General features: G+C 38.2%; 4 protein-coding genes and 1 long non-coding RNA gene across 19 annotated transcripts; 3 read left to right on the top strand and 2 right to left on the bottom strand.

Annotated features, from left to right (window-relative positions):
- Nucleotides 1–36791: 36791 nt before the first annotated feature.
- On the top strand, nt 36792–89862 carry pthlha (parathyroid hormone-like hormone a). Its single transcript, XM_051892138.1, is given in 13 exon segments — nt 36792–40597; nt 40776–40942; nt 41054–41163; nt 41274–41487; nt 41651–41794; nt 56138–56189; nt 64688–64741; nt 68534–70763; nt 79585–79655; nt 80534–80657; nt 86711–86932; nt 86934–87254; nt 88062–89862. Coding segments are annotated over 3 exon segments (633 nt in total). The 5' UTR covers nt 36792–40597; nt 40776–40942; nt 41054–41163; nt 41274–41487; nt 41651–41794; nt 56138–56189; nt 64688–64741; nt 68534–70763; nt 79585–79655; nt 80534–80544; the 3' UTR covers nt 87232–87254; nt 88062–89862.
- Nucleotides 89863–94052: 4190 nt separating this feature from the next.
- xpot (exportin, tRNA (nuclear export receptor for tRNAs)) lies at nt 94053–106692 on the top strand. Of its 2 annotated transcripts, XM_051889948.1 has the most exons (25): nt 94053–94192; nt 95696–95846; nt 95979–96061; nt 96201–96257; nt 96690–96759; nt 96871–97089; nt 97165–97349; nt 97759–97927; nt 98171–98407; nt 98489–98527; nt 98613–98675; nt 98887–99011; nt 99448–99592; nt 100192–100311; nt 100483–100577; nt 100896–100965; nt 101056–101294; nt 101460–101745; nt 102611–102800; nt 102888–103004; nt 104047–104162; nt 104241–104288; nt 104395–104463; nt 105026–105082; nt 105184–106692. In XM_051889948.1, the coding sequence occupies exons 2-25, from the start codon at nt 95757–95759 to the stop codon at nt 105208–105210; spliced, it is 2916 nt and encodes a 971-aa protein (XP_051745908.1). In that variant the 5' UTR covers nt 94053–94192; nt 95696–95756; the 3' UTR covers nt 105211–106692. The 2 variants fall into 2 exon arrangements, 1 of the variants encoding a protein (XP_051745908.1); XR_007929627.1 differs by lacking the exon at nt 105184–106692 and having other exon boundaries at nt 102888–103056; nt 105026–105081.
- Nucleotides 106589–112442, bottom strand: rtcb (RNA 2',3'-cyclic phosphate and 5'-OH ligase). The gene is made up of 12 exons (XM_051889949.1): nt 112224–112442; nt 111909–111987; nt 111338–111405; nt 110708–110807; nt 110477–110633; nt 109790–109946; nt 109239–109398; nt 108869–109044; nt 108378–108566; nt 108170–108280; nt 107972–108091; nt 106589–107051 (listed from the first exon to the last, which is right to left on the bottom strand). Exons 1-12 carry the CDS (start codon nt 112314–112316, stop codon nt 106944–106946), a joined length of 1518 nt encoding a protein of 505 aa, XP_051745909.1. The 5' UTR covers nt 112317–112442; the 3' UTR covers nt 106589–106943.
- A 469-nt stretch (nt 112443–112911) lies between these two features.
- fbxo7 (F-box protein 7) lies at nt 112912–118599 on the top strand. Its single transcript, XM_051889950.1, has 10 exons — nt 112912–113058; nt 113273–113400; nt 113631–113823; nt 114758–115000; nt 115387–115531; nt 115615–115698; nt 116866–116961; nt 117043–117219; nt 117304–117350; nt 118050–118599. The coding sequence occupies exons 2-10, from the start codon at nt 113279–113281 to the stop codon at nt 118356–118358; spliced, it is 1416 nt and encodes a 471-aa protein (XP_051745910.1). The 5' UTR covers nt 112912–113058; nt 113273–113278; the 3' UTR covers nt 118359–118599.
- On the bottom strand, nt 117056–134324 carry LOC127510439 (uncharacterized). Of its 14 annotated transcripts, none has more exons than XR_007929632.1 (8): nt 134152–134324; nt 133202–133291; nt 132422–133034; nt 129674–129923; nt 129105–129165; nt 125938–126039; nt 119195–119282; nt 117056–117197 (listed from the first exon to the last, which is right to left on the bottom strand). It is a non-coding gene; the product is annotated as an uncharacterized LOC127510439 (long non-coding RNA). The 14 variants fall into 14 exon arrangements; XR_007929630.1 differs by having other exon boundaries at nt 117059–117197; nt 119170–119282; XR_007929639.1 differs by having other exon boundaries at nt 117059–117197; nt 119170–119282; nt 125991–126039.
- Between the last annotated feature and the right edge of the window lie 9855 nt (nt 134325–144179).

The raw sequence follows: 144179 nt of genomic DNA, 5'->3' as shown, positions 1-144179 counted from the left end.
ATGTTAATTTCTGACTCATTTTAGGTGTTTTTGGAAGCATAGAATTGGCATTCCAAAGTGGCATTGGAAGTGGAGCCACCGTGCCAGCAATCCTAGAACACTGACATCATCCAAATAAAAAAACACTGCTTGCACACTCCACCCAGCTCATACATCGTTCTAGTGAAGTTCAGTTCATCTTCTCCCCTCCTGAATCACTGAGTCCATCAAAGAGGGAAAAACCTCCGCTCAAAGTGAGCATTCATGGCAAACTCTCCTCTTGTGCATTACGTCTTTTTTCCAAAAGTTTTCCTTTACAGTCGAGGCTACACATCATTACTTCTACTTTAAGTCTCTCTCTCTCTCTGGATAAAACCAATATAACCTAATCACTGAGAGGTGTTTAAAAAAAAAAAAAAAAAAGAAAATATATAAGGAAATACATAAATAATATGCAATTAATGCATGCAAAATTTATAATACACAAAATAAATAAAATGTATTTTATTCATTGTAAACACTTGATAAAATTGATAAAAATTTGCGTGGCACAGAAAAACATCGATTAAGCTAGGAGTTTTATTTTGAAATATTTGTAAAGCGACCGATGAGATACGGTGGTACTGCGCATGCTCGTTCACAACAGTGGCGCGCGGTCGGGGTCCTGAGTCCTGCTTCGTAATTCCTCGCGTTTTAAAGGTAGGTAATGTGGGAAAAATGTTCACATAACATCTCCGTTTCAAACCTAAACGATAGTATATAAGTTCAAACATCATTGCGTTTGGTGTTAAACTTCTTTATTTAAAATTTGACACGAATAGAAAAATGATCGATACAGTTAATTCACCTGCTATTGATTTTTTGCATGCATTTTATTTTTTTATCAATAAAGACTTACATTACGAAGATGATATGTATATAATATTAGGTTAAACTATGTTGAATTTGTATGTCCATATTTGGCGCGGCAAACGCGCGGGCTTTTTTTGCACGTGATAAGCGCTGTCCGGGTCTGGGATGCACGTGACGCCCCGCCCATAACTCGTCTCATTGGTTAGTTGCGTGACGTCGACGTCTTGGCAAACAAGAAATGCGTAATTTAAGTTAACGATTATATAAGAAGTTCAATACATTTTGTACAAAACAGTTTACAAAAGTGTGATTTCATTATTAATATTCTTGAAAAGATGTAGTTAGACTGTGTAGACTAGACACCATTTGCAAGCCTGTACCCAGAACAGAGTAAAAACACGACTATGTATGTAATCTATATGAAAATAGAGAAGAAATTTCTATTCTTATCCTCTAAAACAGACGAGAATTTTTTTTTTTTTTAAATTATGTTTAGGCACATTAAACATTTTTGTTTTGTGATTTTAAAAAAGAAAGAAGCTAAATTTAGTACACAAATTTAAGTACTTCAACAACTTTTAATTTATTTAACTATTGTTATTTTTTTTATCTCAGTCATGAGATTGAGGTAATCAAATATTTAATAAATATTTTTATTTGATTTGGGGGTGAAATATGGCATGATTTTTTTTTGTGTGAAAATCACTTGTGTATAAATTTCATTTGTTTTTTTGTTACCTGATGATATTCAGTTGGATTAATTGATTGCAGTGGGATTCATTGATAGAACTGGAGACATTATTTATGTGCCGCACTAGAATTAAGAGTATTAAGACAGCAACTATCGTAGAAATCTTTAGAAATAATCATGAAGAATTTGTATGATTTCTCCCTCTCATTTTGTTTCTTTTGACTTTCAGGAATTCTTATCCATTTACCCGACATCCTGAGCCAGCCTGTAACACTTACCAGCCACAGTGAAGACCCACTAAACCATCTGTTTTAATACCTCAGAGTACATGTGCTTCTCATTAATCATATCATAATCATAACACCTCACCGCCAAAAACATCAAAATATATCATGAATATAAGCGACGACAGATCGCAGATAAAACCCTGTACTGGCACATCCCTGCATCATCAGCCTACTAGAAGAGGAATGAGAAAATCCATAAGGACAGTGAACGAAAACTTCACTCAGCACCATCTCAGCTGAAATATGCTCCCAATTCTACTGAACAATAAACATCCATGATACTCTCAGGTGGAAAATGACCATCAGCCATCAGTGAGAGCAGGTCTACACACACAAACACACGCATGCAGGGCTCAGGGTGACAGCATTACGTCGTTCCTACTGGAGGGACCACACAAGCAGAGCGTTGACTTCAGGGAAGAATGCTGGAGCCTTTCATCTGGATGGAGGGATGAAGGATGAAGGGGTGACGTGAGGGGGGTGATGGAGGACAGACGCTTGCTCATTCAGACAGGAAGATGTGAAGAGCGCAAAATCTGCCAGAGCCCACAGTCTGTGTGTGAGAAGACTCAGTGAAGTAAAGGTAAAGACAGAGGAGTTGCTTACGTTTGAGGGATAGTGCGGTAAATGTAAAGATATTGTATTGATTTTTTTTTTTTTTTAATGTGGAAGCTCGAGTGTGTGCAAAAACATGCCTTGAGAGTGTTCCATTTCCTAAAGCATCATCATAAGCCTAAGCAGATCGCAGAGACATTTGGTGCAATTGGTTTATGATCAACTTAGGCTCACAATGCTTTTGGGAGTCAAGATTTTCTCCCTGATTACAAAATAAACACAGGCATTAGATTAGAAATCTACCGTCCACTGAGTGTCGTCAACCTAGAATCTGAAAACGTTGATGGTTCCGGACTTGATGACGAAGCTGTGTCAGATTAGTCTAACTGAGTTACTGATTAAGTGTAAAAGATGATGCAGACATCTAATAAGATTTTAAAAATGCCCGCATAATGGTAAAAATGCCCATGGAAATCAATTTAAAGGATTAGTTCACTTTATTAAATTAAAATTTCCTAATAATTTACTCACCCCAATGTCATCCAAGATGAAATGAAGGTTTTTGAGGAAAAATTCCAGGATTTTTCTCCATATAGTGGACTTCAATGGGGTTCAACGGGTTGAAGGTCCAAATGTCAGTTTCAGTGCAGCTTCAAAGAGCTCTACACGATCCCAGACGAGGAATAAGAGTCTTATCTAGAGGAACCATCGACCATTTTCTAAAAAAAATAAAATTAGATACTTTTTAACCACAAATGCTCGTCTTGCACTGCTCTGTGATGCTCCACGCATTACGTAATCACGTTGGAAAGGTCACGCGTGACGTAGGTGGAAGTACCGGGTGAAAAACTCCATCTCATTTTCTCCTCCAACTTCAAAATCGTCCGACATCGTTGTTTTACCTTTTTTTGTAAAGGCTGTTTGACTTAGTCTTTGTACGTTCACTTTGTAAACACTGGATCAGTACTTCCGCCTATGTCATGCGTGACCTTTCCAACGTGATTACGTAATGCGTGGAGCATCACAGAGCAGTGCAAGACGAGCATTTGTGGTTAAAAAGTATCTAATTTTATTTTTTTTAGAAAATGGTCGATGGTTCCTCTAGATAAGACTCTTGTTCCTCGTCTGGGATCATGTAGAGCTCTTTGAAGCTGCACTGAAACTGACATTTGGACCTTCAACCCGTTGAACCCCAGTGAAGTCCACTATATGGAGAAAAATCCTGGAATGTTTTCCTCAAAAACCTTTATTTTTTTTCGACTGAAGAAAGACATGGACATCTTGGTTGACATGGAGGAGAGTAAATTATCAGGAAATTTTAATTCTGAAGTGAACTAATCCTTTAAGGTGGCATATTTTGCCCCTTAATGAAAAAGTTCAAAGAGGTTCAGCTCACAAAAAACTTTGGGAATCACTAAAGTTGATCATCAAGACTGTGTTAAACGACTTGGAGTAATTGTGTCACCTCCTTAAGAACTTGTGATTGGCTTAGATTGCCGTCTTTTCTGGCATTTTGACAACAGCTTTTGTTCACACATGGAAAAATGCTGTTACATATGCTGTTATATTTTCCATTTTATTCATTTTACTCGATTTTGAATGAGCCACTTAGAAAAAATAGTACATTTGTTCAAACAGAAAATCCAAAGATTGCAAAAAGTCAAAATGTGATCCTGTACATCCCAAAGATCACTGGAACAAAAATCTCTGTAAACATGTGATGAAAAGAGAGATAAGGAGGGAAATCACACAAATGTGGCCAAAGAACATTGGCAAGAGAGTCTCTTTTCTTTTGCTCAAGTGCTTTATTGCATTAAAGTAAAAGAATAAAGAGCACATTTGAAGTAAATTCTGCCGTTAAAAACTACAAAATAAAACGTAACCCAATACCGTCGTTTAAATCGAGGTACAGAGGAAAGGGTGGGCGAAGGTACAAGCCAACAGCAGAATGTCTTTTATGCAGGGAAATAACGCTTGGCGCTTGTTTGTCTTGCCATGGCATTAATCCTGTCGCCTTTTTCATCCCTAATCCTTACAACAACACAGCCTTCGGGAACTAATAAATGGAAGGATTCAATTTCCTCTGTCCATGCCAAACTCCACACCTCACCTTCAGAGCACGAGGGTCAGACGGGAGAAGAGGGGCTCGACCGGGTTGTTTGTATTCAGGGCGTTTTCTCCTTATTGATATTACATATCAGCTGGTGCTCAGCACAATCGGCCTGGGTGGGTAAGTATTACAGATAAACCCAAGGTGAGTCATGTAACATGGATCATATCAAAGGCCTGATTTACCTTCACACAGACAGAGCTGGATTCAGGGATTGAAGGGCCTCAGGGAGGCGCTGGGAGCATAAACACAGATGCCATCGTCCTCAAGCACATTTCTGTTTGTACAGTTTTTACATAACGCTTCAAAGCGTCCAGACCCTCCCAAAGTAGAATCAACAGCAGGCCGTGAGAACGGCCAGCTGAGGAGAGGACCTGATTGAAAGCCATGCCACTTCACGGTGCTCATGACCTCATTGCAGTTCCTGGCCAGTGGCGGCAGAGATGTGTTCGCTGATAAAAGACGAGAGGCCGAGTGTGTGTGGTTTGAGTTAAGACGGAGACAAATAAGCACTTGTTTGCAGTGACTGGAATTGTGTAGCACATACAGGCATAATTGCATATAAAAATGAAAACATTTCTACCGATTTAGATCAGCGGAGCATGGAAAGCATTATGGATTTTTTCATGAAAACATGGATAGCATTAAGAAATCTGCATCACTTGAAGCTGCAGTTAATTTCTGCTGATAGAATCATATTACATGACTAGTTTATTTTTTCCGGTTTTAACATCATTGTTATAGTCATCTGACCCCATTGGCAGATATTTTTTCTTGTTCTAAGCATAAACCCACTTAATTTTTATCATTTTTTTCAAGTCATTATATATCTATATATCTTAAATTTCCCGTTATGATATTTTAAAGGTTCCTAATTCTGTTTTGGAGTCTCCTACAATAGATTTACATGCATCCAAGGTCAAAAAAACACTTTAATTTTCTCCTAATATACATTATAGGGCTGCAAATAATGATTATTTTGATAATCATTTAGTTGGCCGAATAATCGGATAAAAAGGCGATTTCTTTTTTTATTTTATTTTATTGACAAAACACACTATTCCACATCCTGCCCAATGCTGTCCTTCAAACAAACATGCCAACTGAATGCAATGAAAACATATATATTGAATATATCTATATGCAAAAGAGCTATAAAGCAAAAAGACAGCTTAAATCTGCGCTGAATTTTAATTGTCTTCCTCTCTAATGCATCCCGTCAGTTTGACGCACATGTGAGCGCCAGCTGAAGTTTAACGCAGACTGTCAGGACAAGTCTTCATGCGAAATTTCTAACGCTTACAGATAAGGATATTACCGTAAGTTTTGCGCTGAGGAAACATATCACACATTAAACAGCACACCCATCTGTCAAAGTGCCTGACCGCGCAAGCCATGTTAGACATTACATTAATGCATTAGCTTGAAGCTTAAAATACAGAATTTTTAGTTTGGATCATGTACCTTTCCCGCAGCAGCTCACTCCGTTTCCTCCACTATTTTTAGATGCATTTTGTCCATAGAAATGCATTATTCAGTGCTGTAATTTGACACGACTGGCGGAAGTTTTCAGTGCACGGTGGGCAGACGCGACCAGTCGATAATGACATTCGTTGTCGACGATTATCAATTTTATCGATTAGTTGTTGCAGCCCTAATGCACTTCTCCTCATTTCTCACCTCATTTCTCAAACATTCTGCAAACTTACTCTGCTCTGATTGGTCAGACGGCCCAGTCTTTTGTGATTGGTCGACTGATTACAGCGCATGTCGGAAATGAAACGCCTATTACCTGAATTTCATCTCCGGAGGCTTGTATACACAGTGATACAAACGACGGCGTCGGGTTTTCCATATCAATTCCAGCACAAGTCCTCATCCTTTTGAAGAGCATGCAAAGTGGATTTGAACTGAAAACAGCATCTTCTCGACATGAATAACACAAACCAAACTCTTCCAGTCTCAGATATAACTATAGTGTTTGAGGGCGGGGCAAAGTAGATGTCATTCGCCTACAGCCAATGAAAACCATAGGCAGGCATTATGCAAATTCGTTACAGGTATGTAACAGGAAGTGAGACTGGAAGGTGAAAGGTAATGTTTGAAAAAGCAAAATGGTGTCATTTTGCATGCTAAGATATTTGTACAGGAAATCAAGTCAAAAATAGAGAATAAGAATTCAGAATTTACACTTTTTGCAGTGTAAAAGCATGATGGTCTGACCTGCACAACGAGCTAAAAATACATCTGCTTTTTTCAAGGCTTGGAACTGTTCTGACACCTATAAACAACACAAGGCCTCGTTAACAGTCTCAGGTGCTGTTTGGGTCATCGTACAACCGCACTCCAACCCTGTCCTTGTCTGTGATCCATGTGGTGGCACTTGACCTTTGTTTTCCTGAAAGGAGATACAGTGATCAACAGTGACACGCACACTGAGAGGCAGAGAATTACATGACTATCCCACTGTCCCACCACAGGCATTTACCATGTGTCTGTGCACATGACAGAAAGTACTTTAAAGCTGGAGTGGCAAAGCCACGAGGAAGAAACCACTCTCCACCATGTTGGACACGGAGATTGTCTTCAATAAACAAAAGGAGGAGATGTTCTAAACACCAGAGCAGCAAGATGATGCACCAGTATGTTTCAGGATGTACGAGGAGCAACACCAGGTGTTCATCTTTTCAACTGTGGCTTTGCTAACACAAGCAACAGGAAGAAACGTGCAAAATACTCCCGTCTTTCTCCATTCTCTTCTTTTTTCCATGAGATTTTTTACCTCTCGCCACTCACTTAGCCATCATGTGCTCCACCGTGGCCAAAGCTCTCGTCTGTTTATTTGCAAAAAGACATACCAGGAAGTACAACTTCAAACAATGGCCTAAAGTTATAAACCTCATTCCTTTCTATAGCCCACCTGGATGTAGACACCTAGCCATGAAAAGGAGGGAAAATTCCTTCGGAGGGAATGGACACACATGCCATTTCGAGGACTCACCAAACAAAGACTGTCTGGGAGAAGCACATTTCTGGAAAGATACAGAAAGAGGGAGAAAAATGTCTTGAGTTTATAGAGGTGGCTGTGGTGCCTAAAGCAATTTTAGCTCTTCTGAATCAGCTGCAACACTTCCTAAATTCTCTTCTACTAGTGTGGAAGACATGCTGAACGAAGACGACACAGTTTTCTCTGATCGGATCATGAAAAGGCAAGGTATGAATGCCCTCCGAAACACTTTTGAGACAGATTTAAATCTGATCACTCAAACCACTTCAGGATGTGGTTTGATACGCATTTCAGACAAAATTGGACAAGTCTAAATGCATCTGGTTGTTGAAACCACATATGTAAATCTTACTCCGTCCAAAATGGTAAAAAATAAACATGTGAGAGCGTGTTACAGGCTATATGACATGTTATAGATATGACAGTGTTACAAGCTCACGCTCATCTGCATACACTTTTGAATGCCACGCCCACATCTCAACATCCAATAAACAACCGATGCATATGTCCCACCGTACATTTCTTCTTTTTCGATAATCTGTCACACTCAGATTATTGTACATCACGATATGGAAGAAAAGATGTTGTTGGTTCCTTTTCATTGTTTTCTTCTATGCTGTTGCGAGTTAGCAGTCTGACGTGAACGTGATAAATGGACATCACATCTTTCCATGTTGTTTTATGTGCAACTAGCAGTGTAGTCCAAAACATAGAATCAAGCTGACTCAAATGGCTGAAAGCACAATAGACTTTTCATTCCCTCCACCTTTCATTCCAAAAGGTGTAGATACCGTGAGCTCCCAATGGGATCCATATATATATAGACTTTCATGTGTGTTTGATGGTCTGATGGTGCATTTAATTTAAGTTTCCTCTATTATTAGGGACTACTTAACTATAAGAAATGCTGGCTTACAATCTCTTTCCTTGTCCATTATATTTTCTTATGTATGGTATCGGTACTATTCAGTTAAAAAATTGATATTTGAAAAATACAGTTTTATGACCTTCACCATCTGTTTTTCATATCGAGCGACCAAATGAAACCCTCCTGTCAGTGTCTCTGAAAGAATTCTTCTGTTCTGTTTCAGCATCTAGAGCAGCTTACATAACACACAAGTCGGAAAAAAGAAGCTAGTGAGTTGTTGAAAGGTAAAGATTCTTCGAGCCAAAGAGTTAAAGCTATTCAGGAACTCCAGTGAGAACAGCAGCACTCTTCTAAAGGGAACGCAAAACCCTCAGCGTATCTCGTGCAGGCAGTGTGCAATCATACCTCTCAGGTTAAAGGTTTATGTAGTTCTGATAGTTTCCTGGACACAGTGCACTAGGGGGGCTTCCTGAAAGCTCACCCTTTAGAGTGATCCGCACAGCTCGTTAACCTCCTCAAACAACCCACACACAGACAAACGTACCCAGTGCTATTTTTAAACATTACCTCAAACGAGAGCGGAGGTCAACTGCCCCCTTTTCCCCCAATCGTGCCCATGTGTGTTCCAGAAAAAGTTCTGAGTTGATCACTTTAACAGAAGAGCCATTCAGTTGAAGTTTTCTATTTAAAGAAAGACCCCTAGATATACGCACCGGGACTCCCCTCGCTCGTTTGTTTACCTCGAACCTCCTGGGAGGCCAAATATAAGAGTGTGAATTCTTGAAGGGCCCCTAAATTGGATGGAAAGTATCTTGTAAAGAGCTGGAACATTTGCCGCCTTTCAAAGCTTGTCTCTTGAACCCTGTGAGCGGCCACTGCAAGATTTGCTTTTCTGTCAAAGTCTTTTTTGGTTTTCTTTATAATTTGGGCTCCTTTCTTTCTATATTGAATTCGATATTTTACTTAAAGGGTTAGTTCACCCAAAATTGAAATTTCTGTCATTAATTACTCACCCTCGTTCCACACCCGTAAGATCTTTGTTCAACTTCAGAACACGAATTAAGATATTTTTGATGAAATCCGAGTTTGTTTGTTTTTTATCTCCCATAGAAAGCAACGAAATTACCACATTCAAGGTCCAGAAAAGTTGTAAAGACATCGTTAAACGGTCAACGTGACCACAGTGGTTCAACCTTAATGTTATGAAGCACAAAAATACTTTTTGTGTGCAAAAAACAAACAAAAAAATAACGACTTTATTCAACGCACAAAAAGTATTCTCGTCGCTTCATAACATTAAGGTTGAACCACTGTAGTCACGTTGACTATTTTAACGATGTCTTTACTACTTCTCTGGACCTTGAATGTGTTAATTTCATTGCTTTCTAGGTTTATAGGCTAGATAGACTGTTCTCATTTGCTAGAAGTTTGGATTATAAAACTGATGTTGATGAGACAGTTGTTGTTTGAAGTGGATTTATGCACATAAAACAGAACTTTCAACACAATCAAATATTGCATCTCACAGTCAACTTTATCCGTCATTTGTCCCATTTAATATAAACGTGGTCACTTCAGACAGCCGTAGGACTCACATTAAACTAGACATGGGCCATTTATCAACCACCTGCACCACAGAGCATAAAACTCTGCTCAAGTAATCACCTGCGGTTCCTTGTAGATCTCACTGGGATATGTAAGAGCCCAACAGAAGAAAAAACCTGGAACAAAATCCATAGTCCAACAAAAAACCATTTGGCTGTGCAACAAGCCTATTTCCTCTCTCCGCAATTACTGAATTTCTATTAATATTCCAGGTGTTTTGTTTTCTAGGTTCATTATAAAGGTGAATTGCGGTCTCATGCAGGACTTGAGTGATGGTGTGTGACCATAACACCGTCTACACTGGACATGCTGTCATGTGATATAACTAGTCTACACTGGTAGCCCTGTGCTTCCAGGACTGGGTCAGGGTTAGGTTAGGATTCAAACATCCAATGTGCAATACGTTGTAAGTCTTTAGATGTAAAAAACTTGCTGTTTCCCATCATTCTCTGGAGAGAACAAAAAAGATCAGAACCTAGACTGAACTCCAATTGAAATAGCTCAAACAAAAAATGAGAAGCTAATGGAACTAGAAACATTATGATCATTTTGAGCTTGTCTTCTTCTACTGTTATTCACACTTACCCTCTCAGTGTGTGCAGTGATAAAAATGCATTGGATGTGTTGTTACTTTTCTATGCAATCAGGCTAGGCTTGCTGCGTTAGTCAATGTTACACCTAAATGGTTTTTATTTCTATAAAAACGCAAAATGACAGCAGGGGTTAAGCTCATTTAGTTCAGTTGGACAATGGATGCAACAATTATAAACTGAAAGCATCTGCTCCGCTCCGTATAGCACGAGTTGCAGAGTCGGATTTCACTTGTTGCATGATGAGAGTAAGGAGAGATGAGATGACTGACAAGACAATGGCGGAGGATTTGGTGCGCAACAGATCCTGAGTGTCATTTACAATTATCTTGTAAAATGTGCGGTCAGTACAGTACAGCTGCTCTGAAAGTGAAAGTGAAAAGCAACATTCAAAAGCGATTTCAGTACCCCACATATAGATAGCGACTCCCTGATATCTGCAAGTTATACGCCTATAGATGGAGTATGCATGATCACGAATTCAAAAGTGAAAATGAAAAGTGAGCGCGCATTCATAAGCGCCTCCAACCCCCGGTGTTATCGATAATACCGGTGTTGTCGCAAGTTCATATTGCGTCCGAAATTTTCGTAAATACAACCTCACATTGTGTCAATTACGTTTACAAACTGCATATCATAAATAATTTTAGCGTTTTTTGCATCCGTGGCAAGAATTTTGAGAGGTGTTTTGACAATTCAGAGCCACCGTACAAGTGAACGGCAAAATCCAGAATGGCGTCTGACGATGTTGATCCACTTCATCTTTCGCACAAAGCACAGTATGACAAACAAAGTGCGGAATACAAAGAGATGGAATATAAAGATGGATTGTGGCGGATGATTGCAGAACAGCTTGGTACTGATTTCAAAAACAAAGGGTGTGTGAAAGATTATACAGTATTGTGCAGTATTCTTCTCTTTTTAAGACGAGAGAAGATAACAAAATCATCCTCACTGCTTAAAGACTCCATTTTGTATTCTGCGGATTTTTTTCACAACGGATTAATTAATACACATCGGACTCAGTGTGCAAAGTTTCTGTGCTTGGTGAATTTTGAGGATGACAAATACGGAAAAATGCATACGAAAATTTCATACTCAACTGTAGAATATCGTAGTGAGTAGGAGATTATCTCATGACTTGAAAACCACACAGAACACTCTAGCAACATATGAAAAAGCACTCAAAACACTTAAGAAATCACATTGCGAACACCCTAGCATTGTGACTTTTGTAATAGCAAATTTGTTTCATTTATTTAGAACGTAAAAATCTTTCTACAAATGAGAGCAGACTGACATACTTCAAATATAAATGAGTTGTGCTGTAATTTATTGATTAAGGACGTTGAAGGCTGTGCATGTGTGAACCCAGCATGAGGCAAAAGGCAAAGATTTGCAGTCTTGGGTGGCAGTGAAAATCTGCAAGCGATTAAAAAAGACTTCAGATTCTTTCATGATTAGATATAAGTTCTCCCCGGGAGTGTTCTGTAAAGGTAGCGAATTTATGAAGTACAGTTGCCGCTTTAAAAAAAATTAAAGTCACATTTTATAAAAGGTTTTAATGAAATGGCATTAGGTCCGTGGGTGGCTTACCGAGCTTAAGTGTGTTGGTTTGTATATGGATGGTTTTATGATGTTGTTTTCTTAAGTATCTTGATAATTTCCTGTTATCGTCACCCGTCAATTTCATTGCTTTCTGGAGTGTGGAGAAGGTAGATTAAACCACACACTTGAAATATTTTTGGCACCGAGTTTATTGTGCCTGTTTAAAGGAGACCCGTTGCAATAATTTACACAACTGTGTGTAATAAATGGTGTGTCGGTGCCAATAATGAATCACCACGACTGAGCAGAGTTGAATAGACTGTAAAGTGACTCTTTGCCGCCACAAGTCTATGACACTTACAGTGTGGGATAAGCGCAGTTTGGACAGGAAGTTACAGGTATTTCTGCCATGATGTTAGTGAACTTCTGGAGATACTTGGTGTGAGGGTTTGACGTATAGCCTGGTTTAGGTTGAGAACAACTCCCAGAGGCACAACAACCATGACCTTCAACAGATAGGGAGAAGATCAGAGGAAGCTCATGCTTGTGGTGATAAAAAAAAACAAGCTGAAATGTCAGAAAAGAACTTTAAAAAAATCCATTCTGAACAAAACAGGATGTCAGTAAAGGGTGACAAAAATGTTAACCTGTACTAGAAGGAAGGCAGCGTCATAGTATCGTAGTTCGGTAACATTTGATTGACGTGTTTCTGTTTCATGAGCTCTTGGTGATTAAGATTGAGTTATTAATTACAGTTCCTAAGGTTGGATTCATCAATATCATTTTTTAAGGCGAGGCTAATAAAAACGTTATTTCTGAATGTTCTCAGAACGTTCAAAACGTCCAGTTTTTGTTTTTGTTAAAAACATTTTTTCTTGATTATGTGAGCATTAGAGACAAGGTTTTCTCCATTTTATCATTTTGCAAGTATTATGGGAACGTTACTTTTGAATGTTCTCTGAACCATCCGACAAAAAGTAGTAGTAACGTAGTAAAAAACAAACATGTCCAACTAAAATGTTTCAGAAAAACATTTCATGAATGATGTTTAAATAACGTTTTTTTGTGCTAATTTTTTGATAACTTTGATAACAGCGGAAACAACTTAAAATACTGTTATTTATGTTCATACAGATAAGAGTAAGAGATCATTCGAAACTGTATAGGGTTTACTTTTTGTGCACACAATAAAAACAAAACATTGTGCTTTTGTAAAATAAAGAAAACAAACTGGATGCCGCTTTCTGCCGTCTAAGAGTTCACTTTCCGTGAACTTGTTTGTGGAGCGCATCACAAAAATGAACCAAAATTCAGCATATACTATTTGTCGCACAGTTTTTTCTTTTGTTTTGTTAATCTGTTTATTAAGTAAAATATATTTTGAATGTTTATTCCATACATATATATATATATATATATATATATGATTTTCTTGTCTTTCTCCATTCACAGAAGCGCTGCAGATGCGTGATGTGACGATGAATCCTCGTCGATGAATCCTCAGCCCTGGAAAACAAATGTTGCTATTTTTAATGGGTCACAGACACTAATCCATTCTAAATTCATTTAATTATAATTCAACATGATGATCTTGTTGGTTAACAGTTAATGATCGGTTTACAAGCTTTGGTTGTCAGTTAATTAATATCCCCTATGTCGGATAGATGTCTACTTGAGACCCATTTAATTTGTTATACTAACCAGGACACCCATTTAATTTATAAAAGCTACATATAGATGTTCATTGGACACACTGCGGCAACTAGTCTAGAACAGGAGGGATGGAATCAGTGGCTATTTATGGGTTTATTGTTAAACAGTTTCCATCGACAGTAGAACGTCCGATCTCAGCCATAGGGCTCCCAAAAACCACAAGCCCAAACACACTTAGCTTCGGGCCGGGCCACAAAGGCCTGCTGTTCACCTCCCCTCTGACCAACACGCACCCGGCATGTTTAGAAAACAGCAGTGCGGTCCAAAACACACAACCAGTTTCACCACTGAAATAAATCTCAATTTCCTTCAGCCTTTCTCTTCATTTTGCAGTTATGTAATGAATTAGCAACTGGGTTGACTGCTGAAACCACCCACCATCTCACTCAGAGGCCAGTTAGCAAGACTATGCTATGTGACTGGATGAAGATGCTGTCGTCCAGTCGTGTCTCTGTTGATCTTCTACAGAACTTGTCCTGGTAGCGGGAAGGAAACTGCCTTCTGCTTAGTTGACCGTTATTCCCAAGACCAGCGCAGCCATGTCAGATTTAATGGAGCTGTCAGGAGAAGCTAAGGTGTGTTGCCAGTCATTTTTCCAAATAATTACCTTTTCTAACAGAGGCCTGATTGTGTTGGGCCATGTGGTCCAAACACAGAACACAGGAGGGAGCCGAGCACTGGTGAGAGCCAGAACATCTAGGGGGATGATCTGTGATTCACACTGGTTGTGTGGTCCACATCAATGTCAGCCGTGTTGGAAAAATTGACATCATTCGGTTTATCAGTATCCCATTATTTAGAGTCAATTCGGAAGAGCCCTGTTGGAGCAAACAGGTCAATTAGTCATAGGTACAGGAAGTGCATCACTGCTGAGTAACACAGTGGGTGGAGTGCAGATTTGTTGGTCATCGACCATAAGCTGTTGCACAAAACTCGGGTTATTCCGAACTCTACAGAGACCTCAGGGTAAAGTGAAAGCGGTCTTGCAAATACTGAGATTTTCAACATTCTTTCCACCTTTATCTTGAGCAAACTCTTCTGTTCATACAATTCTATCCATTGTAAAGAGACTTGCCTGCACATGTCCTCTGTGTTGACGCATTTGAAAGTGGCTAGATGTTTCATTGTTTGGCTGAAAGCTCTGCTTTGAGGAAGATTCTACTGACGCATGTCTGTCGCATGCTACTGTTCATCATCACTTTCTCCAGTGTTTCAAAAACATTGGAACCCATTCACTTTGATTATATTGCAAGACAAAATAATAGCGATCCATTGATCATTCTGCTTGCAAAAATTTGCATCCATCTGGTTGAGCCTTCCTAAGCCTTGTTGAATGTTTGCACCTTTTGACCTTTTTCCAGTGTTTTCAAACAACATTGGAACCCATTCACTTTCATTGTATAACATCTTTTTGTGTTGAAAATAAGAAAGTCAACCAGGAATGGAACAATATGAAGGTAAGTACAGTGCACAGCATAAATGAGTACACCCCCTCTGAAACTTCTGAAAGTCAGCAATTTCTCAATTACTTAGAAGACATGTTAGCGTTCTTTAGAGATATAATGTTCCAGCAAGTCTGCTTAATCAATTACCAAAGAAGCATGTCAAAATTATTCAGGAAAATAAGATTTTCTTGTCAAGGTGATAAAATGTTGTGTAGCAAAAATGAGTACACCCTCCTAAAAGTTACTAAATAAAACGAAATAAATATTTTTTTGGTGTAAGTTTAAGGTAATGTTTGATCAACAGGTAAGTATGTTAACCAAAACATTTAAAGAAAAGTAATTTCTTGACATTTGAAAGTGTTATATAGCCCACTGAATCATTCTCAGACTTAATGCTGACAACAATGGAAGCACTAGGGAGAGAACTGTCAGGAGACTTATTTCTTAGCACAAAAGAGGAGAGTTGTACAAGAGGATTACCAAAACATTGTTTGAAGTGTGAAAATATAGCAAAAGTAACAGAAATTCAAAAACAATGGACTTGTGACAAGGCCCCCGAAAAAATCAGGCCTTCATTTTAAGCTTTCATTTAGTGATGAGGGATTTTTTTGCTAGACAAAGAGCAGGAGAAATACCAAGTGAGTGTCTCAGAGCCAGCAAAAGCTATGAAAAGAGTGACTGTTTATCTCACAGAGTAAGATGCAGCCTGCAGAAATGACATGCACTGGAACTACCTACTGTAGCCAAAGCACAATAAAGTTAGTTAGCCATTTCCAAAGCCAATATTTACAAAATATAGATTCTGGGAATCAATACTCTGGTCTCATGAGACCAAATCAATCATTTTGGATCTAACAGCATGGTGTTACTAGAGGAGGAGTACAATGAGAAGTGCCTGGTTCCCACAGTAAAGTTCAGTGGTAGTAAAGCTCTTATATAGGGATGTGAGCACCTGTGGGGGATTCTGTAGAGACGAGTTGAGCAACACTCCCCATTAAAGATCAGGACATTTAAGGAGCTCATCATCCAGGAGTTAAACAGGACAGATGTGACAATTTGTCATGAACTTGTACACTCCGTGCCAAGAAGGGTCAGAGCAATATATTCAAAATTATGGAGGGCATACTAATTGCTAGAATATTATACATTTGTTGAATTAAATCTAGGGTGTACTCATTTCTGCAATCCTTAACTTAAACAAAATTGGCTAATTTACTTATTTTATGGCTATTAATGACATATATTTCTTAGTTTTTATTATGTATATGTTTAATACATTTTAGTTTTGCCATCTTTCCATGAATTGTATTTGTTCAGAGGGGTTGTACTCATTTATGCTGTGCACTGTAAATAATGCCAGAATTTTCTTTTTTTCTTTTTTCTATTTCAAGCTTCCCACTGGTAAAACTATGTGTCTCTGTGCCTAACTGTGCATATGAACAGGACTGCATGAGTGTATTTATGTGTGTGGTCAGGTCTAGTGCTCTGAAAGTGGCAGTAGTCTGGGTTATGGGTGTCCTGTCATGGCTAGACAGACAGCTTGTTCAGACGTCGGGTCTCCTGTGTTTGTGCAGTCTCAAGACCGGCAGAGTGAAAAAAATCCCAGCATGGCAGACCCAAAATAATCAGGCTGTAAATATTTGTACAAGTTAGAGCAACATAATCACTCAGGGCTCTTACCTGCCGTGGGTCTGGGCTTTATGTTTCCTGTTTTAATCATACTGCATGGATGGCCAGTGACACACACACTAACACTCTCACGTTTGACCACTTCAAGATATTCACCCAGTCCTTTAAAATTTGCAGCTTAACAAATCCTACTGAATGCAGGGTCTAAATAAGCAAACCGTTTCTCAAGCATAACCATTCATAATACAGTACAGGACACATGCAATCAGTCCAGGGTAAACTAGTCCTAGTGTCAGACCGCCCACAATCCAATCACCGAGGGTATGATGCAAATTGAAATGGCAAGATCTGACCGAAATCACCAGTTTCACCACATAAGAGCAAAAAGAACTATGGTTGCACGCTGTACATGTATATCTTTTTCTGTCTTAGTTGGCAGTTCTTTACCAGAATTAGCTGCAAAGTGGGCCTAAAATGTGATCAGTAGTCTTTAGTTTTTAACATGATCATCTTTTGTAAGTATATCACGTTAATGTAAGACAAAAATAGGGGTCAATGAGGAACTTAAAACACATTAATGGCAAAGTGCGAGCAGATCCACATCAGACCAAAACGATGCAGTGAACGGTTTTTACCAAAAAATGGGTCAATACATTCCTTTCCCATGTAGCATTTATGAGAGTGTCGAGCAACTCTTTGGTTTCAGGGAAAGGAAAAAATGAAGGAGAGAGAGAGAAGAGAAAAAAATGAGAAGTGAGCCACTGAGGTGTTTAGGAGTAAGCAGAAGGGGAGTCTGTTTTGAAGACGGGAGTTTGTGTTTAATTACTCTGTGTATGCTGTAATCCAGGAAATGCGGCCATGCAAAAAATCGAGAAAGTCTGCGTGCATTTCCACACGCCATCCATGAGAGGGCAGCATTTAGGGATGGCTACCATATCCCTGACCTACAGATGGACTTACATAATTCCTCTGGAAAGTTTTGTTCAGTCCAGGTGCGGAAAAATTAATTAAAGCCCATCAAGTGCAGGTTATTTTAAGTCATGCTCAATCAAAAGTAATAATCCGGCTTACAGATATAAACTTTGAGGGTCTCCTGGGGGTGATGGGGGTCGCGGTTTTCCAGATGTCTCTTTGGCAGGTAAGACGTCAAGTTATCCATCACGAGAAATAGTCAGCTTGGTGAAACAAGGGAATGATCTGTGGAAAAAGAAGTCTGTTTTAACAGAAATAACCAAAAAGTCGCTACATCATGGAGTTTCACGATCGCTTCGGCTTGTTTCAGGTAAGATTCTAAAAGTTTTTTTTTTTTTCAGAGTTGTTAATTCAATCATTAATTTGGTCATGTTTTAATTCCAGCGTGTAATTTTACACTTCAAGGCATGCTCAAGTCTCCGAATAAACACCTGCTGTGGAAAAACAAAACAGTGATGTAAGTTTTAAATATTTGTTTTTTGACTTGGCCTGGGAACTTTGTTAATTAGTTGTGTGTGTGTGTGTGTGTTTAAATTTCTAATTCTTTCCTCATTTAGCATGTTTCAAGTGGTTTATGAGACGACGCATGACCTCAGACTTCTGTGTCATTATTAATATAAGATGATGGCTGTTGTCTAAACTGGAGATGAATGGCACCCCCCTTCTGTCCACATGCCATCCTTGATCAGGACGATGGGTTCCGTTTGGCTCCAGTGAAACAGGCCCCCACTGACTCTGGATCAGTTGTGTTGATGGAGCCTCATAATGGATGCGGACCACACAGGACCCCAGCTCTGAGTCTGCATGTCGCAGCTATTTCCTCTTGTAAATATTTTGTGCTGTTTGTGTCTGCCAAGCTGTCAGAGTGTGTATGTGTGTGTGCTCCAACACAGACATTATAGCCCAGGGAGATTCTTTAATTAAATGGTGTGGTTTAGGTGCTGCCTTTTATGTTGTTTAAACCTGTTTCCAGATATAGTCCAGGTATGCATTCGAGCATCGGTATGAAGTCATTTTTTACTTTATGAGAATTTTATTTGCTGTAATTGGCATGCATAACATTAGTGATCACTAAGCTTTGACACTATTATCATTACCACTTGTAATACAATATTGTCTTTATAAGCGACCTCATTTTGGGAGTTAATTTAGCAGCAGGTTACCATAAAAAGATTTAAAAAAAAAAAAATATGATTAAGCTAACCTAAACTAGCCTTCTTCCTGGCAAGACAAAATAAGATGTTAGAATGTTTGAGAGAATTTATATTGTCTATAGCTCCAAAAAGCACCATAAAAGTTGTCTGTACCAAAGTAATCTACCAAAGTATTTAGCTCATGGAAAACCACAACAATAGCTGTGGGTATGTTAGATGGGATATGAGACATTTATAAGCTATAATCAGTGACTATGTTGCTTGATTTACACTGTCTTTGAAACACAATGGCCCGGTTTCACAGACAGGGCTTAGCCTAAGCCAGGATTAGGTCTTAGTTCAATTAGGGTATTTAAGTAGCTTTTATAAACGTACCCTAGAGAAACACATTACTGGTGTGCATCTTGAGTCAAAACAATGGCAATGACATATTTTAAGATATGTCAGTTCAAGGTGCTTTCAGTTAAAACAGCTCAAACATGCATTTTAGTCTAGTACTAGCTTAAGCCTTGTCTGTAAAACCGGGGGTATGTGTATGGGACTATACTTAAGTTACCTTTTTTTTAGAGAAAATCAATTTGGTTTACACACACACACACCGATAATTTACTTCAGTTAAAGGATATATTTTTTGTGAATATTTCAGTTGAAAGACTAAAGCCGCATTTTTCACTGTCTCACAGATGATATATCGGAAGTCTTTCTTTTCCTATGGAGAGTTGCATGGGAGCTGCGTGGAGTTCTGATCACATGTGTATGCAGAATGTTTGGATACGATTGGAGCTTCAGATGAGCTTCTTTTGAAATATTATAATAACTTCTATGACTACACCATATGTGACCGTCCGACTGGATGTAAGGTACTTCAACAGAAACTATGAGAGTAAGGTGAGAATAATCAATATTTTTTCCTCAAAATCTATGCTCTTTATACATGATTTCTGTAGAATGGGCGGTTATGAATAATTAAGTTCAAAATGAATATTTAAAAAGGATTAAATAGTTTGCAAAAGTATTGGATAAAATTGGTGAAAGTATTGGCGGCCATTTCTCGCATTCCGACTGATTTGAAAGTTCAGTACAACATTATGTGATGCGAGTGTTGGTGAAAAGGCAGCTTAATAGGATAAACAGCCCATATTTACCATGCATGTTAATATTTGTAGCTGTAAGTTGTCTTGGAAGATTAGTGAGGTTTTTAATTATTCAAAAACAATGAATCATTTGTGGTCATCTTGCCACTAAAAAAGAACCGTTTCCTTTTCATAGACCATGTTCGGTCCAACCGCGTATGTGCGTGAAGTTACAAAATCATCAAGTGCACACGGTGAAACGATTTATGTTCTGTTAAGTCACTCTGTGTAACTACCTTACTGAAAGTGAAAATGAATCATTACCTGTGAATGGACAGATGTACGCAGAGCTCATAAACCTGCTCAAATATGAGACGTGTTCACCCAGCCTAAGGGTTGAATTGACTTGTGAAGGTTATATGGAAACCACCAGCTCAGTTAAGATGGTTATTTTTTTTAGATGAGTTACTTTAAACCTTGAAATTGGCCTCGATAAAACTTTGACCCACATCTGCTTTTGTTGATGTGCCTGTATGTGTTGGTCCAGTTTCCGTGAACTTTTTTTCTTTAGTATTTCTCTGAAATTAAAAGTCGCCTTTCCATGCCATCACAGGTTATAGGACAAATCAGTATTGGGCAAAAACTCAAAAACTTTTAAGAGAGGAATTAGTAATAAATTCAGTATCACCGTGGAGGTCTGACACTGATCATCTTTCTGTGGTTTAATAGACTTTAATAGACTCTGCAATGCTGTCCTTTAACCATGAGTGTCCAAATATAATCATGCTCAGGAAAGAAAAGCATCATGCCAAATATTTGAGAAGTGGAGATCAGAGTGGAACAGCCAGGATATTCCCAATTGTAACTGAAGGGGGGAAAAAGCAGTTTGATTAATGAACATATCAGGAGTCAGACATGCATGGCGCATTACCGCCACCTCTGCAGAATCATTCTCTGCCTCGTTTAAAGAGGCTTCCTAGAAACCAGATCCAAACTCTGCAATCTAAAGTCCTGAGCCAGTGAAGTCAGAAACCCAAACAGGATGCTGCAATGCTCACTTCCTTCATTTGATGAGATAAATGTCAATTTTCTTTACAAAACACAGAGTAGTCTGGGTACTTTTTCCCCAAGCAATAATCAGACTATTCATTTCCATAATTTCAAATCAAGCGAATAGTTAGTTTGCGGAAAAGGGCCTTGCATGTTAAATTTATTCTTCCAAGAGACCCAGTTTAATTAGTGGTGAACAAACTTAATACATGTTGGCTTTTATTACAAAATTCTATACTTCACAATAGCCCTTCCCAGAGGAAAGTTTTATTGCTCAGAGGTTGACTCAGGAGACATTTTAAGTATCAACATTTTGTCTTCTATAATTCCTTAGAGGAAATAGACAAATGAGTCATTTGTTGACGTACAGTATAAGTGTAGAGCAATAAAATGATTGGGAATATTGATATCTCTGACTTTTAATTCCAGACTTTGGTATCTTGACAAATCCGAGCACAATTTATTACGTTTTTTGCAGGGTTCACAGCGAGCGGTGTGAAGTGTCCCTCAGTATGTCACCCCGTTGTAAATGATGAGTGACGGGGTAAGAGCAGGGAACGCTGCCCACAAGCTCCATACCGCAGACCAAAATGACAGAGGTCATAACATGCCTCAGTGTCAGGAAATAAGACTTATGGCTTGGCCATGGTTTATAAATATAGCATGAAGGGAATCACTTAGACTCATGGCTCTCTTAAAGTCAGAACTAAATTTGGAAAGGTCTGGTTTGTTCACAGTACTCTTTTAGAACAGCTCTCCTGAAATAGACAGAGGAAGTTCGCAATGTTTCATTGTGCGCTGCTGGAAAGACGTGATGGTGGATGTGCGAAATGTCATTGGAACTCTAAAATCATAATAGAGGATACAAAGCAGGAAAATACATGGGCTTTCTGACAGATAGTGTGACTTGATGATGGTCCCTGTTGGTTTTAGAAAGATTGAAGTAACTACAGGTTTTTAATAGCAGCAACCTACCAACTAGTCTATTTTGAACATTTGTAGTTTCGCAAATTCCTAAACACATGTTGGAACTCAGCGATAAAAATGACACAGTGGTGTTTTATTCCACTCCCTAGATCCTTATGACGTTAATCTGTAAATTGCAAATACAAATTTGGGCCTTTATCCAGTAAACACGGCTTGTGACTATGTACGTCGTGGTTACAAGGTCGATCATTAAAGTGTAACTGGTAATAACAAGCAACATTTGCTGTATAACATGCCATGGTCTGTTTATCGTACGTCTTCGTAGCTGCTGAAAAGCACAGTGGCATTTTGAAATATGCACTTGTCCTCCTTTTCAACTTGAGAAAACAACATTCCAGTAGTGTGCAGATTTTTACTATGCAATTTGGGAAAATTCTAGGGAGCGTATGTTTCAGTGCCTTGGAATTATTTTGAGAAGAAATGATGGTGTACATACTACTGAACTTGGGACTATATTGAGATTGACCGAATGCATTCATTTGCTGGATGCAATCTTACAGCAGTGACATTATGGTAACACTTTACAATAAGGTCTCATTAGTTAATGAATTAGCTAACATGAACTAACAATGAGCAATGCAATTCTTACAGCTTTTGATAATTTTTGTTAAAGGGGACCTATTATGCAAAATTCATGGTGTTTGAACATAAATGTGCATCAGCAGTGTATACACAACCACCCTATAATGGTAAAAATCCACACACTCCTTTTTTTTATGTTTCCCATAAATCATAAACAGTGCCTCAAAATGAGTCGTTTGCGTTTTCTATACATTGTGACATTACAATGTAAAGGGCCCCGCCCACCACTGGCGATGTAATCTGCCCTATTAACTTAGCTCCAGTGGAATGCAAAAACGCATTCTGTTTAGTTGTTGCCGGAATATCGAGGCGCAGGCTGTAAAGGCTCTGCCTACTTCTGGAAAGGGGGGCGGGGGGCAGCAGCTCATTTGCATTTAAAGATACACACACGAAAACACAGTTTTTGCTTCCACCCAAAAAGGGCCATTTAGGGCATGGTATAAAAAATGATCTGGGGGGTATTTTGAGCTAAAACTTCAGACACATTCCGGGGTCACCTGAGACTTAAATTACATCTTGTAAAAAGGGGCATAATAAGTCTCCTTTAATGTTAGTGCATTAATGTTGGTTCACAGTGCATTAACTAATGTTAACAGATTTGAAAAATGTATTTGTAAATGTTGAAATTAATATTAACTAAGATTAATAAATTATGTAGAAGAATTGTTCATTGTTAGTTTATGGTAACTACTATGGTGAACTAATGTTAATAAATAGAAACCTTATTGTAAAGTGTTACCAACATTATTACCTGTGCACTGGGTGTGTTCCTGTCATGTCATAGTATCCGAGGCTGTGAATACATAGGTGTGTGTGTGTGTGTGTGTGTGTGGCATAACCGCTCTTTAATCTATTAAGGCGCCTTGCTCCAGTTCCCCAGTGACCAGGATTTGGCACCACTTCTGTCTGCCTCCCCTAACTATTGGCCTAATTAATCACTAGCAAGATATATTACACAAGCAGGAGGAGAGGGAGCACAGACATTGAGACACTTGTTCATTTGTCCTGCTCTTAACTTTGCCAGAAATAAAACCCTGCGTTTCTGAGCCGAGGGTCCTGACGACTGCTGCCATCACCCACCTGAGGCCCTTTGGTTGGCACCCACCAGTAATTGGCAATTACTGTGCTTAGAATTAAAGCAAACAAGAATAATTGGCAGGCATTGCACTAGGTAGAACAAGACAGGGAGTCTGTGTAAAGGTAAGAGAGAGAGAGACCTCCCTCAAAATGAGAATCGGAGGAACTGGGCCAAAGGCAGTAAGACTTGTGGCCGTCTCAGCGGTTCTGTGGCCTCGCCGTCTGCCGTCATTTCCACTTAAAATCAAATACAAAGCGTACAACCTACAACTGTACCATAGCAACTGCAACACAACTACGAAAGTGTAACAAAAAACTTGCATAATAATTAAATCAGAAAGAATCAAGGCCGCCAGTCCAAACACAATGTACATGTATAGGAAAATCAGCATTTAATGCTACTGGTGTAACCAGTACAGAAGATAATGAAAAAGCACCACTGTATCATTTCCTTAGTATATAATGTATATATATATATATATATATATATATATATATATATATATATATATATATATATATATAGCACAGCATGCATAGTTTCTGTGTCTGACTCTAAAATATGCTTATAACATACTTTGCTAGGTACTATATCCCACAATGCAATACACTTTTTGACTTAAAAAGCCCAAAATGAAAGTTCTCTCATCATTTACTCCTTAATACGATTCTGTAAAATATCTCGGACCCCATTGGCTTTAACTGTATTTACAAAAACATTCCTCAAAATGTCTTTTTTGTGTTCCACAGAATTAAAATCATACAGGTTTGGAACAACATGAGGGTGAGTAAATAGTGACATTTTGGGCTTCCGTTGCCAGTGTGAGGAATGAACCAGGAGTAATATCTATGATTTTTCTTCTTTTTAGAATCAAAAACCAAAATAAACATTAATTTCTGAAACAACTGGCCACCACTTGCTGACTCAATCATAGTACACTGTTCAGTCATGTCACGATGTAGCATATTAACATTTAAGTTGCACAATGAGTACAGTTTTACATCATTTGTAAAAATAATACAGTAGGATACATTGTACACTGCGCTATAAGTAGTATACTAGTGATTATTGATTTTATCAAACAGACGGAACAGTGGGCCACATGTTCCTCACTTGACCTTACTGTAGTATGATCAGAATGGAATACTTGAATGAAACACTAGAATTCCGTTCTGAACATACTACAGTAACTTCAAACAAGGAACATGTGGCCCATTGTTCTGTCTGTTTGATAAAATCATAAATCACACACTTAATGAGCTAATAAAGTTGAACTCAAGAGGATCCTTTAGCTGACTCTGACACAAGGCCAGAACGTTACGGGAAAATCACTTGATTGTTGTGAATTACGAATTGGAGACTGTTGGAAATGCACGCCAGACATGTAGCAAAAGACAATTAGTGTTGTCACATCCAGAGTTTTTTTAAGAGCTGGAAATGGACCAGCATGCAAGATGCAGACACAATCCAATATGTGGGCTGAAGTGGTTCAGAAATCGATTGGCTCTCTGTGTGGTCTAGAACGTGTTTTTGGTAAAAGCACATTTAAGCCAAAAGTATATTTCGTTTTTTGCATGTACGCGAGGGCCCATGTACAGTGCGTGTGATGCAAATTTCGTCACCAGAATAGTATGCTCAACACCTGATTTTTATAAATGCGCATACTTCACACATGCGCATGGCATTTTTTACACTAGCGCAAGTATAAAATTATATTTTGGGCTTTATACAGAGGATCCGAAAAGCAGGAACACACTTGAGTCACCGATTGCACTTACTGTAACTGGTAAGACGCAAAGAAAGAGCAGTTAAGGAGATGGGTTAGACAAGTAAAATGGAGCTTATTTTTAGAGGAGCTTCAGGGTGGTACCGCTCAGCAGGATGACTGACTAATAACCCACATCAGACTCGGTGCGACAGACACAACTCAACCCACGGCTTAGACCGTGCAGCCATGTTTACAGCGCAGGCTGAGATGAAGGGAGAATGGCCTTCCACAGCAGTGACAACACTCTGAACTGGAATTCCCCGGCATACCACAGCCTGACCACAGTCTTACGGCCTGCACATCAACACACAAACCGTGAACATGCGTGCGCTGAACGCTGCTGTGTCCTTCTGTACCACAGGCAGGGTCATTAATGTTAATCGAATCCAAACTTTCTCACTCTCGCCTGTCTGTTTGTGTAAACAAGCGTCCCACCTACAGGGGATTTGGTTTTTATAATGTGTGTAGAAGTGTTTGGGGCGAAAAAGCCATTTGAGTAGGTCCGCCCAAGGCGGGTGACAGAGCTATTCCCTTTTCGTGGCCTTTATGAGCGTACTAAATGAAATAACAAAGCATTTTGCAGCAGCTAACGCTCTGACAGGGTGTTTTCAGCCTGCAGAAAGGGTTTTGGAGTAGGATAATCGTTAAACTAATAATCGTGATTTATTATGCCCAAAAGTTATAATTGTGGTTATTAATTCTGACCGTTTCCATTTGAGAAATTTCTAAAATTATTGCACTTTAATGCAAGCACAAATTAAACGTAAACTCGTATGCAAGATCTGTTTTATTCTCTACAAAAGTGCTAAAACCTTAAGAAGCAGTGAAATTCCAATTACAATAATTTCAAATTATGTTAATGTTTTTCTATTAAAACAACAAAAAAGACTTTGTGTGCCGAGGTTGCGTAAGTGCATTTATTCAGCAATCATAATCGCAAACAGTAAAATCGAGATTCATGTTTGCATATATCACAAATATCACAGATGCCTGTAAAAATGTGTAGCACATTTTTAAATCCACGTTTAAATCCATTCTGCAAACTTCCACAGATTTCCCGGCAAAATAAACAGAAAATGCAGTAAATTTGGCCTGCAAATTCTGTTTGGACCTGCACATCACCATTTATCATCTTTCCTGTAACTCAAACAGTGCAAAGTGCCTCTAGCAACGCCATTGTCATTGGTTCGATTTCCAGGGAAAGAAATGAAATCTTCTGCCAAATGTGTAAGTTTATAGTTGTGTAAGTGCATTTATTCAGCAACCATAATCGCAAACAGTATAGTCGAGATTCATGTTTGCATATATCACAAAGATCACAAACGATGCTTAAACAATCGAATTAAAATATGATTAATCGCGCAGCCCTAGTTTGCAGTATCTGTCTCCGAGCCAGAGCACAATGATCTGTCCGACTGATTCAGCTCGGGTTTACACATGCCTACTTTGGACGGGGCTTACAAGACGCTCCAGATTTAGTAAGAATGTGTTATTTATTCCCTTTTCCTTTTTTTTTGTCAAATCTGTGGGTGGGGGTATTTTTCTTTGCTCCATGAGGCATCTTCTTTTGCAAGGGTTGAGAAACTTAAGCCATTCCACAATGCCTACCGCAGAGCTCACAGAGAGGAACTTTGACGTGTTCGCATTAAAACAAGCAAAGCTTAAGTGGGTCTTTGGTTAATTTTGGATCGTATCACTTGTAGATACTGCACTTTCTTCCCTTATCACTTACTTTGCCATCTTTTTTCATCTGTATTCCTTGAACATTTGCTTTTGATTCTTCTTGTAGGGACCTACATGACATCATCTTAGTCATTTCCTGACTATAAACATTCTCAGGAAGAATACCAGACAAAAATGCAATACGAACATCTGTGTACAGTCATTACCTGCTGATCGTGCAACCATTCCCATTATGTTCTGCTTCATTGGATTTGCATTAAATTACACTTTCAATTTCAGACTGAGGATCCACCGGGTACTTTTATTGAGTCAGCAGTGGTCAAGCACAAGGAGCTTCTTTCCATGCTGAAGAGATTAATGCACGTCCTCACAGACAGGAATTCCAGGTAGCTCTAGAGCGCATTATCCTGTATAATTTGGAAATCTTAACATACAGAATGATTATTAGCATTTCTACAGGATGCCTGCTGGGCCTTGAACTTTCCAAACATTCCTCAACTCACCTTCACATAATTTCCGCTCGTACTGGCTTCAGACGGCACTTCTAAAGCATTAATACTCTTTACAAGCACTGGTAACGGCTCCTCGTGCTCCCGCCTGCTGTTCTGGAGGAAATACATGGCAGCAAGAGACTAAATGACAAAGCTTTCACACACATCCAGGTGTTCTCCTGACAAGGGGGAAATGTAGTAACAATGTTTGTGCAATCCTCAAGGATCTTGTACTCTTAAGTTGTATTTAGTTTAGTTTATATTGCATACACTTTCAATGTACTTACAGTGTACTTGCACACAAAAGTACTGAGTAGTGTAAGGTAACTACATGGGTTAAGATAAGGTTTAGGGGTAGGTTTAGGCTTAGTACCTAGTTAGTGTCATTACTACAATAAGTACATAGTATGTTCATGCAAAATAGGACTGTAAAATAAAGTGCTACCATTATATTAGCAGGTATGCACTCTGCAAAATGTTGGAAAGAACAAATTTATAAACATCAGCAATTTGCATGATTATTCATTTGTTTATTAACTATTTGGCTAATTTGAATTTGCTTTCAGCTATCAAAACGAGTGTAACACATTGGTTCGATTTCCAGGGAAAGCAATAAAAATACTCACGCTCATGTCTTTCCAAACCTGTAAGACTTTCGTTCATCTTCGAAACACAAATGAAGATATTTTTAATTAAACCTGAGAGATTTCTGTCCCTCCATCGAGAGTCCACGCAACTACCAACAGAATTGTAAGTTTTGGGTGAACTAACCCTTTAAATGTTCCTGCATTTCCCTTTCATCCATGGACCTGATTTGTCTTTGAAAACAATGAGCTCACATTCACTGGCTTTTGTGCTGATGAAGAGGCGCTGGAAACTGGGCCAGTGAGCTTCTGGTCCAGTGTCTGAATCCCTCAGAGGTGCTTCTCAAAGAAAGATCTGTGTACAGAACTTAATTACAAATCCCATGATTTCATCTTTAGGGTCGCCTATCAGGTTGCTTAACTCTTTTTTCCCCTTCTGAAGCAGCCAGCTGGCATACATCACTCATTTTCTGTGACTCAATATTATCTGAATAGGTTTGTGTGTGAAATTTCTTTCTTGAATAATTCAATGGAATTGATGTACAGAAGCTTGACTCAATTTATGAAGGTATATACTTACCTTCATAAATTATTGGAAAAGGGGAAGATTAAAATAACTAGAGACAGGAAGAACTCGATGATTGGCTTTTACAAAGGGCTCACTGCAGAAGGAAAAATGCATTGAAATATGTTATAAAGTATGTAAGGAAGATAACCAAACGTCATCTGTCTGTGAATTATGGCCATGATTCCACAGCATCTCCACGCCACAAAACGGCTGCTGCAATTGCTTGTTGGTTTGCTTTTCTTCTCTTAATTTTTTTGGTTTAACCCAAAACAATTTGTACTACAAAATAGACGTGGGTGTGTACAGGCTTTTACAGTGTACAGGCTTACGGGCCATTTTATGAGACTGGAGTCATTACTCTGCATTGTTTTGTTTTTGGAGGTTTATGTATTTAATTTCAGTCTCGCTGTTGGTAATGCTTTCTTTCTCTTAATTTCTACACTACATATTACTAACAAAAAAAAAAAATAGCTTTGTAAAGGGCTAACATCTTATGGGTCAATATCACCGTAGAGTGCCTTTCAACCCTCAAAATACTCAAAAATTTTGGTTTTAATTTTCCATTTACTTTATGTCTTGTCATAAATAGTAGACACTTAAGTACTGTAAAAAAATATATAGCTGAGCTCCCACACATATTTTTAGATAAGTATGGGCCATTATTCGGAGCATAAACCATAAGATATGTCCACCCTGTTGTGGACATATAAATTACTGTTAAATACGTTTTAATTGCAATATTAAGATGCAAATTATATTTTCTGAAAGGTATGACATCCCTTTCCTAAACAGGGTTATTTGTTTGCTTTATAAATACATAAAAGATTTTATGCAAATTATGTGTTTTTAAAGAAACTCATACAATTTGCACATGTATTTTTTCTTATTTTGAGAAAACTGTGATATTTGGATGCAGTTTTTTGTTTGCATGTTATTGCCCCCACACCTAGCTATTGAACACACTGGATTATATAGGTATGATTGAATTATTATTTAAAATATTATTTTAAAATAGCATGACAAAATAAGACAATGAAACATTTATTCAACTTCTATTTATTCAACCCCCCGCCACTTATTCATTTTAGTTTACTTTAATTTAATTCATATTGATTCAATACATCTTAAAGCTGCAGTCTGTAACTTTTTTTTGGTTAAGAATTATCCAAAATCAATTTTGAGCAGGTGCATAACCAGCCAGCGTTCAAAACGATCTCCTTACCTTAGCCCGATTCACAACGGTAAGCTTGCAATAATGTTTTATAATTCGAGTGGTACTGGTAGGTTTACACGGGAAATTCGAGCTTCCGTCGTTCGTCATTGCTTCATTACGTCACGTCTGTATACATACAGGAGTTACGGCTAGCAGGCTATATTGTGTGTGTGTGGATGCAGCAGGCGGTAGATTGTGTGTAGCCTCTTCTTACAGCAGCTGGAATGTAATTAAACTTGTCATTTTGATGCTGGTTTGTAATCCAACAAGTTCAAAACGACAATCATTGTTAACAACTGGTGCATTGACAGACAACCCACATATAGGCTACACCTCAAAACATTAGATTCTTCCTTGCTGAGGAGCCGTGCCGATGCACAACCCACGTAATGATGATAATTCCACAAATAACTGCAATTTCAGGGTTCAAACAGAGATGGCGACAACGAGGCAAAACTTACGGACTGCAGCTTTAACTAAAAACCTCATGTAAACACCATATCATGAACAGAGAGAAACACACTTCTGAAAAGAAATCTAGATATACATTCACAAACAATAACTAAAACACAAACAATAAATCATTTATAAATTACAAAATATTATCTACAGCAGATGGTTCTATGAATTACAATATTACATTTACATAAATTGCAATATTAACTACAAATGAATGCTATGTCCACCCTATCGAGTCTTAAGTGGCTGACAGGGTGGATATTTTGGGTCAACTACAGGGTGGACATTTTGAGCTTCAATTAACATTTGAATTAGAATTTGGTGTATTTAAACTTACATATTTTGAAAGCATTGTTTTCTTATAACTTCCGGCATATTTTATGCCGACAGGGTGGACATGTTAAAGGGTTAGTTCACCCAAAAATGTAAATAATGTAATTTATTACTCACCCTCATGCCGTTCCACACCCGTAAGACCTTCATTAATCTTCAGAACACAAATTAAGATATTTTTGATGAAATCCGATGGCTCAGTGAGGCCTCCATAGCCAGCAATGACATTTCCTCTCTCAAGATCCATTAATGTACTAAAAACATATTTAAATCAGTTCATGTGAGTACAGTGGTTCAATATTAATATTATAAAGCGCCAAAAAAACAAAATAACTACTTATATAGTGATGGCCGATTTCAAAACGCTGCTTCAGGAAGCTTCGAAGCGTTATGAATCAGCGTGTCAAATCATGATTCGGATCGCGTGTCAAACCGCCAAACTGCTGAAATCACGTTACTTTGGCGCTCTGAACCGCTGATTCATAACGCTCCGAAGCTTCATAAAGCAGTGTTTTGAAATCAGTCATCACTATATAAGTAGTTATTTTATTTTTTTGGCGCACCAAAAATATTCTCGTGGCTTTATAATATTAATATTGAACCACTGTACTCACATGAACTGATTTAAATATGTTTTTAGTACATTAATGGATCTTGAGAGAGGAAATGTCATTGCTGGCTATGGAGGCCTCACTGAGCCATCGGGTTTCAACAAAAATATCTTAATTTGCATTCTGAAGATTAACGAATGTCTTATGGGTGTGGAACGCCATGAGGGTGAGTAATAAATGATGTTATTTTCATTTTTGGGTGAACTAACACTTTAAGCTTTGGCAAAACAAGTAAGCAAACTCAAACGAAGAAAATTTGTCAATTGGAAAGTCACCAACTTACTCACTTCAGCCGTTGAAATTCCCGCCACTGAAGAAACAAAAAATCTGTTGTCCTGATGTCACTAAAGGGGATGGCCTTTTCTTAAAGGGACGATTCCCCAATACGACAGGGTGGACAACCATTCAAGGGACATGAAAAAACTCTTAATAAATAACTTTATTAAATAAAAATATTGTTTTTATTACCAAATGATCAGTACACTCAAATTGAGTAATCTCTTGTTTAAAAAAAAATATTAATAGGAAAAAATTATTTGACTATATTTTGCTCTCATTCAAATTTAAAGAGCAGTGCATGGGACATAGCAAAATAACATGCATCCTCTTATACAAAACTAAAACAAATCTAGAAAATGTATCTAAAGAACCAAGTAATGCTTTTTTATTATGAATATAAAAACTTAGCCTTATATCACACCCATTTGATAGTCATTTTTATGTTAATTTATCATGGCAAATGAGTTATTTATGTACAGGACACCAAAAGATACCACCCTACAGTGATACAGTGATTGACCCTTATATGTAAATATCATATTATGTACTTCACTTAAACAGGGCAGTTTAATATTATATTTATTTGTGTGGCAACGTCAAATATATTTATATAAACAGATAATTCACTATGAACACAATAAAACTCCATAAATTATATATATATGTTTTTCTTTTGTGTTCCACAGAGGAAAGAAAGTCATACCGGATGAATAGATGATGACCGAATGCTCATTTTTGGGTGAACTATGCCTTTAAGTTAGTAACATTGCTACTTTTAGTTGCTCCCCAACACTGAATTGGTCAAACTTAGAAACCAGACCATGTTAAAATATGTCTTTGACGTCAGTGTAGTAAACTGTAAAAAGAAAGAAAATCTTGAATGAGAAACATATTTTGTTGGCCAACTTAACCAGTGACCACTAAAGAGTCCCTTTGCTTGCTGGTGACATGCCAGACCAAAGCCCTTTTAGACACAGAAAAAGAGACAGAAAGTGAGAGAAAGTAGCTTCTAGTGAAATGCGTCACTTTGTGGGCTGGACGACACCCTTCCGTAGGGACAGTTGCATCATCGCAGTTTACCGCATCAACAAAGTGATATGTCTCCGCTCAGTAGCATAACCGTGGGAGTATCCGCAGTATGAATAAAAAAACAAGCAGCCGTATCATCAGAACAAAGCCTCGGTGGCCACGAACACAGCATTACCTTCCATATTTACAGTAGGAGCAAAGTTTTTACGCATGTTTTTAGTCAAAGGAGAAAAATACACTCAGAGAGAAGTGTATATTTAGGTTGCTGGATTTTATACTTAGTAACCACTGCACAGCTGGTGACATTTTTTGATATGCGTTCACCAACGTCAGTAGAAAAACAAACCGTGTGTTTTCATAACACAGGAACGGACATCAGTCTCCAGCAGCTAAAATGCATCTGGGACTCGCACAGGAACTGAGGCTACGTCTACATTAATCCGGATACATTTTCGTATCCGTCCACACTAGCATTTTCAGGCGTTTTCCAAAAGTTGCTCATCCACACTCAAACTTCGGAAAATGCTTAAATTAACAGTGGTGCAGGTGTAAAACATAATTAAACCCTGATGATGCAGAGAGACCAGACATAATAAAGTTCCCATGCTATTCTTCAGGCACAATCATTTTACTATCAAAATATCCCACCACTCAATGGTGCATCCAGGTCGCACTCAATCGCCATTTCATGTACGGTCTAGTATTCAGCCTTGCACTTTTAAACACCGCTTTTAACCAAGGGTAAAGGAACGTTTCACACTTGTTTAGAAGCAGGGTTAGCACCGCTTTTTACCTCATATTCACGTGCGCAGAAACACCTCGCGTTGTATAAACCGTAGTTTTCAGTTGTGAAAATGTTATGACAATTGGAGTAAAGCAGAGACCATTTCATTCTTACCTTTATGATCTGAAAAGTCCATTCAGGTTAAACTTGATAGTACGTTTGGCAATATATACTGTAAATATGAGGATGCGCAATGCAAAAACCTTTATGTAAACATATTGCATGCAGCGTTCATCCAATCAGTGACTCTGACACTGCAAATATGCAAATAAAGACATTAACCCAGAGTTTAGGAGTGTATAGTGTGAAATGACTTAATTAATTAATTGTTAACCCCTGGGTAAATTATAAGCAGTGTGAAACGTGAAAAAAAAAACTTGAAGTAAAAATGCAGTCTCAGTGTGGACAGAAGGCCAAAACGTAGAGAAAAAATAGGTGTTTTCAAATTTATCTGGATTAATGTAGACGTAGTCTGAATTACGAGATCACTAAAGAGAGAAATACACGCAGCACGGATCAGTTGATGGAAAGTCTTATTTGCGAGCTGCAGTTCTTGGGTGGTGCCTGTTGCATGGTAGCTCCAGCAGCACTGGCGCTGATCTCCCTACAAAAGCCCCGTTCCTCCCAACATCACTGCAGCCAATTTCCATGTGCCCCTCTGGAATCCCAACTGCTTCGTTGCCTCCGCTTCTCTCTATAAATGTGAGTGTTATGAGAGAAAACGTTTTTCTGGGTCCCACATCAAAGCGTTACGCCATATCAAAGTGTTACGCCACGACTCCATCTATTCTTTTCTGTTCTTCAGAACTATTCCAACATTTTCTTCAGTAAACAAGTCTGCTTAAAGCTGCTGCTTAGAAGCATAGTTAGAGTTTGCTGCGTGTACAGTGGATATGAAAAACTAAAAATATCTAAAACTAAACATTCTTAAAACATTCTGAAAGATACATTTACTTGAGAAGGAAAATTACACAATATATTAAGTCTGGTTTTCTGGGGGAAAAAATCTAAATTGAGTGAGTTGATGCATAAAATAAGTAATAATATAAAACAATTGGGTCAGAAAGATAATAAACTCGACTAATTTAGCCTTTTTTTTTTTCCAGAAACAAGGCTTAATATCTTTTGCTTCTCCAGTAAATGTATCTTGATTTAAGAATGTTTAGATATTTGTTCTGGAAAACAAGACAAAAAATATATTTTTTTTTTTTCAGTGTAGCTGTGATGTCAATAAATGTCCCATTCATGGTTAATGTGGACGTCACCGGGACTGATCAAACATGGTAGACAGGGGTACAACTCAATAAAGCTGCTCCAGAACCAGCCTGTTCCTTTATTTGTTGTCCCAATTTGTTTTGGGGCTGCTTCACCATGTCTTCTGGTTGGCCTCAGCAGGGCTGTTAACACACAGCACATTTTACATGCTGCCATTAAAAGCCGCACTCTTTAAATCCCAGTCTTATTTTTAGCTTGTCTCTGTTCTGGGAAGAAAAAAAATGGGGAAAGTGGTTTGAATGCAGACTGGAGTTCATCTCCTCCAACCGTCCCGCGCCAGCTTAAATAACGCCTGTAAAAGCTCTGACTGAATCATACAAATTTGAGACATTTGCTGTCTGAAAGCAGCATTTTGATTGAATGCTTTTCAGTTAACTTTTCTAATGCCTCTGAGAACATGCTAGTCAAATCACTTTGACGTCTGAGAAACGCTGTACTAATATCCTGCTAACCCAACACAACACCACACTGATATTATTCCAGCATCTCTCCGTGGGAGGTCAATCAAAGCCATTTCATTACACATGTAGAGCATTATAAACTTGAATGTTATGTGAGTGATTTCTGTGTCATAATGAAAAACAGAATTAAACTGAAATGAAAAACAATAAAGGCCATTGTGAATTTGGATTGTTTGGTTGGTGTTTTATGTAATGTTTTATAAAGAGTCCTTGTGAAAAGGTGGTCAAGGGAACAGTTAACATGAACTCTGTAGGCCTATATCGTAAGTCTCATGAGAGAAGTCTCATGGGATCCTCTAGATTAAGAACAAATTGAAAGTTTGAAACCTTAATATGCATGTGATTTTATTTTAAGGGGTCAGAAAACAATCCAGAGTCTAGCACTCGCTGCCCTTCTCCACTGACGGACATAAACTCAGCATGTAATGACACATTTATTTACAACACATTGAAAGACATTAATTCAGAACACATTTTTGCTAGCATCAACTCATGTTTAGTGTTCATATTATTAAAATAATATTTTAAGACAAATATAATTATGATGTTATGATAGATTTAATTGCTTTCTTGGACGTTTTATTGGCTTTTTTGACATGGATTGATAGAAAAAAATATGATTTGGTCAATAGAGTGCAGTTGCAGTAATAATCCTAATCAGTAGATCAGAATAATAATCAGTATCTTGGGCAACAACTGCATCAATTCGGGCCACTGCAGTTGTTCCTCATTTCTTGCGAAACCATTCAAACTTGCAAGGAGATTGTGATTGGACAGCCTTTTTAAAAAAATCTTAAGAAAACAGCTATTTTAGATTTTGTTCATAATGTTCCAGGTCACTTTGTAGAGATCTGTTTTGCTTTGACATGAAAGAGTCATCCAAAAATAAGTTGATTGTAATTCATGCTGTAAAACAACAAAACATAAAATAGGAGGTGAACACTTTTATAGGCCTGTATTTTAGAGCTGATTTGTAGCCTTTCAACCTTGGGGCTGAGCTGGAGTCAGTTACGGTATTATTTGCAGAGGAAATTAAATAAAATGTACAGTTGTTTCCAGTAGAGAATTCAATTGATCAATCTACGAATAAGACAAACTGAAATTATAACACAGCTCTGCTGTGAGCTGCACCACTTTAAAATACGAAACTGAAGAATCAAGTCCCGTCCATATATTTTCTTGTTTAATATCCTTTTTTATTCAAAAATATATTACGTTATGTATTTGTGCAGTGTGACAGTAGATGACATGTTTTATTTGCATTCTTGTAGTATTGTAATGAAAAATTACTGGATTACTCCAAATTTATTGGACACTGTTCACGGGCTTAATGAACTGTAAAATGTTCTGCAAGGCAAATTTTATGAAATATTTACACACATTGTAATGTGGCTATTCTGCATTAACATTTTTCAGGAATAATGTGTTAAACTACTTCGTTATACCACAGTGTAGTATATTTCTTAAAATCAGCCCTAGTCGCTGCTAGTCCCAGTGTCAAAAACGATTAAAAAATAACAGCGAAGTGATATTAGTTATTACAGATGTCCATTTTGGCACTTTGCAATGTCCAGCTAATTGAGGATGCTTGGTCACTATACCTTTAGAACAGGCGTCAGTATGTTTCTACACCTTACTGAGACTTCAGTCTCATCACAGATTTCTCATTTCGGAGAAATATTATCTTGAATCAGAAAAGCCAGAGGACAAGGAGCACGGGAGCCCCTTTGAAACTGTGAGAAGTTTTGGCCGCCCGCTGCTCTAGAAATTGAGAGGAAAGGATTACGAGATTAGTACTAACAGGATGCAGTAAATTCTCATTATGCTATTTGGAGAGAAAAGGGCAGAAAATGTCAGACAGCTCTTGAGTAGTCAAGAGAGAATACCAAATATTTACACACACGCACACGCCAACACACACACAAACACTGCTGGACAGGCAAGCGTAGAATATGTCAGGCCATTCTGGAGGGGCTGCGGCAGGGGGAAGCGTGCTGCCATTTTTTTGGAAAGTGTACGTGAAAGCTGCAGTGTTGAAGTTTTGGTCTTCAATTGCAAGACAGGGAAACTCGTCTGGATTTAGCCTGGGAAAGAAGTTAAGTATTAGTCCACTTTAAAAATGTAAATGCTGTACCTACATAATACAAGAAAATAACTTATAAAATGCTCTTTTATTTCAGAATGGGAAGCTAAAATCATGATGCTTTTCAGCTTTATATTTCAAGTCTCTACGGATGTATTGATGTTACCAGCTCCCGTCCTGCTGGTATTTATGGTATTGTTATTGACATTCAGTTATTTTTCACGTGATTATTATTAGGAGCTTACCTTTTACTTTTGTTTTTTTGTTTTTTTTAGGAATTGAAGGGACTACACTAAATTAACTGCCTGCCCACTCCTTAAATTCTTTCACTCTCCACAAAGACATTTTAAAACAATTTACAGCCACAGAGAGTCGCAACAAGGAAGTTAGTAGCGGCAGTTAAGGATCTCTTTCACCACACTGAGGATGGTATTGTCATTAAAACGGTACTTGAGCCTGCCTCCTGAAACTGAAACATCTCACAGGTGGATCTTCAAGTACTCTAAACTCTCGCTTTTAATTCTTTTGTCAGGCAACTCAATGAGCCTACAGTCACTATGGATCTCAGGCACACTCGGCAACTTAAGTGGGTTCATTAAGGCTAATCAGCTGTTCTTGAAGCCATTGCCGCTGCATACTTCCTTGAAATACGCCTTGCGCATGCCCAGCAGGCTATTGCATTCAATGGCTTGATAGATATACCATAATCCTTGTAAAATGATATGTGATGGAAAGTTTTCCGAATTTCGTGCTCCAAACGAAATCAAGAAAATGTCAAAAAATAGCCGTTTCGTAAATCACCTCCTCCCCAAAAAAACGAATGTGATGGCTGACTCACTGGAGAGAATTTACAGTAGGAAACATCAGGGAAACTAATATCTGGCTGTCAAACAGATTTAACATTCAAAAACAAAACATCAATTGTCCTCTGAAAACGACTTCCTTCCTGGATTCCTATTTTATTCAGAACATGGACCAACCGAATGATCGCTGACCACTGGACTTTGGACACAATTGGCCTTTGGAGTGCTAAGGCTTTTACCAGAACTCCAATTGAAGTTGGTCTACAGAAAGTTCCCCAGTGTGTGTCTTAAGGGCTATCCTACCATGTAAGGTACGGTAGACATACTATATTTGCAGTCTCTTTCATTTTTCAGGCTGAACAGAAATACCAGACAGCAAAAACTTCAATGCAGACACATGCACTGCTGAAGAACGTCAACACAAACACTGATCAGCTACACAGCCTTCGGGAAATGGGAAGAAAGCAGTTCTAAACAGCAGTCATGGTAGCAAAGTTTTACAGTGACCACACAGACTGCGAAAGCACACTGAATCAAATATATACAGACGGCGAGCAGGAGAGAGCCGTAGAGGGGGGCGTGCATATATTTTGCTCACATTGCTGAATGGATTTATTTCCTTGGCTTGACTTCTATGATTCAGCAGACAGAAATGTGGCATTTCAACAGCTACACACATACACCTTTTCATATTAACCTGCTGGTAAAGACATTGGACCGTTAGAAGTGCTCTTAATGTTTTCTATGAACTGCTTCCAGAGGGTAAAATAATCATGCCATCACATGTTCACATTAAAGTGCACTTAAAGAAGTAGAGCAAAACCAGATTTGCCTTAGTGAGCTCAAAGAGGTCTATGATGGAGTGTTATCCTTTAGCATTCCCATTTATCTCAAAGGCAATTGCTCGGCTGGCCCAAGACCCTTTGGAAAATGGACCATCTTTGCTCGTGGATGCTCAGTTCTTCAGGCATGAGAATTTTTGGGTAGAGATGAAAAAGATGATCATTTCAGACTGGACTCGCTCCTGTTTATGTGTGGCGAGAGTCATCATTTGAAGACATTATGATAAGTTTATAAGTTTATACCAGTCCAGTCAATCTCATCAGTCTTGTTCCAGTGTAAAGAAGAATATAGCCCTACACTGTGGTGGTAACGGTTTCTTAACTGTTGGGGAAACGCTTCATCAATGCTGCAGCAATTAAAGTTCTTCCATATGGAAAGGCTGTTTAGCTAATTAAATAAGCTGAGTGAGTGAGTGGTTGAGTGCATCAAGGTTTATATGACCTCTTGGCTTCTGAGCTGGAGAAGTTTTTCTGCAATGCAGCCAACGACAACCAGTCGGGTTTTGACTTAAATGACAACACAAACCCAAGCAAGAACAACACTCGCTGGGTCAGCGACTGCTAGGAAAACAACTGACTCCATGCAACCAATTTTTCAGTTCCTCAAGGGATGATGGGATATAGGAGAAGGGTCTGAAAGCCAGAGTCGCAGCACAACCGAGCAGGAAATAGAACCTGTGGCTCTCATTAGGATACTTTCCCGGGCTCTCAAACGCACTGCCGTGTCCATGTCTCCTCATTACTATCTTCTCACTCACTCGTTCAAGCTCCTCATCCATTTGCTGACATTTTATTACAGGTCATTCTCACTGCACCCAGTCAGGAAAGCATGTTGTTTAGGAATAATTTTTCTTAATTGTGTATAATATAGAGTAAATATTCAGCTTCAGCTAATGGCATGAACAGCCTTTACGCACTCGAGTGCATCTGCAAAGTTCTAATTCAAATAACGGAATGCAAGTTTCAAGAATGTTTTAAAGCTGCAAATAGGTATGTTTCACAGCGGTCTTGGTAGTGGGCTTTTTCTCTCTCTCTGTCTCAAGCTACGTCTATATTAATCGGCATACATTTTCTTTTCAAAATGCTCTTGTTTTCCAAAAGCTGCTTGTCCAAACATCTGAAAAGCCTTAAATCATCTTACTGCGCATGCGTAAACCGTAATTAAAGGTCACTTTGCAGGAATGTAATCTAAAGATTGTACAATGAAAGTGAATAACACATAGCTGGCACATGCTATAGACATCTATGGGTACAATAGAGTGGTGGAACTATGGCACATTTTTGTAGGCCAAAACCCGGAAGCAGGTTAGCATTTTAGCACTTCCAGTTCTATTGTTCCAAAGTCAATGGGTTTTTTGAATGTGTTTATGGTTAATAGGCTGAAATAAGGTCCATGGTGAACACAAGCTCGAGATACTTTAACGTTTTATTCTACGACATACAATACATCAGTATTATTAACATACCTGTGATTTATTTAAGCTGTTACCTGTCTTGAAAGTGACAGTTCTTAACAAGTGGGTAAATTGGACTACAGAGGCTGTCACGACGAACAGGTAAGCTCAGTCCACTTTTACAGCCTAGTTAAGCTTATTACTGCGCTCTTACAAACTATTCTAATTCAAACTTTCAGGGAAAATGTTTTTAGATAAAGACTGAAAGATTTGTCGGAAGGTGACGTTGAAATTGTGATGTATCATAAACTTTTGTTGATCCTGTTGGGTTTTTGTATAGGGAACCAGCGTGATGCTAATATCTGATTGGCCTACAAAGTGACGTCATAGTTCCACCACTCCATATGCGTCACATGACTTAACTTGCTCTGAATTGTAGGATCACCGAGGGTGAAACCACGCTTATGCACAATATAATGGCTTTTTCTTCAGCTTGAGTCATCTTATGTGAGTATTTTTACTAATATTGGTCAAAAATACAATTAATTTCTTTAATACCGTAAAACTTCAATGGGAGAAAGAAAATGATTAAGTGCACCTTTAACATTTTCAATGCAGGTAATATGGGTCAACTACAGGCAAGTTTGCATGTTGAATCAAGATTTGCGGTCAGACCTGTCTCCTGTCATTTATCGATCTGCAGTGGTTGGCAACTTAGTTTCACCCCTGTGAGTATATAGTTACAACACCCTAAACTGCAGCCATTATGGGTCGAGGACTTGTTGAATAATGAATCATATTTTCCATGGTGAGGACCCGTCTGCTTTTCTGACCACAGGGATTGTGGATGAAGTTTGAACCTCCTTCATCAGGTATCCAGCAGCACTATTCTCATCAGGAGGGTGTTAATCTTTAACGGCGCTGTCTGTGAGGAGACAACCACCATAGAGACGTCTGTCGGGTCCTATCAGGATTCTCCATCTTCTCTTTTATTGTGTGCACAAGTAAATCAGACCTTTCCTGAGGAACTAAACCATTCTCAGTAGGACAAGGTAGAGTTCACATCTATGTGACATAATTACACTGGATTTACTAGATCACTCAGAAACAATGTTTATACAAAATTGTTATTGTTAATGGAGCATACAAAAGCTATATTTTCCGAATTGAATGAATGTAAAACAAACTGCTATTTTTTTCTATTTTGAATTGAAGGTGGTGAAATGCTGTTGTGGCCCAGCAACAAAACTGCCATGTCACTCTACTAATCCGAAGGTAGGGATACACCTGCTCTGTCCCAGCATTCCTTGAACTCCACTCAGTTTCAACCATATCATCATATCCTGGTCACATTGAATGGTATGAGCCTTGGTTGGTATAACCCTTCAGGGGGAATTTACTAATTACAATAAGTTGGATGTAGGTATTATAGCGAATGACTAAAGAAAAATTCACTTCAGTCAGAACTACAGCTTGCAAACCAGAGACTATTGGAGTATGTTTTACAAGAAAATATTATTTCAGGCTTTATACAGTGGTGGCCAAAAGTGATGTCTGGAGGGGATATTGTTTTTTTTATGACCCTACAAGTTTGATCAAATGATCAATATATGAAGAAAATATTTTATATTGCATATATATATATATATATGCACATATATATACATATATATGAAGACTTCAGATGCAAAAGCCTCTAAGTGCCGTCTGAAATTTTTATCAAGCTTGTATTTTTAGGTTCAGTAATTTCACTTCAATGGCAATTAATAGGTCCTTTTCATTGCCATTAAAGTGAAATAACTGAACATAAACATATAAGCTTGATAAAAAATGCTCATTTTATAAGAAAATTTCAGATGGCACTTAGAGGCTTTTGCATCTGAAGTATATATAAGTATATATATATATATATATATATATATATATATATATATATATATAGGTATTTTAAATATGAAGGAAAAACAAAACACTAAACATGGTTAATGAATCTATCTGTCAAAATTATTTGGCAAACTATGCAAAAAATACATAGAAAAAAACAAAGCTGACAGGAAAAAGCATACATTGACTACAACAGTTATTAATATTTCATAGGTTCTTTTGTTTTTGCATGCGTTCATAATTTCTTCAAAAATTAAGTCAGATTAATTAATTATAAATTAATAATTAAAAATTAAGTGCATAATTTGGCGTTATCACAAATAAAGCAATTGACTCTCAGCACAACTATGCAATATATTTACTAAATCATTAAATAAATTGTTAATAATATTTAAATAAATTGTGAAGATGTCCATTTTCCAAGGCCGGACATCAATTTTGGCCACTATACTGTACTTCAAAATTCCACATTTAATTAATTGTTACTTAACATTTTTTATAATTATTTGTGAAATTTACTCGCAATTTCTGAGTGAAAAATGGTTTCAAAGTAAATCCTAAACCAATTTATTTTCAGTGTAGGTTTGCTTTGGACAATATCCACAATGTAGTAAACTGACCCTGTTCACTTAAGCAGAGAAAATCCATATTTGTCAGAAGTGTGAAAAATTGACATCTATGTGCATAAATGTTGTCTTAACTTTCCCCGCCACAAACACAGTTATTACTGAATAAAAACAGCTTTCACGTTTACCACTGTATATACAACATCAATATAAGGTTGAACCCTAACAAGCTACATTAACAAATACAAAGAGGGCTATTAATCGCCCACGACTCTGCTCTCTGGAGCTCTGTGGGACGTAGACACCGCCCCTGGTTAACCAAACTTTCCACCGGCCACACTGGCTGAACCGCAGGGCTAGAGGACGGCAGCCACTGTAGTGCACCCATGATGCTGTGCGTAAAACTGTCCAACTGAGTTTAACTCTCCCAAAAGACTCTTCTTCATCCTTAGAAGGCCATGAAGACTATTGCTGTGAAGTCTTAATTGTTTGATCTGAGTGATCAAATAAAATCGGTATGTAAAACACCCCATCGATCTGATATCCTGGGCAATATTTTTGTACTCAGTATTTTTGTCTTGTTTTCAAGCACATACATCTAAACATTCTTAAATCAAGATACAGTTACTTGAGATGCAAAATGACAAGATATTAAGTCTTAAAATATGATTTATGCGTGTTGACCAGTGAAGTTCCCTTTGAGTTAAGTTTATTTTTCTAACCCCTATGGCAGTAATATTTCTTGTTTTATGCATTAACACACTTAATTTTAATACATTTTTCAGAAAACAAAACTTTATGTAGTCGTTTTGCTTCTTGAGTAAATGTATCTTGTTTTAAGATTGTTTAGATACTTGAAAACGACAAAAATAGGAAAACTGACTTTCATTGTATGGACAAAATTCTCAAAATATCTTTGTGAAAAAAATAAGTCGTACAGGTTTGGAAAGACATGATGCTGTGAGTAAACAACAGACTTTTGGAAAAAATAGTGTAAAGCTGGACAATGTACAAATCTTTAATCGTATCGTGCCAATCACATGACATTTATATCTAATGGGATCGTCTAACTGAACTTGCTGCAATTCTTGTTTGCAGCCTCTCTCTCTCTCCCCATTGGAGTGATTTCACTGCTCTGGCATGGTTTACCCTCTCCATAAGGGCCCACACAGTCACAGCCTATGACACTTTTACACTCTCATTGGCCAAAAAGAACAAGACACAGTACTACACTAAGCTTTCCTTATTGGGGGAGGTGGCAGTGTAAAAAAAAGAAGAGCGTAGACTTTTTTAATTGAAAAGTAAGTGCATTTTTCTAAGGTGGACAAGCGTTCCGAGGACTTTGCCGACATTTATTTGACATGTCACGTCATGCAGTTTGATGCCAAGTCCCGCAGAAGTCTCTGTTTGAACTCGCTGCCATTTCCACACTGCGCTTATTCATTTGTGAAATAATTGCTGCGACCTTCAAGGGTTTTCTTTGGCCCACCTGGAAATATGTATTTTTTTCACCCAATCTTGGTTCTAATTAACAAGCCTATAACAGCTTTGCAAGCTTTTTTTTGCAGGACATACTTATTTTAATAGAGTTCTGTCGTAATGGCTCAGTGTGAGGTTTCCTGATGTGTCCTGTGTGTGTGTGTTTTGATGAGAAGTTTATATGTTTTAAGCCATCACAGAACGCTCTGGTTCTCCCCTGGATATTTTGCTCTCTTTCACCCCCTAAAATAAAGATGAATATGTTATCCGTGATTTCTATTTTTGGTGCTGAAAAAATAACTACACAAAAGGCTATTTACAGTACACACAGTATTTGGTTGAAGTTTGTTTAGACTCTGTGTGCTCCCAGCCAAAGTGCAGAGTACACTAATGCATTACTGTGGCAGACAGATGCATGTGTTCAGCTTACTGGCTCTGTTTATTTACCCCTCAGCTGTTTTAAATGGACAGGATTCAGCACAGAGGGGCTGCAGAAGGGTGAATCTCACCTGAATCAAAACTTGTCCAGTCATACTTTACCCCAAAGTCAAAAGACAAAAAAAAAAAAGATTAAATTACAATTTGCATAAGAAAAATGGAAGAATGAAGCCTGTAAAAACAACCCAGGTTGGGTTAAATGTTTGACCCAACCTGCTGGGCAGTTTTATTTAACTCAACTATTGTTTAAAAATGACTATATGGCTGGCTTAAAATGAACCCAAAATCAGAGACATAATTACTAGAAGCAACAATAATAATCAAAAGGTGAATATTTATTAATAAGCTAAAATTAAACATATTAATAAATGTTAATTTCCAACATATTTTGGGTTCATTTTAAACAAGCAATACAGTAATTTTTAAGCAATAGTTGAATTAAATAAAACTACCCAGCAGGTTGGGCAAACAATTAACCCAACCGTTGGGTTAAAACAACAACCCAATCACTGGGTTTGTCCATTTTCAACCCAACTTGGGTTGTTTTTAACCCAGCATTTTTAGAGTGTACGTATCTTATATCTTACTGTATAAACCATGGATAAATCATTTACCAATTTAATTAAATTTTCATCACATAGTTACTTTTTGGCATGACAGAAACAAGAATATTGAGGGAAAATGTGCTTACTTGTCATCAAAATATTACAGTGCAAACAAATCTTAAAAAGACAGTCTTTATAGGCATAATATAACATCTAGTCTTTTCTTTTGGATTTTAAGTGAAATGTAATCTGGACATGTTCTTGACAGGTATCATGAGATTCACCCATGACCTTTGACCCCAGAGAGTATGATCTGGATTGTGAGATCTGCAGGAGTCGATCAGAGATGCCATAAAGAAGCAATAGAGTAGACACTGCAGATAGATTATCCGTTATGCACTCGACCCATGATTCCCATAAACCTGAGCCCAGTTACAGCAGACTGCCGTCTCAGAGCTAGAGGAATGGGTTTGGATTGCCAGTAGACGTGAATGTAAAAACGACTGAATTGGAGGTCATATAATGTGAGCTTTGTCCATTAAACCCTGGCCTCATAAATACTTCCATGTCCACACGTTATGAAAAACACTCAATGGAGTCTAGACAAAAGGCAATCAGTGCAGTTGGAGCCGCTGAGCTTCCCTGATCCGCGCTAATGGAATCTCCATAGTCAACGAAACTGCAGCGCTGCCACCCTTCATGAAGAACAGCTGTGCCCTGAAAACTGAAAAACCCACATCTTTGTGATGCACTGGCCCGTCAGTAAAAACACAAGAATATCTTAAATTGTTTTGTCTGAGACGGCAATGAGAAAAAGGACATTTTCATTGTCAAAAATTTTGTAATGATTCACACATGCTCATGTTTCAAACCTGTATGACTTGCTCTTATTTGTGAAATACTAAATATTTAGCAGAATATTTACACGGCACTTCTTCTTACATGACAGTAATCCTTATCCACCATAGTTTTTTTCAGTGCAGAGACTTGATTGATATTTTTATGAATGTTGTAAATAAACACAACTTGTCAAGATTGTAAATACACAAATTAGATTTGAGAGCTTTGGTGTAGGATAAGATTGTCGCTCAATAAAAACTCACATTTTATTCTGTTCTTTACACAAAGCTCACACAGCGCTCAAGTCATATGGACTACTTTCATGTCACTATCAATCTCACGTCTCCTAGTATAGTTTCAGTAGAGGTCTCAACAATGTCTCAAACTGTGTTTGCAAATATACCAAAGACTGCAATCCAGTGTGAGATTTTTCAATATACACTCATCAGAATTCTCATCAGTGGTCGGTTGTATAAACTGTGTAGACTAGTCTTAAAAGTTAGTCATCTGTTTTTTTCTTCAAGACTGGTCCTAACTTTTTAAAGTCTGTTACATAAAAAGGTAGATTGATCTAATTTGAATTGGAAATTACCTCTTGTCTTGCTGCTAGTTGGTTAAACTAGTTCTTAAGACAGTCTTAACATAGTGGCTAAGTTTAGGCAACTGGCCTCATGTTTCTCTTAAGACCCCATTTTTTAAAGGAATTTTAGGAGACATATTTGAGACAAAATTGAAACTTAAATGCGATGAGCCATGAAACAGCAACCACTAAGCAAAATTGGCTTCTGGTGACAGAAAAGACAAAACATTAGAGTACTGCACTTGCAACGCCAAGGTCATGGGTTCGATTCCCAGGGAATGCATAAACTGATAAATTGTAAATCTTGAATGCAATGTTGCTTTGGATAAAGGTGTCTGCCAAATATGTAAATGTAAATGTAAAGGGGGATGTGTAAATGATGTAGTGGGAATGTTTCCAGCATTAGCATTTGTGTGTGCGTGTGTGCGCGAGTCTACTCAGGTGTATATTATGATGTCAGAGCAGGTGTGGCACTCACGAGTTTGTCTCGTGGTGCATGTGGTGAGATACGGCTCATTTCCACAGCATTCATCAGTCATGCACATTCAGAGAGAAACGCCACAGAGGGTCTTTCAGTCATGTAGGGCATCTCGGGTGTGATGCAGTAAAGTAAACACGATGAAGAGTGTAAACATCTTTCAGCTGTAATTGCTGGTCTACCACTCAGACCTCACACAAGCACACACAAACATACACACACGCTCAAATGTGCACGCTCGCATACAAACATGGACACAAATGTTCTGTGTGTGGTTTACGTGGCATATGCAGCATAATCCATTAACAGATACACATACACCTGCTGCCAGGTGCTGAGTGGGCAATACGTGGGCCTCTGTACCTGCTTGTATGTTTGTTTGTGTGTGTGTGTGTGTGTGTGTGGCCAAACTCTGAACAGGTTGTGATTAAGCTGTCAGTGCTGATGAGTGCTGGGTTGAAAATGAGACTGAATTCCTTCAGTGCGAAAACTCACCAAGCCAAGCAGTTGCTAGGGTGGTTGCTAGATGGTAACGATGTAACACATCAACAGTGATGTCATCGTCCAGCTCAATTCAGTTCACATACAATTGTGTCAATGCAGGCAGATCAATAATATTGTTGAATATAAAGTGTCCCTGACTAAGCAAGCCAGAGGTGACAGTGGCAAGGAACCCAAACTCCATCAGGTGACAGAATGGAGAAAAAACCTTGGGAGAAACCAAGCTCAATTGGGGGGTCAGTTCTCCTCTGGCCAACAAACGAACAGTGCATGATTATGATTCAGGCAGCTTTACAGGTCAGAAGTCAGATTGGGATTGGAACATTCAAAATATTTAATCCAGTTCCATCTGGTTGAAGATCGGATTCATCACACCGGTATGGGACGGTTTGTTGAGGATCTGTGCCACTGTCGATGTCGATGAGGCCTTCACAGGGGATGGTCTAGCTGACACAATCTCTGCTGATACTTCAGGGATGCGTTGCAGTCGTGTCTAGGCGCAGGTCCTCCATCTGATCTGGACACGGCCCAGATTCGGCTCACTACGGTAAACCTCCATTCCTTTCTGAATAAGTCAGTCGGCTTCGGTCACATCCCTACTTCGACCATAGCTAACAATGCTTTTGGGAAACGCACCCCTGAACAGCATAACAATGCCATTGGAAACTCTCCAGAGCCTTAGCTTCACAGCAGTGACTTTTTCACAAGTTCTGATAATGGGACGTTCTGGATGGAAGCAACTGTGGCAGTTTTACCGGACTGTGGAAAGTCTGCAGCAGAAGAGCAGCTTGCTTTTAGCACATGATGAAGGGGAAATACTTTAACTGTATCCAATCAAACACTTTGGCCAATCCAATTATGTAGTTACAGAGGCAGCTCAGGTGCGGCTCTCGGCCCTGGTCTAAGCCGGAGAAAATAAACCAGCTCCTGCTTTGTGGTTTCCATGTGCGCACGAGGAAGAGGAGCTCAATGGTTATGCTCCAAGTAGGAAAATGCAGGAAGATCACAAGAAAAACCCTCCATCAATAAACAGCAGCGGCAATCTAGAGACCAGGCCAGAGAAACAGCCCCCAGACGTGATGGACAATCAAAGAACGGATAACTTCACCAAAGCCACGATCCTTCTCAGACTCACCTGAAGCTTTTAGAAAACCAGGCCTCATATATGGTTTATGAAATAAAGCCACGTTCTCCGAGAGTTCTTCAAGGTTGTCCATGTCTAGTTTGGTAGAACTGCGTCAGAAATGGGTTTATGCACGAGATCAGATCTGGGCGATTTTCCAGAGGCAAGTGAAGACCTTGGCTAAAAGATTAAGTTGCTGCTTACAAAGCCTTTCTAGTTATCACAAATTATGTCCAGTCCTCCTGCTGAAACAGACTGACCTTGTCCAGATTTGTCAGCTCATCTCAGTGAAAGCTTTATAAGCCACTGTTGATGTCTTGGGTTGATGGTAGATTGTGAAATCAAAATTGCCCCTATTTGCTTTAGTAATACACTTACAGTTTTCTTTATAATCTTTCACCAAAATGTACTAATCTCTGAAATGACTTTACTATTCAGTTGACATCAATTTAGAGGTTTCATACTAGCAACAATTCGCCACATCAAGTGACTGGACATCACTAATTTTCAATGATCTCCAGCAATTTAAGTGTGAACGCAGCTTTATGCAGCATGGGCTGTTGATTATTTTTAGGCTATATACATTGTTTAGACTGCTGTTGCACAAAATGCAGCATTTCTTAACTTTTTGCAACGAGCAAGAAGCAATTTTAAAATAAATAAATGCCAAAATTGGGCATTGGGATACATGTAGATGCTCTTGAGGGTGAACAAACTTGACCTCAAAAAATAGGTTATGAATGCTTTAGACTTTACCCTGGCAAATTTCAGTAAAATATCTCAATCAAAAACATATTGTTCATTCGTTGTACAGTCATATACATTTACTGATCTCAGAACCATACAAAAGACATTTCACACCTCAAAAAAATTTTATTACTCTGTATTTTTCAGTACAAATATCTAAACATTTCTTAAATCAATACACATTTACTTTACTTAAGTAAAATTATTTAAGGTATTCTTAGTTTCTAAAAAAAAAAAAAAATTATCAAAATTAAGTGAGTTTATACTTAAGAAAAAATGGCACCAATTGTGTGAGAAAAATAAAATTAATTCAAAGGGAAAACAAGTTTTATTTTTCTGACCCCATTGGCAGACATTGTTATATCCATAAATTTAATTTTGATCATTTTTTTGTCTTATGTCATTTTGCTTCTCAAGCAAATATATGATTTAAGAATGTTCAGATATTTCACTGAAAAACAAGATTGTGGAAGTTCCGATAAAGTCAAAGTGTAATTAAAATATCTGCTTTAGTCATATAATAATGCCCATATTCTGTGAAGAGTCATGACTCCATTTAGAAAATGTAGGTTACTCTAAAGCACAAACATATTCGAGGGAACTGGAGAGACTGTAATGATGTCTAGATGAGCTCCCTGGCAGGCGGGTTTGGGTAAACAGCTCTGTCTGGGCTGGGTGAGACTGAGCAGTGTTGCCCTCACTCAGCACTCGTTTAGCTAATTAAAGCAGTGCCCGTCTGCCAGCAGGACAAACAGTATCAGCCTGTACTGTACAGGAAAGACTTCACACAGTGCTTGTGAACATGAGCAGATTCAGGATCATTTCTAGGGAACATCACAGGCTTGATATAGAGTGTGTGCAGTAGTGAAGTGTGCAATATGGGATACATCGAGAGCAACAGAAAAATGCTTGGTTTGCTGTAAGTGTGTAGTGGACAACATCCCAATTCACATGCTTGTGCACTATTCTGTGCCATTTTGTAGTATGAATAGTGTGAGTGTTGTGTGTTCACACTGAACATTCCAAAAAAAGCACTTGTTTAACTGATAAAACAAAGTGTGGAATGTTGGATGACAAAAATAACTTTATAAAATTCATACACTAGATGGTAGAGTACATAGTATAAGTGCATGTGTATAGTGTGTCATTTGGGACTAACTTAGGTGCTGCTTACATATTGTGCACCACAATTTATGTCGCTAATCAAATACTTGTTGTAGTTTATCCACGTTGTGTGGACAAAATAGACTTTCTGCACTTGGTGTTCATTCATTGACATCTCTCATTCTGGCACAAGTGGAGCCTGCTTTTTTGTGTGCCATCAGTGTTGATGTTCGACAGAGATGAGGACTGTTTGTCTTATATTTTTCATGTTTTTCTAATGCAGAAAGCTGATCCTTGCTTTCCATTTGCCTCAAATTAAGTGTTTTTTTTCACTGTAACTTTGATGCGCATCATCTCATTTTATTACCTCAACACAACAAAAGATGTGATAGGCTACTCATCACAGAACACGCAGGTAAAAAGGCATGCAAATTTTTAAATCATGACAGGTAAATGTATGTTATCTCAGCAAAAATATCAATCTCAAATTAATGTTTTTGGTCACAAATGTTTTAGGCCGTTTTAGGCGCAGTCTACTGAAAAAGAAAACCACTTTTTGCAGTTCAGAGGATATCAGGAACATTAAGGGGGCATCAAAAGTATATAGGGTATCTGAAGTGTGTAGGTGTCTGGGGACAATATGAGCATGTGCTGTAGGGTGTATCAGGATTCTGAAATAGATTTCAGAAATGTGTGGAGTTCATCCGGAGTGTGTAGGGAATTTATAGCTTTTGAACAGATGTTTAGGGTAAGGCTGACCATTATGATGCTTTTCAATAGGAAATTCTTGTATCGCAGCATGTTTAAAACTTCAAGAGAAAGTCTCACAAGTATAGGCTTTCAGTTTCAACATGTGCAAAGACTGAACCCAGCAGCAGGAAAACTTCAGGTTAAAGGCTGTGAAGGTGTGTAATCTCTCTGCTGATCTCTCACCGAGGGAAAAGTGTTGTGCCCTTTCCCTGTTATCTGTCACTGGCAAAGATTCTTTCATTTCCTCTCAAAGTCTCCATTTACACACCAGCAGGAAAAAATAAATCTTTCAGAGAGTGCATACACGAAAAGCACATTTTAAAATACTAACATTTATTTCTAAAAGTTATAATATATCCTCAAATATATGTAGCTAGTCCAAAAACATCAGAAAAAATCTAATTATTTCAGTGTTCCAAAAGAAATGTTCTCTCTCTTGCCAGGCGAAAAAGAAAAAGTTCTGCTGATTACAACAAAGCCTGTAGTTCTAAATGTCTGGAATGAGTGCTTTTTGCTATTATTGCCAATAGCATTTCCTCAGTTAACAGCAGACCTGTATGCGCACACTTCAAACAATGATTTTCTTCTTCAGTATTTTTGTCTTGTTTCTCAGTACAAAATCTAAACATTCTTTTCTTCTGGCAAAATTATATCCAGTTTCAAAACATCCCCCAAAAATGATTTGTTTTAGTAAGTGCACCTTTAAAACAGTGCTGCTGTGTTATTAAGAACAATCAGAAGAGCGTTGGGGCGTGATATCTAAAATAATTACACAATGTAATGATCTTTATGAATGCTGGGAAATGCTTGGCCTAACTCTGGGTATGATTGTCAGCACATCATCATACTGGGGTTGATTTTGGACAATACTCACAAAGAACAGCCTTCTATCACAGTTTGTGGCGCTTTCACTGATTTAAGTGGGTATCTGGAGTCGAGCGAAACCAAAACAATGGTTGACGTTTCAATAATGTTGACTCAGAAAGTAACCCAAGCATGAGATAAATATACTAGCTGGATGAGTTCATTTTAATTTCTATGTAGACAAACTTAAAATTTACTAGGTGAGAGAAAAGCAGCATCATTATCTCAAAGAGAGAAACCGAATTATAGGATAAAGATAATGTCTGAGAACTATAACCAAAGCAATCAAATTACTTTTGCTGGTTTACAGTAAATGGATATGGGAAAACAGTCATTTTCAGGCAAAGACGTGGGAACGAAACGCAGTCCAGAATCTGAGGCAACATCATTCAAAAGCCTGAAGTGTTGAAAGCTGGAAACGACAGTGGTTTGGACGTTTATTTGGGTTTATTTTAATAAGATAAAGCAATTTTAACTGTAGACAGATTGTCTGCTGTGAATATCACTGCACAACCTTTAGGTGTTTTGTGTACAAATTAATATTGCTCATATTAGTTGTTAAACCTTGGCATCTAACTCGTCCTGCACCATTTGTGCTAGACTGGAAAAAATATGGACAACATGTCTCCGATTCCTTCCACTGTAGAAAAAAATTCAGCCAAAATATCCCCGAAACGGTCATTGCCGATTCCGTCATTCGGAGCCCGAGTTTGCGCTGTAGTGGTGGAGGTGGAGCCGCGGTATCAAGGCCACGCCCACACTTAATCGCTAGCACAGCTGTCAATCATGACTTACACCCCGTTTTTATAGCATCAAATAACTAACTAAAACCAAACTTACTGGGAAAATGAACACTTGAACATTTGTCAGCATGATAAGGACCTAAAATGACCTTCTTCAGAAAAAAATTATTTGAAGTGTAATTGGATTTTTTAGTTTGGCTCGTGTCCCATTCGTTTACATGGAGTGGGCGGGGTTTATGACCTATACTGCGGCCAGCCACTGGGAGGTGATCAAAATGCTTTGGCTTCACTTTTTTTAGGTCGTTTGCAGCACACTTGGTACAAATTGTTGTACTAGTACTTGTCTAAGGGTGCGTTCACACGGACCAAAAAAAAAATAAAATTAGTCCTGGTCCGATTAGCGTTCAGATTGGCAATTTTATCACCGAACCAAAAGAGACTGAACCTAAAGGCATAGGGACACATTCACAGCCTGATTGGTCGGATTTTAAGACGTATTGCCTATTTTGAGAAGGACTTACCAAACATCCAAAACAATGCTGTGTGCTGAGGTAAATGCACTCGTTGTGTGTGCGTAGCCTGCATATGATGGCATTTTGGCCAGCTGGGAACTCGTGAAAGCTTATAAATTCTGTAAAGGAGTCAAACAGCGGCGGGAATCCATCCGTCACACACACAAACGATCTGCTGCGTGGAGACGCGCGTCTGATGCCTGTGATGGGCAAATTCGCGACTATGACGAGAAAAAAAAACGACATGCGTGAGGATTCTTTCCTTTTTAGGGTCTCATCTTCCTGTTTTTGGTTCGTTTACATGTCTTTGGTCCGTGTTGCCTTCATATATCATTCGAGCTGCACCAGAGTTCGTTTCAAAGCAGACCGAGACCCATCTTTTCAATGGTCTCAGTCCGCTTGTTTGGTGCGCACCAGGGTTCAGATGGCAGCGTTCACACATGATCAAATGAACCACACTAACAGAGCAATCGCACCAGGGTTCATTTTAATCGAACCAAACATGCCAAGTGTGAAGCCATATCTACACTCTAAAAAATTCTGGGTTAAAAACAACCCAAGTTGGGTTGAAAATGGACAAGCCCAGCAATTGGGTTGTTTTAACCCAGCGGTTGGGTTAAATGTTTTGCCCAAACATTTAACCCAACTGCTGGTTTAAAACAACCCATTTGACTTGGGTCGGAAGCAGCCATCCACAATATTCTAGTATAATGGCAGTGAGTTTTGCATGGCCAAGAATTTCCTTCAGAGAATGTAAAAATCTAGTTTGTATTACCTCTAAGACCAAGAGCTTGCAAAATAAAAGCAAGTACGAAATACGAGGACAGGTGAAGAAAAGTCAATCTGTGGCTAAAAAAGCAATAGTGATCACAATTGATGTAGTGAAACGCTGATACTCTAACACGTAGGTGCTGGGCCATTTAGTGCTTTAAAAACAAATAAAGAACTGTAAAATCAATCCTTTTTGAGACTGGAAGCCAAAGCAGCATAGCCAAAGCTAGTGTAATATGCTTGCTCTGACTGGCTTTTGTTAATAACCTGGCCGCAGTTTTGCACAAGCTGCACTCTGTCTGTTTTTTTAGGCAGTTACATAAAAAGTGCATTACAGAAGTCAAAGTGAGAAAAGACAAAGGCATATGTCTGTTTTTTCTTCTTTGCATATTGCAGTAGGTCTGTTGCAGAAGTTTCTCAACTAGAGAGAAGTTTTTCAAAAACAACTCCACTTAACTGTCAGACTAAACTAGAAAAAAATTGTCCCTTTTATCTAGTAAAGATCAAAATATCTGTTAAATGGGTGCATTCCTGTAGCTCAACCAGTAGTGCTTGGCGCTTGCAATGCCAAGGTCATGGGTTCAGTTCCCGTGGAATATTTGAGCATCTGAGGAAAAGTATAGATCCTTGTGGGAAATAGCAATACACATATACTATTTATATACTATACTGTCAACCAGTTGAAACTGACCAATTGAGTGTAATTCTAGGCCTCCTAATAGACTCCCAAATATTTTTTGTTGCAATTGAATCAGTGTATAATTTATAAATATGACACTGTACCAAGTGCTCTGTTAATGTCAAAAGAATAAGACATGATCTGTTAGTAGTGAAAGTCAGTGGTTTGTGATTAGTTTATACGTGTACATGAATACGGATTCAGTCACATTCAAATATTCCTGGAAATCTTGCGGATGAAGAGCTCACAATGAGAAGTGCGGAGTTGGATGCGCTTGGAGGGACTGGAACCAATAACCAGGAGAGAAGTCAGTGACATGGATCATTTCTCTATCTGCTAATGATCTTGACAACTGACTTGCTCATTTGTTTTCCGCCTTGTCTTTGGATTTGAAACTGGTGGTGGAAAAGTGAAGGCTAAACCATGAATTGGCTACATATACGGTAGCTGGACAGCTTGTGTTTTTCCAGGGTTTAGTGCGAACAGAAGCAGTTCTCAGGGTAGCACAAGGACCTTGCTATGATTCTAAAACAAAACATCAAAATAAATATCCTAAAAAAAGATCCTGTAACAGTAGTTTTATCAAACATTTCATTACAATGTGTTGGGTTCTGTGGCTTGTGCTCATAAGGATAATATTACAATATTAGGATAATATTTGAAAGTTTATTACACTCTAAAAAATGCTGGGATGTTTCAACCCAAATTTGGGTCAAATATGGACAAACCCAACCGCTAGTTTAAATTTTTTAATTAAATTTTTATCCCAGTGGTTGGGTCTGTATTTGACCCAAATTTGGGTTGAAACACTTTATTTTAATAGTCCATTCTACTGACAATAACTAACTTTGTAACTACATGTCAACTAGCAGTCATTAGAGTATTAGTAGACTGTCTGCTTAATATCTGCTAACACTTTGTTTTGATGGTTTATAATAAATGTCTATAAAAAAGGTTAAATTCCTGTTCAAAGCTTAACATTTGACTTGGGCGTGCTGACATTGGTACATTTTCACTGTAAATTGATGTCTTTAAATATATATATGTTCACTTTTGTAGATTGGTCAAAACATTAACAGTATTTCTATGTTGTTGCAGAAGACATTCTGAAGCGACGCCGGCTGAATTACACTTCACGACAGACACTGAGGTATGAGTTAGGCTAATGGCTTCATTTTTCATGGGTACTCGGACAAATTGATAGGTGATTCTCGATGCTCATTATGGTAAGAGTAACACTTTCAGCATGTTAATTTGTGCAGAATTGGTAATTAAAGAATTCTCTGCTAATGTTAAAAAATAATGAACTTGTGAAATTAGATTTTAAATGTATTTGTTTGCTTTGCAGACAAATCAGCGCAGTAAAAAACCCAAAGTGGCGAGGGAGAGGTTGACTGAAGTCGTATTTTACTGCGCTTTTTTTCAGTGTGTTTTATGATGTGGTTTTCTCAGGGCCATGTTTCCTCCACACAGCCACTCAAACGGAGGCAAAAATAATGAGTACAACTGCAAGTCGAGTGGGTAACATGGAGAAAAAAAACAGCACAATTAGGTGAATTAAGTTGGGCTGCGTTCTGTTCAAGCTGAGTCTGATTTCCTCCATTAAACCGAGCAGGGGAAGCACTTTATAGAGCAGAACCGTCCCAGTGAATATCCCTGGCGTCAAAATAGCTGCCCTGTCGCCTAGCGCACAACTGTATTTCAAACAACTTGATTAAGTTGAAATAACCACCCCACCCGAGAGGCAATGAGTTATTACTGCAAAGTACAGACGGCTTTACACCCCGCTGGCAAAGCAAACTCAAAAATGCCACATTGCTTTTTGTTGGAATGTTCAAGAGTTTTAGTGTACACATCAGTAAAGACAATAAATATTCAGTAATATTATTGATTTAGCTGCACTGACGCTATCAATTGAGAGCAAAGTTTGAACTGAATTGAGCTGAATAATGACACTTTCCAGCATCTGCACTGTTATTGAACTGAACTGAATCAACACTGAACCGTCTTGATCTGTTGTCTTCTGTAGAGCTGCTTTACAGCTGACATGAATATTTGATGAACTTTTTAACTTATGAAGTTTTTTTTTTCTTTTTATTACTGTGCAGATGCTAAGGTGTTCAGGAAGGCTGCTAGGTAGATATTTACTTGCCAGTCAATATGGTAAAAAATTTTAATAGCACTTTACACATTGTTTCAAAGCAGTTATGTTATGTAAATGTTTATAATGAATAAAGGATTGGGCCTGGTTGAGTTAGTTAGTAGTGTGTTGAATGGTAAGGATGGTTGAATTTGTTATGGTAAGGGGCGGGTCATTTCCCAAACACACTGCTCCAGCTGACCAATCAGAGCACATTGTGCTTTTCAGAAGGAGGGGCTTCATAGAGACAGAAACTAAACAGAGCGTTACTGACAGACTGGGAAGAGAGGAGCTGCGACAATGGAGAATATGTTTTTTGAACATTCAAATATTAAAACCTATTCTAATAGAGCCCTAAAACAAAATCAAGACTTTGTAAAGGGGCATAATATAGCATTTCTCCTTATTTAGAACCTTTTTGGCTTTAAAATTGAGTAAGAACTCTGGGGTTCTGTATAGAACCCTATTGAAGCTTTTTTTCTTAGAGTCATTAATATGAAGTGGCTTCTCTGTGATTCCCCGGGTTGTGTGAACGGTGTGTGTGTGTGGGAGAGACAGCCAGTCTGTTGACACTGGGCGTCTCCGCGGAAAAACAGATCGTCTTGCTGACGCTTCGTCAGACCATCAGCCGCCCCCCACCCTACAACTGCAATTGAACGCAGCTGTGTGTGCCTGAGCTGATATCTGTGGGGTCTCTCGAACCTGCGCACTCACTGTTTATCACTGCAGAGTGTGAGAGAGTGTGTCTGTATGCTAAAGAGACCCTTATGAGACAGAGAAGGGCTACAGTATACACTAAATCCGAAGCTCTGGTGCCTTATTGTGTCATTGTGTTGTTGAGTGGGTGGATTTTATTTGGCACCAGATGCTTTAAATTCCCAACTCAGCACAACAAATAGCAAATGACACAAAAACCACTATACTGAACAGATCAACAGTGGCTTCTCAGACTCAGACTGGGGTACTTGTACCTTTCAAAAGTGTTTATCACTCTTATGTTTGGGCAATTATTATATTGTTGCCATGCAGTTTTATTAAATAAACAAGAACCATAAAGGCAACAGCTTAGCACACATGGATATAGAGAACCGACAATGAGATGAAGAAACTAAGGAGTAAAAAAACACAGGATAATGATGACTCAAACTACAAACAGGTCATACTACAATCAGTAACCATGAGAACATGCTTAGAAAGTGAGGAAACAAAAGGAATTACACACAGGAAACTAGTGTTGCATCCAAATTCACATACTCCCCATCATAAATAGTATTTGGAACTAGAATTAGTGTGTCCCACATCGTAGTATATTGAAATAAATATACCAAAGATGGTCCACTTTTTCTTGTTAAAATCTGAAGTGAAGATCCGTGCACACTCTGATATTGCCCTTAACCCATTGTGCATTAGACAAGGATTCGATTAGAACTACAAACACAAATAAAAAAAACTACAAACATGGCAGATGTGCAAGATTGATGGAGAGATTTAGAAAAAGGGGTTTGAGTGATTAATAATCAGTACCTAACCTGATGAAAAGATATTTATTCAGTGTTAAAATGATATTTACCCAGATATTTTTGCATCCCAGTTTCTACCAATTGTTCTACCAATCCAAAATGTTAATGATCACTACAGACTGACACCTGACATTGAACAAATACTGATTTTGTGCTCAGTGCGGCCCATCTGTAGAGAGAGGACAGGCTGCCATATTGAGTCAGATATGTTTTTTCTTCTGCGGTACAATTAAACAAAATCTACTGGTTTCAAACCATCACCACAGACATGAAGCAAACACACATGACACCCAAACAAACCCACACACACTCTTCATGCACACAAAAAACAAATACCCACACACATACACACGTAAACCACACGCATAAAAATAAACACACCTACACACACATACACAGGAGATGGTTTGCATGGTCACTTTTATTGAGACCCAATAAACACATGCAGTGAGCCACAAACAGAGAGAATTAACTTGAAATTGAATCATTTCACCATTGGTGTTATTAGAATTTCACGATTTTTTTTGCATTGGAAATTTTCATTATGCTTAATTATGAAAATAACTTAACAATAAATTCCTATTAGTTAATGTTGGTTAATGCATTAGCTAACAATGAGCAATACATTTGTTAAAGTAGTTATTAATCCTTGTTAAAGTGTGCTTATTTGTAATGAAAAATAATTAAATGTTGAAAAATATATAAATATAATTACACATACATAATTAGATATATAAATAACATTTAATAAAATTTGTTCATTTGTCACTGAAAAATAAAACCTACAGTATTTTAAGACCATCATAATGTCACATTGCAAAAAATGTCATATATATATATATATATATATATATATATATACTGCAAAATATCATTTATATTTTTCCTATTTTTTCTATATTTAATTTTGATGCAGTATGACTTAGACGCGTGGATGAGATTCATCTTGATATGCCTGGCTGATATAGATGGCAGACGTCTGGGAAAAAGACGACAGATGATACATATCCACTTAGCGGCAACTTAGAACCAGTGTGACCAAGAGCCCACATTTATGCACACAACATTCAGATCTCTCCTACTCTATTCTGAGCACATGTATAACCATCCCTTTTTAGCCCCGTCGTTCCCCCGCACTAGTCCATCAGAGGTCTGAGTCCGGTCCAAACGCAAGCCCATGACATCAGCACGGCCGCACGGAATCCCGCCTTCATCACACAGTTTACAGTAGGGCAAAAATAAGGCCCAGACTGACAGAACTCTAGCCTGTGTTTGTTGGCAGAGCGCAGGGCATTTGTGGTGATGGCTGAGGTTTAGCGTAATCAAGGGTTGGAGCTTTAGAGAGACAGACAGACAGAGAGTGAGAGACAGAAGAGAGTGGGTTATGGTTCGAGTAACGCTTTGACACCCTAATGACTGCGTGACCCTGATGTGTTTATGCTGAAATTTGTACAGTGCAATTTTGACATGATAAGCTTTTGAACTGAAACAATTCATTCCTATGAAGCCCTTCACATTAGGTTTGAAAAGTTGCATCGCAACATATCACCCGTTTAAATACGGTTACATTTCAGCAAAACAAGTTATATTTTGCATTAAAGAGGAACTATTCTGCTTTTTTCCATGTTCATCTTTCTTTAGTGTGTAATGTTGCTGTTTGAGCAGGAGTTCTTCTCTATATCAGTGTCAGTGTTTCTGAACTCCCTGAAACGCCTCCATTGTAGTCTTGAGTTTTTTTCGGGGAACGAACACGTCACAATATTCCTCATTTAAATAATTCCCGCTCAGGGCCTTGTTGAGTTAGTTAGTAGCAATCAGAGCACATTGCACTTTTCAGAAGGAGGGGCTTCATAGAGACAGGAACTAAACAGAGCGTTACTGACAGACTGGGAAGAAAGGAGCTGCAACAATGGAGAATATGGGGAAATTTCGGTTGCATCACTAGTTTCTACATCTTTCAGGTATGCAGACTTCAGTAGCTGAATCTCCTAATGTGAATAGAAGAGACTGACTCGGCTCTGGCAAAGCTGCATTGAGACGCCTCGTCCAATAGAAGGTGGAAATTGGTCTCAGGTGTCAAGTATGTCCAAACTCATGTCTGCAGGCTGCTGTTAGAGGCCATTTTTCACCTCATTTATTCTAATAGATGTGACAGATGAACTTTTGGAGGCCCAGTTAGTGGAAGAGCTTCTGTTTTTTTTTGCATAGATGTTTTAGCAGAAACTCTTTCATAACTTGAGTCAGGAGACAGTCATTAGTGTTCTTTACTGAGTATCTGGTTCACACCTCTTCTCTGTTGTTTCTCAGAATGCGCACTACATACTTTTTCTGCAGTTAGTTTTCTTTCTTCTTTTGCAGGTCAACTATTGTGGAAGAGTGACATTTTGAGAGAGTCTTACTGAGAATGTTGCATATTTATTGCGGAAACCTTTATAATAACACGCCAAGTTTAATGGCATGTGAAGGAAACTCTATCGCCGATCTTGAGGACCGAGGTTTGTTACCACTTAAGGTTACTACTGTTATGAAAATCTATAGCAAAGATGAAAACTTTCATTATATTTTCATTATTTAAAAGAAAAAGAAGATTTGCAAATGAATGATAATTATGTAGTATGTAAAAAAACACTCCTAATTAAGCAAGATATCCATTTAACATGTAAAATAAATAACCAACCACAATTTACTTGTTGCATTTTCTGATAAAGTGCCGTGTGTGTCGTTATAGGCAGATGGAACAATTTGTGTTGTATAAGAGATGTAAGCTAAAGTTAATATTGAAGTAAAATAAAAATGAACCTTAAGAGCCGTTCACACCAAGAACAAAAACTATAAAGTTTTAGTAATCGTTTTAAGTCTACACCACAACGACACAGATGAAAAATGTAAATGAAATCACTTTCAGAATGATTTTTTTCCAGTTGTTGAATGATAAAAACATTGACAGCCAATCAGAATCCACCAGATTTTAACAAGCTCGCACATTTAAAGCGGTAGACGATAAAACTGCAGCGCTCTTATAATAAACGGAACGATATTGTGCTTTGGTGTGGACGCTAATATATTTATAGTTATCTTTCTTGGCATGAACGGACCTTAAAACTAGCTTTTTTCCAAAAATTATACAAAATTTTCTAGTCTAAATAAAACTAATTATGCACCATTTAAACTTAAACTGAAATTAAAAATCCAAATATCGTCGGCGCCGATAGCCTCGTGGGCAGCGCCAACGTGTAGTGCAGTTGCACTTCGGGCAACCCGAGTTCAAGTCCTGGCTCACAGACCTTTCCCCATCCTGTTCCCTCTCTCTCTCCCACTTTACTTCCTGTCTGTTTACTGTCCTTTCATAATAAAGGCAAAAACAGCAAAAATAAATCGTAAAAAAAAAAAAAAAATCTAAACATGAACTCCAGAATTGTGAAATTTTCTAAACTGCATTAGCCAAACTTTTGCGTCTATGTTTGCGTATTTGCATACATTTGGTTTCTAGCTCTGAAGGTCCACTCCAAGCCCAAACAAGCCAAATGTCGCTGTGGATTTGGCGTGACCCATGCTCACTTCTATCAAGAAAAGTCAATACAAATGCCACGGAGCTAAATTTAAAATTATTTGTCGTAAAGTCATCGGTGGGGGTGGGAGTGACTCATCTCTATATGCGACTCGATAAAGAGTTTGTTCTATTTCAGACAGATGTGACATTTACAGCTCACTCCTCCTCCAGAGCTGCAGATCGCAGACAGCAGGAGCGACCGGCGGGAAAGATCGCATGCGTCAGTGATCGCAGCCCTGCAGTGGAAACGCTGGCCAGTGAAAGACGCAGTGAATGCTCCGAGCTGTGAAACAGCAACCACAGCAGCCACACACACACACACACAAACACTGCGCTGCTGGTCTGGGCCTCGCTGTATGTGGTGTTCCCTGTCATTAAAGCATTATCCAGCACAGTCTGTCTGGCCCTCAGGGAATCCCCTGTGTACACAGTGTTGGCGTGGGAGCATCATGGTGCATGGTAACACGTCGGGTGTTGGAACAGTTTAGTTCGTGTTTTGCATCCATGTCTTAAAGAAAGAGGAAAATGTTATTGCTCAGAGGTTGCTCTTTCATATCTCTGGATTTTTTGTTTCACTTGTATATCAACTTGTTTTTCCTCAAATTGAGTCAAATGAGGTTATCATGCAATTTGCATGCTTATGCACTATTCTATGGCCTTTTTGCAGTACAGTCACAACAAAAAAAATTTACTTTAAATTCTCGGGTGATGCAGTGAAGTGTGGAATGTTGGACACTTCATACTCTCAATGGTCACAGCTTTAATTACGTAGCAGAAGGAGAGGCGCTGTCAGAATCTGATGCTAACAAGGAATGTAAGAACTTTGGCTGATGTTCTGGCAAGGTTGTCTGAAAGTTATGAACAAACGTTCTTACAGTAATGTTAATAGAACTTTAATAATGTTCTCAAAACATTTACACATCGTTCATATACTGTTTTTTTCCCTCAACATTTTAGCATTTTTTAAATGTTGCTACTTGTTTCAGAACATTCAAAAGTAATGTTTCCAAAATGTTTGCAGAATGATACTACTTGACGATTCTTTTTTTTTTTACAACAAAACATTGACGTTTTGAACAATTGGAGAACATTCAGAAATAATGTTTTTATAACTTAATGGGAACATCAGTAAAATGTTCATAGAACATATTTTTGTTAGCTGGAATGGTGCATAGTTTCAGTGCATATTGTGTCCGTTGGGACACAACCTTTGTTTTTTACGCATACATTATACGCGCAGTCAGATTGTTCTAAATGCACATACAAAGTGCACAGCTCGCACATGCGCCCAGGCCCGTTATTTCACCGCTGGAGATGGCAAAAACATTAGATGGCCACGTTGACGAGGATGAAGAGATACCCGCAACTCTAGTTTAAACAAGTACAAAGACATTTTTATCAGTAATAACTTCTGGAAAGGAATAGCGCAGACACTGAACAAGGATGAAACTTTCTAGTGTGCATGTGTCATGTGCGCTAAGCATTCACGTCAAAGCTGAAGTATACTTTGGCCGTTAGAGTACAAGCTCCGATCATTTAATGAGAAATGTTTAAGCTCATATTGCAATCTCTGGCTTTTGATTGCAGATCTGAGCACAGTACAAGATTTGTTGAGGGGTCATTTTCTCAGGAGAAACATCTGAGAAGCAGGAGACTTTCTCTGTATTTAATCTCATTGCTGTTTATAGGCAACAAGTGAGATATTTAAGAGGTCTCATTCGTGAGTTTTCTTTCCTATGGGAAGCATCATGCAAAACATGTTGAGCCCAATTTTAAAAGTGGGCCACACAGAGAGTATCTCATCACTGTGTTCTGGAACTAAACAGCATCATTGTTCTGTTTTCCTCCCACAAAGCCCTGGAAACCTCACAGCTAATCTGTGAAGAATGAGGCCGGTGACATTTTCAGCAAATGCATTAATAATCCGGCAGTTCTGTCAGATCACTTAAAGTCGTCTCCTAGGTTTTTAACATTTTCTAGAGATAATGTGTGGCCCTACAAAAAAAGTTTGGTCCCACTTTATATTAGGTTGCCTTAACTACTATGCACTTACATCAAAAAATAAGTACAATGTTCTTATTGTGTTCATATTGTATTGTAAAACACTTTTGCTGCTATTGAGGTGGGATACGGGTAAGGTTAGGGAAAGCTTTGGTGGTATGGGTAGGTTTAAGGGTGAGTTAAGGTGTAAGGGATGGGTCAACAGTGTAATTATAAATGTAATTACAGAAATTAATTACAGATGTAATTACATACAGGTATTTTTGTACAATGTAAAAACATGTATGTACACAATAAGTGTATTGTATCAAATGATTAGTTGAAATGTAAGTACATAGTAGTTAAGGACACCTAATATAAAGTGGGACCAAAAGTTTTTCTTCAGTATTGTCTTGTTGTCCAGTACAATTAAAATAGCAGATTTTTTTCTCTTCCAGGCTATCTACTGTCATGGCAGAGCATCAGTTTGAAGAGGATCTGACTGAGCACTTGTAAGTTAGTCAATGTAAGTTTGTAAGTAAATTTCATAAATCTCTGGTGACATATGCAGGATCCTTCAATCATTTAGTACTCTTAAACTTCACCCCTGCTAGCTCACGCTCATCTGCATACACCTGAGTGCCACGCCCATATCTCAACAGCCAATCAACCGAGTCCCGCCCTACTTTTATTCTTTGTTAATAATCTGTATGGAGAAAAAAAAGATCACTACTTCCGCGACTTAAAGTTGGGTGTGCGTTCACGTTTTTGTGTTTCAGGCCTTGGTATAGTGGTTTGTTCAAATCTATAACCTTAAATATAAGCAATAATAATAACAGTGCTTTGACTTGACTTGGCAAACACGACTTTTCAGAGCACAGTTTTGGCCTCCCCAAGCGATATTTACAGCGTTTGTGAAGTGTAAAGTTTTTCTTGTGCTGTCTTACGCTGGTTCCCCGAACGAAGGTGATTAAGATGCAGCACAGTTTTGTAATTCCAGCCCCATTATTCCACTCGCTGTGCTCGGGAAACAGCCAAGATGTAGTTGGCCCATGGAGGAAGATGCCATTCACTGAGTTTTCCAGCACAGATGAGGCCGCGCCCCACCAACAAAAATCTCCACTGGAGAATTCATGCTGACATGTGCGACACAAGCCAAACAATGCACAATAAATAGACTGTTACATTAACCGTGATACGAGCCAAGGATGCCAAAGACAAGCAATAGGGAGAGAGAAAGTTAAGTGTTGTTGAATGCCTGGCTCTACATGAGAAGCTTCGTCCTGGATTGTGTTCCGCCCTCAACTCGCTGCCACACAAAGCAAATCGGACACATCACCGGCTATTAATAGCAAGAGCAAACACCACTAATTAATTACAGACTTTGGATCTTCCAACGGCATCAGCATATATGTTTAAGGCAGTTCCATGTGGAGCGTTGTGGAAGTCAGATGAACACGCTAAACTCCAGCGTTTAGTGTGCGAAGTGGAGCGCTCAAAGAGAAATGCAGACATGTATCTGGGTCGAGTGGGAAGGACTGTAGATCCAGTAGGGATTTGAGATTCTTGGAAGTGGTTGTAAACCATGAAATCTCAAAATAAGATTTGGTCCTACGTTTGGCTGCAGGAGAGTTTTTTTTTCTACCAAAAATTAAAGGGTTCACACACACACAAAAAAATTAAATTTCTGTCATCCATTATTCATCCTCATGCTATTCCAGGTTTGCATGATTTAATGCAGAACATAAAAGATGTTCAGCAGAAAGTTCACTCAGCTCATTTATATGCAATGAAAGTAAATATGCTGTAAAGAAATATTAGCTATATTATCATCCTACACTTTGCGTGGGTTGCAACAGGCTAAAATCTAGGGCTTTATTACCTAAAAATCCCAGTTGTAGCTCAAAACTCATGCATCATGACCATCAATGATATTTGGTGGCATTAACATCTTTTTTGTTGTTGTTTTTGTCTATGCGATGAGGGTCGTTGTTGATTTTGGACCTCAGTGACTTTCGTTATATGGACAAAATTTCTTCTTCTTCTTAGTTATTGTTTTTTATACGTCTGTATAGTTATATAGATATATATATATTTTATTTAAAAAAAGTTTTTTTTTTTAGTTAACTGTAATAACCCTGGTGACAACAGCACATTTTATTGAAATTAGTTGAAAATAGACTTGTAGAATATCATATAGAACATTAAGTACATCTCATGTAATACAGCCTCAGATAATATCACTATACTTGTCCCCTAGACTGTTACTTGTTTCTATTACAGCAATTTAAAATACATATAAAGTGACAACTTCCTCTTTGTAGTGGGTGAGAAGTAATCAGGAGCATCTTGGGCTAATTCAGTTAGCACAGACTGGTCTTAATTACGGCCCTTCAAAGAGGCTTCTTTAAAAAACGTCTTATTGTAGTTTGCTGAAATGCGTTCCATATCTGTCTATTTCAGCTCTGTCTCCACAACAAACTGTGAATGCACACATGTGGAAGCATTTTAACTGTATAATTCTTCTCAATTCAGTGCTGTAATAAAGCAAAGGCTCTTTTAAATGCGCAACATATTGCATCTTCTCTCAGCCATTTGCGAGGCTTTGATGGGCAATATCGAATCTTGCTAATGAATTTTTCCAGTTGAGTGCAACTTAGCATGTGTTATCTGGTTATGAAAGAGCCTTTCCTCGAGTCGGACAAGATCCAATTATATACAGTTATATATAGTTTTAGTTTGTAGCATACAAATTTCATCAAATTATCTTTCAGTAGTTTGCACATAATGTGTTTTGGGGGAAAACGGGAAGTGATGTTGTGGTGTTAAAGGAACAGTTCACCCATAAATGAAAATTCATTTGCTAAGCCATTGTTTCCAAATGTTGTTTCCATTTGGTCAGTGGGGTCCAGTGTGGTTTGTGCCTTGAACATCGTGATTTTGTTGCTGTCCTGCAGTTTGTACTGCATTTTATCTTTCTGTCAGTCTGAAAAAGCTTGACTATCTCGTGCCAGCCAACAGGAAAACGAACTCATTCACTTTCCCTGCGAGTGTGTGATTATTAAAGTAGCCATCGTTTCTGTTGGACTGGCGAGCAGAGGAACATGTGACGGTAGGCCCTGAACTGACCTCATAACATCCATCTTCTTTTTCAAGCCTTCAAAAAGACGGATGTGTTTAAAGTGGGATGCCTGGTATGAGTATAAAATACCTGCCTTCCACAGAAAAACCACAGCCATTTACCTCTGAAGAGGAAAAAGGGCTCAGGAATTCGACTGACCTCCGGGTCAAAATTGCTCTTATGTGTTTCGTCTGGAAAGAAAGTAGATCGTTGAGGAGCGCTATACGAGTGTGCTGGCTGCAAAATCCCACCGTCACTGCCAGGTGAATTTACTTCAGGTCACATCCTGAGGAAGAAGCAGGTAAAAGTGGAGTAGGAGGCGGATCTCAGGAAGAAGAAAGTCAAAGTTTCGGATCAAAGCGAGAAGTGTTTGAGAGGCGCTGGCACTCGAGACGGACCACACAGCACCAGCACTGGACCTCACCAAATCTCCTGATTCATGCGATCTGTCTGAAGGGCAATGCCAGTGACCGAAGGTACTTGCTACTATTACTTTAGAGTCTTAAATATGCCATAGTTTCTGTTCAAAGAATAGTTCGGCCAATAATTAATCACAGTTCAGTCTGTACAACTTGTGCGCAATATTCAGAGTTTCTAAACCCATACAATAGCAGTGTGTGAGGATCTGGAAAATGGATTTCTGATTATTGATTGCAACTTTTCAATGATTGCATAACCATATTTGCCCCTTGAAGACACATTTCACCAGGTTTGAAGTCAATGTCAGTACCATTGGTTCTTGTGTGTCTCGTAACCGGTGAATGATTCACTTTAGTTCTTTAGTCCATTTCTGTATTATGAAGATAGAAGTAGCAACATATCTTTTCTTCCATATTGTGACATACATCTGAAATTATCGAAAAAGAAAAAATTTAGGGTGGGGCTTGATTCTATGTTTGATTGGTTGTTGAATGGATGTTGAGATGTGGTCATGGCACTCAAAAGTGTATGCAGATGAGTGTGAGCTCGCAGGGGCGGAGTTTAAGTGCACCACCTGATTGGAGAATCCTGCATACGTCACCAGAGAGTTTGGATAAACATTTCCAGGTCAAAACATTTTTTAATAATAAACTAAACTTGTTTCCCAAACATGTTAAGATGGCATACAATAACAGTTTTTTAGCATGGAAATCTTTTAATTGAACACAATTGTAAATCTGCATTTGTCTTTTCTCTCATATAGGACCTTACAAAGAAACCTCTGAGGAGAAATGTCCTCGTAGTCACGTAAGGAGTTCTGCTGAACGTTAAGTTACAGCAATGTGCCGCTGCTGAGGTGATTGAGGTGGGTTTCAGAAGAGCGTGAGGTGTGAGAGAGCTGAAGAGAGTGAGAACAATCGAGCCTGCCGAACACAGATCGGGAGTTTTGCGCTGTGACAGCAGTTGCTGACTTTCAGTCCAACTTTAGATGCGAACTGCTCAGCGTATACAACAGAATTATGTAGAACTACTTGTCCTCAGCAGTTTGGATCCATTTAGCAGTGACGGGCAGATTCTCAGCTAACAATTTTGGTTCCCAGAACATTATGCATTTTAGTCATGTTAGTTTTAGCATGGTCTGTATAAGTTCTCATTGGATTGTCATTCAGAGAATGTTAGTTTATGGTTACAAACTTTAGAACCTTAAGAGCACATTTCTTAGAACATTAGGAATTGGTTCCCAAAAAAACCCCAAATGGGAACCATGCTCTAACGTTAGAAGAACGTTCTATGTTTGGTGGGATTAACCAGTATAGAGCACGTTCTTCTTAAGTTCTTATTCAGTTGTCATGAAAAACCTCCCTGAAAAACATTCCAGGACAGTTAATTTATAAAAATAAAACCTAAAAATAACCATTAGAGAACGTTCTGTATAGGTTCCTATTAGGTTGTCTTAAAATTTAATCGGTTTCCATTGTATTTTATGTGCGTGTTTTCTTATCGGATAAAAAATGTATCCGACTCAAACGAACGCATACGTTTTTTTATGTGCATTTTTAGAATTTATGTGAATCTTGGCATTTCCATCCAGCAGTCTTTTACGCGATATCCCAAAATGCGCATAAAAATAACATAGTTAACTAACGCAGACCTTATTGTCAGGTGTTACAATTACATTGCATTATTTGCATTATTTTTGACCGTATCAGACCAGATCTGCGCCTCTAAAATCAAATCAAACTCTTCCAAAGTACATGCTTCAGGACAAACTGCAATGTGAACCAGACTTTATGCAGATCAAAATTCTGGCTACTAGAATGACCCCTAACCCACAAGCAAACAAACACTTGGTATCAACACCACAAAATACCGAATCCCTCATGAACTCCTGAGGCGAAACGCACACAATCTGCCCACAAGTACACCACAGATAATCTTCATTGCAGTCAGGACTATGTCAGACCCTAATACTGTAATCGTCTGGTGTTTTTCATGTTTTGTGGTGCCCTTCCCAGTCAGCGGTTGGAGCACAAAGAGGGAACGGGAGCAGGTCATGATACACACGCCACGGGCCAGCGGCAGCACAGTAAAGCCCAAACCACCAGCAGCGTCCGCAGCTAAACATAGCTCAACCTCAGCTCAGACAACCTCTCTCTCTCTCTCTCCGCGGACTCAGATTAGCTGTGACGCTAAGCACACAGCAGTGGGCTGAAAAATTGACCGCCGCGCTGAGTTTGGAGCGCGTTCATACACTCGCCAAATTCCTCCACATGAAGGCCTGACTTAATTATCACGGTTTAACACCACAACAGAGCTGTGTCTCCTCGGCTGTTTTCATATTTGGCTTTTAAATGATAATATTAATGTGCCTGAGAGAAGTTTATGTAGCATTTAAGCTTATGAAATAACAGTCATTTGCAGTGTTGGGTATCACCGTGTGCAGCAGTGACGCGACGGGGCAAGTTTTCTGGGAAAGTATGTGTGCATGTGTGTGATTTTTGTCCCCCCCCAAACTGGTGTGAATCACACAAAAAATACTGTGAAAAACGAATAACATGTGATTTTCTGTTTTAAAAAAGAACAGGCAAGTTACTTTGGCATACGGTTAGATATAAAACTCCACAACCCACACTTTGCGAGTGTGTGTGTGTGTTTTGAGGCATCGTCTAATTTCATATGCAGCATGTCTTGTGTGTGTGTGTGTGTGTGTGTGTGTGTTTGTGTGAGGCGGTAGTGTTGACTACTCAGTGATGTCAGAAGCAGCCCTGAACCTCATATATATATATTTTGAACGTTCGACTGCTTCACAAGTAGCAGAGGAGCTCAGCAAGTCAAGACAACTTCAGACTCGAGTCTCAGCATCTCTCTCACCTGCCATCAGGACAAACCGAGACTGATTTCAGGACAGTAAATCCAAAGACTTTTGACCAGCAGAAGAAATATCCGTATGGATTGTTAAGGCAACTTTGTGGACTGCCGTCTGAATCACTACAGTGAGTATTTTTCATATCTTTAAAGCAGTCTGTTTGTGAAATATTGGTGTTTTCTTTTTCTTTTTGAGATGATATTAGTGTAATGTTTCTCCTGACAGTGGTCTTATTACTAAGATGTTTCTCATTCATAGCTTATTAAACTTCACGATTCATGTGGTGTAGCATCTTAATGAACTAGTTTTATTTAGTTTATTCCAAAATATTACTGAAGCAACTTATAATAGATTCATTAACAAGTCATTTTAGTATCACGTCAGGTAGCAATAACTCCTTAATATAACTCAAAATGTCTGCAATATGCTCTCTTTTATGTATCAACTTTGTCTCTGTCTGTTTGGGGAAATAAAAACAGACAGTATAGAGCTTTAAAATATGGATCATTCGCTCTGTATAGAGTTTAATGAGAAATGTGTGAGTTCATATTGACTGCAGTTTTAGACTTCAGATAAACTTACAGTCATTTTAGGATCACATCAGACAGCAGTAACTCCTTAATAAACTCCACATTTCCATTTTTTGCATGGCAGTTTGGACTCTGCTTTGCCTCCATTGATTTATTTTGTTAGAAGAAATAAAAACCCACACAAATGAGTCTATAGTAAGAGTTTAGAGCTTTAAAATGTGAACCATTCACTCTGTGTAGAGTTTATACTGAAAAAAGTTTGAGATTTCTGACTTTAGACAGTGTATTTACTGCAGGTTTAGACTGATTTAGCTTCTTTTATGCTTCAGACTCTTTATATAAATTTGCTAAATGAAAAAATATGCATTAAAAAAGGTTTTTATTTGGATAATTCAAAATCAGCCTTTCTATATGAACTTAAAGACGTGGATCCTTCCCTCTGTGTGGTGTTTAATGAGAAATGTTGGAGTTCAGATTGAGATCTCTGACTTTCCATGGTAAATCTGAGCACAGTTTGAGATGTTGTTGAGATTTCTTCTGTAACTCTGGAGTTGAGGGTCTTTTCTCAGGAGAAACCGGAGACTCAAGCAAAAGTCTCATATTGCTCTCTGTGGAATCTCATTGTTAAAGTATTAAAGAGATCTCTTATGTGAGTATTTCCACAGGCTCTCACAGAAACCCAGATTTCTGATGAAGCACGTGTGGATCCTAATGAAGTTCAGCTCTGGTGTGTGTGTGTGTGTGTGTGTGTGTGTGTGTGTGTGTCTACAGCTCAGAAAATATCTTGTTGTTGTGTGTTTGAGTTGGGTTGCGATAGAGATGACAGTAAATCAGTCCTACATTGATCCTCACTATCTGAGAGCAGATCAGATTGGATCTTGATGAAGAAGTTCAGCTGAAAATGAAGTCATAGGTTCATTTGTACATGAACTCTGTGAACTCTTAAAAGATCCGCTTTAATATTTCAGATGTTTCTCATGAGATTAAATGGAGAACAAGTCCTCTTATTCATTCTCCTAATTCTCAGATGTGTCTCCTCTAGTGTTTCACAAGAGATCTCAACAGTGTCTTACACTTCACTCAGGTATACAATGATTTGCCATCGAAAGTCAAATCTGTGCTCTTCCTCAATATCAATATATCTATTTCTATGTATATCTATATCAAAATATCTATATAACTCAGAACTCCATTAAGTCTCCTGAACTATGAAAGACTCTGAGCAATATAATTTTCTGTATTCCCATTTCTTTATTTCCATTTCTATATTTTTCAAAAAATTGTATACATACATTAGTGCTGTCAATTGTCAAAATAATTAATTTCACATTTTCTGTAATTAATCTGGATGAATCAATTTTTTTTTTTTAATTTCTGGGGATGAAATGAGTAATTATAGCTGTTTACTGTATTACAGTATAATTGAAGCCATCATTTTAAAAATAATACAAAATTTAACAACTGTTAATTTCAGTGAACTTAAAACAGTCTTAATAACATAAACATAACTTAAAAACTTGAACCCAATATAATAAATTAATATAGCAGGGCTCAATGCATATATATATGTATATAAAGCACACATTTTTGGGAGTCTGGAGTTGCTGATTAGATATGTGAAGACTTTCTAGAAGTCAATCATAGACTTCTGTGTAGACGGTGTGTATTTAAAGCTTTATTTACGCTTCAGACTCACTGTACTATCATCAGGACTGGTCATTCATATTCAGATATCAAGTATCTTCAGTAAAGTATCAGAGCAGCATCTCTCCAGCTTATATAATGACTATCAATTCATTATAATCTCAAGAAACAAACTCTGCTTATAATTACTGAATGAAAAATAGATCCATTAATGTGACAAAAAGGTTTTTCAGTTTGACGTTCTGTTCTGAATCGTAAAGTAAATGGTGTGATATAATACTTTATGACTCCTGGAGAGAACTGAGAGAAGTCCACAGAAAAGACACAAAAGCAGCCAAGACGCTGCCGAATGTGACTTAAATCTGGGACGAGGAACAACAGGGGGATATTTTCTGGTTTAACCCTTCATGCACCAACACATGAGCCTTTAACCCTTAGTTTGATGGATCTGTCCGAACCGTTCATTATAATGTGACTGATAGGACGCAGCGGCGCACATGCAGCAATTAAATATTCATAATAAGATCAGGAACATGCATTAATATAGTAAATGGGGTCAATTTTGATTTTATGTTGGCTTAAACATTCTGTAAAATCTAATTCAGAATTAACTGTAAATGTGAATCGTCGCTGCTCGTTTAATTAAGTCGCCCTTCCCATATTGAATCTGATACAGTCGGCCTAATAAAACGTCCTTGGATGAAGAGAGAGATTACACGACGTGAGAGAGAGAGAGAGAGAGACGGAGGAAAAAAGCAGTAAGATTAAAAGCGAACATTTGTTTTGTGTATGTATGCCTCTCTCTGCCAAAAGCCAGTAATTTTGGATGAATCTAAAACAGCTTTCCTGGCGCTGTCCCCACTTCACGCCTTCTGCCAGGAAAGACTTTTTTCACCTGTTTATATGCAGGTAAAGTATACTCTACAGAGTGCCCCCGAATGAGGTCTTTTTTTCCAACTCAACACGAAACCCTTATATAAGTGTGTGTGTGTGTGTGTGTGTGTGTGTGTCGGTGGACCACAGGAGCTGAAACAGGTAGACAGGACCTGTGTGACTGAAGTGGAACTTTAACTACATCAGCATGTAAACTTGAAGGAGCCTATAAAATGCGACAGGCCCATACATCACCCTTTATCATTAGTTGGAACTGTTGGGACGGGGAAGCCTGCATGCAAAAAAATTATGTTCTTCCTCAGTATTTTTGTCTTGTTTTCCATTACAAATATCTACAATCTTAAAATAAAGAGGACCTATTATGTCCTTTTACAAACTCTAAATGTTGTTTTTAGGCTCTACTAGATTGAATGTTTTCCTCATATTCTCCATTGTTCAGCTCCTCTCTTCCCAGTCTGTCAGTAACGCTCTGTTTAGTTCCTGTTTCTATGAAGCCCCTCCTTCTGAAAAACACAGTGTGCTCTGATTGGTCTGCTGGAGCAGTGTGTTGTGATTGGTCATTTGGGAAATGCCCCGCCCCTTACCATAACTGCCAGTTTCAACACACTACTAACTAAGTCAACCAGGCCCCGCCCCTTTATTCTGCGTATGAATTATTTAAATGAGGAATATTGTGAAGAAAACTCAAGACTACAATGGAGGCGTTTCAGGGAGTTCAGAAACACTGACACTGATATAGAGAATAAAGTCATTTTGCTTCTCAAGTAAAGAATATTTGTACTGGAAAACAAGACAAAAGTACTAAGCAGGAACATCATATTTTGCAGTGCAGTAACGGTGTGAATCAGGTACACAACATTACAGGCACAGATAATAGGCAGCCAGTGACAGACGCACACAGCAGACAGGAATGGAGTTGTTTTGTAAATAGAACCTTTATATTGTTCCTTCAAAGAGAAAATCGGACTGCCTTGAGCTAAATGACGTGAGAAGTTCTGTCAAAATCTGTTGCATTTGCCAGCGTTAGTAAATACAAACACATTTGTGCGCAGCAATGTTTTTTTTTTTTTTTTTTTTTTTTGCAGAACACATCTGAAGCAAATCAAAACCCCAATTATTTCGTTAGAAATACCTACACAACGTGTAGTGATTTAAAGTCAGCATGAAACTACTTTATTTTTGTACTCTGATGTATTTCTGCGTAAATGTCAATGATTAAAAAAAAAAACCTAGGGAGGGACTTGATCTCAGGTGTTGGAAATTGATTGGATTGTGAAAAGTGGGCGTGTCATAGCAGAATGAATGGAAAGGAGGAGATTGATGACATCAGCTAACAAGAAAAGTTGTTTCAGAGGTTATTATATTTTGATAATTATTATGAAGACAAACACTTTTTATGTAATGTAGACTGATGAATAATTCACAATAAGACCAGGAACATGTCTTAAGAAAGTAATTAGAGTCTGTTTTGATTTCATGTTGACTTAAAACACAATCAGACACACCCAGCCAATGACTGATGCTGAAACAAGACCGTCATTTTGTTGTTTTGTAAACAGGTCGACCTTTAAATTATTCCACAGATCTTCAAAGAGAAAATCTCACTGCCTTCAGCTAAATGACGTGGGAAGATCTGTCAAAAATATGATATTTGAGATTAAATAAACACATGAATTACTATGACTGGCTTTTTTGTAAAGTCATCTTTGTATTTTGTTTTAAATACGAGAAGTGATTTAAAGTCAGCATAAAATTAAATTTGCTCTTTTTACCTTCTAGACATTTTTCATCATCCTATCATTTCCTTCTGGATAAAATCAAGTACTTGTCTGCATTGTTTTGTGGAGGTGTTATATCAAATTTCATTGTGGAGTAAACATGTTCCACTTATTATGCAAAAATATTTGACTGCAGAATGTGATTTTTACTTGTCTTGAAAAGGCAGTTGTTATCAAGTGTTTAATGGGACCACAGAGTTTGTCGTGGACATTAAACGTCATCAGCCGAACAGGAAAACTCATCTACTCACTTTTACAGTTTATAGTCACACTATTCCAACTCAAACTTTCAGGGAAAATGTTTTTATATAATGACTGAAAGAGTTGTTGAAGCTCAATGGTGGTGACGTGGAAGTTGTTGTAGTTAGTCCATGTTTAGCTTTTGACTTCTGCCGACTGTATTTAGGCATTAAGTTGTTTATTTGTGAAGATTATCATGATGAACAAAACGTGTAAGAATCATAAACTTTTGTTAGTCACAGAGCTTATTATTCAGCAATAATCCAAAAGCCAATGGGAGAATCCCACTGGGTTTTTATCGAGGGAGCCGCTTCAAAATTTCACGTTTAATTCAATGTGTCGATTGTGAGTTTTTGAGTGAAAAAATGTTGTTTTTTTCCAGTTTTTGAAATTCCGTCATCACTGCAGCACTCGATTTGTCACAATTAATGCTGTCAATCGATTTAAAAAAATTAATCGCGATCGCACCTAACATTAAAGTTTTTAATCTATTTTTACGTTGCATTAATGTCACATTTAATCTCCAAATTAATGTAGACATAAACAGTATATTTTACATATTTGATCTAACAGGTATGGAAATATACAGAAATTAAATCAAACACTTGAGTTTTCATTGCATAAATTATAAATTAAATACAGATTAATCCTTATTAAAGCTACAAAAGTTATTCAGTCAAGAGCAGTGGGTGATTTTCTCTTTGTCTTTTGTTCTTTGATGAACATTAATGACACAGCACGTTTATTAGGCTGCTGTCACTTTAAGACCTTCCACACATCTGGAAAAATGGATGCTGCATTAATTGCGTTAAATATTTTTAACGTGTTAAACTGAAAAAATGAATTGCATGTGTTAACGTGTTAATTTTGACAGCCCTAGTTACAATATTTATTTTTAAATAGACACTTGTGTGAACTTATGATTCATTAGTGAGAGATCAAACTGAGGATGTGTCTGATTTAATTAACGAGACCCTGAAGAATTAGAACGAGGGAGACAGAGATGAGAAAAGGCCAAACGCATCAGCTGGGAGGAATTCCTTGAATTCTCCGCACAAGTCCGTGGGTGGGACGAACACTAATGTAAAAGACAGCTGTGAAAATCAATTACTCTTGTTAAATGAGAAGCCGTAATGAGTCACCCTTCTGGGAAAGAGGAAGTCGGATGAGTGCAGATGTGACAGACAGATGGACCTTTGAATTAACACTTGAGAACTGCCAGTGTCCACAGACCAAAATAGTTCAGCAATTAATTTAGAGTGATATTAATACATACAGATCTCTTTTAACCATTAAGGTAATTGGTTAATCATTCATTTACTCACCCATGTCATTGCAAACCCGTATGATTTTTCTTCTATGGTGGGCAAAGGGGCGTCAAGCTCCAAAACAAACCAAAAAACGATCATAGTAGTACACAAGACTTGTGAATTCCAAGTCTTGTGAACATAACGTTTGTATGTGTCTGATGATCTGGGCTACCGGAGGCCGAAATATCCCAGCGTCACACATATAAATTTTATAAAAAATAGAAAGTTCGATGCAAAAAACCCCAACAACTTACTGCTCCAGAAATCTGCTGAGTGACAACTGCTCATGGCTGGCCAAAGCAAAAGATCAGGGAGTGCGGAAAATGTCTTTGCTTACGAGAGCTTACGTGTTTCTGAAATCTGGCACCGAAAGGCCAACAATAGCCTTCAGTCAGTGTTCACCAACACACACACACACACACACCTGCACACGCTGTCAAACTACATCACCTGAAGAGGTTTACAGCACACATGACTTACTACTAACACAAAATGTCAACGGACTTACTTTCAAAGGTAGAAGCACAAAGCAGATCAACAGCTTGAAGATATTGTGTGCTTGAGTTTTTAAAGAAAGAGAGAAAAGTTGTTTTGACTTGTTATGAAAGTGGCTAATGTGACGGTTATAGAAAGTTGACTGGCTTTATTATCATTATGAAATAAAGCTGTAGTCATTGCATTCATTTTATTTATAATGCAATGACTGAATGTCTGACTATGTCTTAAGAGCTAGTCTGGCTAACAAGCAGTTAACCAAGAGGTGATCTGTCTTAATGCCCATTCACCTCAAGGACGATAACTATAACAATAAAGATAAAGATATAGCTCTAAAAATCATTCTGAATGTAAAAGAGTAGCACCACAACTATAACGATTACGGAGCCCAGCATGTGACATGCAGGAAAAAAATAGTAGGCTAAATCGTGCACAGGGAATGAAATAGTAAATTGAGGGAATGAATTAGTATTTTCTTGCATGTCATGTGCAGGGCTCTGCAAACGATAACTGCACAGAAGAACGATATCACTGGAATCACTTCTAGAATGTTTTTTTCCCAGCTGATAAATGATAAAAACATTGACAGCCAATCAGAATCCATCCTGCTTTGAAGAGCTCGAGCATTTAATAGGCAGACGACAAACCTGCAATACAAGCTAAAATTAACAGAATATCGTGCACTGGTGTTGTTATCATTATTGCTCTTGGTGTGAACAGGGCTTTACTTTTCAGATTAAAATTAAACCATGCACATTTAGCAGACATTTGTGCATTTGGCAGACACTTTTATTCAGAAGCAACATACATCACATTCAAGGTACACATATTTACAACTAATTTATGTTGTTCTGTAACTGACTTAAAGTTATAAAGACAAAAATTAATGACTGACTTATACTAGTCTAAGTAGTTTATATAAGCCACTCCCAGCTAACAGGGAACGTTCTCAGAACGTTCAGTCAAAGTTATGAACAAACGTTCTTCCAGTAACATTAATAGAACATTCGTTCAAAGTTATCTGTTCTTTAATAATGTTCTCAAAACATTAGCACAAAAACGTTATTTATACATCATTCATGGAACATTTTTTAAAATGTTACAACTTGTTTCAGAACGTTCAGAGAACATTCAAAAGTAACATTCCCATGATGTTTGAAGAATGATACAATGGAATGTTCCCTTAACGTTTGTAAAAAACATTTTAAAAAACATTCAGAGAACTCTCAGGAATAATGTTTTCGTAACTTAATGGGAACATCAGCAAAACGTTCTTAGAACATATGTTTGTTAACTGGGCTGGTGCTTTGGTGATTTCAGTGGCTAAATGAAAGGTCGTTGGAATAAAGAAGAGGAAAGTCGTTTCAGATTTTGTTGATGATTTTGAAGACAAACTTCTGTTTAGAATAACGTGCACTTAATCTATTTTTTATGTTGACTTAAAAATAATTGCAGCTTGCTTTGATCTAATGACACTGAATGTACAGTATGACAGAAGAGTCATTTGTGTGTCTGCTGTACACTCTTAAAAGTTCTTTAGATTATTAAAATGTTCTAAAAATGGTTCTTTTTAGAACTGTTCTTTGGGGAACCCAAATGCTTCTTCAGTGGCATTGCTGAGTGTATATGAGAAAAATTTCTCCTGAAGGAGTGCTGCCACATCTGTCTCTCATGTAAACATAGAGAAGCTGACTCCTTATATATGGACAGAGTCTTTGTTAGGACTCCCCAGCCGTCACCTCCCACTCGCTGTTTTACCTCTCCTCCCTCTCTCTCTCTCTCTCAACCTGCACAGACAGTTTAGAAACTTTCCCATCACAGTATTGGTGGGTTCATCTGACTCCTCTATAACAGAGTGGAGTCAGTCAGTGCAGGACAGACCACCTGGAACACACACTCGTTCACCCCACACCGATCGCCTCTGGATTCCCTTTGGGCTCGCGCCGTTACTTTAGACAAGATCATCTCAGAGAAACCAAAGGACGTAATGCTGAAGGACGCGTTCACCTGGACCGACCGCAGCGCTCATTGATTTGTTTGTTTGTGTTTGATCGCAGCCTGGAAACTTTGAGGAGACTCGCAGAGCTCTGTCTTACAGGACAGAAGAGACGGAGACGCACACATTACTGTGAGTACGCTTCTCTCCTGTTGCTCATCATGGGCTTTGAGGTTTTGTTGTGGACTTACTGGAATTCCTCTTTTCTCTCCAACATGTTGAACTGGTTTAAGTTAAAACTCTCTGAACTCTTCTTCAGCATGGGCTGGGAGAAAAGCACTCTTATAAATAAAGGTTCATCAATGTTCCCATGAAGAACATTGAACATCCACAGTGCAAAAAGTGCTTCTTCCTCAGTGTTTCTGTCTTGTATTCCAGCACAAATATCTAAACATTCTTAAATCAAGATACATTTACTGGAGAAGCAAAATGACTGAAGATGTTAAGTCTTGTTTACTGAAAAATTTGATCAAAATTGAGTTTTTGCATAAAACAAGAAAAATACCTGCCAGTGAGGTCTTAAAATGATCTTGTTTTCCATTTTAATTTACCATTTTATCATTTTAAGCATAAACTGCAGAATTTTTTCAGTCATTTCTCTTCTCCAGTAAATGTATCTTGATTTAAGAATGTTTAGATATTTGTGCTGGAAAACAAACAGAAACACTGAGGATTTTTTGCACTGTGGATGTTAAATGTTCTTCATGGGAACATTCAAAAATACTGAGAAAGAAACTTTTTGCAATGCATGGAACTTTTCCACTGCACAAAAGATTCTTTATAGTGATTATTAGAATGTTCTTCACACTAAGAAAAAAATGGGTCTTTTAAGAACTGTTCACTTCTTTGGGGTTCTTTGCATATTTAGTCATTTAAAGACTTAACTGCACTGTATGATTGAACATATTCACAAGAACGAGTATCAAAATGAAACTTTGGAGAGGCGTAGAGTGAACAGAACATGAATCATTCACATGATCTTGATGAATGTGATGTGTGTGTTTGCTCAGGTCCGCTGAGGATGAGGATGTTGTGTTCTAGAAGGGTTCTGCAGCAGTGGTTCTTTGCTCTGTTCTTACTGTGTTCTCCTGTTCCGCACCACGGCAGGCCCGTCGATGCCCTCAGCAGCCGAATGTAAGTGTCTTTGGGTGTTTTACTGTACATCAGTGATTTTTGGGCACTTCTTTTGGACGTAATCACCAAGCATAAATATTACTGTTGCTCTTAGAGTTAGTGATTTGAACAAACTCCTAAATTTCAGTATTAAACTTGAGAATGAAACTGCATCTGTGCAGTGGACGTGTCTTGTTGAAGAGAAGTCAAGTCTCCTTTATTTCTATAGTGCAATACAGATTGCTTCAAAGCAGCTTCACAGTAATCATTTCAAACTCAGTGTCAGTTCTACAAAAGACAATAGTGTTATTATTCATTTCAATTCAATTCAATGTTGATACAATAATGTAAAGTTCATCACTTGTGAAACAAATTTGATTTCAGCTGTAAATCAGTTCTACAGAAAACAATAGTGTCATTATTCAACTCAATTTAGATTAATGTTAATTCAATTCTTTTCAATAATGAAAAGTTCATCAATTATGAAACGAATTCGACTTCAGCTGTAAAGCAGCTCTACAGAAAGCAATTCAGTTCAATGTTGTTTCAGTTCTGTTCAATAATGTAAAATTCATTCGTTGTGAAACAGATTCGATTTCAGCTCTAAAGCACTTCTACAGAAAGCAATAGTGTCGTTATTCAACTCAATATTGATTCAGTTCTGTTCAGTAGTGTAAAGTTCATCAATTGTGAGGCGAATTCGGTTTCAGCTGTAAATCACTTCTACAGAAAACAATAGTGTTGTAATTCAGTTCAATGTTGATTCAGTTCAATCCAGCTCCAGGTGTGTGATCAGACTTATGATTTTCACCTGGCGGATGAAAAAACAGGTAAAAATAATGTTGAAAGAGGGATCCGATACATATCTATAAACCAGATGATCTTTTCATGCCAAACAAAAATAAACAACCAATTTCACTGCATTGCACATGGATGTTCTCTTCATAAAATGTGTAAATCTGGTGATTGTTGTGTGTGTGGTGTTTGGCTGTAATGCACTGGAAAACGCTCCGGTTTGTCGGTCGTGCTGGGAGGTGTTTTGATAGTCTGCGCCCACCTGTGTGTTTGCTCAGGGTTTGAGGGCGAGCGGGACGCAGGGCTCTAGGGATGCCACCCAGACGCTCCGCGGGCCACCTGCTGCACGCACAGAGATTCTTTTGTGACAGATGCCGTCCTCTGATAGTGAAGCACGAGAGAGAGACGTAGAGCGAGAGAGAGATTGCTGATGCAAAGTTAGGCGGCAGCCCAAGTCAAACGGGCCTCTCCCGCTGGAGTATATTATGCCGAGCCGAGCAAGCGCGCTTTTATGTCCTGCAAACCCCTCAGCAGGGCCCAGAATGCAAAACATGCTTCCATGAGCTTTGGAAAGCCGCGCTCCCCCCGCCGTCTGCGATCCGCTTGTGCCTGCCAGGACCTCCCTAACTTCATATCGGCTTTTAATGATGTGAGCGAGTGTGTTTGTGAGACATGGTTCGCCCGTCGTCTGCTGATTGTTGTGCAGCTTGTGCCAGAGACGCAACTGAATCTGTTTGTGTGTGTTAGGAGAGAGACACACACACTTTGGTTTTGATCCTCTCGGGTGATTTGAGACGCTAATGCAATGACTGTGACGTGTTTTGTGTGCATTATAACATGTGTGTTTGGGTTTATTTTAGAAACATTTGCTTTATGCACATTCAGAAAGAAAGTTAATAATGTTTTAATAATGCAGTGCAATTGTGATTGAAAAAAAAAGAAGCATCTTTTAGAGTTAAATTTATGCTTTATATAAACGCAGTGTATGTCTATTGTTTGTCTTCGTTCAGCTATCATGGGTTTATAATTGTATTTTGGGCAATTTTGCAAAGTTAGGGAGATTTTGGAGGTCTTGAAAAGTGATACAAAGTTAATAAACGATGAATTGGTCACTGAAACTATTATTCATTTGATTTGACTGAGGTGAAGAGTGTGATTGCTACTGTAATTCATCAATTTCCAGGCACATTTCTGATGGGTAAGCATGTAAATGTCAATTAGTTAGTGAGAGTCACAAGGTTAGGTCTTAAATTGGTCCGATTTGATTTTGTTTTGGCCAATTGCTCTGATTAAATCTCTCTAGGAAGAGCTGCGCTTTGTTCAAAGGACAAAGTATCGCATAAATCCAGCCGGTGGCCAAACAACACAAGTTCCTCTTTCAGCAGCGTTCACTTTAGCGCTTTTATCGCAGTGATCTCACGGCACATCAGAAAGGGCGTTCACCGTTTATAACTAGCTAATGCTGACAAGTCCATCTGCTGTCCAGGACAATGCCTCCTACTGGAGTTTGACTTGAACCCGAGCCAGCTGCGCCTGCGAAGATGAAACGCACGGAGCCGGAGATCTTTCAAACCGCATGCATCGCGGATAAGGGTGAAAGCAGGTCTCTCTTTCTCTCTCTGCCTGTTTTTTTAATTAAACCAGCACAAAGCAGCAATTATCTTCAGGTATGCTAAAAAGGAACAGCTGGAAGGATGCCACGCTAAGAGTTTTCTCTCCCTCCCTCTTTAGTGCTCCTCGTGTAGTGTTTAAAGTGAACTAAAAAGTGTAAAAGCAGAAACAGAGGACTTTTTACATTCATGAAATCTTGAAATTATTTTTACAGGATGAAAAAAGCACATGGTCATAGATTCTTACATAAACCTCCCATAATTCACCTTTAGCTGGATGGATGGATGGATGGATAGATAGATAGATGGATTGATGATTCGATAGATAGATATATAAATACATAGATTGATTGATTGATTGATTGATGAATCGATGGATGGATGGATGGATGATTCGATAGATAGATACATAGATAGATACTTAGATATATAGATACATAGATCGATTGATTGATGAATCGATGGATTGATGGATGGATGGATGGATGGATAAATGATTTGATAGATAGATAGATTGATGAATCGATAGATTGATTGATGAATCGATAGATAGATAGATGGATTGATGAATCAATAGATAGATAGATGGATGGATGGATGGACGGACGGATGGATAGATAGACGGATGGATGGATGGACGGATAGATACATTGATTGATAGATAGATATGTAGATCGATAGATAGATAGGTGATAGATGATGATTCGATAGATATATAGATATATAAATACATAGATTGATTGATTGATTGATGAATCGATGGATGGATGGATGGATGGATGGATAGATGATTCAATAGATAGATCGATGGATGGATGGATGATTCTATAGATAGATACATAGATAGATACTTAGATATATAGATACATAGATTGATTGATTGATGAATCGATGGATTGATGGATGGATGGATGGATAAATGATTCGATAGATAGATTGATTGATTGATTGATTGATGAATCGATAGATTGATTGATGAATCGATAGATAGATGGATGGATTGATGAATCAATGGATGGATGGATGGATGGATGAATGGATGGATGGATGGACGGACGGATGGATAGACGGATGGATGGATGGACGATAGATTGATTGATTGATAGACAGATAGGTAGATAGATAGATAGTTTCATTGGTCAGGTTGTGGTCAGTTTTCCGTGAGAAGTACCAAACGTGACCTTTTTTCCACCTGGTCATGAATTTAATTTACCCTTTTATTAGTTTTTTTTTACCAGCTGAAATATTCAGTAAATATCATAGATCTGTCTGCAGCACAGGGAAGGAAACATAAACACCTGAGTAGGTGGAGCGTGGGCTTCACTTCTGATGCTTCATTATTGTCTGAGGACGCACAGAAACTGGCTTTGGGCTTTTATGGAAAAGGTTTGCTCTCTCAGGACATTCCTCGCTCATAAATCTGTCCGAGTACATTAAGAAAATAATAAGAGGTGACAGAGGAGAGGAGAACACAAGCTGCCAGGAGGCGCAGCATTATTTAGGAGCCACCGGAGAGGAATAAAGCCACTTTCCAAAGAAAGGAAAACTCATCGTTCCACGCCTGGCAAGGAATTATCTCACGGATCGTTTTAACCAGCCTGGAAAAAAAGGGCCGTTTGTACGCCGGAGTATTCAGACGCTCCAGAAGTTCAAGAATGCAGCATCATTTACCTGTTAAAGCAGAAGCAGAATCAATGAGTTTTAGTTAGTTGTAGGTGGTGGAGGTCGATTTCTGCCCGGAGATGCATGGAAATTTAGTGCCTTATAACACGGAAGGAATATACTTTCTTCAGGGACTGTGGGGTGTGTTACCGTGTCCTGGTTTGATTCATGCCCTCTGGTGCCCCCTTGTGGTGCGTTTTAACCTGAGCGCCTCTCACCGCTGGTCTCTCCAGGTTGAACGAGTGGATATTTTGAAACAGCACTGAATTATGCTTTACTTTGGCTGGAGCGCAGCACTGGCTATGAGATATGTGTAATTGTTTCAAGACATTTGGACTGAGCCGAGCATCCAAAAGTGCACACGGTAGCAGAGAGCCGTACGGCTGCTGGCTGTCAGGAACGACCGCGCTCAGACCTCCAAATGATTTAAGCCGAGACACAATGGCACCATTAATTAGAATTATTGCAGTGAGTGTTTAAGCATCAGCTAAAGCCTGTGATTATTGGCTTTTGCCACTTTCAGCCCGTGACAGTTTTGATGTACTATGTTTAAAATCCACGTTGATGACTGTGTCAGAAAACGGTTAAAGAGCCAGTGTGCTTCACTTCAGCACTCCTGGTGGTTTGTTTGGGTTAGATGCAGGATCTGGAAGCGGAGGCCCGGACGGGTGAATACAGCACCAGCGAGGTGTTGGATGTGGGCCAGACCTTCTCAAACCCCCTGGATTTAACTAAAAACACATTGAACAAGGGCGACAGTACAAACGCCCACTGATCAGCCCAGTGGATTATGGTTAAAGGCACCATGTCAGATTGTGTGTGTGTGTGTGTGTGTACATGTAGAGGTAATGGGATTGCAGCAATTAGAAACATTTAAACATGTGCGTGGGAAGCCGAATGAATTCTAGAAGAGACACTCAGATGGATCCGGGAGGCCTGAGAAACTGTGATTTACACACGTTAGTAATGCAGAGGTCACGGGGTCAAACGCAGCAAACACATGTACTGTGAACATTGAATTTACTGCAAGCTTGACTTTTTATTATTGTGATCTTCTTTGTCTTGTTTTACTTGTTTACTTACTTAAGATAGTAAGACTTGATTACACCGATCAGGCATAACATTATGACCACTGGCAGGTGAAGTGAATAACACTGATTATCAAGGATCATTGATGGCTGGCCTGTGTGGTTCGATCCAACAGACGAGCTACTGTAGATCAAATTGCTCCAGAAGTTAATGCTGGTTCTGATAGAAAGGTGTCAGAATACACAGTGCATCAGTTTGTTGCGTATGGAGCTGCATAGACACAGATCGGTCAGGGTGCCCATGCTGACCCCTGTCCACCGCCGAAAGAGCCAACAGTGGACACGTGAGCATCAGAACTGGACCACGGAGCAATGGAAGAAGGTGTCCTGGTCTGATGAATCACGTTTTCTTTTACATCACGTGGATGGCCGGGTGCGTGTGCGTCTCTTACCTGGGGAACACATGACACCAGGATGCACTATGGGAAGAAGGCAAGCCGGCGGAGGCAGTGTGATGCTTTGGGCAATGTTCTGCTGGGAAATGTGGATGTTACTTTGACACGTACCACCTACCTAAGCATTGTTGCAGACCATGTACACCCTTTCATGGAAACAGCATTCCCTGGTGGCTGTGGCCTCTTTCAGCAGGATAATGCTCCTGCCACAAAGCAAAAATGGTTCAGGAATGGTTTGAGGAGCACAATGTCTTCAGTCATTTTGCTTCTCCAGTAAATGTGTCTTGATTTAAGAATGTTTAGAACACGACAAAAATACTGTGTAAGAAAATTTTTGAAACCATTGTGATACTTCTGAGTAAAACTGCATATATTATTGGGAATTGATTAGATTGTGAAAAAGTGGGCATTGCAAATTAAAAATAAAACTTGACATCAGCCGAAAAGAAAAGTATTTATTTGAATGAAACAGTGTTTTTGAGTTGCGACCAATGCTAATTCTCTGTCTGTCTTCTCTTTACCAGGAAGCGTTCAGTGACACACGCTCAGCTGATGCATGATAAGGGCCGGACGCTGCAGGAATTTAAGAGACGCATGTGGCTGCAGGAACTGCTGCATAATGTTCACACGGCTGAGATCCGCGAGGCTCAGCAGCCGAGAGGCGGCATTGGTATCGGCAGCAGCGGAGGAGGGGGAGGGGGCTTCACTGTCGCCATGCCGATGGGCATGGGCGTCTCCATAGGAACAGGGCACAGCCCATCCGAAACCCGCCGGGGGCACCAAGAATCTGCCAGTCAGTTTCCGTCTGGAGGACGAGGAGGGTACCAACCTCCCGCAGGAAACCAACAAGTCGCAAACATACAAAGAGAGCACGATGAAGGCCATCGGCAAGCGGAAGAAGAAAGGACGTGCAGGGAAGAGGAGGGAGGGAGAAAAGAGGAAGAGGAGGGCCCGTTCACTGGGCCGATCACCGCTGGAAGAGTTCGGCAGCGGCTTCCACCTGGAGTGGCGGCCGTATGTGGGCCAGCAGGTGGCGCTGCACTAAAACACTGTCAGTCTTTGACAACGGTACGTTATTTCAGTTGTCTGCTACAAGATACTCATCATTTAAAATACAATGCTAATGGTGTGTTCATGTCGGATATTTGAGTTGAAACCAGAAATCGTAATTACGAATAGGACAATTGTGATTTTTTAAAGCCTTTAGTTTCTGAGTTGGTGGTGTGTCAGTGAGAAAATATGTCAGATGTAATGGATGCAGCTGGTAAATTTGTTAAAATGAATTCATTTACAATAAAGTTGCATGTACAAAATACCATACACTGAAAAAAAACATGGTAACCTAAAAATTCTAACATCTAAATTGGTTTTCGAAAGTCAAAAATATTATTTAATACTGTTGAATTAACCTAAAAACATTTATAACAACAAAACTTGAATTTTATACAGAAAAAGTCACATTGCAGAAGTTATTTGAACATCGTAATTACGATTTCCCAACGCGTGAATGTGAACTTAAACGCACCATTTGCTACATTGAAATAAATGGTAATCTAAAAATGGTAATGATTTATTCAAACATCACTGAATCAACCTAAATACATTAATTCATACCAACAAAGTTCATTTTTAAGGGTTAAGTCAAGTAGAAATTGCTCTATAAGGTAACATTTGCACTTTTAAAACATACATTTACATTAAATACATCTAATAAAACCAAATATTAAATACCAAACAGTATTATTTAACTAAGTATTTATTTTGCTACAAAAACCAAAAATGTTTTTGCAAAGAAATTGAAGGATAAATCAGTTGATTGACTGAAGTGAACTTCTGCTGCTGATTTTCAAAACAGTTTTGCCTTTTCTCTTTCAGATCCGTGAGGACTTTTGAAATGGACACCTAAATGCTCATGTTACCGTCCACTGTAAAAGTGAGAGGAAAATATTTATTGTCTGTAAATATTCTCAATGCACCCGAACAGTGACAATGACAAATAACGATACTGCTAAAGCATTATTACAGCTCCACGGAGCTACAGATTTGGATCCTTGTGAATACTTTGCTTTGTTTCTTTTTCGTTTTCCTTTTTATTCTTTTTTTTTTTTAGGACTATGCCTCTATTACGGTGTCAGAATTCCTGTAATTTATTTTGTTTGAATGGTGTATTTATTTTGTAAAGGTATCAAGGTGCTGCTGACCTTCTATATTTTTGTACTATAATGCACTTTAGATATATAAATATAGAAATATATACAAGTCATTTTGTTAATGGACGTATTTTGTGGTTCAGTTGAATGAAGAAGACTATAGTCAAGGCCTTGTGTTTGCCCACCTTTCTGTTTCATTGTATGTTCGACAGCGTTGGCATCCATGTTTCTGTGTGTCTGTTCCGAAACCTAGTGAGCTTCCTACCTAGACAGCATCATAGATTCATTCCCAATTCATCCCAAAGATTTTTCTTTGCATACAGACAACAACGTTGTCAAAATGATCCCTGTTCACATGGATCCGCGAAAACGATTAAAAATGCTGTATTCTGCTGTCAGGCCAGTAGATGGCGATGTTGATTTGTAAAGAAAATACGCTGCAATAGACTGAACATGTAATACGCATTACGTCACCATTTTCACAAATTTGCGTTTTTGTTGTTTACACCGAGACGATAACGGTATCGCTTTCAAAAGCTTATCGCCGAAACGCCTTTGTTCTGTAAATAAACGTTTTCCGTTTTTAGCTGAAAACGGTGTTGTGTAAACGTGATGTGATCCATATATACATACATGAAACAGATCAGATTCCTGCACTCAAATAATCATGACAGTTTGCATCTGTTTGATTTTATTTAAATAATTTATTAAAATTGCTTAGAATCAGCATAAATGTGTTCATTGTGTAAAACAGTTACATTTATTCAGTTAAATAGTATGAACACAAGAATCCGCGAAAACGACTAAAAGCGCTGTATTCTGCTGCCAGGCCAGTAGTTGGCGATGTCAACTACTTTGTAAATAAAATTGTTATGAACATGATTAAAATATGGCTAGCTGTGGAACAAGAAATATTAGATTAGTTCAAATGGATTTATTGATATATAAACCTGATTATTGTGTACTTAAAACACATTCAGTTTATTAGTACACCTGTTTTATTGATGTATGACTGACAAATATCAATCACATTAAGTTTATGTCGAAACATAATGAAAGGAAATTTTATATGCAATTCAAATACATAATCTTACATTTAGGTCTGATTTTTTTTTTTTTTTTAGTGAAGATGACCAAGATGAGAGAAATGTAATTCATTTATTTTATGTTGTTTAGCTTGTCAAACTCAATAGTCTCCTTTGCACGTTGCTGTTTTATTAGAGCATTCCACATCCGCTATTTAAGTTCAGATGCAGCTCACTAGGGTTTGGAGACGGGCTTTTGTATATGTGTTTATTTTGGGTTTCTTTCCTGCTGACCTGGACGAGCCCCACATCATGATCATCCACCCTCACATCAGCCTGTGCTTGAGTAGCGAGAGCGCCTCCTACAGCTGAGATCACAACCACACCACGATCTTCTGTACACGACCAGCACGCGTTATAGAATAACTCTTGTTGTTTTGCACTGAGAGAAAAAAAAAAAAAACCTGTACTGAATGAATTAAACATCTGACTTTTCCTGCAGTGTCCAGACTTCTGTGTGTGTGTGGTATATTTGATTGTGTGTATCTCAGGTTCAGAGAGTGTGTGACAGAACAGCCAAGTGTTTCACCCACTTACTTCTGATGTTGCTCCTGTGCAGACAGGAAAAATATTCCACGGTGGAAAATGTGTGGAAAAAGCTTCTTGAAATGAACGGACAGCGTTTGAACTGGAGTCCATCCGCATGGCCGTTGGATTTCAGAATGGAACTAAAGTTGTCAAAAGACTTGTGTGGAAATACAGATCGCTGATTAAGGCCAAAAACACTTTCTGCGAGCACGCGAACACTTGGCAGTCCGGTTAAATGTACTTACTGTGTGTTCTTGTGCTACTGTGGTGGCAGCAAACCTCAGCACTCGAGGGGGCGATAGAGTTTCCTTCAAATGTTTGTACCGTTAAACCAGATGTGTTATTTTTCAGGTAGCCGCTATAAACATGTCAACAGTTTAACTTTAACTCAGTGAGATTCTCTTAAAAATGTTGCTCTGCCATGACTTCAGTTGATCTGAACAAGAAAACTGTCTGTAGAAGCCAATTTATGCTGTAGAATAGCATAGAATTCGACACGTACCTAAGTTGTTATGAGTTTGTTTTTAGGCCTAATTCAGATATATAATATATATACACTGCCCGACCAAAAAAAAGTCACTGTTTTGATTTAAATAGGCAAATACTTGACTCTTGCACCACTTGATGGAAATAAACGTTGTGATGTTATTTACATGAAGAGGTGCGTCAATGTTTGGTCAAGATCTTGTACTGACAATGCAAGAGTCGAGCACTCTGTAAAGTCTCCTCCAGCACATCCCAAAGACTTTCAATGAATTTAAGGTCTGGTCCTGTTTTCTCATGAGCTAAAATAAAACTCTAGCTTTATTCAAGTTATTTGCATTAGAAATGGGTTTGCAAGTACAAAAATCAGAGGAACGTTGCCCAGGTCCCTCTCTCTCTCCAAGACACCAAAACCCAGAGCATTAACATTCAACTTTTCCATGGCAGAGGGGGGTCTTTGGCACTTGGCATGCTGGGAATTAATTCAAATTCTCTGACATTTATTTGTTTGCCTTTGATGAAAGTCACACAAGCAGTTAATGAAGGCTGAGATCAGCAGTACGGATGGAGCTTCGCGCTGCTGGGATTTAGTCGTTTTCCCCACTTTCCGCCAACTTTTACAGGCTACAAGAACTATTTACTCACTTTGAGATCATTTCAGGATAACATACCAACAGATTTTCCTCCTCGGAGGCGGTGCACACACATCAGTACACACGTGGATCAGGATCAAGTCAGCATGTAGTCGACATTCTGTAAAGTAACCCCCACCAGATCCGATGAGTTTAACACGATGTAAGCGTGCCGGGAATGAGGTACAGTCAGACCACACACACTCGACTCAAAAAGGTTTACAATAAATCATATATTTGCTCCAGAAAATCAATCAGACTATCATATTTCAGCTGATTCACTGTTGCATTCAGCAAAATAAAAGTGGAGAGTGAATTGAGACTTTTGCCAAGGTCTCATACGCTTAGATGTTCAAAGCTGTTGTTTCCGCCATGGAATAAAAAATAAAAAAGGTAATTGTGACTTTTTATCTCACAATTCGGACTTTTTGTTCTTGCAATTCCGAGTTTATATCTCACAGTTCTGAGAAAAAAAGTCAGAATTATAAGTTTACATCCCACAATTCTGAATTTATTTTTCGCAATTCTGAATTTATAACTTGAAATTCTGACTTTTTTTCTCAGAATTGTTAGATATAAATTCAGAACTGTGAGATAAAAACTTCAATTCTGACTTTTTTCTCAAGTGCGAGTTTATATCTAGGAATTCAGCCTTTTTTGTCGCAATTCTTACTTTTTTCTCGGAATTCTGACTTTTCCTCAGAATTCTGACTTTTCTCTTGGAATTCTGACTTTTCTCGCAATTCTGACTTTTTCTCACAATTTTTACTTTTTCTTGGAATTCTGACTTTTTTCCTTGGAATTCTGACTTTTCACTTGGAATTCTGACTCTTTTCTCACAATTCTGACTTCTTTTCTCAGAATTTTGAGTAAAATAACTCACAATTGCAAGTTATAAAGTCCAATTCAGAGGGGGGGAAAAGACTGACATTTTTCTCAGAATTGCGAGTTTATATCTCACAGTTTTGACTTTATAACTCACAGTTGTGAGTTTATATCATGCAATTCTGAGAAAAAAATGTCAGAACTGCAAGATGTAAACTCGCAATTGCGAGGTAATAAGTCAGAATTGTGAGATAAAAAGTCTTCTATAGTCTTCTGAGCATTTTCCAACGACTCAAATCTTGTATATGACTAAATATACAAGAACTCAGTGAAGGAGGTGAGCTGATTTCAAAGCTTTTCAGACTAATAATCACCTGTTGTGACAGGCGGGTCAGAGACAACACAGAGGCCTCGGACATTATTTCAAAGCTGGCAGGGCTTCTGTGGAGCCGCCGCGATCCTCCGGGAGGAAAAGCAGGATAAATAATCAAACGGGAATGAAACCCCACCTGTAAAACTCTATCAGCGTGTGGGAACAAGACGGGGAGAGAATGAAGCCGTAATGGTGGAAAGTCTGAGTGTTTCTTTGATGTTCTGCAGGGAAAGAAAGCATATCGTCAAACACACTTAAACTCTACACTTCAGAGTATAAAGAATGGACGTGCTTTTCTTGAGTCTTCGGGGGACGATGTGTGTTATTTAATTGACCTAATTACTGCGCGAACCAAAGGCTGATTTTCACATTCAGCAGAGTAATTTCATCGGTCGCGCTGGCTGCGGTTTGTTCTCGTGAGGAAGAAACTCATGACTCGAGTCAGTACCGGGAGTTTTCGCGCTGTCCGAGCGAACTAGATCGGACAATTACCTCCTCCAGCAGGGAAATCAATCGGGCCGCAAGCGTGGGAAACATCTGTACAATTTAGATGGGCGGCTGCTGCCGAGCCATGAAAATTACCCAGGATTATTGGTTCAGAGGATTTCCTGCCAAGCCAGCGGCTCTGTACCTGCGCGCCACGATCTTAACACCCTGTGAGGCAGTTAGTGCCTCGGACAAAAATGAGGTAGTGTGAGTGAGCCGATTGCTTTTCAACACAGGTCCATGGATTGTGATGAAAAAGCTTTCCGTTTAAACAAACACTAACGGGCCGACAGAGAGGAGAAAAAAGGGCCTTGGCTCTCAGGGCCGTGTTTTAAATCCCGGCTTTGAATCTTTTAATAACAGAGAGCCGAGTGTGATTTTCAGAGCAGAACTCTAATTGAATATTTAAAAAAATACCTCCCAACTCGAATCTGCTCACATCGGAATGCCTGCTGTGTGAATGGTGTGATTAATAAAAATGATATTGACCACATGAAATCAATCAATTTTGCATTTTAGTCCATTTCTTGAACTGGTCTTTTTCTTCTGGTAATCTGCTCTTCTTGCCTATTTGAGGATGTCCTTCCCCCACCTGTCCTGTAGCCTAAAAATAAAGGCAAAAATACCAAAAAAAAAAAAAAAAAAAAAAATTAAAAAAACAGGATGCTCCATTCTACTTCCTGTTTGGACGCATCGTCTGTCAAACGATTTCAGTGAGTCTTTACTCTCAGAAAAAAATGGGCAAGCTGTCACTGGGAGGGTACCCTTTCAAAGGGTAGTTACTAATATGTAGCTTTAAGCTAATAATATACACCCTTTAGGGGGTTAATAAGGTACAAATGTGTACAACTTTGTTGTATTCCACGTTAGTTCAGGTCTGTCACGTACATTACCTGTGAATGTTACGGTCGCTTCCCGTTAGTTTGTGAACAGTGTCCTCTAGTGGAAAAAAATAAACATAACAGGTTTTTTTTTTATCTAGAGCAGGAATATTCATTCCACAGACCCTCAAACTTGGTCGTCTGCGTGCGAGGGACCCCATCCCAAAATTTAAAAGGCATGTATATTGTTTATTCTATAAAGACCTAATTTATACTGTAAAAAATAATATTAATTAATACTAAATATAGTAATGTACTCTTAGATGTATTATTTACTATTTGATTTTTAATTACTTACTAATTTAACTTATTTATTTGTTGGTATTTATATAATTAAGGTTTAATATAATTTAATATATATATATATATTTTACTTATTTTAATTACATATAAAATGATATGTCCTGTGCGTGCGTGCGCGCTCGCGTCTACGTGCTGAAGTTCTTCCTGTTCTCGTGCCCGGCACATCCGCTCGGCCCGACAGACACGCCGCTGTTGAATGTGTTGCATGCGCACTGAGTCACTTGAGCGGGGCGGATGATGATGGAGCGGTAAAGTTCACGGTAAGACGCGGTAACCTTTACCATATTCATACATTTACACTATCGCGGCATGTTTTATTCATTTAGGTGAAAGTTACGCGCGAGTCTTTTGTCTGACAGCGCGCGCGGATGGTGCTGCTGCGCGAGCCGTCCGTCATCATCACATTCACAACAATCTCATCCACCAATTAAGCCGATAACTCACTAAACTACACACGCGTGTGATATAACACCAGACACGTGCGTCAGTTTTGATGTACAAAGGAGGTTTGTCGTTATTTCGACGTGTTTTCTCAGTCTTGTCACGCCACGTTCGCTGAGATTCGGCACGCGCGTGACATGATTGTCGGTTAGCAGCGCGAGCGCGCAGAAATAAGTCTTGTTATTTTGATGATACAAGAAAAAATAATGATAATAAATAGTAATATCTGACGTAAATGTAATTGTATGGTGAAAATCTAATAGTGATTTGGGTTAGTGGATCATATGGCTTTGATTAAACTCACTATTGGGCCCGTGTTGCATCAGAAAAAGTGCTGTTACAGAGGTGCTGTCAGATAATGATTAGCACAGAATTTACACTCCAAGAGCCAGTTATATATGTCAGAATACCTTGGCACCACGTCCTAAAACCATAACACTGTGTTTGGCTACTTTTGTTAAAGTACACACAGTGAAAGAGGGGATAAAAGAGAAATAGAAAGTGCTGATTCAGTGAGTGTGTGTTTGTTTGGTCATTTGTCTGTTGTTGTTGTTGCTCTGATGAGGTCATTTAATATTCTATTGGCTTTGAATTGCATAATCAAGTAGCTCTTTGTTAAAGCCCCTTTATTTTAATTCAGTATTATCTAATTTCGGCGAACTGACATTCACGTGAATGTGACCATCTCATGAAACTATTATTATTCTTTCAAAGTACCATGTAATTAATATGGTATAATATCACATTAAAAATTAACATTTATACAGATTTTATTTTGCATGTTTTTGCACACTGATTAAAGTAAATCTAAGTACATTTCAATCATGGAATTGAGTAACTAAGTAAATAAAACAAAGTGGTCGACTCATGTACGTACTTCATTCATTTGATTTACATATTAATTTATCATCAAAAATCCACCCATGCCTTTTCAGATAATGTAGTCCCAACTCCAATGAATAAAAGAAGTGAACTTCAAATTTACATTTTTAAGTGCACTGAACACAGTGAAATTAAGTTGCTTCAAAATGTTCGGCTTCAGCTCATTTTAATGAAGTAAACTGCACGAGCTGCAATTTTTTCCAGTGTGTTTTTATCGATAGACTGATATATTGGCAGATAAATCAGACCTTTTCAATCAAAATCAGTGTCTCACTGCGGTCTCAAACTGTTCACTTGCTAGATTAACAGAATTGGTAACTTGTTAACATGAGTCGACCACTACTTTATGAAAAAATTAACTTTATATTATTATGTTTGTATTGTGTGTACTGTAAGATATTTCAGTCTGACTCATGTTTGTGTGAATGTCTCTCACTCAGATGTGTGTGTCCTGTGCGGAGATTGGGAATAAACTGATCAAGGACAGCAGCTAACCCACATATGGCCTGCGAGTCGGCGTTACCTGCCATCATGGACGAGCAGGCCCTCATGGGACTGAACCCCAACGCTGATGCCTGCTACAGGCAGAGGGTGAGAGCAAAACGCCACATCAGACCAGCCTGTGGCCTTTCAGTAAACATATATACACTTAAAGAGGAGCGCTGAGTGCATCATTGAGTAAGTAAAACACAGTCTTCACTCATGTTTTCTGTGTGCTTTCAGGCGCTGGCATATTTTGAGCAGTTGAAAGAGTCTCTGGATGGATGGGAGGTGTGCGCTGAAGCCCTGGTTAAAGGGGTTTACAAGTGAGTCTAATATATATATGTATGTCTTATATGTAGCAGCAAAGCCTACTATAATATACAATAATGTAGTTGAGGAATATACTGATATTCTTCACTTAATAATATTGAGTAATTTAACATGAGTGTGTTCTTTTGTCAGTGACGATCATGTGAAGTTCTTCTGCTTTCAAGTCTTGGAGCACCAGATCAAATTCAGGTATCATTGAATCTTTGCATGCATTTAAACTCTGAAAATTTAATATTTGTGAGTTGGGAAAATGAGTTGTATTCATGGTATGGTGGTGTGACATTAAAGTCACAATGAAACAGAAGTAGCGACAGATCTTCTGTATTGAGAAAAAATGTATTGTGGGGTTTTGGTTCTAAGCATCGGTTGTTGATTGGATGTTGAGATGTGGGCGTGGCACTCAAAAGTCTATGCAGATGAGCGCGAGCTGGCGGGGGCGGAGTTTAAGTGGACTAAATCATAACTAAAAATGACAATGTGATAATTTTAGTGTTTCAACTCAAGTCAGTTTATGATCTGTTCTCCTGCACATAGCTTTTTATCATTAAAAAGTACACAAAATGGAAGTGTATGGAGTTTCATACAGTTTTTGAACGTAAATAAACGCTGTGTGTTTTGCAGACACGGGTCGCTCTCTGCCGCTCAACAGCAGCTGATCCGAGAGACGCTGATGAAGTGGTTGCAGGGTCAGGTTAGTGCTGTTTGCATTTAGATTGATATTCATGTGTGTATGAATAAGTAAACAAACTACATATGCATTTGAAATATGATTCCATGTCTGCATGTTGGTGTGTTCGTCCAGTTGATGAATGTGCATCCAGAGAAGCCCTTCATCAGGAATAAGGCGGCGCAGGTTTTGGCCCTGACATTTGTGATGGAGTATCTGACTTTGTGGCCCAAGTTCTTTTTTGACATCCTCGCTCTGGTGGGCCTGAATCCAAACGGCGTGGACATTTACCTGCGGATGCTGATGGCCATAGATGCTGAGGTGGTCGATCGGGACATCCTGCACAGCCCGGAGGTAAAACTGGCTCAAACATGAGGAGAACTCTGCATTTGGCTCTCGTCATGTCATTAAAACTCTATCTTCCCTCAGGAGACGCGCAGAAATACTCTGATTAAAGACGGCATGCGCGAGCAGTGCATCCCGGCGCTGGTCGAGTCCTGGTTCCAGATCCTTCAGACGTACCAACACACCCACAGCGAGCTGACCTGCCAGTGTCTGGAGGTGGTGGGCGCATATGTGTCCTGGATCGACCTCAATCTCATCGCCAACGACAGGTCAGAGCAGCTCTGATGAACGTCATGCATATTAGTGGTCGACCGATATTGATTTTTTTTTTTTTTTTTTTTTTGAGTATTGTGGCTGATATGTAAAGGAAAATAATGTACATCCAGCTGGTTATTATTGCAGAATAAATACCAACAGGGTGATCAGCAAAACGTCCGCTAAGAAAACAGTTGCTAGCAAGTAGAGTTGTCAAAAGTACCGACTTAAGTACCACGTCGGTACTGAAATTTTAAAAATGTGACGCTTTGAGTGCTGTTGAGCGGATTCGTAAACACCTCTGATATATTAGTTGACCACTAATACATATGTAACTCACACAAATATATATCGTCAGACTGGCTCTAATGACCTTCTTTTTGTTGAAATCAAGCTTCTTGACAGCTGTGTGTGTTTGTGTAGGTTTGTGAATCTGTTGCTCAGCCACATGTCCATGGAGGAACTGCGGGAGGAGGCGTGCGATTGTCTGTTTGAGATCGTCAATAAGGGAATGGATCCTGTCGACAAAACTAAACTGGTGGAGTCTCTCTGTCAGGTGCTGCAGTCCGCAGGGTTCTTCAATGTCGAGCAGGTGTGTCAATACAGCATTCTTCTGACAAGTAACATGCCATGTTGTCATGAGCTGATTTAAGTCTCAAAAACATATCTTCGGTTTTGATGTTTCTTTCGAAAAGTTAACGGGCTGCATGATTTAACAATCGCACTGATCGTTATATATTCAGAATATCTAAGGTTGCATATGATTCAGACTGATTCAAGAATCGCTTTTATCTCTTGTCTTTGTTTTCTCATCTGTGTACGTCACGTCCGTCAGGAGGAGGATGTGGATTTTCTGGCCAAGTTCTCTCGGTTGGTGAACGGGATGGGTCAGTCTCTGGTGCTAAGCTGGACTAAACTCAGTAAGACGGCAGATTTGAAGGTTTCTGCGGAATCGTTGCGTGCCGTGGAGGCGAAGGTCCCCCTGATGCTACAGCTGCTAATTCATGAAGATGACGATATTTCAGCCAACATTGTGGGCTTCTGTTACGACTACCTGCATGTGCTCAAACAGGTACGCACACCTAATTATGAGACTGAGAGATGATCCTACACATAAACCTCATCTTCAACCTTGTGTGTTTGTGTCTTTCAGCTTCCAGCTCTCAATGAGCAGCAGAAGAGCAACGTGGAGGTACGGCAGCACCACAGGCTCATATCACAGCTGCATTAATGTTAATTAGTGCTGTCGTTAATGATTGTTGTTGTCTTGGTAACAGGCGATCATGCTGGCTGTGATGAACAAACTCAAGTACGATGACGAGTATAACTTTGAGAATGAGGTCAGTGTGGAAAGTCTGATCTGTTCTTAGCGTGCTTTGGCAATGTACATGTACGGTGTTTGTCGTGACAACAAAGTGTTTACAGTGGCGAGTGTTGCGTTCCCAAATGTACAATATGTATTTAATTAAATTGTAACCATGTTTTAGAAACATCTTGCAACCCAACTGATATAAAAGGTTGTCTATATAAATATAGGTTTGTTTCTTTCAGGGCGAGGATGAGGCCATGTTTGTTGAATATAGGAAGCAGTTAAAGATGTTGCTGGACCGATTGGCTCAAGTCTCTCCTGAGCTTCTGCTGGAGTCTGTGCACAGAGTCTTCACCGCCACCATGCAGTAAGACATGAACCTGCACAACACACTGAGATAGAAATATCCCAGAAAACAGCATTTTCCTTGTTTGATGTACTACATACACATGCACCCAGCTTCCTCTTGACTCCAAGAACCTGCAGAACAGGTTGTTCAGAAGTCTTCATGGTTATGAAATCACAGCCTTGGGCTCATATGACACACTTTTAATAAATCCTAAGTTTAAAGAGGACCTTGAAAGTCTTGAACTAGAACAGGTTTTCATGCTTGAAATTTGAAATCAATTATATGAGCGTTTCAGGGAGTTCAGAAACACTAACACTGAAATAGAGAATAACTCCTGCTGGAGGGACTTTGAAAACCTTTTTTATGCTCAAACAGCAACATAGGTCCTCTTTAAAAGCCCGTCTAAAGACATCATCTGACTTGGGTTCATTGATTTGTGTGTTTGTGTGTGCAGGAACTGGCAGACGGTGCAGTTCATGGAGGTGGAGGTGGCCATCAGACTGCTGTATATGCTGGGTGAAGCTCTTCCTGCGTCTCATGGAGCGCATTTCTCTGGAGACACTGCTAAAACCAGCACACTGCAGGCCATGATGAGAACGGTGAGTCTAGCCTCACTCGTTTTTCTCTGGGGGGGGAGATTTTGTAATATAAAATCTCCAGATTTGCTGTGCTTGTTTGTAGCAATGTTATTTTAGTTTTTATTTTAGTTGAATTATAGTTTTATTATTTTGAATTAGCTTATATTTTTATATTTTTTGTTTAATATTTTTAATTTAATGATGTGCTTTCATCATTTTATTAGTTTTTTTATTAGCTTTTTTAAATATTGCTATTTACATCTAATTTATTTTTATTTCAGTTTTAGTTTTTATTTCCAGTTAATTATTTTAGTGCTTCAACTCAAACTTATTTCATTTCTAATTTTAATTTAATTTTTCAATTTTTTTTATTTCAGCTTTATTTCAATTAACAGAAATGTTTTAATAGTTAACGATAATAACCAGGTTGCATAATTTGGCCAAAAAGTTTGTGATTATATGACATGGTGATTATATATAATAATTACATTTTGACACATTGGTGTGCATGTAAACATTCTCAATGAACGAACGAGTGAATAAATCAGTCTAGGCACAAAGTAACTTCTACATCATGATGACAGCTGTCTGATGTTGTGTGTGTGTGTGTGTGTGTGTAGCTCATCTCCTGTGGCGTGAGCGAGTATCAGCATTCCTCTGTTACTCTGGAGTTCTTCGAGACCGTCGTTCGCTATGATAAATTCTTCCTTGTTGAGCCGCAGCACATTCCCAGTGTCTTGGTGAGTGTTTAAAGCCTGTTACGCTGATTAATTACACTCCTGTTCACTTGGTTGATTCTGTGTGTCACCCATAATTTAAACATATTTAGCGATGTGAGAGTGATGCAGATTTAGTTTGACCTGTAACAGCTGTATTTGGAGTTTTCAGAGGTTTTTGTGTGTTTCGTTTAGATGGCGTTTTTAGATCACCGTGGTCTGAGGCACAGCAGCCCAAAGGTGCGCAGTCGAGTGGCTTACCTGTTCTCACGGTTCATCAAAACCCTGCAGTGAGTCATTCTGCAACTATATACATACAAACATACACACTAATGTTCAACGCAATTAACACAGCATCTGTTTTTCTGGCGTTACATTGTATGATCATGCTATCATTCATTCAAGCGTGATAAGACACAAAAGAGACCTCAAATATACACTGCCACAATTTTAGCATCTGCTAAATGCACAAATATATAATTATGAAATAATTACTCAAATGTCCATGTCTGTGCATCGCTAGTAAATGTTCATGCATTTGACAGATGATTTTACAGTACATTAATTTATGCAATGTTAATAATACTCTTTCTTGTTTATTTGTGCAGTAAACACATGAATGCATTTATCGAGGACATACTCAGCAGAATACAGGACCTGTTAGAACTCGCTCCTCCGGTAACGGCTTAAAAAAAAAAATCATATGAAGCTGCATTTAAATATGCTCTAAACGTCTGCTTCATTGGCCGTCTGTCTTTGTCTCTCCAGGAGAATGGGTTTCCAGCGCTGCTGAGCAATGATGACCAGCTGTTTATGTTTGAGACGGCTGGCGTGCTGATCGTGAACGGAGAGAGTCCGGCCGAGCGCAAGCAGGCTCTGATGCGCAGCCTCCTCACGCCGCTGATGGAGGCGTTTCGCATGCTGCTCGCAAAACTGCCACAGGAGGGCGATGAAGAGAGACAGGCGGCGCTGGCGGACTGTCTGAGTCACGCAGTGGGGTTTGCCAGGTAAACACACACAGCTGCCATCGTTGAACTGATTTGCAATAACAAATCGAACTTTTAAAGTGTGTTTGAGTTGGCGCAACTTAAAAAGGCTTGTTCAAATAAAGAGCAACTTAAAATCATTGCAAACCCAACCCTACCGTCCAGTAATTTGTTCCTCTTCCTCAGTCGCACCAGTAAGGCGTTCAGTAATAAGCAGACGGTGAAGCAGTGCAGCTGCTCGGAGGTTTATCTGGACTGCCTGCAGACCTTCCTGCCTGCGCTCAGCTGTCCCGTCCAGCGAGGGCCGCTACGCAGCGCCGTGCGCTCCTTCCTCCACCGCATGATCATCTGTCTGGAGGAAGAGGTGCTGCCCTTCATTCCAGCGGCGTCTCAGCACATGCTGAAGGACTGTGAGGCGAAAGACCTGCAGGAGTTCATTCCACTCATCAGTCAGATCACAGCCAAGTTTAAGGTACAGACGCCTCAGGGCAGGGCTGCACCATTAATTGAAATAAAACTGTAATATGGCTTAGTGTGGTTATCAAATCTCAAAGTTTAAAGTTTAACTAAAAATTTAATTTAAGGAGGACCTATTCTGTGTTTTTTCCATGTTCCATGTAGTGTTTAATTTCATGATTAAAAGATAAATTAATGTTTTGCCTTTATTTGATTGCCAGAAAAATTAAAATACACAACACAGAATTTATAAAAAACAAAAAACAACTTTTCATAGAATTTTTTTTTTTAAATTAATACATTTTGTTTTATGAATTCAAGTAATTAGACATGCTTTTTGATTATTAAATTTTAATTAAACCATTAAAATGGATTTCAGAAAACTTAACTTAAAACAGAAAACGCAGAATTTGGTAAAAATAAAACAGAATTTGAGGGGGGAAAAACGCAACTCATTGGGCCCTAAAAATGTTTGTTAAACTTTTAATAAATTGTTGTTAAATTGAATAAGTTTCATGATTTAATTAATTAGACATGCTTGTTGATTACAAAAATGTAACTATTAAAATGGAGTCCAAAAAAAAAAAAAACACGAATCCAGAAAAATTATAACGGAAAAAATGGAATTTGGAAAAAAATACTGATTTCATAGGGCCCTCTGAATGTTTGCTGTGATCGTACTTGGCAAAGGTTTAATATACAGCTGAATCAATGACATTAGGGATCATGTGGGTGTTTGAATCGAGATCACAAACTTTTAACAATTAATCATCCAGATGTAGTTTGCATCATACATTTAGCAGTGTCTTGCAGCAAATGATTAAATTACTTTTTTTTTTTTTTAATAATAATATAACTCAAATGGATACTCTTTCTCCCAGAACCAGGTGTCTCCTTTCCTCCAGGAGATCTTCATGCCTCTGGTGATGGCCATATTTGAGGTGTTGTCTCGTCCAGCGGAGGAGAACGATCAGACGGCTGCGCTAGAGAAACAGATGTTGAGAAGAAGCTACTTCAGCTTCATTCAGACCATCGCCAGCAGCGGCATGAATGAGGTCATGGCCAGCCAGGGTGAGACGTCACTGCTGTCCTCTTCAGAACACAAGCCAAACAAGCCTGTGTGCCTGAATACAGGAACTGACTTACTGTGTTTGGCAGGAGCTGAAAATATCGAGCGTGTGCTCTTCACCATCATCCAGGGAGCCGTGGACTTCCCAGACCCTGTCGCCCAGAAAACATGCTTCATTATTCTGTCCCGACTGGTGGAACTCTGGGGTATGAAAAACACTGAGACTTTAAGCACAGCAGATTCACGTGCATCTGAACAGTGAGTTCAGGCCACAGTTATTATCGTTAACTAAAACTATTAAAAACATTCCTGTTCATTGAAATAAAGCTGAAAGAATTAGTTGAAAATATTAAACTAAACAAAAATTTAAAATTGTGCCTTGGCAATAAACTGAAATAAGTTTAAGTTGAAGCACTAAAATTATTAACTGGAAGTAAATAAAAACTGAAATAAAACAAATTAAACCTAAATAGCAATATTTAAATAAAATAAAAGCACATAATGAAATTACTGAAAATTAAACTAAAATTAACATGAAATCTAAAAATATGAACATTTAAGCTGATTCAAAGTATTAATAAAAATATAATAAAACAAATAAAACTGGTTCAGGCAGCATCTAGACTTTTAACCAGGGTTATTATTAACTAAAAATTGAAAACTGATTAAAAAAATGTTTGTTAATTGATATAAAGCTGAAATAAAATATAAATATTAAATGGAAAAGCTAAACAAAAATTAGAAACTAACTGAAATAAATGAATTTGAAGCAGTAAAATTACTAATTGGAAAATTTTTTTTAAATTAGGTTTAATTTTAATTTCAGTTTCAGATTAGAGTTTATTAATCTACAAATAAATTTAATCTAAAACTGAAATAAAATAAATTAAACATAAATAGCAATATAAACAATTAACTGATTTAAAGCTGAAATGAAATATAAATATTAAATGGAAAAAACACACACACATATATATATATATATATATATATATAATAATTTTTTTCAATTTAGTTGTAATTAATTTGAATTTCAGTTTTAGATTAGTTTCATATTTTAGTATTCATCTATAAATAAATGTAATTAAAATAAATTAGACCTAAATAATAATAAACTAATAGAACTGACAAAAGCACATAACAAAATAATTATTAAAAAAATAAACAAATGAAAATATAAAAATGAAAGCTTATTCAAAATATTAACTCAAATAGTATACAAATAATGCAAACACTTCTCCTTCTCAGGTGGAAAAGACGGATTGGTGGGATTTCCAGATTTCATCTATAAGCATATCGTCCCAGCATGCTTCATGGCCCCTCTTAAACCAACCTTTGACCTTTCAGATGCCCAGACGGTTCTGGTAAGTCAGTCAAGGCTTTTATAAACGCTTGTATTAAATGCAGATGGTGATTTGTAATGATTTGCTCTTCTGTTACAGACGCTGTCGGAGTGCACACTGACTCTGCATATGATTCATCTCAAAAGAGTGAGTGTTGTTTCAGGATAACGTGACGCTGAGTAATAATAATAGTCACTATAGTTACTTAGTCTACTGCAGGCTGTTTTTAATGCTTGATGTCTTGTTTGCACAGGGGCCGGAGTGTGTTCAGTTTCTTCAGGAGTATCTGCCGTCGCTGCAGGTCTCGCCTGAAATCACACAGGTACCCGAGACTCACCTGCTTCTGTCGGGGAAATCACATGTGACAATTTTTTATCCATGTTTTAATTTAAACAGCAAACCTCTGTTGTGCAGCAGTTTGTTTGCCAAAAAAGGAAATTAAGTTTTCATTTAATTTACATTTTATAAGACTGATTTAAATTGTTTTATGCCTTCATTTGATTTGTTTTTGATCATAAATTTTTATTAAATCATGAATCCAGAAAAACTTAATTAGACAACACAGACAACATTTCATAGGGCCCTATTGTTATCATTTTAATTTATTAAATTGTTAAAAGTTTTATGAATTCAATAAAAAAAAAGTTATTAGAAAAAAATAAAATGGAAAACATGGAATTTGGGAAAAAAATAAAACTTATTTTATAGGGCCCTAAAAATTGATTAAACTGTAACTATATTTTAACTTTTTTTTTTTGTTACCTGCTTAATGTCCATTTGATGTTATTAGTCCTACATATTGAGTCTGTGGAAGTAAAGACTGATTTAAACTGCAGTATGATTTTGGTGAATATCTGATTTATACCAACTTTTCTTCTTCTTAGGAACTGTGTCAAGTGCTTCAGCAGCCGGACGTTAAGGTTCTGAAGAACTACATGAAGGTATTTCAGAAACACTAATTCATGTTGTCTTCAGATATCATTCAGTGTTTGATTTTGTTGTGTGGCTGTTTTAACATGCTGTTTCCTGTGTGTGTGTGCAGGTTTTCTTCCAGCAGGCCAAACTTTAAAACTGGAATCGTCAAGCGGAGCGTTTCAGGAGCTCGGCAGTCAACGCCACTTACAGACCACCATAATGACAGAGCTTAGCATAGGAGCTACTTTTGCACTTAAAGAAGCTTAACCACACCCATCCTGTCTGCGGGACACGGACCCCCAACAGGAGTCACGTAGGGATTGGCTGTCATGTGACAGTGACCTTGGCCCAATCAGAGTTGTGCTCTCCATTGGAGGTTCAGCCACCTGGACTGGAGGGGACGTCTGCGATTGGACGAGACGGAGAGTAGGTGGGGTTTGTGAGGGTGGGCGGGGCTTCAGTCCTGGACAGAATTTTTCAAGGGAAAGTCACGTGTTTAACACTTTTCCATTGAAAAAATACGCAGAAAATATGCTAATTGTTTGGAAATATGACTTAAATGTTACAGATTGGTTTCTAGAATGAATTTAATGAAATGTTTATTTTTGTGTGTGTGCTTGAAATCTGGATTTTTCTCAAATTTCAGCTTAAGAAGGGCCGGTTTAATTTAATTGGTTTTTGTTTTTTACTTTCGGAAATGAAGCATAGGTTTTAGTTTTACATGATGAGGTTAACAAATGGAAGTGCTCTTGATGTGGGCTCGACCTGGCAAATCGTTTTTTTTTTTTTTTTTTTTTTAATTCTTATAAACTGAAATTATCAGCAATCCCCCCAGTTTTCCATATATAACGTGTACTACGGCATTCCCATCAAAGCTGTACTGTAACTGCATATCGTTTCAGAACGAACCGAACACTAAACGTTTAGCCGCTTCCATCACAGTCTTTCGATTCGCTGTCGTTTAATGCCTTTAAAGCCCATTTGAAATATGCAATATGTGTAAAATGTTACTGACTGTGAAAATACTATGAGGTGGTTTGATCCTCGGATCTGCAGTGTGAATGTTTCGGTTAGGTTACGCTGCTAGGAATCATTTTGTTCGGAAATTTACTTTAAACTCTCATCATAGAGACGATCGGCTCAGATCTGTCTGCCTGACGTGCTTTTATTTCAGATTCTTTTGTTGGAATGACATTTTGACAATCTGTGTTGGATTTTTAGAGACACTGCACACGTGTTAACCCTTTCAGCCCTAGATCTCACTTCAGACAGAAACGCACATGGGAAGGTTAAATCACATTGGGTTTAATGGTTGCGAATCATGTTAGGAAAAAAAGTATCCCAATATGAATGGATGAAGCACTTTGCCATAAACTGAATGACTGTTAAAGGTTGTTTCTCTGTCATAACCCATGAGTCTTTGCTTTAGACTTGCTGTGACCTGTTACTCAGCAGTGCTCCAGTCCTGCTCGTCAAACCCACTGTGTTTATGCCAAATAAGAGGAGAGAAAGACATGAAAGGTAGACTGAAATATCTTTGTGTAAACTTGATTTATTTTTGATATGCTGGGACACGCCCCTCTCACTCCCTTTTGTGGATCTTTTGTCATGACCAATAAAGTATTTACTAATCTCAGTTTGATTTCCAGCTGTAATCGATTCAGAGAATGTGCTAAGTGAACACTTTTATTGTACATTAATTAGTAGCTCTTTGTGTAAACATTTTACCTTTTAACCCTAAACAAACCAAAAATAACGCTGACTTCAGCCACTCCACCATCATAAGTGCAGAAATATTTGAGATGCAGTCCTCCAACGCCATAGGAAACGGACTGCGGTCAGCTGGTCGGAGTATTTCGGGCCTTGCTCCGCCTTCGTCGTGATGTTTTACCCTTTAATCACAGCGATGGGTCGGAGCTTGATGGCCTTCTTACTGATGCCGGCGTCATGACACGTGTTTACCACATCTGTGACGTTCTTGTAGGATTCAGGAGCCTGATATGTAAGACAACGTGTTAAAAGCGTGCATTGTGATTTAATGTTTAACATTCTACAGTACATATATTTAATCCTTTTTAAATACTAATATATATATATATATATATATATATATATATATAACTTGTGTTTTTTTGGATACTTGCAAATTGGTTGTTTAAAGGGGTCATTGCATGGATTTTTTATTTTAATTCATTTTAATTTGTTCCTTGAGGTTCACTTATTTATTTATTTTTTCCCCCACAAAAAAACCCAAATATTTGTTATTACAAATGTCATCTTTAAAAAAAAATTCAACTTAAAGCTTAACAGTTAAACAAAACGGAGATAAATGTATGCCTATTTAGGTCACAAAAGTTAAATAAATTTATTTATTATAATAAATACATTTATTCAGTGCATCTTATTCTAGGTTAATTGCTTTTTTTTTTTTTTTTTTTTTTTTTAAAAAGGGATACTTAAATTGGAATTGGTTTAAAAAAAAAAAAGCAAAAAATTTGCAAACAGGTCAAACTGCTAATTTAACTCTATTCTACTAGCCTAACAACAACACAACTTTAAACAACTGCATATATAAAATTCAATGCATTTCATTGTGATTATTAAAAATATAAACTTTTAATTGTTAAAATATCTAATAAAATATAAAACCAGTTTGTGCTCTTTTGGATATTTAAAGTTAACAGTTAAGCAAAATGAAAGAATAATTTGACCATTTAGTGGTAATATAATTTAATTTGATAATCTCTTATTATTGTAGAATAGTTTTTTGGAAAACAAAAACAATTTGTTTGTGCTTTTGGATGCTTAAAATTTAGAATTGATCGTTTAAAAAAAAAAAAAAAAAAAAAAAAAAAACTAATTTGCAGTGAGTTGGAGCTTATTGTTGTGAACTTGTGACAGAATGAAAGTCTCACCTCCTCCATCACCAGCTTTGGTGACGCCACTCTAATGGCGATGCCCATGTCCGCCAGTTTATCCAGAACATCCTGGAAGTCCAAGTTGCGTCTGGATTTGGCTCTGGATAGAGCTCGACCCTACAGCGTTCACAAACACACGTCAGACAGGTAAGATACAGTTACAGTCGCTGCAGCACAATCCCTCGCCTCACTCACCGCTCCGTGACACGTGGTGCCAAATGTCTCCGTCATGCCCTGCTCTGTGCCCGTCAGCACATAACTGCAGGTGCCCATGGTTCCTCCGATCAGAACCGGTTGACCCGTTAGCTGCAGGAGAGGAAAAAAAAACATTGAAACAGTCATGTGACATCAACCAAAAAGGAAAGTCATTTTCAAACTTTCAGAATTGTATATGCCCAGTCACCTGATAGTCGACAGGTATGAGCGGATGGTGTGGAGGAAACGCCCGCGTCGAGCCCTTCCTGTGCACGAGAAGCGTCTTCTGTTTGCCGTCCACCATGTGCTCCTCCACCTTGGCGATGTTGTGAGAGACGTCGTAGATGACATGCATGTCCAGGTCATCTGGGGTTGTGTTGAAGACTTTAGAGAACGCCTGCAGTGAAGGTGAAGGTCAGTACGGACACGTTCAGCAGCAAAACTCACGACACACGGTTCAGAACAGCATGTTATGCTGGTTTTTCCAGGTACAAATATACAAATTAAAATCGATCTAATCGCAATTACTTGATCTGGTTTTGACCCTAACCCAAATAAGGAAAATCACAACGTGGTTATATTATAAATAACTATATAAATATAATTAATTTTCACAGCATTCAAGGGGGAGTAAATGACAGAATTTTCATATTTGGGTGAACCATCCCTTTAAGACATTAATGAAGTCTGATTTTATACCTGGCGGGTGAGGAAGGTCATAGAGGAGCGGTTGACCCAGGCGTAGTTGCCGGCGGCCGCCATGCCCTTCAGATAGTCCTGACCCTCAGGAGACGTGATGCGAGCGCAGGCCAGCTGACGGTCATTCACTGTGATCTTGTCCCGCTTCATCGCCTTCTCCATTGCAACCAAAGCATCTACAATACAATGAGAGAGTTGACGCTCGCTTTAAAGTCACTATGAAATCAAAATTGACTTTTTTTTTTATGGAATATTGCAGTATTCAAAATTATTTCCGTGCACTTTTTTTTTTTGTCATGTGCCTCAATCTTGAATCAAAATAACTTCCCCCTCCCTCTTTAAATTCAGTCCCAGATCAGTTGATGCCCACCTGTCGCCACCTGGTGGCCGAGGCCTCGACTGCCGCTGTGGATCATCACACACACCTGGCCCTTGTGGTCGATGCCCATCTTCTTTGCGGCGTAATCATTAAAGATCTCATCCACCACCTGAATCTCGGCGTAGTGATTTCCTGCACCCAACGTTCCCAACTACACAACAGCAAGAGAACCGAGACTTTATAGTAGCGATGCACCGAACGTTTATTAAGACAAAAACCGAAACAGAGTATATACTTTATTTAATAATCAAGTGTATTTAATATTCAACACACAAATAATATATAAACATTTAAACGTAAAACTTTGATTCATTGTTGAATATGAACATTTAAGTGGTGGCTGTGATATTGACGTCTCTCCGTAGCTGAAACACTGATTACATGATGTTTCTGTCAATGATTTCAGCCCTCCAAAACTGTTTTCGGTTGTCGAAATTTCACACAAACAGTTCGATATTAATGTTTTGCTGCACATGTCAAAGGACAGAGAATTGAGAGAATTTGCTGGTCGTGAAACTGCACTTTTGTAAATGCGGTTGTACCTGTGGCAGTCCTCTCTTCTTGGCTTTGGATGAGACTTTGTTGGGATCGGCCTGCAGCATTCGGCCGTATTCCTCACAGTGTTCCTTATCCTCGGCCCAGGCGTATCCTTCCCTCAGGGACCAATCAACACCCATCTCTAGAGCTTCCTCCAGATCTCTAGACACACAAACACCTGCTGTTAAACTCTACAAAACTTGTGCATTTTTGGCCACTCGTTTACATGACGACGGTGTTTTGAGGGACTGAAAATGCAAACCTTTGAAATCAGCTTCAAAGTTTTTAAAAGCGATTTCCATGTAAACAACCAACACAAATTTGTGAAAATAGTGACGTGTTTAGTCTATATGCAAATAATTTCTTTACAAAGTGACATTGCCATCTACTGGCCTGGCAGCAGAATACAGCATTTTTAGTCATTTCTGCAGATTTGTGTGAACGGGATCGTTTTGACAATGTACATGAAAAACACCAAGGAGAAATGCTTCCTTTTTTTTTTTGGGTACATCGTTGTCGTGTAAACATACCCTTAGTTCATTTTTGGTTTTTATATATTTCCAGTTTATATACACATGGTTATACCTGGCTGTTGCTGAGTACATTTACAACAAATATATAGTGAAATAAAGACTAAAAAAATTAATTATACTAGAAGCTTTATTAAGTGCAGTTGGAATGATAGTGTTTACTTTGCTCCCATCGGAATGACGCCCTTGGATCCGACTCCGACGGGAATGTGGTCAAACATGGACTGCGCCAGCTGCTCCTTCACCGGCTGCACGTCGCCCTCATCCAGGTTCGTCCGCAGCAGTCTCACGCCACAGTTGATGTCAAACCCGACACCACCTGCACAGATCAGACGCACCATGAGCCGTCATGGCGTGATCAATCATGAATCTGAACGCGGCTCCATTACCTACCGGGAGAGACCACAGCATCCGGGTTTTCCATGTCAAATGCAGCCATGTTTCCGATGGCAAAACCATATCCAGAGTGGACGTCGGGTAAGCCGATAGACCTCTGCAGAACAGATTTAAATAAGCAAACATACAAAAGTACAACAAATGGAGCAGTGAACATGAGATTGAGCTGACAAAGCACTGCAAAATAAGTCAAATATTTTTATTTAAACTGACGGACAAAAAACAAATGTACATTTTCAATTATGCACCTAAAATTTAACAATATTGAATAAAAATATTCATGTTTGTCAGCTACCCATCTGTTCAAACACGCCCCCATTTTGGTAATACAATTTCTCTGTAAATAAATTGCGTAATGCTGACCAACAACAGTTAAACACTGTTTACACAGCTTTATATAGTAGATATTTATAAGTGCATATTAATTATTTGATTGACAAATAAGTTAAACTTTAAAATGAGTAATTGTCAGATTAATGACATTTGTTTTGCTAATGGCATCAGACTTTTATTTTGATTTGAGTTTCTGCGATACTTTGACGTATCTGAAAGGAAAGAGATATTTATATTTTTTTCACTCAAATCATAAGCAGCAACATGATGATAAATCCTGCTGCTTTAACTCACATGTACGATTCCCGGCAGGGCGGCGACGTTTCCAATTTGCTTCATAGCAGGTAAGAAACCACCAAACCCTGTGAAAACAGGTCAAGAGTGTTTTTCAGTCATTGACTCACATTTTATGTTCTATTCAATTGAACAATTACAATTTCTGTTGGCTAAAACAATGTTTTTGTCACATTTTACATTTTAATGAATTTTGTGCTTCATAATTAACCTCATATATTGTCAATGTGCTCAGAAAACTGAACCTTGAGTCTGTGCATAAGGTGTGTTTTATGACTGTGATTGACATGCATGTTTGATTATAGAGTTCCTGAAGTATTTATTTTCTCCAAAGAGATTTCTAAGCCATGAACCAAACCAACCAGCTTTGGGATTAATCACCATGTTATGAACTTTGATTTAGGGCAAAAAGGACTATGTAAATTAACTTTACACCTGACTACTATAATAACCCTAGAAATATCTTGAAAGGTGAATCATTAAATCAATTTCGATCTAATCCTACTGTTCTAATGCAAAAGCATTTTATTATTGTTTGTACAAATTGCTCAGTAAAACAATGTGACGTCACCTCCACCACGACAGGCGTTTCTCAGCTCCTCAAACATCAGTTTCTCCAGAGGATCATTGACGTAGAAAACACCCTCCACCTGAGGACCAAACATTATTCAACATTTAATCATAAAACCACAATAAAATGAGGCAGAATCTGTTAACAAACACGTCAACTGACTTAAACAACTATTAATAAGACACAAAGTACTGTCCAGTACTACTAATTAACTGAGTACTACTGATTTTGTTATTAATGTAGTGATTGAATCTTTCTGTATATGCGTCACTGAATCAAAAGTGGACACGTTTGCGTTTCTGACAAGTGTTTTACCTGCATATTAGGCACGAAGCCCTTCTTGATCCGCCAGCAGTTTTTGTGGATTTTATCCAGATACTGAAGCTCATCGTTATAAGTGCGACTCATTTTAAAAATCAAATAATGAACGCACTTTAGACAGCAAAGTATCTTCACACGCTCCTCCGGCTCTTCTTCTTCTCTCGGAGTTTAAATGGGCTGTCGCGGGGTTGTTCAGGATGTTCAGCGCCACCTGCTGCTCTCAAACAAATGAGCACATTAGCTATTTTATTCACGTTTATAGTAATCTTAAAAGCATTAAACTCTCCACGATTCCGCAATTAATGTAGTAAATGGAGAAATTAGCAGAAGCATACGCAAGAGTTGTAAATATAAATAAAAAAACATACAAAAGTATGCAGTGAAGATGAGACAAAGCTGACAAAGCACTACAAAATAACGAGTATATTAATAAAATAATAATATTATTATTTAAACTGACGATAAAAAAAACCGAAAATGTACACTTTCAATTATTTTAACCTAAATTCCTGGCGTTGAATCAAAAATAAAAATGTTGTTTGTAAGTACATCAACTGCGCCCTCATTTTGGTCATTAATACAGTTGCTCTTTAAATAAATTACGTAGTAGTCTTGTAGCTTATACATTAGATATTTATAAATACATATTTATAAATTTTTGAATACATATTTATTATTTGATTGACAAATGATGTTATGAAACTTCACAATGAGTTGGCAGATTTATAAAAGAAATTGCTAGTAGCATAGGACTTTTATTTTGATAATCTCTCGCTCAGCAGTTTTGTTCGGCTGCAGAGTTTCTGCGCTACTTTGACGGATCTGAAAGGTAAGTGATGTTTACATTCAGTTCAGTTTCCTTAATATATAAATAAACACATTCAGTCGAGGCTTTTCTTTTTGGATTTGCAGTGCCACCGAACACTGAACTAAATTCAGCATGTGACGCTGAAATATCGCTGTATAGTTTGACTGTTAGTGAAAGTAAAAGCGGTTCTGGAGAGTTTGGGTGAAATGAAAGCGAGTGATCTGCTTTCCTGCAGGGCAGAATGAAGCTCAGGGTGAGAATCAACAAACAGACCCGCCGACTGGAGCTGGACGGACCAGAGCCGACTCTCTCCGAGCTCAGAGTCCGGGTCAGTGAGGAGCTGCTGCCTCAGTGCGGACTGGGGTGAGTTTGAGATGGTTTAGGTTTAATTTCAGTTTAGTTTATTTATTTCCTGTGGGTAATTTTGATTTATTTTAATGAACAAAAAATGTGTTAATAGTTTTTTTGTTTGATGTAATGATTAAACCTAAACATGTGATGCTGTTACCATAAAATCTGGTATTATTCATTCATGTTTCTCACACTTTCATTTCTGCCCAACATCTGAAGCATCTCTTTCTCCTTCTGTGTAGATCTGATGTGGAGTTCAGTCTGTCTCTGAACGGGACGGAGGTGCTGTTGGACACGGGACAGACTCTTTCCTCCTGTGGGGTTGTTTCTGGAGATATGATCAGTGTGATTCTGCCCCAGGGCTGTTCTCAGCAAACACAAACTGCCCCAGAAACCCCCAGCAGTTCAGAAAACACACCCGGCTCCAGTCAGGAGGTCAGATCCCAACCTGAAATATAGCACTGAATGTACTAATTAAAATAACACAGCCTCTCAGGACCATTACAAACATAAACATATAAAAATATACATGTCTGGTCGATATAAAAGTAATATAATTAAACATAAACTTTTGATTTAGAGGTAACAGTACAGACAGTAAAAAATAAACATTCAGCAGTGCATGATGATGTAAATAATATACACAAAATGACAGAAATTGTTCAAATTTCTTTTAAATACATGATTTAAATTATTAAAGTTTTATACTTTATTTGGTTACCACTGTTTTATATAATAAAATTGTATTAAATCATATAATTTAAATTAAAACAGACATCAGAATTTCTGAAAAATAAAACATTTCATAGAGCACTATTATTGTTACTTTTTTAATAAATTATTAAATCGTTGAAGTTTTATGAATTCAATTGATTAGATGTAATTTTTTGACAATACAATTGTATTATATCATAAAACCAGAAAATCCAGAAGAAAAAAAAAACATTTTATAGGGCACTATTATTGTTACTTTTTTAATAAATTATTAAATCGTTGAAGTTTTATCAATTAAATTGATTAGATATAATTTTTGATTAAAAAAAAATCATCATTGAATAAAAAATTAAAACAGACAACATAATTTCTGTTAAGTTTTGTAAGGATTTATTATGGTTAAATTTAATAAATATTAAATTAAATATTAAATTGTTAAAGTTTTATGAATTCAATTGATTGGACATCCAATCACAGAAAGCACAGAATTTAGGAAAAAAAAAATCGAACGGATTTCACAGGTCCCTAAAACTGCATTGCTGGCATTATTTTTTAAACAACAAGAACTGAAGAAAAGAAACTGAAGAAAAGAAGATATGAAATGACAAACACCCTGATGCTGTGAGTCAGCATGTTTGTGTTTGTGTTGACTCAGGCCGGTGGCGCAGAGAGCAGCAGTGCGAGGGATTCTGGGATGGAGGAGTGGATGGAGGATGAGGAGGGTGTGGGTGCCGGGCTCTTCGCTCCTTCACCACTGCTGTGCTGTGAGACGGAGGAGGACGGTGTGATTCCACACGCGCTGGAGAGGCTGCTGGACTCGGCAAGCTGTCAGAAACCATCAGACTGTCTGATGCTTGCGGCGCATCTGCTGCTGCTGGAGACCGGCTTCCTCCCGCAGGTCAGAGTTCACCTGATGACCCCTGCTGACCCCTCAGACTCACTCTGGTTTCCAAAGTCTCTCCAGTGGGAGTTATTCTCTGTATCAGTGTCACTGTTTCTGAACTCTCTGAAACACCTCCATTGTAGTCTTGAGTTTTCTTCACAATATTCCTCATTTAAATAATTCATACGCAGAATAAAGGGGCGGGGCCTGGTTGAGTTAGTTAGTATTGTGTTGAAACTCACAGTTATGGTAAGGGGCGCGACATTTCCCAAAAGGTACTTATATAATAATAAGGTACTTAGATTCATTCACGATATTTTGAAGTGCAAATGATAAGTTCCATGCATGTTTATTACCGCCACATGTGTAGTTTTGACGTAATTGGTTATTCTCCCTTTCAGGGTTCTAATGTGAACTCAGGCGAGATGCCGATTGGCTGGCGGGCGGCAGGGGGCGTGTACAGGCTTCAGTACGCCCACCCACTTCTGGAGAACAGCCTGGTGTCAGTGGTCGCCGTGCCAATGGGCCAAACGCTTGTCATTAATGGTGCGATAATCTGCATACAGCAGCTGTTATTAGTCAGCACTGTCTTCCTTCAGTTGAGTAATTGTTTATTTGTTGTGAAACAGCTGTTCTTAAGATGGACAAGGCTATGGAGAATTCTCGCAAGCTGGTGCTGAAACCAGATGATTATGTGACGGCTGATTGGGCAGGTACTGATAACCTATAGTTCGATATATTTTAAAGCTGATAATCAATATATGAAACTTTTTGCCGATACCGATAACCGATAATTCTTTATATTTGCAAGCCGACAATCAATATTTGAAGCTTTTGGCCGATACCGATAACGGATAATTCTTTATATTTGAAAGGCGATAATCAATATTTGAAACTTTTGGCCAATACCGATAACTGATAATTCTTTATATTTGAATGCTGATAATCAATATATGAAACTTTTGGCCGATACGATAACTGATAATTCTTTATATTGGAAAGCCGATAATCAATATTTGAAACTTTTCTCCGATACCGATAACTGATAATAATTTATATTTGAAAGCGATAATCAATATATGAAACTTTTGGCCGATACGATAACTGATAATTCTTTATATTGGAAAGCCGATAATCAATATTTGAAACTTTTGGCCGATACGATAACTGATAATTCTTTATATTTGAAAGGCGATAATCAGTATTTGAAACTTTTGGCCAATGCCGATAATTATTTTTATTTGAAAGCCGATAATCAATATTTGAAACTTTTGGCCAATACAATAACTGATAATTCTTTATATTAGAAAGGCGATAATCAGTATATGAAACTTTTGGCCAATACGATAACCGATAATTCTTTATGTTTGAAAGCCAATAACCAATATACTGGCCGATCTAAATCCAAATCCAAATTTTTATATAATTTTTGAGAGCCTAATTACAAAATATGTATTTTCCTTTTTGAAGTGATTTCAATCATATTTCAAGCAATTTAAACATCATGGTGAACAGCACGCATCTGAAGCGTCTCAGCTATTTATCGGCTTTAATATATCGGCCAAATTTTCTTATTGGGCCGATAAAGATAACATTAAAAATGAACGTATATTGGTCAGTATATGGTGGCCAATATATAGTGCATCACTAATATTTTTTTCAAAATAGGACAAAGACATTTTGATTAAAAATTACAAAGTCATAAATTTAAAAAAATGAAACATTTGCTTTTCCTGACTTTCACTGTAAGAGAATTACTGTAAACACAAGTTTTATTTCTTGGACAAACTGTGTTAAAACATGTAAAAATGATTTTCTATGGTAGTTGACTTAATGTTCACGGATGCCTGAAGATTTACCTGAGTTGTCTCGTTCCTCAGGTGGCAGCGCAGGCGTCGTCTACAGAGACTTAAGCAAACTGTCTCGTCTCTTTAAAGATCAGCTGGTGTATCCGCTTATGGCCGCTGCCAGACAGGGTGATTATTCCTCTCACAGTGTGTTCACACTAGTAACGCGTGTCCGTTCAGAGTGTTTTTGACGGCTGTTTGTGTGTGCAGCGCTGGGTCTGCCGGCTCTGTTCGGTCTGGCTGTTCTTCCTCCTGAGCTGCTGTTGCGTGTGTTGCGGCTGCTGGACGTCGTCTCTCTCGTCGCGCTGTCGGCTGTGTGCCGAGACCTGAACGTCGCTACCCATGATCCCTCACTCTGGAGACACCTGCTGCACAGAGACTTTAGGGGTAAAAAGACACACACTCACAGTCACATTAAACACACATCAGACAGATGAAATGTAACTGAGCAAATGTTGTGTGGTTTTGCAGTGCGCTTTCCTGCAGGAAATCAACACAGAGACACTGACTGGAGAGAGGTGAGTGAAACACTTCTGCCAGTCATATTTAGAAGCCATCTCATCTCGTATTGGCACTCAATAATTTTTAAAACATTTAAAAAAATAACAAAATCATGTTAAGAATTTGCAATATTATAATCAAAAAAACATTCAATATTCAATACAATATTCAGTTTAGCAGTTTATTTATTTTTATTATGCTTATGAAAAGATTAATTATGTTTTTTGAGTTGGCACACAATCTGAATAATTTTATTTTTTATTAATTTAAAAATAAATAATCATATTGATACATAAATTACACTGTGTGATTTTATACTGTAAAAAATTAACAAATTGAAACAGATAATACAGAAATAATAGTTTTTTTGATATACAATTATACTTATATATTCACTGACCCACGAGTCACCAAATGATGTAAACTGAATATTATATTTTTTATTTAATTACTTTTTTTAAGTTGCTATTTTAAACTCTTAACTCTGTCCTTAATTGAACTGAATTCAGTCAATATTGACTTAATAACACTGTTCTTACAGTGTTGAATTGAACTTGTTTCATAATTGATGAGCTTCAGAGAATTTGTCTCATATCTGATGAAGTTTGCGTCATTGATTCTGTTATTTCCCTGAAGCTGCTGTGAAACAATCTGTATTGTATAAAGAATAAATAATATAAAGAATAAATAAATCTGACATTTCTTTTTGCCCTCAGCTTTACAAAAAGAAGCACAAACAGAGGAAGGAGAATTTACAGAGAAGGCGTTTTTATCCACAACACATGCCTCCGATTTTCCCACTTTCCCCCTTCCCATCCGGCCCGGCTCCCCTCCCCCTCCCCCTCTACCCTCCCGGCATCATCGGTGGAGACTACGACCAATCGCCCGTTATCCTGCCTCGCCCACGCTTCGACCCCATTGGCCCACTCCCGGGTCATCTCCCAGGAGCGGACGTTCCCATTGGCCGACGGAGTCTGAGGCCGGGAGGGAATCGACCAGCAGACATCAGGAGGGGTTTCATTTGAGCTTCAACCCACAGACTTATTTTTTCCAAACAAGTAGAGGATAAAATTATTTTGATGGCGTTTTTTTTGTTGTTGTTGTTGTTCTTCATTAATTAAAGCATTCCTGGGACGCTTTTGAAATAGATTCATTAAAGGAATAATTCACCCAAAAATGAACTATTCCTTTACTAAGACATTAACATTAAAGAAGCAAGATGTGTTTGAGTCGCAAAAAAAATTTCAATAAAAAGTCTTGACTGCTTCGGTGTGTTTGTGGAGTCACATGTGGGCTTCCTTGTCACTGTTGCTCCACACCGGCTTGCGTTTCTCCAGGAACGCCCTGACGCCCTCCTGCCCGTCCCGCAGCGCCAGGTTCTCCACCATGGCTGCGGAGACAGCAGGGTTGAATTTCATTTATGAAGGAAATGTGAAGACTCGATATGCAGCAGTGTAATTCACTCAAATCACCACAGGAGGGCGAAACGATTTTAAATTCATTAGACTCGATTTGCAATGGTGTAATTCACAAAGAGCACCACAGGAGGGCGAAACGATTTTAAGTTCATTACACTCGATTTGCAATGGTGTAATTCACTCAAATCACCACAGGAGGGCGAAACGATTTTAAATTCATTAGACTCGATTTGCAATGGTGTAATTCACTCAAATCACCACAGGTGATTTTTAAGTTTTTAATTGGATTAGTTTGCCAAGCCCTGCCTGAAAAAAGCAAGCACTACAAATAAAACAAATTATACAGACACTTCATATTTAACTGAATAATGATGTGTAGATTACGTTTTCATGATTGGTTTGTGAAAGGTGTCATTACACATGTCTGGACTCGCCTGGCTCACTTGGATCTCTGAAACTCGGGAAGAGGCATGAAGTTATGGATGGAGGTGACTCTGGTTTTTCTGTTTCCTCACAGGGCGACAGCGAGATCTGTAAGAGAACAGGGTGTTAAGTCATTCTTACTAATTATTCACACACATACGGAGAGGTGGTATTAACATTATGTGGCATGGCGTCTTATGCAAAGAAGCCATTGGCACATGCCATAATCAAGCCATACTGTGGATCTCTGCACTACTTTCCAGTAGATGAGTAATAAAGACAGAAAAAAAGTCCTTTCTAACATTATTAGGCGATTTATGGTATTACCACAAAGTGAATTAAAAGAAATTTAATACAGGTTCTAAAAGTATGAAAATTTAACAAAGGCCTGATTCACTAAAGGCTCAAAGTCTTGATTCAAATACCATGATTTCTGAAGTGTCTGTGTATAAAAGTAACCTTGCCTTGTCAAGCTCAGTGGTTCAGTATATAAAATGAATACAAGTTATTACACACGTGGAGTTCAAATCCAATTTTGCTTTCAGCTATGAGTGTTTTCATCATATCCAACAAAACACATAGGAAAAACACTCCTTTACACCACAAACTCAGTAGCTCAGGATATAAAGTGTTTCAATCATGGAGTCTTGAGTTCAGTCCCCCTTTTGCAAATCATAAAAAGACGTGGTTGAGGTTGTTTCTTTAAATCACATAAAGCTCTCAATAAAACCAGTCCAAACACAAGTTTCAGTGGCTGAGGTAACAGAGTGTTGTCGATTTGCAGAGGTGTAATTCACTCAAATCACCACAGGAGGGCGAAACGATTTTAAATTCATTAGACTCGATTTGCAGAGGTGTAATTCACTCAAATCACCACAGGAGGGCGAAACGATTTTAAATTCATTAGACTCGATTTGCAATGGTGTAATTCACTCAAATCACCACAGGAGGCCGAAACGATTTTAAATTTATTAGACTCGATTTGCAACGGTGTAATTCACTCAAATCACCACAGGAGGGCGAAACGATTTTAAGTTCATTAGACTCGATTTGCAACGGTGTAATTCACTCAAAACACCACAGGAGGGTGAAACGATTTTATGTTCATTAGACTCGATTCGCAGCAGTGTAATTCACTCAAATCACCACAGGAGGGCGAAACGATTTTAAATTCATTAGACTCTATTTGCAACGGTGTAATTCACTCAAATCACCACAGGAGGGCGAAACGATTTTAAATTCATTAGACTCGATTTGCAATGGTGTAATTCACAAAGAGCACCACAGGAGGGCGAAACGATTTTAAGTTCATTACACTCGATTTGCAATGGTGTAATTCACTCAAATCACCACAGGAGGGCGAAAAGATTTTAAGTTCATTAGACTCGATTTGCAGCAGTGTAATTCACACAAATCACCACAGGAGGGTGAAACAATTTTAAATTCATTAGACTCGATTTGCAATGGTGTAATTCACTCAAATCACCACAGGAGGCCGAAACGATTTTAAATTCATTAGACTCGATTTGCAATGGTGTAATTCACTCAAATCACCACAGGAGGCCGGAACGATTTTTAATTTATTAGACTCGATTTGCAATGGTGTAATTCACTCAAATCACCACAGGAGGGCGAAACGATTTTAAATTCATTAGACTCGATTTGCAATGGTGTAATTCACAAAGAGCACCACAGGAGGGCGAAACTATTTTAAGTTCATTAGACTCGATATGCAGCAGTGTAATTCACTCAAATCACCACAGGAGGGTGAAACTATTTTAAATTCATTAGACTCGATTTGCAATGGTGTAATTCACAAAGAGCACCACAGGAGGGCGAAACGATTTTAAGTTCATTACACTCGATTTGCAATGGTGTAATTCACTCAAATCACCACAGGAGGGCGAAACGATTTTAAATTCATTAGACTCGATTTGCAATGGTGTAATTCACAAAGAGCACCACAGGAAGGCGAAAAGATTTTAAGTTCATTAGACTCGATTTGCAGCAGTGTAATTCACACAAATCACCACAGGAGGGTGAAACTATTTTAAATTCATTAGACTCGATTTGCAATGGTGTAATTCACAAAGAGCACCACAGGAGGGCGAAACTATTTTAAGTTCATTAGACTCGATATGCAGCAGTGTAATTCACTCAAATCACCACAGGAGGGCGAAACGATTTTAAATTCATTAGACTCGATTTGCAATGGTGTAATTCACTCAAATCACCACAGGAGGCCGAAACGATTTTAAATTCATTAGACTCGATTTGCAATGGTGTAATTCACTCAAATCACCACAGGTGGCCGAAACGATTTTAAATTCATTAGACTCGATTTGCAATGGTGTAATTCACTCAAATCACCACAGGAGGGCGAAACGATTTTAAATTCATTAGACTCGATTTGCAATGGTGTAATTCACAAAGAGCACCACAGGAGGGCGAAACTATTTTAAGTTCATTAGACTCGATATGCAGCAGTGTAATTCACTCAAATCACCACAGGAGGGTGAAACTATTTTAAATTCATTAGACTCGATTTGCAATGGTGTAATTCACAAAGAGCACCACAGGAGGGCGAAACGATTTTAAGTTCATTAGACTCGATTTGCAATGGTGTAATTCACTCAAATCACCACAGGAGGGCGAAACGATTTTAAATTCATTAGACTCGATTTGCAATGGTGTAATTCACAAAGAGCACCACAGGAGGGCGAAAAGATTTTAAGTTCATTAGACTCGATTTGCAGCAGTGTAATTCACACAAATCACCACAGGAGGGCGAAACGATTTTATGTTCATTAGACTCGATATGCAGCAGTGTAATTCACTCAAATCACCACAGGAGGGTGAAACTATTTTAAATTCATTAGACTCGATTTGCAATGGTGTAATTCACAAAGAGCACCACAGGAGGGCGAAACTATTTTAAGTTCATTAGACTCGATATGCAGCAGTGTAATTCACTCAAATCACCACAGGAGGGCGAAACGATTTTAAATTCATTAGACTCGATTTGCAATGGTGTAATTCACTCAAATCACCACAGGAGGGCGAAATGATTTTAAATTCATTAGACTCGATTTGCAATGGTGTAATTCACTCAAATCACCACAGGTGGCCGAAACGATTTTAAATTCATTAGACTCGATTTGCAATGGTGTAATTCACTCAAATCACCACAGGAGGCCGAAACGATTTTAAATTTATTAGACTCGATTTGCAACGGTGTAATTCACTCAAATCACCACAGGAGGCCGAAACGATTTTAAATTCATTAGACTCGATTTGCAATGGTGTAATTCACAAAGAGCACCACAGGAGGGCGAAACGATTTTAAGTTCATTACACTCGATTTGCAATGGTGTAATTCACTCAAATCACCACAGGTGGCCGAAACGATTTTAAATTCATTAGACTCGATTTGCAATGGTGTAATTCACTCAAATCACCACAGGAGGCCGAAACGATTTTAAATTCATTAGACTCGATTTGCAATGGTGTAATTCACAAAGAGCACCACAGGAGGGCGAAACGATTTTAAGTTCATTACACTCGATTTGCAATGGTGTAATTCACTCAAATCACCACAGGAGGGCGAAACGATTTTAAATTTATTAGACTCGATTTGCAACGGTGTAATTCACTCAAATCACCACAGGAGGCCGAAACGATTTTAAATTCATTAGACTCGATTTGCAATGGTGTAATTCACAAAGAGCACCACAGGAGGGCGAAACGATTTTAAGTTCATTACACTCGATTTGCAATGGTGTAATTCACTCAAATCACCACAGGTGGCCGAAACGATTTTAAATTCATTAGACTCGATTTGCAATGGTGTAATTCACTCAAATCACCACAGGAGGCCGAAACGATTTTAAATTCATTAGACTCGATTTGCAATGGTGTAATTCACAAAGAGCACCACAGGAGGGCGAAACGATTTTAAGTTCATTACACTCGATTTGCAATGGTGTAATTCACTCAAATCACCACAGGAGGGCGAAACGATTTTAAGTTCATTGGACTCGATAACCACTGGAGGGCGAAACTAAGTTCATTAGAATCTATTTGCAACGGTGTAATTCATGAAAATCACCACAGGAGGTCAAAACATTTAAATTCATATGATTTGATTCTCAGTGGTGTAATTCACAAAAATCACCACAGGAGGGCGAAACACTTTTATGTTCATTAGACTCGATTTGCATGAATGTACTTCATGGAAATTACCACAGGAGGGCACACAGCGTTTTAGGTCTTTTAGCTTTTTGCAAATCAATTTATTTTAACAGAAGAGATCACAGAACATCGATAGTGTAAACAGATCTGACTGGCTGTTCATGTTGCATTGCGCTATGAGTATACTCTTCTGCTCTCACCCTCTTGCAGAAGTACAGTACATTTAAGTTCATTAGACTCGATTGGTATTGGTGTTGTTTACAAAAACAGCCACAGGAGGGTGCAAAACATTTAAGTTCATTACACTTGACTTGTTTTGATGAAATTCACAAAAAACATTACAGGAATGTGTAATCTGTTTAGCACTTTTGACTTATTTGCGAATATGTTTTAACAGAAAACAGGACGGAACATAGATAATGTAAATAGTTCTTATTGGCTGTTCATGTTGCAATGCAAAATATGTTTTTCTGCCCTCACCCTCTTACAGAAGTATAGTGCTTTTAAGCTCATTAGGCTCAATTTGCAATGTTGTAATTCACAAAACCACCACAAAAGGGCACAATAACAAGCTTGAATATAAAACAAGTAAATTGAGAAAAAAATTCACACAAAAATCAAAAAAAAAAATTTTATTAAAAAAAAGCTTTGTTTAAAAAGATATTTTCAATTATACTTAAAACTTAAGTATAATTGAAAATTCTTGCAATGTCAATGAGGATTGGAATTAAGTATGTATCCACAATGATGGTGACAACCATTTATCATTAAAAAAAAAGAACAGTGTCTCGAGGTTTCCTTTTGGGTGTAAAAGTATTGGCTCAAATCCAGCAGGTTGTAAAGTTTCTTGTATCACTTAAAACTTAGTGACTAATCACTTGCCTTTCATATATGGTTCCTTGGATCAAGTCCCATAATTGCAAACATTTTCCCACCATATAACACAAAGCTCTCACTTTTCTTATCAGATTCAGTGGCTCAAGTGGTAAAGCTTTGTGTTTCAAACACAGAGTCCTGAGTTCAAACCCCACTATTGCATACATTAAATTATTTTAATTTTAATTAATGCTGTAGGTAAAGTGAAAATCAACCAAATTAAATCATGGCGAACTTTGCAAAATCTGTGGTTCAGTGGTTAATTACTTGACTTTTGTATGTGGGGTTCTTGGATCATATCGCACAATTGCAAACATTTTCATCATATAACACAAAGCTCTCAAGAATAACCCATTCAAAACTTCCACTGCTTCATCAGATTCAGTGGCTCAAATGGTAAAGCGTTAAGCTTTGATCATAGAGTCCTGAGTTCAAATCCCACTATTGCTTACTTTGATTTTTTTTTTTTAAATTAATGCTGTAGATAAACCGAAAATCAACCGAAATTAACCACCTCAGACTTCATAAAGTCTGTGGCTCAGTGTTTAATTACCTGCCTTTCATATGTTTGGATCAAGAAAAACCCATTAAAAACACCAACATTCCTATCTGATTCAGTAGCTCAAGTAATAAAGCATTGCTTTTTAGTCATAGTGTCCTGAGTTCGAATCTCACTATTGCTTACATTACGTTGTTTTCATAAATGCTGTAGCTAAACTGAAAGTCAACAGTATTAAACCAACTCAAACATCACAAAGTCTGTGGCTCAGTGGTAAGTCACTTGCCTATCATACAAAGCGTTCTTGGTTCAAATCTTGTCATCATGAACTTTTTTTCATCATAGAAAACAAAGCCCTCAATAAAACTCAGCCCAACACACCCATCAGTATCCCAGGCTCAATGGCTCAGGAGGCAAGGTGTTGCGTTTCAATCTTGGAGTCACGAGTTCAAATCCCCCTTTTACATACATTAAATTGTATGCATCCAACAAGATGCCCTAAACACATTTGTCAAATGTGAAAACCACAGTGGTTCAGTGGTTAAACACATGTTAACTACAAATAATACTGCAATACAGACATGGGTTCAAACCCAATGACAGCAGAGTGTTTTTTTTAATTGTATAAACAAAGATCTTCATTAAACTCTGTCCAAAACACACATCAACACTTCAGACTCAGTGGCTCAGGAGATAAAGTGTGGTGCTTTAATCTTGGAATCCTGGGTTTGAATCCCACTATTGCTTAGGTTAAATTGTTGTCATTAAATCCAATAAACTGCCCCAAACAACAACTCTCAGCGTGAAAGCCACGATGGCACTAGTGGCTAAACACACGTTGGTTGCGGACAAGGCTGCGATAGAGGCATGGGTTCAAACCCCACCTCAGCATGTGGGGAAACACCCCACAGAAAGAAAGCTGTGGTGACAGCAAAGTACCTGGGGCGGTACACCAAAGAAGGGCGTGGCGGCAAAGGTGGATACCTGGGGTGGTACACCAAAGAAGGGCGTGGCATGGCAAAGGCAGATACCTGGGGCGGTACACCAAAGAAGGGCGTGGCGGCAAAGGCAGATACCTGGGGCGGTACACCAAAGAAGGGCGTGGCGGCAAAGGTGGATACCTGGGGCGGTACACCAAAGAAGGGCGTGGTGGCAAAGGCACAAAAAACTGAAACACGGATGTACTGAACAACATACCTGGGGCGGTAAAACAGATGAGCGGCACAGCAGTGACAGACAGGCTGACATACCTGGGGCGGTAAAACAGAGTGGAGAGAGGCGGGCTCGGAGAGAGGCGGGCTCGGAGAGAGGCGGGGCAAGAGAAAGGAGGAGGAGAAAGAAAGGGAAAAAAGCTTTTAAAAATCAATTTTTTATTTTTTTTTAAATAAAAAAAAACTTTTTTTCCCCAAAAAATTCTTCACACTCATTAAAAGCCACAGCAGAGAGGGGATTCGAACCCTGGTCTCCTGCGTCAGATTTAGTTTTCATACCATGAGCTCTGACCACTGGACCACCAGCATCTCACAGTAAATAATGTTCGTTTCTATACTTTGAGGAAAAAGCAACTACAAATATTTTGAAAAAAAAAAAAAAAAATCTGTATTAAAAGTGTCTAAAACTTAATAAATGTCAATTGACATATATACAATCATCAGCAATGCAACAACAACAACAACAAAAAAACAAAAAAACAAAAAAAAATTAAAGTAATTTAAGTAAATTTGACCCCAAAGGATGTTTCTATTAACTCCATCACTTCAGTTCATAGAAATATTCTGATGGGTGTATATGTTTCTAAAATTACAATGTGAAACAAATATAGAAAAGTATATTTTATTTTACTTCAATAATAATGAATTTTGGCTTGATCTAACCTTCTTCCCAGTTTTATTTGTGATGATTAACTATATTAATGTGTTACAGGCCACAAACTATAAGAACACTAAATAGAAACAAAAACCCTCCCATTTTTAGTGTTAATGTTTTTTCACACCGCATTGTCTGATGCTTTAGTATTATGGTGTATGTTGTGCTCCACACTTCTGCACTCAACAATGTTCACTTAAAGGGACAGTTCACCCAAAAATGAAAATTTTGTCATCATTGTGAGGAATGTTTGTAACCACGCAGATCTCGCCCCCCATTGACTACCATAGTAGGAAAAAAAATACTATGGTAGTCAATATGGGGCAAGATCTGCTTGGTTACAAACATTCTTCCAAATAGGGGTGAGAGAAAAAAAAAATAAAAAATCGATTCATCGATGCACGATTCTCTCTCCAATGATTCTGGATCGATTCTGAAATTCTGAGCTTAGTTTTTATTCAGATGCACGATGATGCTGAGTGTGCTTTAGAAACACCCGGATTCTGCTGGCTTCCAATTCCTCACACATATACAAAACTCGAACCTTCCGTAAAAAATCTTTCATAAAGTTCGGAAAGGTTGAAGCGAATTACAACGACATTCGCGGGCTTCACTGCACAGTTTTGACTTAAGGGATTAAATGGACAGGACAAACAGCATTACTTATTATATTTCAAAACAGATGTGTGCATGAATGCAACTTATTAGATCTCCCGCTGTCTATGATGTAACAATCAAACGACTGTAAACATGAGAAAGAAAACGTTCAGATAATCTTAAATACTGAAAGCACTATTTGTTTATCACTTGTAATATGTTTCGTTGCTCCTGTTTATTATTTGCTACTTGCTTGTATGTTTTGAAGTTATATTAGTTTAAAATTCTTAACATACAATTGTTTTAATTAAATTTTTTCAATTTGTAATTATTTTAAGGTTTTTAAGTTGGTAAACTAATTAATTAATAATAAAAAAAAAGTAGATCAAGAATCGTTTTGGAATCGAATCGTGACTCCCAGAATCAGAATCGTGATCATGAGGTGACTAAAGATTCCCACCCCTACATCCAAATATCTTCCTTTGTGTAGAGCAGAACAAAGAAATTTATACAGGTTTGGAACAACTTAAGGGTGAGTAAATTATGAATTTTCATTTTTGGGTGAACTATCCCTTTAATATGCGCATCACCTTTCACTGCTGAATGAATGCTGTGTGACTCACATGCTGTTGAATTCGAGTTTATGGCCTTCAATCTGTCTCTGTGATTCTGGTGATTCTCTCCACCAATAACGTTGAGGACAGGATGAAAGTGAGTTGTAGGGTAGTGAATAAAACTTGGGTACCGAAAGGGATAGTCCACCCAAAAATGAAAATTCTGTCATCATTTACTTATCCTCATGTCGTTACAAACCTGTATGACGTGTAACGCAAAAAAAGATATTTTGACAAATGCTGGTAACTAATGGATTTTGGTGACCACTGACTTGTGTTATATGGAGAAAATAAAACAACAACTATGTTTACAGGCACCCTTATAATGTGATTATAATAAGATTTAGATAATATTGAGATTAAACTTTATCTCATGGAAACACAATACTTTGATCGAATTAGTTCACCCAAAAATGAAAATTCTGTCATCATTTACTCACACTCCTGTCTTTCCAAACCTGTAAGACTTTCGTTCATATTCAGAACACAAATGAAGATCTTTTTAATGAAATCTGAGAGCTTTCTGTCCCTCCATAGAGAGCTACACAACTACCACTTTGACGCTTAAAAAAGATCGTAAAACTAATCCATATGAATTGAGAGGTTTGGTCCAAATTTTCTGAATAGTTTTATATGATGAACAGAATTAATTTAGGCTTTTATTCACATATAAACATTGATCAGCGAACATAAACAGAAGCTCAACCGAACCTGCTTGACGCGCGGGAGCAAACCTCTTGAGGAAGCTCAAACGTGCTGCGTAACTCGAGAATGAACCTCATTAGTTCTCACTCGTTACATTGAATGCGACATAAATTACATTGAATACAATTAACATTAAAATGAAGACATTTTGGACGCGTCACCAAAAAAATCCAATATGAATCATAGAAATGTGTTTTGCATTTGACGTAAGTAGATTAAAACAGTGGCCAGTAACAGACCTACACTACGAGTTCATCATTTGTGCTGTGCATGTGAATAATGGTGGTGAAAATAACCGCAATTCTTAGTGAATAATCAGAATAATGAAAATTGCATTTAAACGGGTGAAGAGGTGAAGAAGTCCTTACTCCTATTTTTGGAAATAACCATATTATTGGTGCACATGTAAACATAGTCAATGACACATTTCTCATAGTATCTTCTTTTATGTTCCGCAGAAGAAAGTAAGACACAATGACAGAATTATTATTTTTAGGCGAACTTTCATTCAGTCCTCAAGCTTTCTTTTTCATCAATAACAAAGGGAATATCATAACAGATGAACAAAGACATAAGCATTACCTATGTGTGAGCAGATGTCCATCATTATAGTGAATGTCTGTCCACAACATGCTTCTTTTGTCTGTAGGGAAAGACATTAATAAACATTAATAGACATTTCTCAATATTGGATATTCAAACTTCCAGTAAAACAGAACTAAGAATCTTCATTTTCACTTTTTAAGCCCCCAAAAAATATTTTTTTAAGTTTTTGTTAGTAGAATTTAAATATAACTCAGATGCAGAAAAAGGATTGTTTTTTTAGTAACGGCATGTTTTCAGTAACTCAAACTAACTCTATTAACAAACACGAATCACAACATCAGCATATAAAAGCCCTATTGCTTATTATTCTACTTTATAAGCTTTATAGAAATCGCCTCCTTAGATTCACATCATAAAGGTAAAGCAACAACTACTTCATTTGTTCTTCTAAAGCTCTGACAAGGATGTTCAAAAAAAGAACAAAGTCATCAACCAGTGAAGACATACATCAATACAAACTTCATTGACAATTTAAAAACAAATGAGGACTATTATATAATCCGTGATAGTGATGGAGATAGAGAAACGCACTTTAAGTTACTTACAGGTGAGTCGCGTGACATGGTCGATTCTTGCCGTTTATCTCAATGTGTGTCAGTTGATTTTGCTGATGGGCTGAAATATGGGCTGTTGAGTGACTTTATGAGTCTGTCACTGAGCTGTCATCTGCAGAATCTGTACTTTTATGACTGTAAAATGATCAGAACGTGGTGTGGCGACTGTCAAATTGGTGTCATCATCATCTTGCTGTTGTCAATATCCCAAGATGTTATGAACGTGAAGCCGCTTGCGCCCCTAGAGGAGCGGATGACAAACTACACCAGTTTCTACCAGACGAGTCGTGTCTCACCACCAACACACTGAAAATGACTTCAAGTTGGGTTACCGGCTCAGTTCTTAAACGTCTAGTTTACTTTAACATTTTCATACTCAAAACAATCAGAATTTATTACGTTAAACAAGACGTAGATGAAAAACAGGCGATGACCGGCTCCCTCTTGTGGTCAACAAGTGTATCAGACAGCAGCATTAATACAAGAAACGACAAACTCAAGTCGCACTGGCAACCGTTGGGTAGAGGAAACCAATTTGTATTTTATACATTTTAAAACAAATCTAGGATTTTGTCAGCATCTAAACCAGTACGTAAACGTATAATCTATAGGTAGGCCTTAATGATTCAAACCAGCTCTCAACTGAACTGGGGTAAGACGGACAAAATGTCGGATGTGTTGATCTGAGAGTCACATGGATGACACTCAAACACAATATGCGATAAAAGATCTTCTAAAATACTCCCTTTGGGTGGTTTGTTCAAGTGTAAAGAATTTTTAAAATTATTTTCTAATTGTTCTTTATCGTTTGCTGTTCACAGTTAAAACAATGATTTTGTGTTGTTGTTTGTAGATTCATACGACTTTTGGAGTAAAGCTTTATTGGTTATTATAGGAACAAAGGACCGATGGTCTAATAGTCTAATCTTTATTAAAGTCTGTATCAAAATGACTTTTACGACATCTATTCGCTTGATGTTTCCAGCTTAAACCAGCAAAACTCTTTCAAGTTCATTAGAATCGATCTGCAGTGGTGTAATTCATGAAAATCACCACAGGAGGGCAAAACAATTTTAAGTTCATAAGATTCGATTTACAGGGGTGTAATTCATGAAAATCACTACAGGAGGACGAAACTTTTAAGTTAATTAGACTTGATCACCACAGTAGGGCGAAAGACATGTTCATTAGACTCGATTTGCCGTGGTGTAATTCACGAAAATGACAGGAGGGCAAAACATTTAAATTCAGGAGACTCGATTTGCAACTGTGTAATTCATGAAAATTACCACAGGAGGGCAAAACTATTTTATGTTCATTAGACTCGATTTGCAACGGCGTAATCAGTGAAAATCACCACAGGAGGGAGAAACTTTTAAATTAAGGAGACTCGATTTGCAACTGTGTAATTCACGAAAATTACCACAGGAGGGCAAAACTATTTTATGTTCATTAGACTCGATTTGCAACGGCGTAATTAATGAAAATCACCACAGGAGGGCGAAACAATTAAATTCAGGAGACTCGATTTGCAACTATGTAATTCACAAAAATTACCACAGGAGGGCGAAGCTATTTTACGTTCATTAGACTCGATTTGCAACGGCGTAATCAGTGAAAATCACCACAGGAGGGAGAAACTTTTAAATTCAGGAGACTCGATTTGCAACTGTGTAATTCACGAAAATCACCACAGGAGGGCGAAGCTATTTTATGTTCATTAGACTCGATTTGCAACGGCGTAATTAATGAAAATCGCCACAGGAGGGCAAAACTATTTTATGTTCACTAGACTCGATTTGCAACTGCGTAATTCATAAAAATCACCACAGGAGGGCGAAGCAATTAAATTCAGGAGACTCGATTTGCAACTGTGTAATTCACGAAAATTACCACAGGAGGGCGAAGCTATTTTATGTTCATTAGACTCGATTTGCAACGGCGTAATCAGTGAAAATCACCACAGCAGGGAGAAACTTTTAAATTAAGGAGACTCGATTTGCAACTGTGTAATTCACGAAAATTACCACAGGAGGGCGAAGCTATTTTATGTTCATTAGACTCGATTTGCAACGGCGTAATCAGTGAAAATCACCACAGGAGGGAGAAACTTTTAAATTCAGGAGACTCGATTTGCAACTGTGTAATTCACGAAAATCACCACAGGAGGGCGAAGCTATTTTATGTTCATTAGACTCGATTTGCAACTGCGTAATTCATAAAAATCACCACAGGAGGGCGAAACAATTAAATTCAGGAGACTCGATTTGCAACAGCGTATTTAATGAAAATCACCACAGGAGGGAGAAACTTTTAAATTCAGGAGACTCGATTTGCAACTGTGTAATTCACGAAAATTACCACAGAAGGGGGCGAAACAATTTTATGTTCATTAGACTCGATTTGCAACTATGTAATTCATGAAAATCACCACAGGAGGGCGAAACAAAATCACACTCATATACTGATACAACTAGTACAAAGAATAACTTAAATGATAATACATTTATTATAGCGTATATTTTTCTATCAGTTCAAGCAGCTTGTCACACATGACTCTTATAGAAATAAAATAATTTCTACAAGAGTACTTCTGGTTTTCTCGTAACTGAATAATAAATCTAAAGAAAAACGTTCGCAGATTTTTGTGTTTATTTCTGGACAGAATAGTCAATAAATTATCAATCAATGATGACCATCTTTTACCACATGTAAAGGTAAACTTTAAATCTAAATTACCTGAAAAACAGTAGGAGTACATCACAGGCTCTGTGGCTCAGTGGATAGTTGTCTCCCTTTCAAACATGAGAGTCCTGGTTCAAATCCCACAACTGTTAAAGTTATTCATCATTTAACACAAAGCTCTGGATAAACCTGTTCAAAACATTTGTCATCTCTGTAGTCTCAGTGGCTCAGGAAATAAAGTGTTGTGTTTCCATCACAGCGTCCTGAGTTCAAATCCCACTATTGCTTACTTTCAGTTGTTCTTATTAGACAAAGTGTGCCAAAAAGCAGCTGTTGTAGAAAATCCAGGATGGGCGAGTGGATAAACACATGTTCTCTGAGGACTAGACTGTGATGAAGACATGGGTTCAAATCTCACTTTAACTGCTTTATTGGAAACTCTCAGGATAACAGTGAAATACAAGTTCCTTTATATCTTCAAACAAGAGATCTGTAGCTCACAGATATGAGCGCTGCCTCACGGGTTCAGAGGTTGCTGGTTCGATCCCAGCCAGGTCTCTGCGATCGGAGTGAATGTGGTGTGAGTGTGAATGGCGCGCCCAAAGGAGGGGGATACCAGTGCGGTCTCCCCCCGGAGCTTCCGGCACAATCACCAGCAGTGGTTATGCTTTTGGACACAACGAGAAAAAATAAATTATTGTATATAAAAATTGTTCACCCCCGTCCCTTCCCCAACCATTTAGGTTCCCATCATTTGCTTTTCAACGGGGAGGCCCTTCAAAAAGAAAATGATAGGAACCTACATGTTTAGCACAGTAAAACATTATACATTACCTGTCCATGAGCAGATGACCATCATTACAGCCAATGTCTGTCCACACGTCCCAGAGCTCTGCTTCTGTTGGCCACAACACATCACTGATTCTGTAGGATCACGACAGAAACAAAGACTTCATTACACACACACACACATATATATATATATATATATATATATATATATATATATGACTAAAAAAATAGTCTGAATTAAATCTGTTATACAATCGTCTCATTTTAGTTCTGATGATGCTATTAATTCAATTACTGTCTTACAGGTCACAAAATTATTAAAACACTGAATAGAACTAAAAACTAACTTCCTATTCAAAAAATGTCAGACCTACAAAACATCAGAACAAGATTACAGAAATGTTACGCAATGAAAACCAGTAACAAAGTGTCGCTCTGTTGAAAAACAAACAAACAAAAAAACAAACTATTCTAGGCTGGTTGGATGATCTTAGCTGGTTTAATCTGGTCTCCCAGGCTGGCCAAGCTGGTTTTTGCTTGTCTTTTAGATTGTCTCCCAGGTTGACCATCAAAGACCAGCCTGGTCAACTAAAAAAAGTGTCCAAAATCCCTCTAAAACCAGCCTGGGTTTTTTCTTCAGCAGACTATAGTCACTGCTCTTTACTTTACTGTTTCATGCTTGTAATATTATGACATTTTTAATTAAAATACCATTTTAAAGTCTGTGTTTTCCTCTTATACACCAGTCATAACAGGGAGTAGAAAAGCAAAAAGCAGCAGAAGAACATCAGAGCTTCACACAACTCCTGCTGACTCTAACAGGAATCCAGTAACGACTGCAATATCCTCTTATTCCACTTTATAGTGTGAAGATCAGAGGGAGATTCATTCACAGTCTAAATAGGTAACGCTACAACTAGCGACTGATTTGCTATACAGTGCGAGCAATTCATTTGACAAGAGAAATTGACTTTAAGCGGAAAGTTACTTACAGGTGAGTCGCGTGACACATTTGATCCGTCTGTGTGTCGTTTTATTTGCAGCTGTGCTGGAATATGTGCTGTTAAAGTGCCATTAAGAGCTGTCATCTCATCTGCAGGATCTGCACATGTTGTTGTGACTGTCATCAAGCGTCATGTTGTTGTCAAGCAGCCGAAGTGTCAGACTGAAGGTGAAACTCGCTTCTGCCGCCTAGTGGAGCGGATGTTAAACTGCACTTTACTTTCATATTATAGAGATCACATTTGAGACTTCAAATCATTAACAAAAAAGCACCACAAACATGTTTAAATCCCACAGATGCAGTGATCGTCTTTTACAAAGCCTGAGTCTAAGTTACTTCATACACATACATTGGATACAAGCTCTGTGGCGCAGAAGAGAATTGTCTGCCTTTGAACACGAAAGTCTGGTCTTTCGTGTATATAAATGTATGTTACAGAAGAACAGAGGACAGAAGAAAAATCCAATTAAAGTTCATTAGACTCGATTTGCTGTGATGTAATTCTCAAAAATCACCACGGGGGGTGAAACATTTAAATTCAGGAGACTCGATTTGCTGTGATGTAATTCTCACAAATCACCACAGGAGGGCGAAACAATTTTAAGTTCATAAGAATCGATTTGCAACGGCGTTATTCATGAAAATCACCACAGGAGGGCGAAACGATTTTAATTCATTAGACTCGATTTGCAATGGTGTAATTCACAAAGAGCACCACAGGAGGGTGAAAGGATTTTAAATTCATTAGACTCAATTTGCAACGGTGTAATTCACACATATCACCACAGGAGGGCAAAATGATTTTAAGTTCATTAAACTCGATTTGCAATGGTGTAATTCACTCAAATCACCACAGGAGGGCGAAACGATTTTAAGTTCATTCGACTCGATTTGCAGCAGTGTAATTTACTCAAATCACCACAGGAGGGCGAAACGATTTTAAGTTTATTAGACTCGATTTACAGCAGTGTAATTCACATATATCACCACAGGAGGGCAAAATGATTTTAAGTTCATTAGACTCGATTTGCAATGGTGTAATTCACTCAAATCACCACAGGAGGGCGAAACAATTTTAAGTTCATTAGACTCGATTTGAAGCTCTGTGGCACAGAAGAGAATTGTCTGCCTTTGAACGCGAAAGTCTGGTCTTTTGTGTATATAAATGTATGTTACAGAAGAACAGAGGACAGAAGACAAATCCAATTAAAGTTCATTAGACTTGATTTGCAGTGGTGTAATTCACTCAAATCACCACAGGAGGGCAAAACTATTTTATGTTCATTAGACTTGATTTGCTGTGATGTAATTCTCAAAAATCACCACAGGGGGGTGAAACATTTAAATTCAGGAGACTCGATTTGCTGTGATGTAATTCTCACAAATCACCACAGGAGGGCGAAACAATTTTAAGTTCATAAGATTCGATTTACAACGGCGTTATTCACGAAAATCACCATAGGAGGGCAAAACAATTTTAAGTTCATAAGATTCGATTTGCAACGACGTTATTCACGAAAATCACCACAGGAGGGCGAAACAATTTTAATTCATTAGACTCGATTTGCAACGGTGTAATTCACTCAAATCACCACAGGAGGGCGAAACGATTTTAAGTTCATGAGACTCGATTTGCAGCAGCGTAATTCACTCAAATCACCACAGGAGGGCGAAACGATTTTAAATTCATTAGACTCGATTTGCAACGGTGTAATTCACTCAAATCACCACAGGAGGGCGAAACGATTTTAAGTTCATTAGACTCGATTTGCAATGGTGTAATTCACTCAAATCACCACAGGAGGGCGAAACGATTTTAAGTTCATTCGACTCGATTTGCAGCAGTGTAATTCACTCAAATCACCACAGGAGGGCGAAACGATTTTAAGTTCATTCGACTCGATTTGCAGCAGTGTAATTCACTCAAATCACCACAGGAGGGCGAAACGATTTTAAATTCATTAGACTCGATTTGCAACGGTGTAATTCACGAAAATCACCACAGGAGGGTGAAACGATTTTAAGTTCATAAGATTCGATTTGCAATGGTGTAATTCACACATATCACCACAGGAGGGCAAAATGATTTTAAGTTCATTAGACTCGATTTGCAGCAGTGTAATTCACTCAAATCACCACAGGAGGGCAATACGATTTTCAGTTCATTAAACTCGATTTGCAATGGTGTAATTCACTCAAATCACCACAGGAGGGCGAAACGATTTTAAATTCATTAGACTCGATTTGCAACGGTGTAATTCACTCAAATCACCACAGGAGGGCGAAACGATTTTAAGTTCATTAGACTCGATTTGCAATGGTGTAATTCACTCAAATCACCACAGGAGGGCGAAACGATTTTAAGTTCATTCGACTCGATTTGCAGCAGTGTAATTCACTCAAATCACCACAGGAGGGCGAAACGATTTTAAATTCATTAGACTCGATTTGCAACGGTGTAATTCACGAAAATCACCACAGGAGGGTGAAACGATTTTAAGTTCATAAGATTCGATTTGCAACGGCGTTATTCACGAAAATCACCACAGGAGGGCGAAATGATTTTAATTCGTTAGACTCGATTTGCAACAGTGTAATTCACTCAAATCACCACAGGAGGGCGAAACGATTTTAAATTCATTAGATTCGATTTGCAACGGTGTAATTCACACATATCACCACAGGAGGGCAAAATGATTTTAAGTTCATTAGACTCGATTTGCAGCAGTGTAATTCACTCAAATCACCACAGGAGGGCGAAACGATTTTAAATTCATAAGACTCGATTTGCAACGGTGTAATTCACTCAAATCACCACAGGAGGGCAATACGATTTTCAGTTCATTAAACTCGATTTGCAATGGTGTAATTCACTCAAATCACCACAGGAGGGCGAAACGATTTTAAGTTCATAAGATTCGATTTGCAACGGCGTTATTCACGAAAATCACCACAGGAGGGCGAAATGATTTTAATTCGTTAGACTCGATTTGCAACGGTGTAATTCACTCAAATCACCACAGGAGGGCAAAATGATTTTAACTTCATTAGACTCGATTTGCAATGGTGTAATTCACAAAGAGCACCACAGGAGGGCGAAAGGATTTTAAATTCATTAGATTCGATTTGCAACAGCGTTATTCACGAAAATCACCACAGGAGGGCAAAATGATTTTAAGTTCATTAGACTCGATTTGCAGCAGTGTAATTCACACAAATCACCACAGGAGGGCAAAACTATTTTAAATTCATAAGACTCGATTTGCAACGGTGTAATTCACTCAAATCACCACAGGAGGGCGAAACGATTTTCAGTTCATTAAAATCGATTTGCAATGGTGTAATTTACTCAAATCACCACAGGAGGGCGAAACGATTTTAAATTCATTAGACAAGATTTGCAACGGTGTAATTCACTCAAATCACCACAGGAGGGCGAAACGATTTTCAGTTCATTAGACTCGATTTACAGCAGTGTAATTCACTCAAATCACCACAGGAGGGCAAAACGATTTTAAATTCATAAGACTCGATTTGCAACAGTGTAATTCAGTCAAATCACCACAGGAGGGCGAAACGATTTTTAGTTCATTAAACTCGATTTGCAATGGTGTAATTCACTCAAATCACCACAGGAGGGCGAAACGATTTTCAGTTCATTAAAATCGATTTGCAATGGTGTAATTTACTCAAATCACCACAGGAGGGTGAAATGATTTTAAATTTATTAGACAAGATTTGCAACGGTGTAATTCACTCAAATCACCACAGGAGGGCGAAACAATTTTAAATTCATAAGACTCGATTTGCAACGGTGTAATTCACTCAAATCACCACAGGAGGGCGAAACGATTTTAAATTCATTAGACAAGATTTGCAACGGTGTAATTCACTCAAATCACCACAGGAGGGCGAAACAATTTTAAATTCATAAGACTCGATTTGCAACGGTGTAATTCACTCAAATCACCACAGGAGGGCGAAACGATTTTCAGTTCATTAAACTCGATTTGCAATGGTGTAATTTACTCAAATCACCACAGGAGGGCGAAACGATTTTAAGTTCATTAGACTCAATTTGCAACTATGTAATTCACTCAAATCACCACAGGAGGGCAAAACGATTTTAAATTCATTAGACAAGATTTGCAACGGTGTAATTCACTCAAATCACCACAGGAGGGCGAAACGATTTTAAGTTCATTAAACTCGATTTGCAATGGTGTAATTCACTCAAATCACCACAGGAGGGCGAAACGATTTTCAGTTCATTAAAATCGATTTGCAATGGTGTAATTTACTCAAATCACCACAGGAGGGCGAAATGATTTTAAATTCATAAGACTCGATTTGCAACGGTGTAATTCACTCAAATCACCACAGGAGGGCGAAACGATTTTAAATTCATTAGACTCGATTTGCAATGGTGTAATTCACTCAAATCACCACAGGAGGCCGAAACGATTTTAAATTCATTAGACTCGATTTGCAATGGTGTAATTTACTCAAATCACCACAGGAGGGCGAAATGATTTTAAATTCATAAGACTCGATTTGCAACGGTGTAATTCACTCAAATCACCACAGGAGGGCGAAACGATTTTAAATTCATTAGACTCGATTTGCAATGGTGTAATTCACTCAAATCACCACAGGAGGGTGAAACTATTTTAAATTCATTGGACTCGATTTGCAATGGTGTAATTCACTCAAATCACCACAGGAGGGCGAAACGATTTTAAATTCATTAGACTCGATTTGCAATGGTGTAATTCACTCAAATCACCACAGGAGGGCGAAACGATTTTCAGTTCATTAAACTCGATTTGCAATGGTGTAATTTACTCAAATCACCACAGGAGGGCGAAACAATTTTAAGTTCATTAGACTCGATTTGCAACTATGTAATTCACTCAAATCACCACAGGAGGGCGAAACGATTTTCAGTTCATTAAACTCGATTTGCAATGGTGTAATTCACTCAAATCACCACAGGAGGGCGAAACGATTTTCAGTTCATTAGACTCGATTTGCAATGGTGTAATTCACTCAAATCACCACAGGAGGGCGAAACGATTTTCAGTTCATTAAACTCGATTTGCAATGGTGTAATTCACTCAAATCACCACAGGAGGGCGAAACGATTTTCAGTTCATTAGACTCGATTTGCAATGGTGTAATTCACTCAAATCACCACAGGAGGGCGAAACGATTTTAAGTTCATTAGACTCGATTTGCAATGGTGTAATTCTCTCAAATTCTTGTTTATTTTCAGTAATTCACAAAAATCACCACAGGAGGGCGAAACGATTTTATGTTCATTAGACTCGATTTGCATCAATGTACTTCATGGAAATTACCACAGGAGGGCACACAGCGTTTTAGGTGTTTTGGCTTTTTGCAAATCAATTTATTTTAACAGAAGAGATCACAGAACATCGACAGTGTAAACAGATCTGATTGGCTGTTCATGTTGCATTGCGCTATGAGTATACTCTTCTGCTCTCACCCTCTTGCAGAAGTATAGTACATTTAAGTTCATTAGACTCGATTGGTATTGGTGTAATTCACAAACACAGCCACAGGAGGGTGCAAAACATTCAAGTTCATTACACTTGACTTGTTTTGGTGAAATTCACAAAAATTGTTGCAGGAGTGTGTAACCCGTTTAGCGCTTTTGACTTATTTGCAAATATATTTTAACAGAAAACAGGATGGAACATAGATAATGTAAATAGTTCTTATTGGCTGTTCACATTGCAATGCAAAATATGTTTTTCTGCCCTCACCCTCTTACAGAAGTGTAGTGCTTTTAAGCTCATTAGGCTCAATTTGCAGTGATGTAATTCACAAAACCACCACACACACACACACACACACACACACACACACACACACACACACACACACACACACACACACACACACAATTTCCCTCAAGATTCGGAAAGCTTACTTTCACTGTTTTTTTACATAATAAAAATGACAAAACTAACAGCAGTCCTTAAAGTTGGCAATCCTGGTTCAAATCTCCTTCAAGGTGGAATAAGTTTGGTTTCACTGTTTTTTGACTGAATAAAAAGAGATAACTCAAAAAAACTAAACAAAAAGAGTAAAAGGGTCAGTGGTGCAGTGGTCTGAACGTCAGCCCTTGATGTGGAAAGTTCTGGTTTAAATCCCACTCTTGATTTTTAAAAAAAATTGTTTAGTTTCACTATTTTTTTCAATGAGAAAAAAAAAAAAAAAAAAAAAAAAAAAAAAAGTAGCAAGTGAGAATGGACCAGTGGTGCAGCGGTCTGAATGTCAGCCCTTGATGTGGGAAGTCCTGGTTCGAATCCCTCTCTAGAGGTGGAAAAATTGTTTAGTTGCACTGCTTTGACAATGAAAAAAAAGATGAAAATCCCCCCCCCCAAAAAAAAAAAAAAAAAAAAAGAGCTGGGAGTAAGAACGAACCAGTGGTGTAGCAGTCTGAACATCAGCCCTTGATGTGGGAAGTCCTGGTTCAAATCCCTCTCTTGAGGTAGAAAGTTTGTTTAGTGTCACTGGTTTTTCAAAGAGAAAAAAAAAAAAAGTTAATGTGCCAGTAGCTCAACGGTCTGAGCATGTCCTCCCTGAATGGAAGGACCTGGGTTCGAGCCCCAGCCTGGTCACTGAAGCACGGTTGTCCGGTCGTGAGCTGTGACAAGCTTTGAAAATGAGCGGATCAGATCATGACTGGAAGGACGAGAGAAGGCTAGACACAAAGGGGGAAGTTAAGATCCAGACCGCTCCCCCTGGGACTTCTGAGACAATATCCAGCAGTGGTTATGGAGCAGGAGTTGAAATTTTCAAACTCGACTTAAAATTTCCAGACAGAGGCTCAGTCGATAGTTTGGGTGGGGCTTTTTTTTGGGGGGGGCCACTCCCCTTAAATCTTGACCAGTGCTGCACTAGGATTCAATCAAGCACTACTGTTTCCAGTCCCACCCCCAATATCATCCAATGGAAATCTCAGATGCTGCCTGCCTTCCTCTGGGGGAACCACACCCTCAAACCAGCATTTGAAGGGTGTTTCCCTTGAGATGATCCATGCTGAAAAACTCAGACTACAGCTGCATCACATTACAGACATTCATATGTGAACTCTGCTACTAAGCTGGATTTCTAATGAGGAAAACTTAATTGATTTTAGCTTGGCAATCATGAACTAACAAATCAGTCACAGCCCCAAAAAAAAAAAAAAAAAAAAAAAAAAAAAAAGTCAGCTGGAAATCATGAACAGCACACAAATGTCACATGTAGCCTTTTATTGTGCACACAAACTGTTTGTAAATAACTCCATTTTCAAACATGCACTCAAACAGAAATGACCTGTTGTAACCTTTAATCCCAGAGAACGGGTATGAGCTGGTACCGTTATCAGACACGTCCAAGAGTTCTTGTCAAAGGAACATTATGGCAGCGAACGGAGTGCGCTCCACTGACTCCAGAAAAAAGGTCAGTGGAATAAGACTGCTGTGGCTGCTTCTCCTGCCACCTCCTCATGACCTCCAGCAGCTCTGACCCAGAGATCATCTACAAACACACAGCGAGACAATCAGAAACACTTCACATTTCACTAATAACTTCTTCCTGTAGGAAGGCTCAGACAGAAATTAACATGCATGATTAAATGTTAATAGAATAATTTTATACTGTATGACAGGAAACAAATTCAAATTTTTTGAGCAATCAAACTAATTTAATATTCTAACTTAAATGCAATAGCATCTGTAAGACATCAGTCAAGTTCCACAATATAATGAAGTCACACATTTATATGAAAAATCCAAAACAATAAGTTAACATATACATTCCAATGGATGTCTATGGGGCAAGTTATTGCATGTACACATCTATGATCTAGACACCCTCCTTCTCAAGTTAATTAATATCAGGTGAAGTTAAATGATCAGTCATGAGGACACTGCTGCAATTTATACACTTCAGGTGATAGAGGGAGCTGTAAGGTATAATACATATCAAATGGATATACTTTAAAATGGGATTCAATTCAAAAGCATAACCACTGATTGTTTAAGAAACATAAGTGAAGTATTTTTTATAAAACACTGTTGCAACCACATACATATAAACAAAACTGCATTTTCATGTAATTAAACAGAACGTGTCATTCAGTGTTTGTGAAAACAGACTTACAAGTCCAAGAGTAAGAGCATCTAAAGGTTGCTTAAATCTTTTTTAAGATTTACAATAACTTACAATAATCAAAGAAGACTTCTCCTTGTGCTCACGCTGGTCCTCAGATTGCAAATTGGTAAACAGGGTGTCGGCATATTAATCACATTTTCAGCCAATTGGATTACTGCTTGTAAGTCCCGCCCACTGCTGACAGAACAATCTGAAATTAAGCAAAATAAACTTCTTTAAATCATAATCAGTCATAAATCTATTCCCAGGGAGCAAACAACAATATATAATATGCTCCGGGACAGTGCTTCACTATGGGATGTTTTGTTTTTTGATACAAGCTTTGAAGCTTCAGTGTAAAATTCCACATCACTAATGTTTTCATTAACTCCAACCAACTCTACTAACAAATATGTATCACAACATTAGCATGCAAACGCTTTATTACTTATTCTACTTTATAAGCTTTATAGGAATCGCCTCATTAGATTCAGATTAAAGTAAAGCAACAGCAACTGATTCATTTGTTCTGTAAACAACGTCGAGCAGCATCAACCAGTGACTCCAGCAAACTGCTCTGACATCACAAGACATACATCAATACAAACTTAAATACAAATGAGGACCGTTATATAATCCGTGATAGTAACTTTACAAGAGAAATGCACTTTAAATTACTTACAGGTGAGTCTCATGACACTGTCGATGCCCCTCATTATCTCAATGTGTGTCAGTTGATTTTGCTGAAATATGGGCTGTTGAGTGACTTTATGAGTCTGTCACTGAGCTGTCATCTGCAGAATCTGTACTTTTATGACTGTAAAACGATCAGAACGTGATGTGGCGACTGACAAGTTGACATCAGGTGTTGTTGTCAAGGATCCAAAGATGTTAAGGTTCAAGGTTCAAGTTTATTATAAGCCCAGGGGGCAATTTTTTGTGCAGCATAATATTTGTAAACATATTACACCAAAACACAAACAAAACACAACCAGCAAACACAACATTCTGACATCCTACAAATTTAAAAATCTTATAGCAGTGGGAATAAAAGAATATCTGCACAGCTTTAACATGAGTATCAAAACGCAACTTATTATCAACGATCAGCCCAAGGTACTTGTAACTGCTGGCCCATAAAATCAATTACCATATCTTTTGTCTTTTTTATATTTACTTGCAAAAAGGCACTGTCACACCATGTTATAAAATCATTCACCGCTGGACCATGACAATTCTCATCCTTAGTCAGCAAACTAACAATAACAGTATCATCAGTGAATTTTAAAATGAACCTGTCTTTGTGTCTACTCACACAACCATTCGTATATAGAATATAGAGTAAGGGTGAAAGGACACATCCTTGAGGAGAACCTGTGGACGTAATAAGGGTGTCTGATAAGGTGCTGTTTACTCTCACTCTCTGCTTTCTATCACTTAAACAATCTAATAACCACCCCACTATCTTAAATTCTAATTTAAACTGAAATTAATTTCTTTACTAAAACATGGGGCTGAATAGTATTAAAAGCTGATGAAAAATCTACAAAAAGCAGTCTAACATGGGTTTTACTTCCCTCCAGATGTTTCATAATCATATTTAACAGGGTAGATGAGGCATCCTCAACTCCCCCTCTGGCCTGGTACGCAAACTGCAACGGATCTACAAGACTTTGAGTTTTCAGTAAAAGTTCATCCCTGACACATTTTTCAAAACATTTCATCACCAATGATGTCAGAGCAACAGGTCTAAAATCATTTAAAATCTTAGGATAACTTGTCTTCCCTACAGGCACAACTATAGCTTCTTTCCACAAACTTAGGAATTTTTTGAAGATAGAGCGACTT

This window comes from Ctenopharyngodon idella, chromosome 4 (assembly GCF_019924925.1).
Source record: "Ctenopharyngodon idella isolate HZGC_01 chromosome 4, HZGC01, whole genome shotgun sequence".
Classification (NCBI taxonomy): domain Eukaryota; kingdom Metazoa; phylum Chordata; class Actinopteri; order Cypriniformes; family Xenocyprididae; genus Ctenopharyngodon; species Ctenopharyngodon idella.
This window is presented reverse-complemented; position numbering and strand designations above follow the sequence as displayed.

Coding starts and splice junctions, on each gene's coding strand:
- xpot (XM_051889948.1), top strand. CDS start 95,757: ATGGCCTGCGAGTCGGCGTTACCTGCCATCATGGACGAGCAGGCCCTC. Junction 99,593..100,191: donor TGCAGGCCATGATGAGAACG/GTGAGTCTAGCC, acceptor GTGTGTGTGTAG/CTCATCTCCTGTGGCGTGAG. Junction 104,289..104,394: donor ATATGATTCATCTCAAAAGA/GTGAGTGTTGTT, acceptor TTGTTTGCACAG/GGGCCGGAGTGTGTTCAGTT.
- rtcb (XM_051889949.1), bottom strand. CDS start 112,316: ATGAGTCGCACTTATAACGATGAGCTTCAGTATCTGGATAAAATCCAC. Junction 110,808..111,337: donor CCCTGCCGGGAATCGTACAT/GTGAGTTAAAGC, acceptor TCTGTTCTGCAG/AGGTCTATCGGCTTACCCGA. Junction 108,281..108,377: donor TCATACCTGTCGACTATCAG/GTGACTGGGCAT, acceptor CCTCTCCTGCAG/CTAACGGGTCAACCGGTTCT.
- fbxo7 (XM_051889950.1), top strand. CDS start 113,279: ATGAAGCTCAGGGTGAGAATCAACAAACAGACCCGCCGACTGGAGCTG. Junction 113,824..114,757: donor CACCCGGCTCCAGTCAGGAG/GTCAGATCCCAA, acceptor GTGTTGACTCAG/GCCGGTGGCGCAGAGAGCAG. Junction 116,962..117,042: donor TATGGCCGCTGCCAGACAGG/GTGATTATTCCT, acceptor TTGTGTGTGCAG/CGCTGGGTCTGCCGGCTCTG.